The 121,896-nt window shown below is 41.9% G+C and overlaps 6 protein-coding genes and 1 pseudogene across 13 annotated transcripts; 3 read left to right on the forward strand and 4 right to left on the reverse strand.

Annotated features, from left to right (window-relative positions):
• Positions 1-25,065: 25,065 nt before the first annotated feature.
• poc1b (POC1 centriolar protein B) lies at positions 25,066-64,216 on the reverse strand. 3 transcript variants are annotated; one of them, XM_067493131.1, is made up of 12 exons: positions 63,907-64,212; positions 63,274-63,358; positions 60,837-61,008; positions 60,475-60,654; positions 60,285-60,392; positions 59,196-59,311; positions 58,679-58,812; positions 58,477-58,545; positions 58,211-58,363; positions 57,857-57,934; positions 26,903-27,199; positions 25,066-25,780 (listed from the first exon to the last, which is right to left on the reverse strand). In XM_067493131.1, the coding sequence occupies exons 1-12, from the start codon at positions 63,919-63,921 to the stop codon at positions 25,577-25,579; spliced, it is 1,611 nt and encodes a 536-aa protein (XP_067349232.1). In that variant the 5' UTR covers positions 63,922-64,212; the 3' UTR covers positions 25,066-25,576. The 3 variants fall into 3 exon arrangements, with proteins under 3 accessions (XP_067349232.1, XP_067349235.1, XP_067349234.1); XM_067493134.1 differs by lacking the exon at positions 25,066-25,780 and adding an exon at positions 55,618-55,702 and having other exon boundaries at positions 27,067-27,199; positions 63,907-64,215; XM_067493133.1 differs by lacking the exons at positions 25,066-25,780; positions 26,903-27,199 and adding an exon at positions 51,220-51,393 and having other exon boundaries at positions 63,907-64,216.
• LOC137108484 (piggyBac transposable element-derived protein 3-like) lies at positions 61,246-62,910 on the forward strand (annotated as a pseudogene).
• cep41 (centrosomal protein 41) lies at positions 63,405-70,603 on the forward strand. 6 transcript variants are annotated; one of them, XM_067493137.1, is made up of 11 exons: positions 63,405-63,455; positions 65,143-65,206; positions 65,338-65,385; positions 66,567-66,628; positions 66,805-66,874; positions 67,074-67,218; positions 68,042-68,208; positions 68,299-68,366; positions 68,473-68,587; positions 68,782-69,000; positions 69,188-70,603. In XM_067493137.1, exons 1-11 carry the CDS (start codon positions 63,420-63,422, stop codon positions 69,313-69,315), a joined length of 1,122 nt encoding a protein of 373 aa, XP_067349238.1. In that variant the 5' UTR covers positions 63,405-63,419; the 3' UTR covers positions 69,316-70,603. The 6 variants fall into 6 exon arrangements, with proteins under 6 accessions (XP_067349238.1, XP_067349240.1, XP_067349239.1 ...); XM_067493139.1 differs by lacking the exon at positions 63,405-63,455 and adding an exon at positions 64,309-64,329; XM_067493138.1 differs by lacking the exon at positions 63,405-63,455 and adding an exon at positions 64,696-64,843.
• Positions 70,545-76,107, reverse strand: LOC137108482 (carboxypeptidase A1-like). The gene is made up of 11 exons (XM_067493135.1): positions 75,951-76,107; positions 74,290-74,371; positions 74,001-74,135; positions 73,781-73,885; positions 73,560-73,661; positions 73,297-73,398; positions 73,101-73,211; positions 72,739-72,829; positions 72,283-72,482; positions 72,002-72,086; positions 70,545-71,355 (listed from the first exon to the last, which is right to left on the reverse strand). Exons 1-11 carry the CDS (start codon positions 76,013-76,015, stop codon positions 71,168-71,170), a joined length of 1,266 nt encoding a protein of 421 aa, XP_067349236.1. The 5' UTR covers positions 76,016-76,107; the 3' UTR covers positions 70,545-71,167.
• A 1,065-nt stretch (positions 76,108-77,172) lies between these two features.
• Positions 77,173-83,236, reverse strand: LOC137108483 (carboxypeptidase A1-like). Its single transcript, XM_067493136.1, has 11 exons — positions 83,078-83,236; positions 81,585-81,666; positions 81,354-81,488; positions 81,139-81,243; positions 80,835-80,936; positions 79,807-79,908; positions 79,597-79,707; positions 78,240-78,330; positions 77,903-78,102; positions 77,718-77,802; positions 77,173-77,543 (listed from the first exon to the last, which is right to left on the reverse strand). The coding sequence occupies exons 1-11, from the start codon at positions 83,140-83,142 to the stop codon at positions 77,356-77,358; spliced, it is 1,266 nt and encodes a 421-aa protein (XP_067349237.1). The 5' UTR covers positions 83,143-83,236; the 3' UTR covers positions 77,173-77,355.
• Positions 83,237-84,532: 1,296 nt separating this feature from the next.
• LOC137108487 (carboxypeptidase A1-like) lies at positions 84,533-90,381 on the reverse strand. The gene is made up of 12 exons (XM_067493143.1): positions 90,266-90,381; positions 88,902-89,101; positions 87,989-88,070; positions 87,728-87,862; positions 87,533-87,637; positions 87,199-87,300; positions 86,598-86,699; positions 86,402-86,512; positions 86,049-86,139; positions 85,349-85,548; positions 85,087-85,171; positions 84,533-84,856 (listed from the first exon to the last, which is right to left on the reverse strand). The coding sequence occupies exons 2-12, from the start codon at positions 88,964-88,966 to the stop codon at positions 84,669-84,671; spliced, it is 1,266 nt and encodes a 421-aa protein (XP_067349244.1). The 5' UTR covers positions 88,967-89,101; positions 90,266-90,381; the 3' UTR covers positions 84,533-84,668.
• Positions 90,382-94,899: 4,518 nt separating this feature from the next.
• tes (testis derived transcript (3 LIM domains)) lies at positions 94,900-106,092 on the forward strand. The gene is made up of 7 exons (XM_067493493.1): positions 94,900-95,065; positions 98,587-98,672; positions 100,454-100,952; positions 101,551-102,147; positions 103,502-103,717; positions 103,869-104,027; positions 104,749-106,092. The coding sequence occupies exons 1-7, from the start codon at positions 95,039-95,041 to the stop codon at positions 104,938-104,940; spliced, it is 1,776 nt and encodes a 591-aa protein (XP_067349594.1). The 5' UTR covers positions 94,900-95,038; the 3' UTR covers positions 104,941-106,092.
• Positions 106,093-121,896: the final 15,804 nt, after the last annotated feature.

Raw genomic sequence — 121,896 nt, forward strand, 5'->3', positions numbered from 1 at the left:
GTTAAGGTCTGAAACAACTTCCTGTGTGTTTTAAGGGTGTATTTAAGTGTTAATTTTCTCACTCATAGGAATGCTAACAATGATAAAGAGTAGTGGGCCCTTCCCCCAGCCCACACACTCACAATTAATGCTATTGGTAGGAGCTACGTGTCTTTGTACTGACTTCAGTAAGAAATGGCTGCAGCAGCTATAAGTCTGCATGTAAAGGGAAAGAACGGACTCCTCAACCCGAGAAAGTAAAAGTCTATTTTTTCTTTTAAGTCAATGATAAATGGGCATCAGGTTTCCAGCTGTGCACTCGAGTTAAATAACTTTAAGAAGAAGAAGCAGGAAGCAAAGTAATTCTACTTAGAAGAGTTGATTGATATAAAAAAGTAAACCTACTTGTTTTTTGGTTACATAATCTCATGGAATATTTAGAATTGAGTTTGCCCTAAAACAGAATGTTAAATTAACTCTAAACAGATTACTAGCTTAGCTTAAATTTGGCTTTGAGGTTTGCTTGTAAAACTGTGTCATCGGTCACTTGACTTTTTTTTTTTTTTTTTTAAGTGAAGTCAACATGTTCAGATTTACAGTGTTGCATCAAGTCACATTTAATCCACGTTCCTCTCAACTCCGGTGCAGTGCAGTGACCCGTTGAACAAGTGTGAGCGTCACTAAAACGTCACTAGAGCTTTTTGGGCCTGTGCGGACTTCACTGAAGTTAGGACGCTGGGTTGTGCCACCGGTGGTCGTCCGACGGTCCTCACGGGTTCGCTTTAACAGCTTTAGCCCACGTCTGTCCTTGAAATGGAACCGGATACTGATACGATGTGTCACGAGTTAACGCTGGTTTGCTCTGGTTGCAGAAGCAATCAATCATTCAGCCTCTTGCATACAGGGCCATCAGGCTTTGGCATCGACTCGTTGATGCCTTCCACACTTGAGCTGAATGCATTTGCTCAGTAAACAAAGGGCAAATTGGTTTTATCACCATTTGTGCCTCGTAGCCGACTGAAAAGGCTTTTAATTGATGAGCTGTTGATTCAATGTTGCCTGTCTAGAGTCGGGAGGTCTAATTAGCTTCACACTGTAAAGACAACTTAATGCACTATTGGAGGACTCGGAAGTGCAGTGACCCCCAAGTTGGAGCTGATCAGGGAGAAACTGTCCCGCTCAAAGGTTTGCGTTTTTGGCCACTGCAAACACACGGGAGCACGTCAAGGTTCAACAAGGAGCTTCTGTTGTAGGAGCACGTAGCAGACAAAAATGTAGCAGATATTAAAATATGTGTCTGCTTTATCAGGCCGCCATGATATGCAGAGCGTAGCTCCTATTAAACACGCGCTCGCACTGACAGCAGCCTCTTGTTAACAAGATCCAGCCACTTAGAACAACGTGGACTTCTTTGAAAACTAAATATAGAGGTGTTTCGACAGCGGCCTTATCGCTATGCTGTGTTCTGTCCGTCTTATGTCTCGGACTGCATCCGCTCTGACAGAGCACCAGGAGGCGTTGATCAGCGAACAGACGACTCCCGAAACTTGCCGTCCAGATTATAAGATTTTACTTTTAGCACAAACTATTATGCATTGATTCCTTCTAAAGCAGCACAAGATATTAAGCTAGGTCTTAACCTAAGAATGCGCTGTTTAACTAAAGTGAACTGAATCAAATTGTTAAAGGTGCAGAAAAAGCAGAAGATGTAGCACAAAGTAAAACGCAGCTCCAGCTGTGTTTACACCATTATGTACATCTGAAATAATCAATGCAGTTCTGACTATTGATTCCACCCAGTGTAGGTCAGTTATCCAGAGTCCAGTAAGTGGCCAAATGGATTTGCAGTCACTTCAGCAGGACTAATTAACCAGCGCAAGGACAAAGCCATGATTCTTTTTCTTCCTCTTGATGGAAACGATGATTTCTCTTTCACAGAATTACACTTTGGTGGATATGTTTGCTCACTGACATGTAACTCTGATCATAAACACACACACACACACTACTCCCGCTTCCAGACCCTACACCCTGTTGAGTGTACGGAGTGTGAAGCAGCCCCCGGCTGGTGCTAACACTGGCCCTTTGGCCCCTGTGCACCCCCCCCCTCACGCACACACACACATCTCCCCCACCACCCCTGCCCCCCCCCCTTTGGCATCCCTCCAGCGTGACCGAAGTCCCTCTGAAAGGAGCCAAGCTGTTTCTATTCACTTTTCAATGAATTCTGCTCCCTTTCACCAGCAAATCCTCCCCTCGCTGCCTCCTCCCTGCTGCTCGCCCTATTCTTCTGATTCTGCCTCTCATCTTTTGCCACCGGGTCCCCTCTCTCCCTTCTTCTCTCACCCTTCACGTTTCGATTTTCACTCTCTCTGCTTTTGTCCCTGTCGTGCACTCAACAATCCGTCTCTGCACATCCACCACATAAAGATCATTCGGGAACCACTGGTTTTGAACTTGCTACCTGGTGTGATGATGTTTAAATATGACACCAACTAGCGTCCTTTGTGCTGTTTTCATTGTCGCTTCGTTTGCACCGAAGGGCCCAAAAAAAGGTTTGTCAAACATGAAATTTGTGCATTGGAGCCAAGCTCTCGTTAGATTTGGTGGAAAGTGATCAACAATACACCAGCTAATGGACAATTTAACCACTTTAATTCAACTCGATGCACTTGTTTTAGTGGGTTAGGGTTAGATTAGATAACAACGTTAACGTAGCCAAGCCTGGATCATGTGTTGGAGAACGGATGTGGTGACAAATGCAAACCGAGCCATTAGGCGGATGCTACTCACACACCGACTGTTATTAGATGTGGACATGGATACACATGGGCAACCAGGGATACAACAGTGCTGTCACACCACTATTTGCTGATATGAAATTTTATTCGGGTGCAGTTGTCTGATTACAGAAATACGTCAGTTACGATTCCAGAAGCGCATCACTGGCTGAAATACAACGCGACTGATCCCGGGGAGGGTTGCGGTGACATTTCTGCTGTGCAACAGTGAGTCAGCCATGTTTGTGAAAGGTCGACAATCCCAGCATTGTGGGAAAGTGGTGACTAGACCTTAGACGCCACCGATTTCACAGATTTGTTTGGCCCAAAATAAACAACCGTATTTGGCTGTTGTCAAAAGTTTCAATATGATGCAAACCAACATCATGTGCCATCAGATTTAAAACATTTAGACACCGAATTTCACGTAGGTCATCAAATGATTTAGGAATTTCTCCAGTCAAACAATCCATCATCTGTTGACACGTTTACTTCTATCTTCATATTCCCTTCGGAATCTCCGGGAATCCTGGGAAACCCCTAACTTTCCTCCTTTCTCAGTTCTTCTGCCGCAGTTTCCTCCTCGTGACTGTACATTTCAGTCCTCCCGTCTGTTGTGGTCATTTCCTAAAAATCTCCACCGTTTCATGTTCTCTTTTCTCTCCCCAATTCAAATTTCCTTTTTCGTTCCCTCTGGTTAATAAATTCCATTGGTACCAAATACTGTAGTTTCAGATCTTGTCTGACTGTAATAGAGGAGCAGTGTCGGACTTTAAGACGACCAAAGTCCTGACAGAGCAGTTTCGTTCTGTCGACCTCCAGCCTTTTGCCATCTGCCTCCACTTTCGACCCCATTCTGTATTCTCATTTAGCAGCTAATCTTGTCCTCCCCTCCTGGTTTCTTTGCCACCGGCTGCTCGTCTCAGACGGGGAAATCCTTTGTCCTCAAACAAAAGGCCTCACCAAATGCACTAATCAGGTCTGGGGCTGAAGCTGTCTGCAGCATGTGTGTACGTGTGATGATGTATGCACATGACACATATTCGGGAAGTAAGGATGTCTTATCAAGGAAGTCCCTGTGTGAAAACGACAGGGAGACAGACAGAGGCAGACAATGAGCGAGTGTCTCGTTTAAAATACTAAAGTTAGCACATGAAGTGTGTTTGTGTTGAAACAGGAATTGGGTATTTACAGTCACACAAAATCAAAGCAAACACTAAATTCAGAGCCTCTGGCCAATGGGTCCCCTGAGGTTTCGTGGACCCACTGGCCCATTAAATAATCCATCAATGCATTGTTTGTTTAGTGACCACAAAGAGATGCACAAAAACGATCAACAACGACCACAAACTGCGCAAAAACAGGTGCAACGTAAGCCCAAAACCGACACAAAATGCCTAAAAGCAGGCAGACACACAATATCCAAAAACAACAAGTGGCTGGTGGCCAGTCTCTGCCCATGGGTCTAATGTCCCACGATCCACCCATCAATCCATCAGTACAGATGCAGATCCAGTCAGTCCGGTCAGAACACAAAACCTACAGATAACTTCTTCTCCTCAGAAAAGGAAAAAGAAGAAGAGCCAGTACGATTCAAATGAGGCCCCCGAAGACACATCCGAAGTCAAACAGCCCTGGCGGCCTTCTGCACAACAGATCCCAGCGTGGGCAGACTACAGATAACAAGGAGCCTCATGACTAGCAGGTTATGTCACTATCCAGATAACACACTCACAGACTGCTCCCTCAGTATGACTGATCTTAGCTTATCAGTGATGTATTGTTAGCAACTTATATTTCAGTTTTTTAAAACTAAAAAGTATCAAACTCAGAACCCCCCCCCCCCCCTCTCTCCATCGTGTTGCATTAAGTCAGTGAGGAAGAAGCTTTCTTTCAAATGCTCTCAGCTGCAGCAGGGGTTAGATTAGACAACACAGGTTGGGCTGCCACTCCCCTGCTTACAGATAGCAACCATATAATTACTTCCTTTATCAGTGTGATTCTATCTCTGCAGAGACAGGAACACTCACCAGAGCACGACGCACACGCACACACACACACACACACACTCTCAAACTCACGGGTAAACAGCACTCGGCAACTACGGCAAATCATTCTGTACATGCTGTTCTGCTTTGAAACCACAAAGGCTAATTTGGGTTTTATTGACGCAGAGACAGTTTCATACAACTGCACAAAAGCAGCAGCATAGTGTTTGACAGCAAGACTAATTAAAAAAAAAAAAAATATATATATATATATGTGTAAACAGAAAAAAGACAACAAACTCCAACTAATTTGGACCGAGGAAGGTGAATGCTACAGTAAAAAATAGTCAACTTATTCCATGGTTGAGGAGCATAGAAACTAAACGCTGCTGCAACTTGCTTGGTTCTGATCCTGGCAACAACAACCTTCCCAGTTGACTTGGAGCATCATTATTTAGGAGTAAGTCAGAAAATAAAATATAGTACTTTTGTTTATGTACAAGATTGAAAGTGGTAGAGAGTTAAAGTATTGAGTTTGTGTACATGTACAAAAGGTCATTAATGTACACGCATAGTGTATCTGCATTTGTCACCTTCCTTCACACATTACAAATGTGAAAAGCCACTAGACTAACATTATAAATGTACATTTTTTTCGAAATTCAATTGTCCCACAGTGAAAAAAAAAGCAAACTCCCTGTTTGTCCTGTTTAAACTGAGACACGAAACTAAAGAAAAAGGGACCAAAACTGAAAGTTAGTGAGGTCAAAAACACAGTCAAACCTTCCAGGGTTATCAAAAAGTTCCTGCAAATGAAACGAGCCACAGATGTGTGGAATGTGATACAGAAGCCACCGCAGTTAAGGGAAACAGCCCCAGTGGTTGCATAACTTCAAACTTTATGTTTGTTTTTTTTTTTGCAATGAGGAAGAGGAAGAGTTTCATTATGAAAGACAAAATTTTAGAAAAGGATCTGAAAAAGCTAAAGACGCAACATGTGAGAATGTTTCGTCTTTTACAGCGAGGACGCGCAACGACGACCTTAATGAGCAGCTATTCATATGAATTGGATGCAACGAGGTGGAGATGGGCCCACAGTGAGGTCTGTCGGCTGCCATCTCCACCACTCATTGACATTCTAATGAAAGAGCTTTTACATTTACACCTACGTGAGCTACAGAGCACACAGGGTGACACACACACACACACACACACAGGCAAAAACCACGCGGACACAATATGCAGACAAGTGGGCGCACTTGTTTCCTGTGCTATGAAAACTTGTCTCGCAAAAGTTGTCACATACGCACACGTGCATGCAAACATGCTTTCCTTACATGTGTACGAACCGGACTCTGTCTGCTTTCGTGGCCGCGGCAAGACGCCGTGTCCTCGGCAATTCCATATGTTCCAAGTACGTGTTCTAATGTAACTGGTTCTAATGTATGCACATTGTCACAAACAGCACAGTCAGAGTTTCTTTACACACTGAGGACACACACGGTTGGATTTCCAGGGAGTCTCCCTCCAGCTGTTGTCGTGACAGCCCCAGACACACACCCTGGTCTGAGCTCTGGGAAGACAATGGTGGCTCCAGTGTTATCAACAACTCCATCACTCTGTCTCTGCTCTGCATCGCCTCACTGCTGTCCTGCCGCAGTGTGTGTGTGTGTGTGTGTGTGTGTGTGTTACAGCAGACGTGAGGGACCAGTGATTTATTCATTTTATTTTTAATACATTTGAAAAGATTAGAAACACGTTGTCGTTGTGGGGCAGGGGTTGTAGAACTGTGACGAAAACAATGATTTGAATCCATTTTGAAATATGGCTGTAACCTAACAAAAAGTGGACAACGTTAAGCACTGGCGATGCTTTCTGGATGCACAGTGTGTGTGTGTGTGTGTGTGTGTGTGTGTGTGTGAGAGGATTTCCCCTTTGCTGGGTGTCCACTTCCCTCTGCCTTTGGCCCATTTCTGTCCGTCACTCTGCACTCACCCATTCAGATGCGGAACAGGCAGACGGCCGCTTTCCTCTCTCACTCTGGAGCTTTCGGACGTGTCCAGCGCTCAGCTTTCCACTTTTATCTCCTCTCAAATTGCAAAGCTGTTTTCTGAAGCTGCCTTTATGAGAAAATGACTACGCCTAACATATATTTATAGAGTTAATCCCTTATTTTGCCAGTTGTATACATTTTATGTTATATCTTTACCCAGCTCGGCCAAATTTAATTTAAACTTCCACGGCACAAAATGTGCAAAATAAATACAATCACATCATCTGCAAACATAAGGACAAAAATGTCTTTATCCAACTTTCCCACACAACTAAGGTTAACACATAAAGCATCATTGTTTATACCCTAAACGTAGTGTATTTTATGGCATATTATACACATTAACGATGCATAACAAGGATGGAATGTCAGTTTCAAAGCTGGCACGTCCAAAAACAACATCTAACAAACTTACTTCTTGCAGTCTAGAACATCCAAGTGGCTTCAGCACTTTGGATGATGTTTTTACTGTTTTTATGCAAATAATTTGGCACGTAATCACAAAACAGTGACTGTAAATGTGTTTGGATGGGCAGTAATCTTTCAAAGTGACGAGACGGGCTGATTTTAAGACGAAAGATTACACTTCAAACTACGGCGTCTTGTGTTTTTGAATGCGCAGGTGATGGAAAAGTCAAGCTGGTTGCTGCTGGTTCGAGTGGACAGAACGTTCTGCGGCCCCGACACTTTCAACCGCTGTGGTCTGGTGAAAACAGGAAGTGTCGGGCTGAAAGGCGTCCTTCGAGAGCGGGTCCGCAAACAAACAGACCTGCTGGAAACAGACGAGTACAAGCATGACGAAAACAGGAAACACCGAGGGGGAGGGGATGGAGAGAATTTCACAATGCGGAGCTGTGAACGTGTGTGTCTTACACTGTATGTGTGTATGCTGGTAGTAGTGTGTGTGCTTTTGGTGGTTTTGGTGGTTTAAGAGGGAGCAAGAATAAAAGGAAAGAAGCAAATGCAGAGGAAGTGACAAAGAGAAAAGGTCTACACTGTGAAACAATAAGAGAGGAGCAATGATTGTATTGAGGTAGGTATTGAGCAACACATTGTCCAAAAAAGGCGATGTGTCCTGCAGGGATCCACTTTCTCTCTACAAAAAACAGGCCTTTGGGAAGTTTCTGAATAGCTGAACAGTCAAAGACATTAGCTTGTGGTCTCAACAGGCAACTGTCAAAACAAGACCTCTTGGGGTTGTACACGCGCCTTCAAGCTCTCCTCCAAACATATCACACTGAAAATTAAACCACAATTAACCTTTGCAAAAATGTAAATGCAGGAAAACCTTCCCCAAAGTTCTTTTTCTTTTCCCTTTCAGAGAACTAATCTCATGTCCTCTCTCACTACACCCAGAAATCTCCTCTTTGGTCTTCCTCTCGACCTCCTGCCTGGCAGCTCCAACCTCAGCATCCTTCTACCGATATATTCACAGTCTCTCCTCTGAACATGTCCAAACCACCTCAATCTGGCCTCTGTGACTCTGCATCACTTCATCTAACTCACTCCAGAATTTCTCCTTCTCTTCTAACTCACATCCTACCTGTGGGACATAACCACTAACAACATTGCACAGCACACCTTCAATTTCCAGCTTCAGACTCATCAACCTGTCTGATACTCTCTTCACCTCTAGAACATTCCTCACCAACTCCTCTTTCAGTATAACTCCTACTCCTTTTCTCTTCCTATCTGACCCATGCTAGAACAACTGGAACCCTGCTCCTAAGCCTCTGGCCTTGCTACCTTTCCAACTGGTCTCCTGGACACACAGTATGTCCACCTTCCTTCTCCGAATCATGTCGATCAACTCTCTAGCCTTCGCTGTCATAGTCCCAACATTCAAAGTCCCTACTGTCAGTCCTACGTTCTTAACTTTCCTCTTCTCTCTCTGCCTACGAACAAGCCTTCTTTGACCAACAGTAGCCCAAATTCCACCGGCATCCTGTAGGTCAACAGCAGCGGTGGCGGTTGTTGTTGACCCACGCCCCGACCGATCCAGTGTGGAAGTTAGATGTCTGATCAGTCACAATTCACATCTTTAAATTGTCACGTTTTACGTCGGATGCCCTGCCTGACACAACCCTCTGCTTTTATCCAGACTTGGGGCTGGCACTAGAAGACACTGGCTTTTGCCCCCTGGTGGTTGCATTAAAACCTTCCACAAAGTAAATTTTGTTATAATTGCTGCACGATTGTATTTCAGTGTTTATAAAACTTCTTGTTTGTGTTTCAGATGCAATCAAAATTAATCTAACACAACACGTAATAGTGCAGTTACCCCGACTGATGTAATAGTGTTTTGTCGGTCCCTGAGGTCCGAGATTCCTCGTTGTCAGATGAGCACAGTCAAAGCCTTATGGGAGCTGTAGCTGAGGAATGCAAACAATGTCATTTTTCTGTTTGTCTTTGAAATGATGACCAAAGTTAACTGTGCAGTTAACGGCAGCTTATGTCTGCTACCCACCTATAGTTTAAACTGACTATATGTGAGCTTCCATTAGGACAAATAGGTGCCTGTGTTGAGTCACAACAAACAGATGACAAAGCCTGAACGTGTTGCTCGCTGGTGCCGCTTGGCTTCGATTCATCCGCCATACAACATCGCAGCAGTAATAATAATAATTACAACAGCAACCGCAAGTCAGGAAATGAGTCGAGACGTGCAAGCTCAGGCAGGATCCCCCCCCACTCCTTAACAGCTGTTTCTGCCCCACACAAACACACAGATAGGTTCACATGGTCTGGAGCTTCCCATGCAAGTAAAGCTGAAATATGGGAGGAATGTGGTAAACACTGGGAAAGGAAGGAGGCCCTGAAACAGCTTGGGTAAATCACCCTCCAGAGCTGGGGATGATGGGACGCTGAGCAGGATGAGGGTCATTATATGGAGGTTTGTTGCTGATTTGCTGGTTGTTGTGTGACCCTAAATGAAGAGGCCCCTGTAATTAGACGGCTGTTGCAGTTATTATGATGAGCATCCGGTTGGTGGGACAAACCAGAGGAGGAAATCCTGCATGAGGACTGAGTGCTGTCAGGACTGGATGTGTGCAAGAATTTAAAGAGCAAGTCGGTGCACAATTTAATCATGCTGCACCGACAAATCCTATTCGGATTTTTTGAAATTGCACGGATACTACACACTGCTGCAGAGACAGAGCCGGAAACACACAAATGCAGTATAAAAGTGCTGGGATACTACACGCTACTGCAAAGATTTGCTGGAGATTGTTGTACTGTAAAGCTCAACTAGCTAAATGTTTAGTACCACCAGCAAAAAAGGATCAACAGCATTACGGTTTGGAAACATCTAACGGCTGTAGTAAACCTCAAAACATGACGCAGTATTTATGAGGATGAGGTTGGGGTGAATGGGTGAATACGTAGATGACGTATTACGTCAGGTCTGGCCTATAAACAAATACAAGTAAACATGGATGCTCCAGTTTTAAAGGACGGCATCACTGATACTGAACTGGGTTTTCTTTGATCCTAGTTTAAGTAGTAGATGTACTTGAATGCCATAACACATCCCTCTGATTTCGCTATATAAAACAAAAATCTCTCTACTTCTAGTTGAAAGATGCCTCCAGATGACATCACACGGAGTAACCTTCAGTTCCGATTGTCATAGCGTTGATCATTCTATGAAGTTTTCAATCACAGCTCCTCCAGATGACACATTCTGAACTCCTAAAGCTGAAAGACTCCTCCGGCTGATGTCATCTGGAGGAGTATTTCAGCGAGAAGCAGCAAAATATTTTAATTACATTTGTGATTTCAATGAATCGTTTGATATTGAAGATTTCATGATCTAAGTGTTGTACAAACAAATCTTCGGTTACTAAGAACGATTTTAACTTTAACAAGTGAAGATTGTGCTGCAACAATTTTCGTTTTGCTTGTATATCACCTGCTGTCAGTTTTGTCCACTTCTCTCCTTTTTTCAGTCACTTCTTAGAGTAATATTTGCACTGCGACTGTAAATATAAGAATATTTAAAATATTTAAAATAACGTGTGGTTGTAGAGGAGGAATAGCGAACCCCTATGCTTGTAAAGAGGTCAGGCCGCCTTTCAGGCGCTTTATTTCAGCTTTGAGGTTCACTAATTTGAGCTGGGCTCTATCCCCCCTGTGTTGTGCACTGTTATATAGAGACCCCCCCCCCTTTACGCCCGGTTCTCCGCTGCCCTCGGTCATAACCCAGTAAGTAGCATCACTTTGGGATTTTAATCCATGCTTTTATCACAACTTGCTTAGACGACTGCAACGCACTTTATTTCGGGCTTAGCCAGGTGTCATGTGCTCGGCTACAGCTGGTCCAAAATGCTGCTGCCTGGCTTTTAACTGGTACGAAAGAAACGATCTACGCATCACTTAATTGGCTCCTGTTTACTGTTTTTTTTTCTTTTTTATTGTTTTTAACTTTGTTTTATATCTTTTTTCGTGAACGTTCCTTTAAATGTCTTATATCTATAATTCTTTTACGTGTTTTATTTGTATTCATGATTGTGTGCAGCACTTTGGCCAACTGTGCTGTTTGTTAAGGGGCTTTATAAATAAAGTTGGATCGGATCGAACATCTAAGACATAGATGAAATGGGGGTGATATTCATAATACCTCATTTTCATATAAAAAATAAACAAAATCATGACCCAAAAAAATGTTTTTTTTTTCATTTTCCTGGCACCATTAGCAACAATTACTTCATCCTTCTCCTCCTCTTGCTCCTCTGAGCCAACACAGATGGTGTGGAACCATTGGCTGCAGTTGTCACACTGGACCCATGACACCAATCCCTCCGAACTCTCCGGAGGGTCAGGCTGCCTGCAACAGGCAAATATCCAGCTCCATGCCTTCTTTTCTGAGAGGTTCGACCAACTCACAGCAAGAAGTATGAGTTAGGTAACGTATGAGTATAAATGAGTATGAGTATGAGGTATGAGTTGTATATAACAAAAGAGTTTTGACTTGTTTACTTTTTATAATGGCTATGCGACATAGAAATATGTAACATGTAAAAACGTCTTTTTCTCACAGCCTATATGCAGCGTGTCCATTGATGGGAGGGTAAACAAGTCATTTGAGATCCTCAGAGGCTCTGGATGCTATTATTGATGGTTTAAAAAAATTACTTACTTACTTTAAAATACAAACGAATATTCAAAATAACACATGCAACAACTATGCGTTGCCATACTTGCATGCACCAAAATGTAAAATATGCTTTACCATCTACCTGTGTGACTGGAGATGGGAGCTGATGACGGCCCTCGGCAGCCATGTTCATATGCCAGTGGGGTTGTACTCTTCCTTTGCGGCTTTGGGGTAAAGCAGGTGTAGTGTGAGATGTAGGGCCAGGTGGGCTTGTGGCTTGGCAACATTGGAACGGGGATCAGTAGGTGGCTGAGTAGCATCAACTGCTGCGCAGGAAAACGCTGATAGAGTTGGTGGAGGTGGGGAGATCCCATGCTGCCGCCCCAATGGCGTAACCCATTGCTCGGGGGCAGCTGTTGGGTCCACTATGTAGATGCGACACCTCCTAAACCCACCCACTGCAACCCTTCTATACTTAAGCCTCTAAATAAAAGTGTCCTTAAATCTCACGGGCAACAAATCTGCTGTAACTCCAAAGAAATCTGCCATCAAGGCTCCAAAGAAACTCACATTGAGAGACTTTAGGACCGAGGTATTTGGGGGCATACACAGAGTAGTGGGCCACCGCAACCACCTCTGAATCCAGGTGGGGCTGGTGTCCGTCCAACAAACCACTTCCTTAACAGCTCACCTTCGATGTACTCTTCAAGGATCCATTCCGTGTTGTAGAGCCCCCCTGGACAGCCCCCTTAAAGAAGAGAATAGGGGGGTGACATCCTCCCCAGCCGCATTAAAGCAGGCCAGAAAAGTGATGTGGTTCCTGGATCCATGGGCCTGCTTGTAGGCATGTTTTGTCCCCTTGAGGCTTGACTTTTTTCCGTCATCTCAGCCACAGATCAAACTAACTCTTTTATCATTTTTCACTATACGTTTTTCCCTCATTGTCTGATTTCTGCTCTGTCTTTTGTTTTCCTCTGGCATTTTCTTCCTCAGACTTTCCGTCCATTCAGTCAGGAACAAACCAACAATAGCTCAAATTTAATTGCCAAATAAGGCTAATCCAGAAATACCACATTGGAGGTTAATATAATAAATCTTTTGATCGTAACGGCGTCTTCATTTAGACGTTAGACATTTATGAACAACAACAAATTCTGGCTTATGGGCAGAGTGTTTAAGGTAAGTAGGTATTTATTCAATTTCAGTTGTTTCAGTGATCAAAAGAAACATTTTGCAGTGTGATTCTTTGATAAGATCTTTCTCGCGGCTGCAGCTTTTCTCCAGGCATCGGCCTTATCTGCTCACTTCTAAGCCCCTTTTTGTCACACTAAAGCCCATTTCACACGTGCACTGGTATCCTGACATTCTCCTGACTTTATCTGGAGGGGGATGTATGTGAGTATGCAAATGTCTGAGGGAGATGCTCCTGAGATTCTGCTGGTTTTGCATTGATGCCAACGATTTTGGGTGTAGATTTCTTTGCACCCAATAACGTAAACGTCATGTGTCCATATATTTTTGAAGCTTGTCTTGTGTCAACATCACCTTCAACTCGGACTCCATAAATAACACATAGAGACATTACATGGAGACTAAGGCCAAGACTCACGCTTTGAATGCGAAGCAGATTTGACTTGGACTTAACGAGAAACATTGTAGGTGCAATGTGGGCTATGTTTGGTCCACTTCAAGCGTCCTCTTCTGATCTCATGTTCAGCAAATCGCAAGGTGCACTCACACTTAGCGTGCCCTTGACATGGCTCTCTGGAGGGTTTTGGGGGCTCTGCAAATGTTAGCAAAACCTAGGAGGTCTGTTCCATACAGGAAAAACAAGAACTCACTCTGCTTGACTTGACCCTACTACTCACCCAGTGTAGTGTAGCTGTGGACCACCCAAGTTGTCTCTCACCGACACACACACTCACACACACACAGAGTGGGTCACTATTGTTCACATGTCTGGACTCGGTCCAGGAGAACAGGCCCCTTTGGAACAATTAGCACAAGGAATGACCTTTGACCTTTGGAAGATATGAGCTTCGAGGAATTCCGAAGGACACAAAGCACGGAGTCTTACACGCTTCTGAAGACAAACAATAGCAAGGGGTTTGAAGAGAGAGATTAAATAGTTTCAGCTCAGAGGATGTGGTCTCAGTTTAACTGCACAAAAGTTGAGATCAAAGACTGAAGATAATCTAACATTTTCAGTCAGAGCAGCTGAACCTTGGACCGACCTTCATTGGGAAGACTCATTTCATTAGTGTCTGTTAGTTTTGTTGATTTTTGAGTTCATTAAGTGCTAATATGGCTAAACCCCAGTTGACTGTTGCACTCTTACAAATGCAGGCTTTCTTATTAAGTTCCACAGCTTTAAGTGGGAATATTGTTTTAAAGTGAGGAAATGTGACTGTAATAGCATTTTATAATAAATAACATAATTTAATTTACTAATACTAGTAGGAGATATTGGAATTTGAACATTTGACATTGAAATGATACATTACTCCAAATGACTTTTGAGTCATGAGTAACATGCTTGGGATTCAAACCTAGTTCCAATTTATTGTATTAAGTGCAAACAATACGTTTGTCCCTGAACTTTCTTGCCACGAGCTCTGCAACAAAACTATTTCAAACTGCAATAAATGTGTGAGCACCTTCTATCTCAACCGAAGCATAACGCCGTTATGATTTGAGACCGATCGCACTTGTTACGGTAAAGACGTGGTGAGTTTAAATCCGCTGACAGCTCTTACAGTGACACGCGACGACAGCGAGCAGACGGCCGCTTTACGCTAAGAGCCAACGGCCAAATGCCAGAGATGCAGCGATTACCGCTGTCACTGCTCAACAACCTGGGCCACCAACTGTCACCACACTGAGCCACGTCACACACACACGAGACCGGCAGGCACGTGGGGACACACATACCCATGATATGAGTGTGGTAAAATCAAGCAGCCTTCATTGTCTTTAAGGACATTTAGCTCAGAGTGCTCTCAAGCATTCCTACCACTCCATAAACAGTCAGTATACATCCCTCCAAGGCCACACGTGCACTCCCCTCCCTCCACACACGCATTTCCGTTCCCATTGCAGCTGAAAAGCCAAATGCCCCTAATCCTTGGCATTAGCGCACCGCGTCCACCCCCTCCTCCTGCACCGACTATGTCGGGGATTTAAACCAGGACAAAGTTGGCAATGATGGAATGAAAGTCTTGCCAACCAACCTGACTCCCATCGTAGCCTGCACCCCCAGGCTCCTGCAATCCCGTCAGCCGTGCAGAGGGCCAGCTGCCCACAGGTCTCGTGCATTGCTGTAGCGTCTTAATCAATGCCCTGCTCCTAATGCTTCTTAGGCACAAAGCACTTTGGCCGAGGAAGGCTGAGTGCTGACAGCGCTTTCCTGAAGATCAAGCGTCACCGTCCCACAGCCGGCTGCTCGCTTTGCCCACTTGGCACTTGGCTACAGTAAGCGGTCAGGATAGGATGGGTGGCGTTTACTGTGCCGCAGCCAGAGATAGTATGGGTTATATAGCGTTGCTAGAAACAGCAAAGCTGGACTCGCGGATTGATGGGATGGAATGTAGAGGAAATCTGTGCCTTTACTTACTCTTTAAACTTCCAAGTAAACGTCAAGAATTAACTCTTTTAAGAACTGGAAACAATGTCAATGCCCCCATTAAATGCCTTAAAGATGATCAAAAAACGGCAGTGGCCCCTTTTCTGGCCTTGTCGTGTAGATGTATGGAGATTGTTTGCTGGTACTTGATAACAAAAAGCAGACTTTGGGGAATAATGGTGCAATAAGATGAGAAGGAGAAAAATACCTACAGTTGAAGAATGTTGTAGTTAAGGGGTAGTTATTAAATAACTACACGAGAGGTGCAGTAACTTTAGATACTAAAGTTCAGCTGATTAAATTGTTTTTTTAATGCTTTGAGGCAATAAAAAAAAAAATTGCTATTTATTTTAATAAAAATTAAGCCTCTTACCCTGTTCTTATCTGTAGTTACACCGTAAGTATTCGCACCTATCAAGTACTTATTTAACAAGTACCCCACAACTGCAAAATACTGAGTGTCGGTATTTTTTTTTTCGTTCTCATCCTGTTACCTCGTTATTCCCAAACGAAATATGTATCTTGAGGTACTGTGAAGGTACATCATTGTACCGTGATTGAGTCGGCCCTCACGACTCTGAGCCTGCCAGGAAGGCGGTGTGTCCCGGGTGTGTGCATTCAGACCTGATCTTTTCGGGTCTGCTTCTCAGCCGGGCAGAGTTCAGATGTTTTTTTGTACAGTGTTGATGATTTGCCGCAGGTCTTTCCTCTCCTCCGCGGTGCAGCTGGAGAACCACACCGTGCATCCATAGCGTAGGACACTTTCTATGGTGCTCTGGTAGGTCCACTGGGAGAAGTTAGCTTGCTTCACTCCCCACGTCAGGATCTCTGAGAGATGAATATCGAGGTACCTAAAACTCCCCACCTGTTCCACCTCTTCTCCACTGATAACCAGACTGGCATCTGGTGTGTTCCTGTGTTTCCTGAAGTCAATGACAAGCTCCTATGTTTAGCTGGTGTTGAGGAGGAAGAATAAGAGTAAGTTATGGTACGAATGTTTGGTGCTGCTTGCATACTGCAGATGAAGAAAATAAAATATTCTCTTCACATCATTTTTAGCATGTTCATCTTTCAGCGAGTGCATGAATGACTTAACTTTCAAGATCGATTCTGGCCTTGGTCTGGTCTTATCGAAACTGTTCTGTGGCCACAGTTAAATGCTTATCATTATCCCTTTGTCCGTTTATGTGCTTGATGTGAACAAACAGTTCTAGGGACTCGTTTCAAAAGTGCTGAACCTTTAGTGTTTGTGTGAAAATTCACTTCCTGCCTTCCTGGCGCCAGATCATTGCTCAGCCACAACAGAGTCTTCCGTTGTGGAAGACTGGCTACAAGGTCCCGGAGGTCTAGGCCTGTTTAGAGGGATGGACCACGGTGAGACATGGCCACGCACTGTATGACAGGACTGGAGGCCCCTGATAAAACATAGTTTCTAAAGTAAGTCTTTCATTAGATCAAACACAGGGAGGGAACTGTCTCCAACAAACTGTCCTCATCAAACCAGTCCTTAATACATTTCTTACTTGAGAAGAGAATGAAATTGAATTAACAGAGGGTAAAAAAAGTCAGATGAAAATGAGATATTGTGGTAAAAAAATCTCCATGTGGATGACTTGTGAGAGCCCAGAGAGACTTTGTGACTTTGGAGTCACAGAGGAAGAGACATAAGAAAATCAATCAATTCACCGAAGAGGGATGCTCCTCCTTTAGTCACAGTATGGACCAAAGGAGGGGAAACGGGTGGAATCGGCACTGCGCTATCAATCGCTCATTGATCTCTGGTCCAGCGGGACCTCTTTGATGTAGAAGAACAAAGGGCTCCTATTGGGTTACACAGGTCAGGATTGATGATCCGTAAAAATCAAGGCCTCAAAGGGGGAAAACATCCCATGGGAAGACTGCTGCTTCTCCAAAATATGCCTTTATGGAAAAGCTCTTCGAAAAATCGTTCACAACTACAAAGTCTGATGAAAGTGACCTTGAACAAAGTAAGGACCAAGGTGGTTGCGTTTTCTGCATGTCAGTCATCTGATAAAGGTTGTTCACATCTTCAGCGAATAAAAATTCCCATTAATCTATACAGGAAGCAGACACAGGCCATTTTTGGCAGTGCAGGTCATCTCATCTGAGGCCAGTGGGTCTCGCTTTCTCTCGTCTGTCATCTCCTCCCTCTCTCCCCACCCGCCTCCCTTTCTCCAGTCTGGAGGATAGACATGCTGACAGATGGACTGAGGACATCCGGACACAGGAGAAGGGGGGAGGGGTGAAAGGAGAAGCGAAAGGAGGGTGGACCTGTAGGGCAGGAAACCAGAGCAGAGGGAACAACAACAGCGGTTGCCGGATATGAAGTGCATCTCCATGAGGATGATGAAGAGCAGGGGATTCTCAATTCTGGGAATGGAGGGATGATGAAGAGGTGGAGGGGGAGGGGGGGGGGGGGGGGGGGCAGTGTGAGTTCACCAACACCTGTTGGGGATTACAGGGAGGAGGACGGGTTGCTCTGTTTTGCTCTAGGGGGTAAAAAGTCTTTTTGGCGTGGGGCTAGATTAGAGGCTTGGAATGGAAGCTGAGGAGGAAAAGCTTTTCTAAAACCTTTGCACAAACAAACCCAAACATCTGGGTTCACAAGGGTGATCGAATGCTGTGCAAGCTTATTTTTCTTAAGGATTGAATGCAAATCGTCATTAAAGGATAAAGAGTCCTGTTAACAAGTCCACTGTAAAGACCCAAATGAACCACGCGCTACAGTATAGTCCCGCTCTGTCAAGATGTCCCGGGTTCCCCGTTTTCCACAGCACCGTGTTAAGGCAGTGCAGTGTGTGTGTGTGTGTGTGTGTGTGCTCATGGTAAACTGCAGTCAGCCTGCTGACCAGGTAACCGTCCCCCAACCTACGGTCAGTCGCCGTCACTCTTTGAGTTGCACTACTTCCCACCGCACTTCTTCTGTATATAGCTTTTTTTCTCTTATTCTATTTTATTCCAGCTTTTCTGTTGTTTACACATTTCACGTTTGATGTGTGTCACACGTTTGTATTTTAACTTCATATTTTAGAGTCTGTGTTTGCCAAGTCAAACACAGAAGACAAGTTCCTGGCACTGTAAAGAGTTCTTAAATGTTCCTGCCAATAAACCGCTTTCTGATTCGGACTTATGATCTTTACCTGTGGAGTCCATGATACACCGGGTTCTGGAGTGACTTAAGGTCTGACAGTTGCCTACTACTGGCTCCACTTTGTGCAGCAAATAACGCTCGAGGACCACTGAGTGGCTCTTTGTCTAATTTTAGCAAAGGGGAAGTAGATGAGGTTATACAGGTGGGAGACTCTCCAGGCTGCAGCAGAAGATTAAGAGTGACTCTGGTGTCTTGACATTCAGTGGAAAGGTCAGCAAACCACTGGGGAGATGAGAGGAGTCACGAGAAGATCTGTGGCTGGGTCACCAAAGCCCTGCTTATTAAAATATTAAATTGGAGCACGGACCTCGTTTTGCATTAAGGTGAAAAGTAGGACAAGGGAGGTGTCACTGTTTAAGTCTCTTATCGGACACTTTGCATTGTAAGACTCAGTATGCGGCATTTTAGTGACCCCCCTCGTGGGGACTTTCTTTCAACAAATGGTCCTGCTGGTTGTGTGTGCGGGTGGAGGCAAACAACCTCTGTGGGCGTAAAGGTTGGAGGACTTGTTGGCGCTGGCACATAAAGCTGTGTCCACAAAAGCTAAATGCACAGTGGCTTATATTAACAGCTGCTGGCAAGAAAAACTAGATGAAAACAGTTATAAAGGAAATGAGACAAATCACGACCCACTGGGCTTTTGGCTCACTGGGGGGGAGGGAAAGCCCTAGTGACAGAACAGCACTCTAATGGATTACAAAATGATGGATTCTTATAATTATGTTCTAAAAATGACAAACCGACATAAATGACACCAATATTTTCTCAAGACAAAAAAAAAAAAGTTTCTTTCTAATTGGTATTGACCAACGAATGCTAAGTTCCACCTCGTGGTGCCACATCACTATTGCAAAGCTAAAGGAGAAGGTGCACAAACCGCACAGGCAGGTGTCCTGTCAATCCAATCAGTCAAGGTAAACAGGATGCGGGGAGGTCAGGATAGGTGGAAATGAGGAGACTCCAGCCTTTACGTGCTGGCAGGTGGACTGCATCAGAGGTGCACTGTGGGAGCTGAGCCAGAGGCCTGAAAAGAGGCCTTTGGCTTGAGTAGTGCTGAAAGTACTAGAAGGGAGAAACTGACCTGTGACAACAGTTCACAATTCTCACTGTGCAAAGATGCGCGATTCCCTCCGCAAGCCTGAAGCTCAGCAGGGCGCGACTCAGGGACGGGCTGTGACAGCAGGCTTAGAGAAAAACCATTAACCAGGAGAGGATCCTCAAGTCCGGAGCCAAACACATGAGTGAACAGACACATGGAGGCCTGGTGAGAGGCAGGAAGGGCCAAAGATGATCAAAGGGACACAGTTACTCACGCAAAGACGCTCAATCACGTACAAAGAGCAAACAGCTCGTTCATCCAGGTTATAGAAATGTTGGTCTCAATAGTTGATGGAAATTCTGGTCATTTTCAGACCGAAAATAAAAAGCACCGTGCCTACATGTACCAGCATGCACTGTGCTTCAGATTATCAATGACAAGCCAGTGAGAATGTTCCCCCGACTGCGTGAGCTTCTTATCACATCAGCCATCTGAAAGAAAGTCTGTGAATCACTACTTTAGCCATTTTATTATCAATTATCGTAGTTTTTCGTACTTTCGAATTATAAATTCCTCCAATAATAAGTATTTCATCTGCAAAATGACGGATAAAGCGTAAAAAAAAAAAAAGCCACACAATGTCACATGACCACTTGCGAGGAAACCACATTGAGTTTCTGAAGCCTTGGCTAAAAGTTCCAATCCCCATCACTCTGCCACCTGGACTATCTTGTTTTCTGGTCTCCTCAGTATGGGAAAGCACATCAGCCAGACACAAGACTCCATTGGGTGACACAGTTTGATGAAAAATACCCCCCCCCCTCCATTCCTAACAAAGCCATTGAGCAGGATTTTGTAACAAAAGTAGCAGTGATGAGTATTATGTTGACTGTGTGCAGGAATTAGGATCAGTATGTTTCGTGTGTGTGTGTGAGAAGGGTAAGTAAGATAAGCCAGTTAGAGCTGCCACCCACAACCCAGATGGCACTTCCCATAAATCTGTGTTCTTCAGAATCCACTGGGGCCATGACCGACATGGTCTCTCTCTCTCTCTCTCACACACACACACACACACACACACTTTTCGGGGCAGCAGATTGGTGATGCGAGCTGATCTGAAGTCACTGCCTTGGTTTCCTGAGCTGCAGTTTTTCTAGCCCCCACTGGATGTTGCTTCCAAGACAACTCCTGTATGTGAGTGACTGAAACTGTCCAGGTATATTCGTTCATTAAAAAAAAAAAATACACACACAATTTTTTTTTTTTTTATTATAACGGGGACAGTTCACTAGGAGCTCTCGTATAAAGGATGAAATAGATACACACTGAAGGCCATGACAGGAGCGCTGCTTACCAAACAGGTTTTAGACAGCCGGGCAGGAAGGACATGTGATTCATATCTGAGTGACCTTTGACTCATATGGACCCGGACCAATAACAAGTCGGGACGCCAGGAAGTCCACTGCTTCCTTATCTAAGGCACGGAGACGGCCTGTTCCCACGTTCGCTGTTCCCCTATTTCAGAGGAAAAGGAACCAGATAAAACAACTGAAAACCAATCCACGTCTGAGGCCCAGCAGCACTTATGGGAAGGGAGTTGCAGTTGGATTCTCCTGCGAAGAAGTTTAGAAAAAAAACAAAACAAAAACAAACAGCATAGAGAAAAAGTTTCATGGTCAGTGGACAAGTCAGTGAAGTGTGTGTAGTTATGCAAGTACCTTAACCAAAAGGATGCAAGTAGGAAATAGTACATCCAGAGCTTAACACAGTTAATTAGCTTCCCTAGAAAATGTCCATAGCAGCTGGACTTGGTTAAGTCCCCTCTATTGTCGCCTTATTGAAGGGCTTCTGGAACATTTTACAGTCAATTTATGGCATGGAAATGAAAGTATTTACGGTGGAGAGCACATGGAGTCCAGGATAAAGGAAGTCTGAGGAGAAAGAAATAACATTTTAAAAGGAAGGGAAACGGGTGAAGTGGGTCGTCAGAGGTCTTGTGTACATGTACATCCCTCTGTTTCCTGTGAGTGAAAGAGAAGAACAGGAAGACAGAAAGAGAAAGAGAGAGAGAGAGAGAAAATCAACTCCGGGATCAAATGACAACAAACAGATCATGCGGGAGCGGAGGTCCCTTTGAACCTTCCCCGTGCGGAAGTCAGCTTTTTTTTTTTTTTCCTTTTTTTTCCCCCTGTGCTTGCCCCCTTCTTTTTTTTTTTTTTTAAATCCACCACCCACCGGAGACAGCTTTCATCATGCTAAGCCCTGGAAAAACAAGCCACGAGTGTTAAAGCTGAGACCAGTCTGTAAAGATGTCCCAGCATGCAGCGCTCAGCACAACAGGTCACTGAAACATTAGTTTCCCCTGGTTGTTTCACGGTTTCTTTTTTTTTTTTTTTTTTTTTTTAACTGCTTGCATTTTGCATCTTGGTTGGTCTTTTTTTTTTTTTTTTCTCGTCTCCTTTTGGTTAAAGTTACACTGACATTTAACACCATTTTTTTTTTTAAATAGAAATATGCTCTTATCTGAAAGGCGATGGCGAGGCTCATCTTTCTGACTACAATCAAGCAGAGCAGTGATTTTATTAACTTTCTATTTGTTGTCATTTTTCTAACTACAACAACCTGAGGGACTGTGCAGAATGTGGCAGAGTTGTATCGGACACATTTTCACACTGTAGCTTTACATTTCAACAGTTCCTTGTCCCTTTGTGTGTCTTTTAGGTTGTTTTGCTTTTCTTCGTGGCCACTTTGTGTAACGTTTTGTCCTTTTTTTTACCCTGAAGGTAAGACCTGATCTAGGTGCTACTTTTCTGGCCTGAGAAAAGTCAAACGGAGACATAAAAAAAAAAAAAAAAAAAAGACACAGAGCAGCCACTAATTGAGCAGTGTGCAGGTTTCGCTGTTTACCTGCCCTTCTCCGCCTATTTGAACAGGTGTCACTGTGTGTGCACACTAGATAAACTACAATCAATTTTTTGTTAAGTCCACATCCTGAGCTCAGAGTCGGACTCGCTGTAACTCAATAGGCGTGGGTCCTCCTGTCTTCCTGTCTGTATTCCTCTTCTTCTCCTCCTCTCTCTTTGCACTCCATCCCCTTTTGTCCCTGGCCCCCCATTTATCGCCTCATCCCCTGAAGGGGGTTAAGGGGGAATATCCGAAACATAAGACTCCTGTTTTTCAGATGCAGGCAGGAAGCAGCAAGGAAAGAGGAGGAGAAAAAGAGGGTCTGTCAATTCAGTTGAGAGCTAAAGATAATTTTTACTTTGTGCCTTGTTTGAGCTAAATAAGGCAACAGCTGTAGTCCACCATGTGTGTCCAGTTTTAGTTTACTTTAGAAGAAAGTAGGTCCTGTTGAAATTATTTAGTATCATCTGTACATTATCTTTGATAGTTAATCATTTGTATTTTAGAGACAAATGAACTGAAAATTCCAAATTTAGGTTAACAAATACATCTGAAAGTCTAACATATAGTAACACGCATCATATCTGCAGAAGACAAAGTCCTGCAGATAAATAATCGGTCAGTATCAGCTTAACCAATGAACACATGTCAGTCGAACACTAAATCGAAACATTGCTTCCACAAATATTTCCGCGGCCAATAAAGTCAAGGGAAAAAAAACCACCTGAGTACAAGCGCACACAGGTCAGCAGCTGTGACCGTGAAATTAGCTGGAGGCAAGTCAAGGTACAAGAGCTTCGTCCTCAACAGGAAGCTCCTCCTCCAGAGGCTTTGAACAGGTTATGGGATCCTGTTCACAACACCATAAACACACGCTCCCAAACAAAAGGTTTCCATTACGCTGATGTGTGTGAGTACTGTAAAACAAGGCCTGTATACACTTAATGAGATGTAAGTGAAGGTGGAAATTGGTTGTTAAGTGTCTCTGTCACCGTTGTACACACTTGGGAAGAAACCCATTACGAACTGAGGTCAGTTTGGCTTTTGGCCACTTCTTCCAGAAGTCATGAAGACGTGACGGTCACAGCAATATTGCGCTGAAGTTGTTATTTTTTTTTAAATTCAGGGATTAGGGCGGCAAACGGCCGAGGTTCAAATCCAGTGTAATAATTTTAAAACCTGTTTCACTACGGGTGTTAACTAAAGCTTATATCAGATTCCCACTGATAGCAAGGTGTCACATGTAGAAAGAAAAATGTGCTCTGTGAAATGTGAACTAATGTGGAAATGACCGGACAGAAGTCAAACCAGAACTTGAGGTTTCTGTCTTTGTAATGTTGCATGAAAGTGTGGGTCTTCCACCACACCCCTTTCCCTGCAGGCCCAAACACTTTATGTAACTTGTGTGAAGGAAAGATGCCGTAGGAGGAAAAGCAACCGAAACCAGGGAGGAAGCAAAGGATGTGGTGGGGAGAGCTCCCGGTTTGTGCGGCTTTTTTTACCGCTTCCTCCCGACACGGCAGCATTGCTCACCACATCTCTGCCGCTGGGAAAAGAAGTCTCAGAGATCGGAGACTGTATGGGGGGAAAAAAAACAAAAACAAAAAAACAGCACCAGCAAAATTAAAATTACAACTAAAGTTATGGATTAAGATGGGAATGGATCTTGGCTTTCTATCACAAACACGTCCAGACCACTTTTTGTTCTCTGGGTTGGTTGAAATAATTGAATACTACATTAGAGTCCACAGCTGTGCTTAGAGTACGTGTCAACATCAATACAGAAAGACCTGTGTGCTAAACATTTATTTTTAATCACTATTATACTGAACTTATGGTTTATTGCCTGAGCATAAAGATGTGCTTCTACTGCTACTCATTACCATGTATGCTATATTTCATATGTATTTTATTTTGTCTATTTGAGCATTTTGAGCTACTGGAGGCTTTAAATTTCCCTGAGTATCAATATAGTATCCACCACCATCGGTCGCAGTAACAGGACCGAAATATTCGACAGGAATCAAAATAACTGCACAAAACAAATAATTATATTTGCAACTTGGTGGAAAATCCTTTGGACGTCACCAGACGTTTTCAGTCTTCCCTGGTGATGCTCTCGCAACCACCTTTAGCTCTTGCTTGTTTGTGGAATCTCTGTGCCTTTAATCTGGCCCCTCAAGTGAGAGCCGCCCAGTTGGGACTGCGACCAGACGACTGACTTGGCCAGTTCACGATATTCCGCCTCTTCACTCTGAGGCTGGATGATATGGTTGGGACTGAATATGGTGCATCACTTTACCCTTTTGTGATTGGTTTGAGCTACCAAATAATAATTGTGAAGTATTTTTGTTTTCTGAATTTCTGAAAATCATAGTTAAAACAGACCCGTATTCACTGTTCCCAACATTTATCAGCTGTTATTCAAATATACCAGACAATACTAATAACATTACTGCAATAGAGTATGGAATTTATTTAGATAAATTATGTTTATATCGGGTATATTTGTTGCAATATGTAGCACAACTTGGTTCTAAAAGTACATGGCATTGTGCATAGATGCAAGCAGATGACAATTAAGTATTAATAGTAGTAAAGTAGTAAATGTGCAGAAGCAGCAAACTCCTAAAACATGTGCTAACACATACACATGTAAACACTAATACACACACACACACACACCCCCACAGACACAGGTCATACAGCAGACAAGCACCATCTGTTTTCATATCTGCAGCTGCCTGGATTGGATGCCGCACACACACACACACACACACACACACACTGCAAGTGGAATGTCTGCTTGGCTGTACAACTAAACATCCTTAAGATGTGAAGAAAGACATAGAGAAGCAATTTTGGCATTATGCGTAAACACACACACACACACACACACACACACACACACACACACCCTTCAACAAAGTCCAAATCCTGATTAACCCATTGACTCCTGAGAAAGACCACCATGGTGGTCTGTGTTTGTGAGGTAGGGTGAATGGACAGGTGATCCATCGGTCTCCTCGCTCTCGGCCCTCTGCGCTGATGCTTGCACTTCCTTGAGAACATGAGTTTGGTGGAAGAGACACTCCTTCAGCTTGTCTTCAGTCAGGGTAAGACGCTCCTCCAGCACTGACACAGTCTGTGTGAAGTGAAGAGGTTTGGGGGTGGGGTGGGGTGGGGGGTGGGGGTAGTAATGTTTAGGCAGCCATATATAAAAACATAGTAAAGATGGGTATAGAGAAGATTGAGGCCTTCATGCTGAGAATGGTTCAGTCATGCAGGTCTCATTATGAATCTGTGGTAATCCATTAATGGATTTTTGAAATGAAATATTTATAATGTGTACGTGTTTTATGCTTTATTATTGAGCACTACGTCTCTGATAGAACGATAGAATGTGTCAGTAAACTTCTTCTCTGGAGCTAATGTTTGGGAAAATTGTACAGAAAACTCAAAAGTGTGAACATACTTTTCAGAGGAATCACTTAATCAGTTAACAGGTTCAGCAAGATAATAGAACAAATCCCAGATTTATCGTGGAATGTTAGATTTCAACTTAGAAATAATGACTGCGTGTTTGTGAGGATGAGTATGAGAACAGACTCCAAAAAGCTCATCCACGTGTTTCACAGCTTAGTTCATAGGAGTCAAAACGTCATTTGACAAGACAAATTTTAGCTGCAATCTAAATCTAACATACTATAAAATGGGTGGTATTTTTGGATTCCAGAGGGTCCGGAGGCGTTTCTGAGCGTATCGTTGTTTTAGGGTTGTATTTTTACCAGGAGGTGAGAGAAAGGCCAAGAGCAAAGTTAAAGTGGTGTAAAATAAATGGAGAGAATATCAAGCCTTTTGCGCCATCATTTCAAATTATTAATTCATTTAACAATGAATTCAAACAGCTCTGACCACGGCTTTATTATCATATTAAAGCCTACTATTGCTCAGTTCAGCTATTACTGACACCTGTTCAAACAGGTGCAGATCTGGACAGGTAAAACATTAATCATACTTCTAGTGGCTCTTGTGTTTGGCTACAGATGCTTTGAGTTTGACAGAGTAAGCTGCTTTTCCTTTCCCAAAAGAAAAACATATCAGATTTCCATCTTCTAATCTTTAGATCTTGCTTAAGGGGAATTTTGATGTGTCAAAGTAACCTGACACTGGGAATCAACTCTGCAGTGGAGGGAGTTGGAATTAATAAATTTCACACGCTCCCTCTATCGTGAATAGACGGTTTACACTTTTATGAATAACTGACCTGCGTGAGAATATCCAACTGTTGAACTACGTGCCGCAGGATAGAATCAAGACTTGATGGATGACCAGAGAGAACTTCCAGAGGGTGTGTTTGTCCTCTCTCTTCTTCCTCGTCCTCGTCCTCGTCCTCTTCCCTTCCTCTTCCTACCCTGTCAGCCCCAGTCTGGCTCTCAGCGGTCGAACCGGCCCCACCGGCAATTTCGTCCCCCGTCCATTCTTCCATGCTCGAACTGGAGACGTGACGATGACTGTTGGCGGCAGCCTGCGTGGGTGTCAAGTGTGTCCGCCTGTTTAAGAACTGGAGATGAAAACAAGGGAGAATGAAAGACTGGTCTTCAGATGATGGATATTTATGTGGGTGGTTTCTTTGACATAAGTGCTGGGCTCAGGTCTGCCAGGAGCTCTGCCCTCATGAAATGCTTTGAGTCGCACAAATAAAACTTACATTACATCAAATCGCCATTGTGGAAGCTGACATGTAATCGAGGACATGTCACTGAAAACAATGGGCTCTTAAAATAATGCTCCATTAATGGCGCCTCTAAGTGTCCGCACTGTTTCGACAACCTGCTGGAAACGCAAAAAAAAAAAAAAAGCGAGGAACCAACAACAACAAAAAAAAAACATTTTAAAAAGAAAATTCAAGTATATACTATTTCCCTTTAAAACAGCAGGTGAAACATCGGAAACAGCTCCTCTTAAAAAGTTGAATCTTTTGAAAGACATTTAACAACAGTTGAAGGGCAAATTGAGCGTGAGAACTATATAGAATACATAAAGTTTGAGTTGTTAATAATACAAAAAAAAAACCACACACCGATCCTTAGAGCCAGCTTGCATCATTGCCCTTTTTGAAAAATACAGGAATCAAAGTGGGAGAGAGAATAAAGACAGATGTTAATTAGCCCCACTAATATGCAATAATGATATATAATGCTGTGCAGGGTGAGCCAACATCCGTCCTGTCTCATTGTTCAGCCAGGCGGAGGCCTTGAGCCTGTTGTAACTTGGCAGACTGAAGGAGGTGGATGACTCACGCTGCTAGACTTCGGACTGAATGACAGACTCTGTGACCCACAGACTTACTTGCAGGTTAAAAACAAGTTATTAAGATCATTTGCAGTCAAAGGCAGCGAGAGCTCAGTTCAGAGAGTAAAACAGAGAAACATTTTTTTATTTGACTTTGTCAAACAATGATTTCCTTTCACGGCGAAAGGAGGGAAAAAAAGAGAACATTATGTTCACTTCAAAAAAAAAAAAAGAAAAAAAAAAGGGACATTTTCCTTGTTCCGTATTTATCCAGAAAGAGAGGATTGAGTGGAGAGTGTGTGTGTGTGTGTTGCTAAATACTTTCACACATGCACAATACTAGCTTTTTTATTACATACAGTATCCGGCTGGTGGCTGCTGAAAAGCTTTTCTAAACCAAGTGTTAAAGTGCCTTGCTCAAGGACACCTAAGCCAACTCTGAAGAATTTGCTGTTCAAAACTGTCTTTCTAGTCAAAGTGCTAATTTAAATCTTGTAATAAGCAAGTCAAGTCAAAACACGTAATCGAAAGGTTTTAAAAACTGTAAAAGTGTATTGCTTGACAGACAACAGTGACCTGGACAATATAGAGGAGATTCACCGTTTTCGGTCAAGAAAAATCCATCTAAGCTATGACTGAAACATCGATTAACTGTTAAATAGTTGAATTAGACATGTTCAGAGGAGAAACTGTGAATATATCGGTAGAAGGATGCTGAGGTTGGAGCTGCCAGGCAGGAGGTCTAGAGGAAGAGCAAAGAGGAGATTTATGGATGTAGTGAGAGAGGACATGAAGTTAGTTGGTGTAAGAAAAGAGGATGCAGAGGACAGGGTTAGATGGAGGCACATGATTCGCTGTGGCAACACCTGAAAGGGAACAGATGAAAGGAAAAGAATAAAGGCTCCCATACACTTTTCAGGTGGTTCCAAGTGATGCCTTCAAATTGCTCTCTGTCGACTAAACAGTCCAATGGAAAAGAAACAAATCCTCAGTTCGGAGAAGACCCAAGCAGCTGTGGCATTTTTGTTCACCAGTTGCTTCGTTGAAAAGTGTTCCACAATATTTATTGGGTAGAACTTGGACAACTCTATCCAAGATCAGCACTCAAACACTCTGTAAAACAGCCGTTCACAGTACAGGACTTCAAGGACCCGACTATCACTATCCTATGCACTGCTGATTACGTAACTCAAAAAGAAGCTGGAAGGTTCCAGCTTGGAGGCGGATGCAGCACAGGAAGACTGAGAGAACTGCTTTCTTCCAGCAGTGAGTAGTGCAGGGTTAGTTAAAAAACAATCAGAGTAGGGGTCCTTAAGAATGACGCTCGAGAAACCACTGTTCCCAAAAAAAAATAAAAAAAAAATAAAAAATTAAAATTCTGCCAACAATGACATTTTTAGCACTCAGATAGATCAGTGTCTGTACCATTTGTCTGGACCTGGTAAAGCAAAGTTGGGCTCTGACATTGTGTCTCGCGTAAAAGGTGGAAAGAGGGTAGATGGTGTATTGAGTGCATGAAGAGGACGAGAAGGGGAAAAAATAAATGAGGGAAGTGTGAGGAGGATGGAGGAGGGAGACAAGGATGAGGGTGTCACACATTCCTGGCCTCATGCATGGAGCAATCGATTCTGGCTCACTTCCTGAGCACTGTCATCAGTTCAAAGAGAGCATGGAGGGAGGCAGAAGAGGAGGGAGGAATGGAGGGAGGTGAGGAGGAGTGTGTGTGTGTGTGTGTGAAGGGGGGGGGGGGTTTACTCCTAACTCCTGAGTGGAGGTGAACAAAACTCTTAGCGTGTGGATGGTGAGTGTTACTTGGTATCTCAGTATTTTCTTATTTCTGTACCCCTCCTCCCCATCCACCCATCCTCCTTTGCCCACATCTGACTAACATCTGCTCAGCTCATTTCCGCTTAGCAGATACAAATCTCCATCCCCCCCCCCCTCACCACTCCGCCAGGAAGTGTGGGTGCAATCAGAAATTTAACAGACAGGGTACCCCTGCTTGTGTTAGTGAGTGCACACACATACACACAAATACACAAACACAAGCAAACTAGATAAATCTAATAAAACTCTTGCAGCCGGGGACATGGCAAATAAAGTTTTTTTTTTTTCCTTTTAATATGCAACTAGTATTTATTGCTAGATTTTAACAAATGCTTAACAAATCCATAAAAAAAAAACCCAACAACAACATCTGGTAAGAGTTAAAAGTGTTAAATCAGTGTCAACATGAAGCATGTTACACTTTTACTGGCGTAAACAATTGTGAAAAATCGTAAGTACATGCTTCAAATGCACTAACTGAAGCTTGATAACTTTCTGCATTTTAAACAGAAGGTCGGTACGGACACAAAAATGGATTATTATTGAGAATTATTAGGAGACTTCCAAGGCATGTAGAGCATGGAGGGAGGCAACCAACGTATGAACCTATAAAAAGAAGCATTTCTGAGATAAAATCCTCGTTTCCCCGAAGAATGTCAGGGGTCACCGGCCCGCTGTAACGGCGGTCAGCAGTGGTCATGGCCCGCTGCCCGCCATGGGTTTCTGTCTGCTGAGAGATGAGCGGGTGGTTAGGCCTGGGTGGCAGGGGAGAGCGGAAACTTGCAGCTCCGTTAACAAGGTTACTGGGAGACGTGACCGGCACGAGAGAGCTGAGGGTTAATTACTGGAATGTGAGGGGTGCTGGTCCTTAAGGAAAACAATATTCTTAATATTAATATTTTTACATTGGATTCGTTTTATGTAGTAAACCATGTAAATATTTACTAGTACACTCTGCATTTGGTTTGTTTTATATATATTATTCCATATTTTGCTGCAGTTTGTGTTGGTTTAAAGTGCTACTCCACCGCTGTGAGAGTGAGAGATGTGACTGACTTTGCAGCAGTAAATGTCAATCCATTTATTTTATTTATTGCTCTTATTGTTGACAGCATCTTGCCCGTTTATGACTGGAGCACATGTAGGATAAACTGCAATGGCATCGCAAGAGGAGTCCATGTTAAAAAGTTCGCAGGGGCTGTGATGTTTGTGATCAAAAGCATCAAGCAGACCGATCAAAAATAGCCATCCCTCCATTCCTAAATCAAATGGCAGATGTCTGATCAAAAACACAATTACCACGAGTACCAGAATTAGCTGGGCTCTTCCTCTTTTGGCAGGAAAGCCCACACACTGAGACCCTAACCTAAAAAAGCCGTTTGATCTTAATTGAAGGGTCTCTGTGATGTTGTGCCTCCCCTCACGACCTCGCTGCTTTACCTGAAGCCACATACTCATCTTCAAAATAATTAATTAACATGAAAAATCCTCCTTGTGATGTGAGTGAAAGGATCATGATTTAAATTACTTTCCCCTTTTCCACTTATTTTGCCAGATTGTGTTATAAATAAGCCTCCAGCCCTTTTTTAAAACACATACTCAACCATCGTAATCTGCATTTACTGTACACAACACCTTTTTGACACCGTCTAAAATTAAAATTGTATGTAAATTAGCCAGGGTGAGCCCCTCTTTAAGTGGTCTGTCACTGTGGTCAAAGCGTCCTGTCCACTGAAGAGGACACAGATGGGCTCTCAAGCTGTGTGATGTTAAGTATTCCCATTGAGCTGCCTGCCCTCCTCATGCCAAGAATGGGCTGTGTTGACATACTGACCATAATGTGACAAGTATCATAAGCAATACTCAATATGACAGCGTGACTGCACACATTTTTAAAAAGCAGCACTTGAAATAATCTACATTAAGCGACTGGGATTAATGAATGCGTTAAAAGAAAATGGTGAATAAATGAAGGTCTTGTAACCACAGCTGTGTGTGAAGGTAACACGCAGTAGTACAGTGAAATCCTCAGAGTAAAACTGGTTGTGTTCTTTGACTCTTTCAGAGCCATTACAACAATGTGTTGGTGTAATTGTTCATAGTTGAACCACAGACATATTTCCAAACTAATAGGAATTTACACAGCTTCCTTTTGTTCTGGTTATGTCGTCACTAGGTTTTTTTTTTTTAGTTTTTAAAGTATATTGAAGTATTTACCAAATATCAGCCAATATTTGACATTTTTAACTGCAGCAGTCTTTTAAAACAGCAAACCATACAGTTGTCATTGTTTCCTAAAATACCAAATTCTAAACACAAAGAAAGTTGTGTTTCTGTCACTATACATTTACAATCTGTGAGGCCAAAATACATCAGAGGAGCAGAAATGTCAGATTACACTTTTGCTCCATGTAAACTCAGATTTCCAGTTAAAAGATTTATTTTAATGCAACTCTGTTCAGGCTGCACCCAGACAGGATTCTGAAGGTGTCGTTCATAAATTAGGTGCGTTACTTCGAATGATTTGCTATTGAGTTGAAGTATAGCACCACAGGTTTTACCCTGTATTTTGCTCCATATTGCCATTTTATGCAGGACCAAAGTCCTGTACTATCAACTAAGTTGGGATTCAGTGTGTTGATCAAGGAGGACAACTGTTCTACCTCCTGAACCAAAGTCGCCCCTGGCCCAAAAATGTGTGTAAGGATTTCTCTTAACATTGGTAACATGTACCAATGCATCGTCCAGCTAGTAATATTTGTGAGTTTGTGCGAGTCCTTCAACCAGCCAATCAAACAGCTCTGCAGGTGGTTCACTTTGTCAGTGGTGGACAGAGCAAAATGACTATTAGCAACTGTTGAGCTCCGTCTGTTAGGAGCAATGTAAATATCGACTTTATTTTCTCCCATGCTTTTTATCCAGTATGTCATGGTGACACAGCAGCCTGTCTTTAAATGACAAGGAGCTGAAATAAAACATCTTTTGTGTGTGTGTGTGTGTGTGTGTGTGTGTGTGTGTGTGTGAGTGAGAGAGAGAGAGAGAGAGAGAGAGAGAGAGAAAGGGAGAGAGAGAGAGAGAGAGAGAGAAAGAGAGAGAGAGAAAGAGAGAAGAGGATGAAGAGCGGAAAGGCAGTTGGAGGTATGGAAGTGTCTAGGAGAGGTGGCGGTAGAGTTTCTGACTAGTTTGTTTAACAAGATCTTGGTGAGTGAGAGGATGCTGAGGACTGGAGGAGAAGTGTACTGGTGCCCATTTTTAAGAACAAGGGAGATGTGCAGAGCTGTGGCAACTACAGAGGAATAAAACTGATGAGCCACAATGAAGTTGTGGGAAAGAGTAGTGGAAGCTCGGCTAAGGGCAGAGGTGAACATTTGTGAGCAGCAATATGGTTTCATGCCTAGAAAGAGTCCAACAGATGCAGTATTTGCTTTGAGGATGCTGATGGAGAAGTACAGAGAAGGTCAGAGGGAGTTGCATTGTGTCTTCGTAGATTTAGAGAAAGTGTATGACAGGGTGCAGAGAGAGGAGCTGTGGTATTGTATGAGGACGTCTGGAGCGGCAGAGAAGTATGTTAGAGTGGTGCAGGACATGTATGAGAGCTGTAAGCCCGTGGTGAGGTGCTGTAGGTGTGACAGAGGAGTTCAAGGTGGAGGTGGGTCTGCATCAAGGATCAACTCTGACCCCTTCTTGTTTTGCTCTGGTGATGGACAGGCTGACAGATGAGGTTAAACAGGAATCTCCATGGACTATGATGTTTGCAGATGACATTGTGATTTGTGATCAGACTCATGAGTCTTGCCGTTAACCAGGTGTACGGCAGGTCAAAACAGCGCCCTCGTGCAGCCTGAGTAATCCGGAGTGTTGTGCACATCATCACAAATGAGATGCAAACCTGTGCATTGGTAGTGTGCAGTACAAAATGATCTTGAGGAGCTTCAAAATCACAACTATACTAGTGGAAAGCAACTACCTGGATCTACATACCCACACATAGTCTGCCTCCTTGTGGCCAACCCTTAAATCCCCAAGATACACACGATCTACGCAAGGAAGCAGGTGAAAACTGACGCAGATGACGCTGCCATTGCCTTTGTGTATGCGTAGGTAAGGAGCAGGTATACCTCAACGCCAAGTGCACATTTTACATATAATTCATTTAAACACTAGAATAAAAATAAATAACAGTGACAACAGAGCGGACCATGTGACCACTCATCTTTTCTTCGATTAGATGGTTGGTCTGGTACTGAAGTTGGTCCTGTGATAGGAAGGGAGTGTTTCCTGGTTACAGGAAGCCATGTAATGTCATTAATAAACCAGGCGGCACACAGAGAGGAAATCCTTGTTCAAAATCAAAGCCAGCACTAGCCTGCCCTGACCCTCCGCCCTGGTTTCACTTTCCTAGTTTTGCAGCCCCAACACACACACACACACACACACACACGCACATGTAAGCAAATAGTTGCCCTCTGGACACCAACACATGTGGCTGTCGAGCAAACGTCAACGGTGGCACGTACACACACACACACATACTACTGGCTGCCATGTGTACCATCAGACAGACGCACACAAACAATTATTCACTCAGCAACTCCTGCCACACATCCAAACAACTCACAGCTGGAGTCACTCTCCAGAATTCTTTCCTTGATTATTAACAGAAGTAATGGCTCTGCTTTTAACACACAGTCAAGGTAAACCTGTTGAACTCTCTGACACTCTAAGCTGGTGTTATGACCAAAAGTGGCATAGAGATGCAAGCGATTTGGCAAAGTTTTTTATTTATATTTTACGTACCAGTGAAACTATCAGAAACAATACAGCCATGGAAAGTTTGACTCATGAGTCAGATGTAGCAATCATCTTATCCTCCGCCCGGATGCTGTGTGAAGGTGAACCCAACTATATCTAACAGGCATCCATCCACCTTCTGTTTCTGCCCAAGCTCCTGCCTCAAAAGCCCAACTTTGTGTGCGGCCTGATCCAGGATTGGTACAGAACACAGAAATCAATTCTTTACCAAACAGCAGCACTTTGTTCCTACCGTACACCTGTTATTTTCAGTTTTATCTAGTGAAATATGACGAAAAAATACACGCGCACACAGCGTATTTTAAAGGGAAACTAACTGAACGACAGATGTGGGGAAAAAAAACAAACTAAAATGACCCCTTCAGGCACAAATGCTGCTGGGAATTACGTGAAACTATTGGATGCAGTTTCGGTCCTGTGTGAAATTAGTACCTGGGCCCCATGTGAGGGGACAGTTTGAAACCTTTTGCAAACCTATTTCTTAATGTGCAAACGTGCATTCGACACCTCCCATAAAGCCAGACAGCAGTGGCAGTAATCAGAGACATATTTCCATTTAACAAATTATTTCAAATCTTTCCGCTTGATTTTATTACACGCAGGGCTATTCTAGTCTGAACTTAGCCTTGGACCTGCTTTATGAATGCAGGTTAGTTGTAGTAATAATAATTAAAATGAACGGTCTTCACAAATTAACCTGCTGTTTGTGTGTTAATCAACAGAATCACACACACACACACACACACACACACACACACACACACACACTATCCTCCACCACCCCTGACCTTTAACAAGAAGTCAGTTGGCAGGTAGAATTGGCAAGAGATCTGACGCCTCTGCCAGCCCTGCCAAGACGCCACATCAGAGGATTAATTTTTCATTCATCTCCGTCACACCTCATTGCCATGTACCCAGGTGTTATATCCACACCCATACCATGACATTGTATCTCTTCAGGCAAACACACAGCTAACCATGTTCACACCCATAAATGAACACACAAATAGAGACACAAGAAAAAAAAAGGGAAGCACCTAATCAAATAAACACATACAGATATCATGTAACTATGATTCCACATGAATCACTCATCTAACCTAACAGGCGCTTTCTCAGAGGTGCAGCAACACTGATATTTTCACAGAGCTGAAAGATGAGCAGGAAGCCGGCAGGAGGTTCACGTGGCTTTGAGGAAGTGGATGGATCCTCTGTATTTCTCACCCTCCCTCTCTGACATCTGCACAGCAGCCACCCACACACTCAGACTAAAATATCCTGCATAGCGGTGTTTTGCCATTAAATGCAGTATGCTTGTGACCGGCTCACACACTGACTGTAAACACCTCGTCCTCAGCCAATTAAAAAAAAGAAAAGAATACAGCTTTGCCTTTAGTTCGCTGAGCAGAGCCAGATAGCTCTAGCTGGTGAACACACATGCATGTTCACACACACACACACACACACACACACACACACAGGCAAAGGCTACTATAACAAATATAAAGTAACGTGAAATGCCAAAATAGTACACACTGAAGCTGGCATCCATACAAAATATAGTCCATTGTACATTGTGCATATTCTCAATAGTGGCATAATTACACAAAACATGGACATAATGAAACTCTAATAACTTCAAAAGCATGCAACTGCAAAAAAATATTATCAGTATCACACATGAAAACACACACACACACCTTTATAGAAACGCATTGTATTCACAGGTGTTAAAAATTCAGTTAAGGAATCCTGGGTGTATAGATTCCCCATATCATGGGAAACTTTACACGACCAAACCAAAATACATAATAATACATAATAAATCATGTAGTCAGTCATTCATAACAAATGCTTTTCACTCTGAGACATGTAAAAAGATGCCTCACTGGCTATGCTACTGTAAAACAGTGTTGCTGTTTGCTAATTTATGCATTTATTCTGCTTCTGGACAGAAGGTGCGGTTTAATGTGTGTGTGTGTGTGTGTGTGTGTGTGTGTGTGTGTGTGTGTGTGTGTGTGTGTGTGTGTGTGTGTGTGTAGATGGACTCAGCACTGTGACCCACTTCTGTAGGATGAACAAGTAAGTATCTGTCACCAAATCCCACTAAGAATAAAGATGACTCATCACCCAGGCCTGCTGGGTTCTCAGTGAGAAAAGGGAAGAGAAAGCTACGAAAAAGAAGAAGGAAAAAGTGCAACATCATGTCCCCAAATTAATCTCATATCTCACATCCCTCAGCTTACTTCCCATAGTCAGAAGACATGCATGTTTGGTTAACTGGCGACTTTAAATTGCCCGTAGCTGTGAATGTGAATGATTGTCTCTCTCTCTGTGTGTGTGTGTGTGTGTGTGTTGTGATAGAGCCGCGACCTGTCCAGGCTGTACCCCGACTCTCACCTTGAACAGGATAAGCGGTTACAGATAATGGATAGAAGGATGGATATTGCAGACCTGGTTTTATCTAGAAATTGTAGCTAAACTGTCAGATAATGTATAAGAGTGAAATATTTGTGCTTTCAGTCCTGTGTAATGTTATGAAAAGAACACAGCACTGACAGTGAGTTGCAGGCTCCCACTCATGCTAAAAATGGATGCAGTGCTGACAATAGAGGGCTAAGGATCAAAACATCCTCTAAAAAAATATATATAAAAAAAAAACAATACCCAGAGTTCATTAAATATGGTCAAGCACTTGTAGCGTTGGTGTGGAAACAGGCTTTGCTGGCCGTCAAGTAAATTGGTTTGGGACCACCAGACAGCAGCAGACACTTTTTGTATGTTCAGCTTTTGGTCTCAAGATGTATGAATGCCATTCACTTTAAAGGTGTAATGAGTCAGATCACAGTACAAAATTGTCAGCAGTTGTCCAACGTAAAAGCAACATATCAGTGAACCCATTTTTAAGGTTTATTTCACACATGGAAAAATTCAAACAAGCCAGAGCGCATCACTGCAAATTATGTGCACTTATTAGTTAAATGAATCTGGGGCAGGAACAGAAAAGCAAACAGGAAAAAACGATTCTGTTCTCTACTGATGAATATTCAAAGGGTTTTACTGCAACATAGAACAATTGTGAGGGAGGACATGAAGTCAGTCGGTGTGAGAGAAGAGGATGCAGAGGACGGGGTTAGATTGAGGCACGTGGAGACTCCTGATAGAGAACAGCCCAAAGAAAAAGAACATGTTGACAATTGTTAAAACTACATCTTAAAAATATAAGCAGCCCTTTAAACTTTTTAAAGAACGACAGGTGAGCAGCTAGCCTTTTAGCTAAGACATGCCGATTTGGGCCAGGGTCAGGGGTTCAGGGGGTCCAATCAAGAGCACATGGAGTAAAGAGTGCGGTTATTTTTGTGACTGCTGCTTAAATGAAGCACATCAAAGGGGACAACAAATTCAACACGACTAAATGATCAGTTTGATTGAAAACACTATCTGAAACGAAAGTTAGGCCGAACATGTCCAAAAAGCAGAGCACACTTGGAAACTGTTTCAGTGACAGAGGTGTAGCTTTAGTGACATAGCTCTATAATGCAGAAAAATAACCACGGCTGTGGGTGTAAACCGCACATTTTGCAAGCAAAATAGGAGCAGAACTGAGAGAGACCACACGTGCAGGTGGTCTAGTGAATCTGTAATCAGAGCCATGTTATAGTCAGGCAGGTGTAAATAAAATCCGTCGCTTGCCTTTGTAAAAATGTCTCTGGCCACGACCTGATGTACTTGTGCCACGTTCTAAGAGGTCACTTCACCCGCTTATATAATAACATCATACCAAAGATGAGTCACTGTCACGGGACCCAAAGGTTCAACCTTCTGCAGTTGCCATGAAAATCAGTGATGCTGCCATGTTAAGGATGTACTAGAAAGTACACAATTCTAAGGTCACAGTAGCCCAGTCTCACAGAACAGAACCCCATCACACACACGCTGCTTTATTTGTAAAAAAATATATTTTTACAGAGTTTTATTACAGTAGTTATAATCTGTGTGGTAATCACAACAGACTCCTTAATTTATCTTGGGGAATATACAAATACTCTGGAGCAACACTTTCTAATAGCTTTCACATGAGCATGTAGATGATATGATACTCGTTCCTGTTAAAGTATAATATAATTAATTATATAAAGGGAGAAAAACTTTTGCTTCTTTTCCCCAAACAATTTAACAACGTAATCTAATCCTGTAAGTGAATACATCAGAGACATGTTATGGGTGTGTTTGTGTGCATGTGTACACGTCTGTGCTGAAACCAAGTCTGCCATGAAACAGTGAGGTTAGACGAGCCGACTGTGGCAGAAATAAGCAAGCATGTGTGGCACTGCGGCTAAAACGAATGAGAACAGGAAGCTATTAACATGATATTACCAGACCAACAAGGGGCCGGAAATTAAATCTGGCCTCTGAGGAGGTTATGTTCCAGCCCTCCCTTGTGGTGGGTATTTGATTATGATGGCCTTCTGCAGCTCATGTGCTTAGCATTTATTTCTCACTTGATCATTAAATATTTCTTTTATTGTGGAGCTGTGGTAATTAACATGCCACCTACGGAGGAAAGTCCAGTCCTAACAGCCACTTTGAACCAACTAGCTAGCAGGCTAACCAAAACCCATCTTTTGTCTTCTACCCAGTTCCCAGTTCACTGCCAGTGTCTACGTACACAGATGCTTGGGTAAACCGTAACTTTGTCCTGACCCTCAGGGAAGCACCTTGAATGGCGGCTGCTGTCATCAACAACAAACAACAACAACAACAAAAAAGGTGAACATGAGGAAACATTGTAACGCACTTTGGATAAAAGCACTTTATAAGCAGTCAAGTAACATGGTGTCTGTAAATCTGTTGGAGCACGGTGACAGTGGAAAGAGGGAAAGAGAAGCAGACAGACACAGTTGTGATCACAGCAAAGCAAACTGTCTAAACTTTACGAAATGATTTAGACTCATTTAAGCTGCTTCAGAGCCTAAACAAGGACGTGACTTGAAAATGAGGGGGCGTGGCTTTTTTTTCCCCCATTCATCCATCCACTCGACTCCATTCTCAGCCTTTTGTGATGCACATGCATTCTCGTAAAAAGCAGATAAGAAACCTGGTTACGCATATAAATTGCAGGTAGATTTAGCGCTGTCCTCGAAGCATCAGGGAATCAGGTTTCGCTAATTACCAAAACTATGGAACACAAGCTTTCTAATTTACAAGACAGTCGAGAAATCAGCTTACTTGAAAAGGCCAACTGTGAGCGAACCATGACAACAATGGCAACAGACCAAACCTCTGTTATCCAGGCAAATTCATATTGTAATGCCAAAGAGCTCCACAATACAACTCACTTTTAACTGCCCACCGGTGGAATAGCCTTTTCGTTTATAGAAAACATGCTTCTTAAAAGCACAAACTACCCTAATATTTCTCACAGCAGGCTGTGGAGAACAAAATGTAAATGGCTAAATTTAAAGACTTGCCACATGCAAGTCTCTTTCCTACTTAAAGACACAAACAGTCATGCTACCCCAATACTTAAGTCTCTACAAATTTAGGACCCCAACGAAAAGGGGACATGATTAGGACCAAAGCTAAAGCCAACGCGGCTCAACTAACTACCATTTACATTGTCAAAGTCAAGAGCTTTAATTTCCATTGGTTAGTCTATTAATTAGTCCTACTGTCCCTGTGTGCAGCTTTTCTAGCTTCTAGTTAGACCAGAAACTAATGGGAGTTAATGGTCTTAGTAAAACTATAGTTTAATAAAAGAAACACGATTAGATGTGTTCAATGAAAAATGACTGACCTTCTACAAAGCACTGAAACATTTGGAACTAGTGATCATGAGAAGCCTTTGCTGATGTAAACCGAACAAAAATAAACACATAACACAAGTCTGATAACCAGAACTGTTGACTTTCAAAAGTCATTGGGGGTTAGAATGTAATCTTAAAGAGTCCTCCACAGTTCACGATCCATTAATAAATCGAGTTGATTTAGAGAGGATTGATTTAGTGTGACGGACCTGACACACACCCTGGTGATCATTAACACCAAATACCCTCTGGGTGCTGTTCCATCTGTCTTTACGACAAGATAACGGAGCAAACATTGTCAATTAGAATGATAATGACAGCAAAAGCCCATTGAAGATTCTGTGCCAAACGAAAACTTGATGTTACAGTAGACGAGATAAATAGATCTGCTAGGTCTTGTTTCGAACAAGCCATGAAAATAAAAACAAACTGAAATAAAAAGTATGTTGAGGTGACAGAAGTGTGTTTTCCTGATTAGGCTGTAACTCACTCAGATACAGAGCCACTGTTTAATATATTTACCCAAAGCTCATTTCCCCGCCCCCCATATTTACCCTCACCTGTTATCATGACCTTGAAGAATTGCCTCTGTCTCCAATAGGTTTCTCAGACTAACCTCTGGTAGCGCTGGGAAACCTCTTTGTTTAATGCTTTATAAATCCAGGAGCCAGAGCAACTGAACACAGTCTATAAATGATGAGTATTTGCATCTTTCTGCTGCACCAGAATAACTGTGAACATTAAGCTGTTCGTTGTGCAATTTTAATGCACACATACAAACCTTCTCATTCTCCTTGGCTGTTAATCTCAGTTTCAATATTCTGTGCGTACACAGGAATTTTGAATGGGGAAATCTCTGGTTGGGATTGTGCACCACAGACATCAGAGGTCACCGTCAAAAGCAGAACAGCGGAACCCCTGTAATAACCGCCGTTTCGCTGAAGGACATTTCTGTAGGATGTTTACTGTCGCGGCCACTTAAACACGAAACATAGCTAATGTATTAGAGGGTAGATTCCATCAATGTTGCACATGTGGATAAGATCTAAGAGTGACCTCTCTGCAGCCAGTCCACAACTGTGGTTCCTATTATTTTATCAATCCCCCTTCTCTTCTACTACATTTACATTTTAGTCATTAGGCAGACGCTTTATACTTCCTCTTATATTCTTCTACGATTCTGTCTGTTTTGTCTCTGTTAGGTGCCAAATGCCAGGGACTCTACATGATATCAGATTCCCTGGCTGGGCCCCACAGTAACTCTAATCATCTACGTATAATGATCCTGACTAATCAGAGACACAAAAATACAATGTTTGCAATCTATAGCTGTTGTTTGGTTGTTGTCATAGCAACAAAGTAAAACAATAGTCAGAGAGCTGCAACGTCTCTGCGTGACCTATGATTAATAACAGTATATTCTTTAAATTTCCTGGTAAGCTTGAGTTCTGTGCTGATTATCATGGTCTTTCCAATGTTCAGCCTGACTTTGAACTCATGCATATGTAAATAAAAAAAATACCACCACCACCTAGTACAGCACTCTTTAAATGGACGGACATCACAAGAGAGATTTCCTGATGAAAGTCTCTTGTTAGAGAGAAAATCAGGCTTTCACTGAGACATTCAGCCTCTCATATCCCATCTCTTTCCCACCAAAGTCTGAAGTGGATGTGAAACCTTGCAGCGAGGAAGTGAGTGAGCATTATTGTGGCTTTGTATGGGATTAGCCCATTTTAAAACCCCCTTAATAAGATTTATCCACATTATTAACATTTTAATGGACATTCCAACCCACACATGCACATGCCGACTAAAATCAAAATCCATGGCTATGAAATAAGGCAGCAGGAGGGAAGAAATTTTATGGTTCATTGACCTCACCCAGCTGTAAGTACTTTGTGGATGCAAACTTGACATGCAAAGGTAGCAGCCTGTATCATGAAAATGTGAGGCGTAAGTACTTCAGGACATGTTGAAATATAGTAACATGCAATCTATGTAAAAAAAAAAAAAACGAACTCCAGCTTAAAAAAACACTCATACATACAAAGGCTGGCATTATATTCTATTTCTGTGTGATATATAAAACTTTTAGCTGCTGTATACTATAGGACTTTGAGATAAACTGACCAGCAAGCATACAGTCCACGCACTGCACAGCAGTGAATGAGGCCTTCTGATCATTTTGACAAATTAGGTTTACCACCCTGCTCACACAGGCACTTGTACAAATGCTATGTTCAGAAGGTAGCCTGAATTAATTAGCGCTGTTAGTAATTAGTCTGTTCTACTTTACTTATGCACAAGCAACACTAGATGAAAGTCTAATAGTTTATCCTGTGGTGGCAATTAATTGAAAAGCTATGTTCATATTCTGCATTGTGGTTGAAAGTGTCATATTGAGTTTGCAAACTGAAAAGAACTGAAAAATTCAAGGACAACTCCAACACAATCTAGCCCCCCCCTTCAAAATGCCAACCTGTGGCCAACACTGATAACAGGTGGCTAAATGAATAGCTAGAAAGACCAGCTGATTGGGTTAAAGAGGCCCTCAGAGAGGAAGGAGTGAGCACTGCCATCATTGTGTAGCATCATGGAATGGGAGAACTGAAGGGGCGGGGGGGGGGGTTCTAGGCTGCTTGACAGGCAGTTGAAGCAGCATGGAGTTAGAGGTCATGCTGTTCCTCTGCCCTTCACAGTACAGGCAGGAGGGAGTAGAGAGAGCTGCCCCAGTCTCTGGCATCCACAGGCGGTTTGTCATCGTGGGTCATACAGCACCAAGCTGTCTCTCAGCTCTCTATCAGAGAGAGAAACAAGCAGGGGTTTCTGTTGTTGTGTGTCTGGTTATATGTGCATTCTATTAACATTAGAAACAGCCTTGGCTTTGTGTAATATAGTGTATGTTGATCGTGCATCGAAGCAGTGGCAAGTAATGAACTGTACATTCAGCTGAATAAAATAGGAAATGCATCCATGGAATGGGGCAAACCCCCGTCTCCCACTGCCTGCTATGACTTTGGGCCTATTCTGGCACCGAATATCTTTCTCTGTGCTAGTCAGTTTAAATAAATGCTTTTTTTTTTTGGCTTTTACATAGTTTCCAAGCTGATGGTGTCATGGATGAACCCATGCAGCAGACAGATTAGACCCCGACTGAAAGAGCAAAGTCAAGCTGACATCTGCTGCTAAGACCTTACTCATCAAACGACAGGATTCAGGAGAAGCAAGACAGATTTTCTGAGAACAACAGGTACCAAACAGCAGTGTACAATGGACACTGGAAAAAAAACGTGGAACCACCATAAACATTTCAGTCTACGTATACTTTGTAAGTTAGGGTTGTTGTAAAATATGTAATGCAAAGGGTTGATTTATTTTTTTATATTACAAAAGGGATTCACAATCGACTGCAACGGTGGCGCAGTTGTTGGTTCGATCCCCGGTTGTTTCAGTCACATGTCGAAAAGTGCTATTTAAGTGCAAACCATTTACAGAGTAAGATAACGGAACACAAGAATATATATTACAGGTATAAAAAAAATAAAACTATATAAAAAGGAAATCATTCTTTAACTGGGATATGGAACAACATTTAGGCATTCGTTTTTGATTCATTTCTCTGAAGGTCTGCTCTGCAAACTGGTACGCCTGCATACTTTGTGCTTTACATTTTGCCAAAACCAGAAATCAGCAATTGTATTTTGCAAAGCTGGTCAAAAAATAAATAAATAAAAAATTGTCCCCGCTTTCTATGCATAGCTCAGCAGTTGACAATGCAAGAAAATGTTACTCAGTAGTACGTAATCTCTTTAAATTGTATCGGGATAGTTCATTGCACAAACTCAAGAATGTTTTTTTTTTTGTTGTTAAGTTCAAACAATCTAAGGCAATAAGTAAATGATTTGCTTAAAATTATGTGACAGTATAAAAGGTTTACTAACTGGAAGCAGCTAACTGCCATCGCTGGCAGTTCAGACCAAGGCTTTTGAAGTTGCGCAGCTAATTCATCACAGCGGCGAAGGGACTTCCTAAGAATAACCAACTGTACGGAGGGAAATAAATGGGTGACTTCTTCATTAGTGCTCAAGTGTTCAAATATAGCTGGTCACAAGGGGACTGGCAGCACAAAGGTTGCGTGTGGACATAGTCATGTAGGGAACCATCGCCGGTCATAGCAATAACAATTTTTTTCCTCCATACTATATAAAATGCAAGCTATTTTTAAAACAGCATCGACATATTAATGAAGTGAAACTAAAAGAATTATTTGAGGAAAGAAGAGATGCATCACAAGTGTAAAAGTTTTGGTAATTTAAACCTTTTTAAAACACTAAACATTTTAATATTTTATATTACACTCATGGGAGAAGTGTATCTGGTTCATTTATTTGAAATCATTTTTGGACAACAACAGTACAAAATACAGAGGATAAAGATAATCCAGGTTGCAGACTGATGGACATGTACTGGGAGTATTTCACTGTTGCTTTAATGCTGCTGTGGGCATTGTTGGAAATAAAATTCATTTCGAAAACAACACAAAGGTCATACTTTAAGCCATGAAATTAATACTTGTTAGCTACACCTTATGACGATCAGTGCCAATTCCAGAATAATAATTTAGTGTCTGCCAACTGCTGTACCCACAAAATGCATATGCAAATGCAAAAACCATGAAGGTGTTTTAAGAGAGGATAATGTAATGTTTGCATTAACATGACGCATGAGAAGGGATGAATCCTATAAAGTAGAGCATGTATTTCTAAATGCAAAACACAAATTCCATTGTCACACGAATATGTAAAAATAAGGACATAAGCAGTGAGGACACTTAGTGATGACTAATAAAGCTTCTTGTTAAATGGATTATACAGGCAAAAGAAGCATCACCGCATTTCATGCACAAATGTTAGTTAGCATCAACCATCTAGATGCCTGTGTAGTGTAACAAAAATAGCAGCTGGTAATGTCGGACTTTATGTGCTTACAGCTGGTCAATCCATAACAAAATGGCATTTACAGCTTAATTATATTTTGTCTATGGACCTAGTAAATTTGACATATAAAAAGGGGTCAGACAAAAAAAAGATGACATACAGCAATTTACAACTAGAGGGGAGAACTTTACCTCCCAGAGTAATAATCTCATTCTTGTCTTTTTTTCATTTAAAAAGAAAAAAAAAAAAAAGACACGAAAGATGTCTTAGACATTGCCAATAATTCATAAACAATCAAGTTTTTTTTTTATGCTATGCACAAAATGCTTTTTCATTTGCTTAAAGCACTTAAAGCAAAGTGTAACCATTCCACAAAGTTGAAACCTAACTTTCATTAATTGAGAACATTCTCCAAGCAGCACAAAATTCATGTGTGAGCTATGTTATAAGAAGCAGCCAACTAACACAGGCAGGTTGTTGTGAATGGCAGTTACATAATGAGGCCCAGCTATATGGAATTAATATTTAAACAACCGTGTTAACAACAAACAGTGGCCCATTAATACGTAGCAGATTACAGAGGAAACCCTAAGAAGATTGGAAGGACAATTATTGTATAAGCTTCATGCATTTTAAAAAGTTTTACAACTTGTTGAATTCAGATGAGCGGTTAAAGAGTATATGTGTTGCTTATCAGCACTGTAAATAATGTATTTCAATATTTAGGCAAGATGCAACTCAAATACAATCAGGATTTGAGTTGAAGAAAGCAATGCATTGACATATGGGGCCTTTAAGTGTATGTAGGACAGCAGGATGTTAATCTTGAAATCCTGACACATATCCAAACATAAGAATGAGTCACATCCTTTTACATCTGAGAAAGCCAACCTGCTGGTAAAGAACACCTGTCCAGTGAACACTCAACCGATAAAGTAATTATAGGGAGAGAAAGAGTGAGAAGGTGGACAAACAGCAGACATGACAGCTGTGAACACACACACACACACACACACACACACACACACACACACACACAAAAAGAACAAGTAAAAAAAAGAAAAAAGAAAATGCACAAAAACCTCAGAAAGGTTTTGAATATGTACACTCAATGAAAATATACTATACAGGAATATTATCCTACAAGGCGACGGCTCTCGCAAGAAACCAACCAAACAGATGGATATCAACAAGGAAGATTGGATGAAGCTGCTTTGCCACACAAATGCCTACTAATCAGCTTTAGTACCTAGGCTAATACCAAAAGCACCTGTGGGAAACTCATTGGCCATTCAGAATAACCCCACTGCGTCTTGCTATTTGGGCCAGTATAAAACAATGGAAGCTCTAAAGCTAGCGCTGATCTTCCTCTTAAGCCCCTTTCACACATGCACTGGAATTCGGACATTCCTCTGACTTTTTCCAGAGGGGGCGTGTGTGAGAATGCAATTGTCCGCGTGAGACGCTGCTTCAAATTCAAGGCTTTAGAAGGTCAATGAGCTAGAAACTGGTAGCTGGTTAATGTAAGGCTGTGTTCATGACCCACCCAGGAATATGTGCTTGCATGTCTCTGTCTGGGCAACACAGCGTGTAGCCAGACGTTATTGGACGGCGCTGTAGCAAATATTAAATTAGGATTATCTGCATTTCTGGACAACCCTGCATTTTTGGCTGCCACGACTGTGAAGATTAAGCATATTTATCATTTACATTTTGGGATACCGTTAGAATGTCATGGATCCTGAAAGACTCTCGGGCATTAGTCTGTAGTTTTTGAGGTTTCGGTGTGCAATAAAAGTCTGTTCCTTTACAAACTGAAACTCACTTTACAGGAAAAAAAAGAAAGAAATATATACACAGAATGGACTGTAGGCTGAAAAATGTAAGTCTTATTTATAGCTGAGAGAAGAGAAACATATCCTATTGCAGGGTTCAACATGGGAAAGGATGTAGAGAATAAGCACAAAAGACAAAATGAAGTAAGAGAGAATGTCATGAACAGACAGAGTAAAGAGATATAAAGAGCAGTAGATTAGATTTGGAAATGAAGCAGGAAGAAATTGGATATATCAAACAGTAAAAGCCCATTAAAGCCATGCATCAGGGCGGCTGTGGCCAGAGGTGGGGGATCCAGTTATCCCTCTCTGGGGAACAGCGAGATGAATGACTTCCTAACAGGTGGACTATGAGCTTAAGAGGAGAGGGGCAGCAATGAGCGGAGATGGGATTTAACCTGGCAGTGTTGGGTTACAGCTGCACCTCCAGACAGAAACCATGCCCCTGTTGCTTTTGCACTGACAGGAAATGGATTTGCTTTTGTATCCCTTACCTCTAATCCTCCTCTCACTGACACATGTATGAGTTTGTAGACACAAGTATGAGGATTCACATGTACAAAGATGTGTCTGCAACAACAGCAAAGGCACTGACAGGTTCTAAAAGGCACAAAAACTAAAAAAAAAAAAAAAAAAAAAAAAAACAAACACGTTTTCACGGCTCATAAAATATGATTTTGTTGGTGTTCTGTAACAAGCTTAGTCAGTTTAATCTATAGAGCCGTCCAAACAACATGAAGACATAGAGCTGAAAATGGAACAGTGCTTCCACCTTACACTAGTCTCAGCTCACCACAAAGCTAAAAATAATATTGGAAAAAAATAAAAAAGTACTGTACAGTTCTGTCTTAGCTAACCTTTGCTCTAATTGTTCGAGGTCTGCAGGTAGATGCTTCTTGATGGGTTGAAAAAAGAAAGCCCTTTTATGAAAAGAAAAAAAAAATGTACATAAAAATCAATAATTTGTTTCTCGGCAAGGCTAGATGAACTGTACAGAAATAAGCCCGGCCAGCAGCAGAGCCTTGAAGCGTCTGATCTGCCTACGCGGTTCATCTGGCCATATCCTCTCTGCCTCCACTCAGAGAGAAAATAGCATCAGTGAGCAACACAGACACATATTAAGGAAGGCTGTTATCGCCACATACACAGTTAGTGGATCCTTTACAACAATCAAACTTAAATTCACTGAATATAATAGTTTAAAACAATATCAACGACATTTTCAGCTAATTTCAGATCATCTGTGTACAACTGTTTGTTAATCGCAGTACAACTAACTGTGACTAATTCTCAAACAAACGCAGCGGAAAGCAGCTTGAATTTGGCTGCTAACAGTGAAAAAAAAGTGATCAAAGGTTTGGGTGAAGAAGAGACATGTGGCGCCAATTACATGTTTTGCCAACTGGAGAAATCTATAAATGCGTTGTTTAGTTTAATGTGGCAAATATTTTCTCATAATATGACACAGTGTTTCTCTTTTGAAGAGTTGCTAGTTAGCAAAAAAAAAAAAAACAACTTTTTATTTATTAATTTCTTTCGAAAGGTCTTTCATCAGATGAGAAAACTGAAGCTACGCTGAGTTCAAGACTCATGGTCATCTTTGTTTTTTCTTCATAAAGCACCATATAAATCGGGGGATTTTGGCTTAAATTTGTAAAGCAGTCGTCCACAAACCACAAGATCAGTGGTTGGTCCCCCAGCTCCCCCTGGCCACATGTCAAAGTGTCCTTGGGTAAGACACTGAACTCCAAGTCACCCCAGAGCATGCTAGTTATAAGTCACTTAGAAATCTCCCAATAAAAAGTATGTATATGTATAATAAACATTTTGTGTGAATGGTTTCACTGGGGCTTATTTCTAACATTGTGTAAGGAAAGCACAGATTCATTAAGTAAGGTTGGATGATGCCCTTTGCTTTCGCTTGTCTTTTTCTCCTTCTCTCCTCTTCCCAGGATCTTACAACAAAACGACAACCACATAAAACAAGTTTCGTGTCTCCTCAAACATCTGTCTTCATCTTTCACCCAAGCCCCTCCCCATTTTCTTAGTGCAGGGATAACGGCAAGCAGAGAAAGGAACATTCAACACATCATCACTTGCCTTTCAGGCGTCCCTAGTACCTGTAATAGGCCGAGCTGGCTATTTTTAGCCTCCTGCATGGACCAATTGTCAGCACATTCCCAGTAGAGGCCCCCTCAGGATACAAGTTGCATCCTTGAGAGAGCACATTCAGAGGGCTGGGGGTTGGTCGGACGCGGAAGGATGGTGAATGTGAAATGCACGGAGGGAAGCCGTTGGAGTGACAAAAATGGAAGGAAACACCAGACAAGAACCGCAGGCATCACATGACATTACATGGCTTTGTCATACAGGTTTATGCCCGAACAGGACTGGACATTAAAGCAAACAATTACTAACATCTGCAGTCACCGACCTACGTTCTATCTTCATTTTACATTTACAAAACAGCCAGTCAGTCACATCTCACTTTCTTTTCAAATACTCATTCAGTACAAAACAGTGTGGAAAAAGGCTTCAGGGACACCGGCGTCTTTGAGGACTCTAAAACACTATACTAAGTTTGGTTCAGACAGGGTTGCCTCAAGTGATACATTAGTCAACTGCATTTTTCATAAAAATCCCAATTTATTTTAGGTTATAAGATGCGTCGCTCTTACAACTTGGAAGTCCAAGATAACGTGAGAGAACACCTTTTTAACTCTCTGCCCAACGGTCCAAACGTCAAACATACTGTTTGTCAAGGACTGTCGAATATAATTATAGGTTCAGCACCAGGAGCATCACATTTGATGATGAACTGTCACATAGTTGACTGGAAATCAAGCCCTACATCTGTTATATATGTTGTGTATCATTAGGGAGAATTTTTTATTTATTTCTAAATCTACAGTACCAATGTAGGGCCTCTACCTAACCAAACTCACGTTGGTACGGTGGTAATCCAGTGTTTGCTTCTGTGGGTCATACCATATATGAATATGCATGATTGTTTAGGTTGGAGGACTTATTGCCAACTTAAAATCAAATGAGAACTGGCAATAATTGTCACTTTTACTTGACAAATTACTTGAACAATTAAGACGTAATTTGTCTATTCGACCAGCTGTTCCAGCGAAATTTAAAAATGACTAATGCAGTTATTTTTCTAGAGGTAAGGACATAAATACTTCCATTATCGGTGGATTTCCTGCATATATAATTATCAAAACAGAGAACAATCAGTATTTGAATGCTCCTGATTCTATATTGCTGAGGAGCAAGAAAAAAAAAAAAGCCAAACAGCATTACACCTTATTCTTATAAAGCTGAGATAAAAAGACAAGAGTTATACAAGACAAGGAAAATGGGAGAAACAGAAATGGTAAGAGAGGTGAGATGGGGACAGAAATCTGAAAAGAGAATCCTCCCAAATTTGTGCTACGCTGGCCAACAGCTGAAGGTCAGCTTGGTTTGTTAACTTTCTTGCTAACAATGAGGTTAAAACCTACAGAGCTGGAGTTGGACACGGATTCTCAGTCCACTGGTTTAATATTGTTACCAAAAATCGCATAATGGCAGTTTGCTGTAGCGGATACTGTACATGGTGATCAGATAAGGTCAACATAAGAGTGAGTATGTTCTGAGTCTGAAAGTAAGAGCCAAAATTAATACCATCAGTATATGAACAGATATAGGGTGAATGACTGTGCTTCTCACAGGGTTGGTGTGTGGGTATGCGTATGAGCGTGACTGTGGTATTCAGCCTCTGGGAGCCCGCGTCCTGGTGGAAAGTGAACCATCCTGCTCCCCCCCGGAGTTGTTACTATCTTTGGCTCATTTCCGTCATGTCTTGTCAAGCGTGTTCTCCTCTACAGCACTTAAATGTGGTTACCTAAACCTCCGGGTCATCCAATACCCTTTACTTCCCATACACACGAAGTTGTAGCGAGGTGGGGGCGGTGCTCTCTGTGTACAGTCAAAGGGAGACACAAACACACTATGCAATAAGACGACATTAATTGCCTTATAGTTCATGGATGCTTTTGATTGAGTCATTAAAAATGCAGGTAGAGTACAATGAATTTACCACACACACACACACACAAGATCAAGATTATGCAAATACTCTCATAGAAAGAAAGGAACGACAACTTCAAAAGAAACACGTCTACAGAGGTCTGTGACTGGAGCCCTGTCAGTAGAGGACACCTGCTCTGGCCCAACCAACATCACGGCGTACGTCTGCAGGGACACAAGAGATGGACCATGTAACCAAATCTTACCTTCTGCTACCTAATCCCTCCTTAAACACATCTATACGCACACATTTGCTAAAGCTTTAAAGACTGTTTTATCAGTAGAATTCTAAATCATAGTTAATTATAGTTTAACTAGATGCTTGACTCCTACCTGATCTTCAACTGCGAGTCTTGTTTGGCTAAAAAGTTCTTTAAATGTGATGAAGAGTTGACCCTTTATTTTTGTGTGCTGGGTCCCAGACGGCTCTGCCACGAGTTCTACTTTTACAAATTTAAAATTTCAGGTTTTAAGTTGAAACTGTCAAAAGTTAAAATGTGCTCTGTGTGTATTACTGAGGCCACAGTGGGTGGTGAAGTCTTTCTGAATATTTAGAGCTAGTCCCAATGTTTTGCCCATCCTACTTAAAATGATGGTACATAAAGACAGGTTAACTATAGACACACATTTTACAACTGTCTTCTGTCCTCGTTTCTGACTCGGCAGTCTTTGTTTCAGTGATCAGTTGAGATCTCTTCAGTGCAAAGTGTTTGACGCTCTTCGTCATCACCTGCTCCGCTACCACTCAACTAGAGGAAAGACTCAACCAACCATTGTATTTTGAGACACGCAAATCACACAACTTAACACAGCTATAATCTCTTAACACCACTGGATTTGCCTCGTTAGTTTTTGGTAAAATAGCTTTGGTGACTTACGGATGGAAAGGTAGCCCCAAAAACAGCAAGCAATAGACTAATTTACTGTGGCTTGGATACCTTCTGGAGGCTCTTCAATGACCTTTTGAGCTACTTGAAAATTTAATTTAGGGCCAATGTCACAGAGACCTGAATGAAATGTAGCTTGGGTCACTATGCTAGTAATAAAAACATTGAGGAAAATTGCTTGCAGAGTGAAGGACAAACACAAAGCATGGGCAAATGTGGTTCAATGCTCAAGGACACGCAGACGGTATCTGATGGACACTATGGCTGATGGCATGGATGGATTATGTCACTTGATGGTTACTGGTGGGTCTTTCAAATCTCTGTAATGTTAATAGAAGCTGAGGACACCACCCGTGGCCTCTCACTGCTCAGTTATGACACAGGGTTTGCTGATAACACTCAATTCAAAGGCACCTGCTGGTGCTGCTAGCTCACAGCAAAGCTTATGGGCAAATGCAGAAAGAGATAGTAGTGGTTGGAAGGGGACAAAGCCAGAGCTGATGCCACATCAGTGTCATAACATTCTTACTGATGGCAGCTCCTTGTCCACAGAAAAGTCAAAAGCTGTGTGAACATAGTGAACTGTGTTTTGTCTTTTCCTACTTTACAACAACTTCCGACAGTTGCAGCCTCGTGTAGCCCACACTGTAGTATTGGCTTTTACAATGATGTCATGCATGAGGGTCCCCATGTGTCCATACACGACTAAAAAAAAAAAGGTTTTTGGTGCATATTAATATTATTATTAGCAGACTTTTTTGTATGTTCCTATGTTTGTAAAAAAAAAAAAAAAAGGAGACAGAGAGGGAATAAAGTTATGATTTCAAGAAAACCCCTCAAATGCGGACCCTAAAGCACATGCAAAACATTGTCTGCACTGACATTACATTTACTGCCACTTAAGTCAAAAGAAAAAAAAAAAGGAGTGTATTTTTAGTCATAAGTGAAGGCCAACCTAGCTTAAAGACATAAAGGTCACTAATGGCAGCTGTAATACAATGTTCAGGAACCTCCCCATCCAGCCACCCACGTACCCACCTCAGGACATTTGCATCTCCCATTCCTTCCCCATCTCTCAGGCTCCCATAACCCGTCACTCTCTTTTACTGCCTACGCCGGGACAAATTAGGGCAATGGAGGGGAAACACCATCACGGAGCGGAAAGGGAAAGCACTCTGGAGACATCAACCATGGTGGATGAAGGAGGAAACGAGCAAAGAGGGAAGGAGAGGAGAGCTTCTCACTAATGGAAATGAGTTGATAAGAGCTGACAGGAGGAGTAGCACTGGGGGCTCCCTGCCCTGAACAGATTTAAAGAGGAATGACCCCTCACTCACACTGCAATTTTCAATGACTCAGTTATGCACATTAACAGACTTCAAATACACACAGATTTCTCTGCAAATTCACACACATATGCTAACACTGCTAAAGTAAGTACTCAGGAACACTTACAAACACATAGATGGAAACACAGGCTACAGTAAGAAACGACTTTTAATTTGCAACACATATATCTAAAGCACTAAGTGAGGAAGCATGAGAAGGACCAGCATTCACTTTGCTATTTGCGGCAAGGCCGGACTAATGTTAATGTGATGAATGTGTGTGACACAAGGCCTGGACCAAGTCAGTCAGTTAGTTAGTTAAGCAGGCAGGCAACACTTCAACTAGTCTATTATTAGAGCTAAGGCGGCTGCTCTGAGGGCAGGACCCCCAGAGGGCCTGGGCACTGGCACGTGGATTCCTGTTCTCTCAGTAAGGCTCTGAATTCCTTTCCTCACTATCTCACAGGCATTTACATTCAAGCATGCTCGGCCAGTTCATAGAGGCACCAAAGACAAGCTCAGCCCCACAGGGAAGGACGATGAGAGGCAGAGGATACGCGGAGAGTAGAAGCCAAACCAGCATCCTGCTGTTTTCCATTTTACATTTTTTTGTTATTTAGCAGACGCTTTAGCGATTTACAAGTTACCTACACAGACACACACACACACACAGTATATACTGCACTATAGCTGCTTGATATTGCTTGTGATTAAAGTACTGTAAAAGAGCAGTGTGATGCAGCTCCTTTAATTTTCTGTTGAGGGAGTTTTAGTTTCTGTGGGTGTCTCTATTTCAGGTCTGTTCCATTACAATGGGTATCAGCGGCTCAATAACTAATTATTCTCCATGTTTGTAACAAGTAACTGATGTCGATCTTGAACTTCCTGTGTGTCAAAATGCCAGAGATCTCAACACATGATAGAGAAATGGCTCTAATGACTTTGTCGTCATCCATAACTCTGATACAGAATTCTACCCATTTATCTACACAGTACCACAGTAACGTCACAATATTTCTAGTCATGAATGACTGTTCAGTGGTGTATTAAGGAAACTCCTGAACCAAAGCCTCTTATGTGACTCGACCATCCTCACTCTAAATAACTTCCATGTGGCTTGGTCCATTCGTGGCTTTCTTCTCGCTCGGCAACCAACGGCAATGAGGGAGAAATTGAGACAAGGGAGGGAGGCAGCATGATACAGAAGAATCACTACCGCTGCCATAGGAAGTGTAATTTAGTAACTTTAACATAACTTTAGTGTTTGAATTTAAAAAAATCAGAGGATAGGATCATTAAAGGGTAATACTTTAGTATTGGAGACGGGCATTGACTGAGTCCAACCACCAAAGGTCAACATTTCACTTTGTCGAATCTGTCTGCTTGTAAATATACATTAACAAACATTAGCATGCTCCCATGTCCACACTTACGAGTTTGGAGATAAAAATGTAATAATAGTGAATCACTATATGCTACTTTCAATACTGAATATATATTGAATATTAAATTATTTAAGACTGGATAATTTTCCACAGAAAGTAAATCAATAAATACAATTTCTGGCCTCATTGTTTAAACTCGCTTCACTTTATATGGTTTATGGAAAGTGATTCTGTTTTTGATCATATATATGTAGAAAGGGATCAAATTCTGAAGTTTAAGCGCCACTGTACACGTAGATACTGTTTTTGTTCAACTGTTTTGTGTTTCCCCAAACTTAATAATTTGAGGCCTTGTTATTCTTTTTCAAAACAGCAGAGGGCAGCAGATATCCGTAGCTTCTCTGGGAAGCTCTACAGGGGACAGGCTGCTAATCCTCCTAAGTGACAATGCTAGGGATCTTTCTGTGATGCTGTGATGAATGCATCTTTAAAATGGAGGCGATGGATTCAGAGTAGTCAGAATGGGACAATGTCTTACATGCAAAATTAGAAAAACTACTTCCATAACAGTGAAGAATTGTAGCAGAAACAAATTCCACTAACTCTGGTATAGTTCACAGAAACCACAAGCAAGTTATGTGGGACTCTGTAGGCATTGTTTTCATAACTGCTAATAAGACCGTACGTTACAACCTACGTTTGAATCTCATTCCTTCCACCCCTTTATCCAGGATCAGCATTTGTGAAATAAGCAGATACCGTAGCACAAACTCACAAACAGGATTTTACCTTGCAAGTGATGTGAACCTTCTACTCAAGTTCAAAGCCAGGTCAATGCTCTGCCATCCACATTTGCCCAGACCCACAATAAAATCTACAGAAAGGAATTATATGGAAAACATGAGGACGCATTCACAGGGATGCTGGACCATAACCAATAGTGGAGTGCGGATGAAATAGTTGGTGCAATATGCATATAATGGGAAAATGTCCTCAAGCAAGAAATACATTTCCTTGCTGCTCTGACAGGGTCGCTCAGTCGTCAACAGTTTGGTTCACTTTTGACAAGTCAAAACTGAATAAAAGCATGAACTTGACAATAGATGGCGAGCATTTCAGGGACAAACGTTCAATGAGGACACTTTAAGTTTGCCTATAAATCTTTGCATTTGCCATCAGTCATAATTGCTGAACTGGAATGCATCTAAGGCAGGGATGGCGAGCTCCCGGGATAGTTGGAAAACAAGTAGTTTGCCACTCTTTATCCAGGGTATTTTAAGTTTTCCATTTAAATTCGCAACTCTAGGGTACACAGCTGGAGAAAGACATGATTTGAGAAGAGGTTTCCTGAACATAATGATGCAAAGACATGTGGACAGCAAAGTGCTTCCTGCTGGCAGCACAGGATCTCAACAGACTGTTCAGTGCTACAGCGTGGTGGCAATACCAAAGACTGGTCTGCACTGCCACCCTGTGGTCATCGTGGCATTAACCCGAAATAGAAATAAATAATAGAGAAATATTCAAAAGGTACCTCTTCTAGTTAGAGCCTGCAAAAAGCAGAATGTACTTCCCTTAATATGATAAGTAACAGCTGAATAGTCCGGACTCTGTATTTTAGTGGCATAATAAAATACCTGTTGACCACTTGCACGCACGGATGTTTAGTAGAGTATTTCTACACACATCTGTTTAACACAAACCCCATTGCTGATGCTGGGAACTTTTTGTTTTACCTTTAATGATGGATTAAGTGCCCAATTCCACTAGAAGCTTGAGGTATACAGCACGGAGGTTTGATTTGCACAGAAATGACATCAACGAATCATTCAATTAAAACAACTCGGTTTTCTATTTGAACACTTTCAGGAGACATGTTACTTACTGGACAGCAGATTCTAAGGGGAAAGAAACATAATTTTGAGTCCTAATGTGTGTTCGTCCAGCTTTGCAGTTGTAAATTATTGATATGTTAGCATTTTTCCTGCCATGTGAATCATTGTCATTTCTTCTATTGTCCTCGTTCTATTTGTTCTTTTAGGAGCACATTTTACCCTGAACAGACTTAACTTGTATGCCACTGTAATTTACAGTGCATCCAGAAAGTATTCACACTCAACTTTTTCCACATTTTGCTATGTTACAGCCTCATTCCAAAATGGATTTAATTCATCATTTTCCTCAAAAATTGTACAAACAATACCACATAATGACGATGTGAAAGATTTCTAATTGAAACGTTTGCAAAGTTATTAAAAATAAAAAAGATCACATGTAGCCACTGCTTTGTTATCTTGGCTGTGTGCTGAGGGTCATTCTGTTGAAAGATGAACCACTGCCCCAGTCTGAGGTCCAGATGCTCTGGAACAGGTTTTCATCAACGACGTCTCTGTACATTGCTGCATTGATCTTTCCCTCCATCTAGACTAGTCTCCCAGTTCCTGCCGCTGAAAAACATCCCCACAGCATGATGCTGCCGCCACCATGCTTTACTGTAAGGATGGTATCGGGAGCCCTGGTGGTTCCAAACTTCTTCCATTTATGGATGATGGAGGCCACTGTGCTCATTTGGACCTTCAATGCTGCAGACATTTTTCTGTACCCTTCCCCAGATCTTTGGCTCGATACATTCCTGTCCCCATTTCCCACAGGTGGACTGTTGTAGAAACATCTCAAGGATGATCAGTGGAAATTTTGAGTGTCATGGCAAAGGCCATGAACACTTATGTACATGTGATTTCTTTGTTTTTGTTTTTTTTTTATTTATAAAGAATTTGCAAAGATTTCAAACAAACCTCTTTCCCGTTCTCATTTTGGGGTATTGTTTGTAGATTTTTGAGGAAAATAATGAATTTGATCCATTTTAGAAGGATGTAACATAACAAAACGTGGAAAAAGTTAAATATACTTTCTTTATGCACTGTATTTTTTTTTGTGATCAAGAAATTAAGAACACCTTCCCAGTAAAGTGAATGAAACCCGATTTGGGATGTGGCTGTTTGACTATACAGCTCCTATGCCAGCTTACCATGGTGCTGTGAACAGCTTGGCCCAACTCTATGACACGTGGGTCAGTAGACTGAGTGTCTGCGACTGTTGGATTGATCTGGGAAGAGAAAGAAAACACATTAGGTCAATAGTGGAATGTGGTGGAAACTTGTTGCTGTGATTGCTTGTTAATTTTTCCTGGTCTAGCCCAGTCATACATATGGTGGGTGTATGAAGTGTTTACTATCCAGTACATTTTTAATATACGTTTCAGAAAAGCTGAATTTATGATAAGATCTAACCCTTCTTAGCATATTTCCAGTCTTTAATAGCCACAAAATTAAGAATTAGGGTTTAATAATTGTACAAATTAGGTAAATCACACTGAACCCACCTGAATGGCTGTGGGCTGTGGGTGGTGAAGGTGACGTCCTCTGGGATGGATGTCACTCAGGTGAGGTGAAGGATCAGGGGTGGACCTCTGGCTGTGTTGTCGCAGGACATCCTTGTAAGATTTTGTGTCAAAGTTTGTCCTCCACATCAGGACCTAGGTGATCGAAGGACCAGGACAACTTCTATGAGAACTGCGCTACAGAGAAAGTAAAAGCTCAACCAGAGAAGCAGAGAGTTATTGTATGTATGTTTCCAACAAACACCAACCTGCCCATCAGCTCCACCCGAAGCAAAGAGATCTCCAGCCCTGGAAAATGCTACTGTGATTACAGCACCCTGAAAAAAATAAGTAATCAATGTTAGTGAATAAAGAAACAACCCCGGGAAAGAATACAGTTGGAATCCCAGTGCTCAGACTGCCTAAACTGTCAGTCGTCTGTGTGTGAAGTAAGCGTTGCTGTAGCATCACCTTGTGCCCATGGAGGGTGTAAATGAGCCGTCCCTCCAGCAGGTCCAGGATCTTAATAGTGCTGTCACTGGAGCCACTGATTACATAGTTGTTGGATGGGTGGAAGGAAAAGCTATTGATTCCTGCACTGTGAACTGATGCACAATGTACACAAAATAAGCAACACAACAAACACAATACCAGCAATTCACACTAAGATAACAAATACTTTGGAGAAACATCTAAAAACATCTTAGTACTCTGCAGGATAATGCTTAGATTAATTAGTTAGCTGATAACTAAAAACTATACTATACCATTACAGTCAGGATCTTCCATAGTTTGTAAATACTGGTAATACAATTTTAGATATACACCAATTTGGCACAACTATTTTGGTGGGTTAGGGTCAGCTACACAGCTCCATACGCAGCAAGACGGCACGTCCTGTCGATAAGGACTACATGTTTTTTTTTCCACCACGTGCTTTAAAATGTGCGGCTGATCAGAGTATAGCCTTGACATAGCTCTGGCATGCCTTGATAATGCTGAATCAGCTTGTTGGTCCGTAAATCCCAGATTTTCAGTGTACTGTCAGCTCCTGAGGATGCCATGCAGGTGCCGCTTGCGTTGAAATCAACAAACGTTGGTGATCTGGAATGATAAAAAACACACAGTGGAGTTGCTGATGCAGTTAGCAGTCGAGTGCAGTGTGTGGGAGGAACAGAGCAATGACTACTAGGGGCTGGGTACCGAACTTCAATACTTTTATGGCACTAACCAAATTGCATCAGGGGGGACATCAGCCATCTGGTAGCCCAGAGGTTCCCGCTTCAAGTCTGGCATTAATACATTTGTATTCATTGATATGTTGGCAGAATACTATAAGGAGGCGTTAATTAATTCAATTTATTCTGTTTTGTGTGTTTTAATGTCTGGTGTAAAATATCAAGGTGATGAAAAATAAAAAAACACATTTGCAGCATCTTTTTGTTAAAATGTATTGTTTAGAGAACTGGTAGACAACTCGAGCATGTTGCTGTGGGTTCCAGCATTGAAAATGTCTGTTAAACAATTCCCAGCCCCACATGTCATTCGGCAAACTACGCAGTCTAATCCAACAGTCCTGCAGTAAACACTTCTTCATGAAGAATTATGTCAGTGGAAAAGTGCGTATGTGCAAAAATAAAACTAAAGATTTGTAGGAGAACATTATTTTCTTTATGTTAAATTGGATTTTAGAAAAACGGTATCAAAAAATTTCTCTTATCGAAACTATCAGTATTCTTATATTTTTTTAACAATACACAGCCCCAATGACTATGCTAAATTTATTTTCCATATTAGGTCAATTCTTTCCAAAACTAAAACAAATTTATTCAGTGTTTTTTTAGTCTTTTGTACAAAATTAGAATCTACATTCTGTACAGTACCTACGTACAGTGCATCCAGGAAAATGGAAGACAATTTTCAGATATAGTGCTTTAAGTCAAAAACATTTGACTTAAAGTTAAAAGAAAATAATGATAATAATAATAATAATAATAATTCAAAGTGTAGTTGCAAATATGTTAATACAAAGTCATCGCAAAATGAAAGCAAATAAAAGACTTGTTTTATGATTTACCCCTTGCAGTCAGAGAAACAGTTGATGCAGTGTTTTGTCGAGGTGTCCCACAGCCGAACACAGTGGTCATCCCCACAGGAAGCTATGAGACGTCCATCTGGAGAAAACCTGCAGCAAGAAAAATACAAATAAAAAGGACTAACCGCAAATGTATAATGTACAAATGTGTTGACAGAGTGCTGCACAGTACCTAGCACAGCGCACCCAGTTTGTGTGCTGATTGAGGCAGTAGATGAAGCACCGGCGGTGAACACTCCACACTTTGACCGACTTGTCATCAGACGCCGTCACCAGTCTTTGGCCATCGTGGGAGAAGGCAACACTGCGCACGGCAGCTGTGTGGGCTTTGAACACTGTTGACTCTCCTTTCCTGTGACAGCAACACACACATACAGTACATACGTGTCAATTTTTGACAATATGGCAGGTTTACTGGGTTACAGTGAAGTTTCTAGCATGGTCATAAACTAAAATATATTTCAGAAAATTTGTTTTACACTTATATTGCTATATTCTAATAGATTCGGATTATTGTAAACTCTGGATGCCTACATAGAAGGTGTCCACAGTCGAACAGTTCTGTCCTTTGAGGAAGAGGCCACCAGGTTGCCAGAAGGGGAAAAGTGCACGCCAGTGATGACATCTTGGTGGCCAACAAAGCGGAAAGCCCTTGCTTTTGGAGCCATATTCCAGATCATAAGGCTCTTATCCGCTGAGCCAGAGGCTTGAGAGAGGGAAAGATAAAATGAGAAAATTAGGTCAGAAATGCACGAGATAACTTAGCCAATACTATTTACAGCTAGAGAATAAAATGGTGTACTGTGTAATGTAAAATGTATTAAGTCATAGCCAAATCACACATTTTAAGTTATATTTCTATAGTAGTTCATTCTTCTTAACTGAGACCTCTTTGCCACGTATATGGACATTCACACTGCCCTCTAGTGGTGTCAGCAACATACAACACTCTACAGATAAAATTAAAAATGGCGGAGAGAATGTTCGAGTGGGCGCTCCAGACCCAAACATCCACAAGGTAAGGAATCCAATCATATTTCAAGCCTCATTTTTGTTGAGATATGCATAAAAGGGTTGTAATTTTGTTATGATGTGCAAAATTGGCGAAAAAAAGTAAAAGTGATGATAGAATATGCTGCTAAACATGGTGTACACATGTGTACTGAGGGACTCAGTATTGTTAAAATGTTAATTTGTCAGCAAAACTCTGCAGATGTAAATCAGTTCATAGCTCGTTCTTAAAAATGAACAGTTAAATAAATACATATATGCATAAATGTATATATTTTTTTCATGATTTTATTTTCAGAGCGTTATTCTTTGCAAAAAGTACTGTAGTTTCTCGACCTAATTGATGGAGACAAGTCAGATTTGGAAGATTTGTATGACAATGATGATGCCATCCTAGATGCGGATTATCAACCCCCACCACGAGAGCAAAGCAGCAGTGACAATGAGAGTAGTGGTGATGAGGACCCCATTCCACAGCCCAGTGAGCACAAACCCTGTTGGCATAAAGAACTTTGTTTCTGCCACAGCAGATGGCATTGTGCTGGACTTTGATCTGTATCAAAATAGAGATGCACTGCTTGAGCAGGTCGAAGAAGCAGAGGGTCTGGGTTTGGGAAGCTTAGTCAAGGCTCGTCTGTGTGAATTCTGCGTCCTGGCACAAAAGTGTATTGTGACCGGTTCCTCACAAGCATTCAAGGTGCAGAACAAATGATGAAGAAGGAGCTATACACGACTGGTACAGTAATGAGGAACCGAGTCGCTGCAGCAGTGCAGAAGTTACCCACTGAGAAAGCCATGAAAAAAGCAGGAAGAGGTACATCGAGAGAGGTTTCCACTGAAGATGGAAAATTCTGCGTTGTCAAGTGGTACGACAACAAACCTGTACTAATGATGTCTGTTGTTCATGGTACACAGCCTGAAGACACCTGCCAGCGCTGGGAGAAGAAATTGAATCAATATGTGGCTGTCTCACGACCAAGCATAGTCCGTGAGTACAACCTCAAGATGGGTGGAGTTGACTTGGCTGATAGAATGATTAGTTACTATCGCATGAGCGCCCGTACTAAGAAATGGACAATGCGCATGATCAGCTACTCTACTGCAAAAACCTTACAATATGTGGTACACCAAAGAACAGCATCATGCAGTTCCTTGAGTTCCATACGGAAGTGGCTAGGACCCTCTTGGCTCAGCATCACGGTCAAGAAGACGATGCAGACCCTTCAGAGCTGTCAGAGGAAGAAAACAATTCAAAACAAGTGAAAGACCGTCCAGTGGCAGCAGTGCCCCATGTCTCAGTCCGCAGGAGGGCAAATGCACATCTCCCAGAGATGATCAGCCTGAAGAACGCAGCACGCTGCAGAGCACCAGGCTGCGGTGGGAGAAGTCGAATGCGTAGTGTGACCTACAAGGTGTTCTTGTGCTTACAAGCTGATCCTACAGAAAACGGCATTGCCCGTTTTTTTTTTTTTTTTAATGTTGGATATTTTGTTGGCATATGTTTAGAAATAAAGAGTTTTGCACTTAATTACACAAAGGTGACTCTTTTTTTTTTAATTCAGACCTAGTATCCACATAAGTGGACATTATTTTTCTCTAAAACTACATCATTTCAAAAGGTGATGCTTAGTTTTTAATACTTATGAAGTTCTAATAAGCCCAAATAGTAAAGAGAAATAAAAAATGCATATCAAATTAGAGCTTGGGTCTTATAGGCACAACTGGGCACAACTGCCAATATTTGATAACAGGGAGAGTAGTGGGATATTAGTTTATTAGCAGGAAATATGTAAAAGTCTGTTTTCGGGCAAAATTAAGATAACGAAACTGAATGTTTAAACAGTGATTTTGGGCCATCATTTTATCAGAGCCAAGAGCATAAAGTACGATTACCAAAAAAAAAAAATCTGTCTACTGCTGAAGAACATCTATCAGTTTGTTAAGCAAGAGAAGTTCTTACCCAGTTGTTTGCGGTTGGGACTGAAGTCTGCACATGTGACAGCGTCTTTATGGCCCCTGAAGTGTCTCTCTAGGGTAGGATCCTCCTGCAAAACAAGGTTTCCAGTCAGGAACACGACCCAGATTCAATGGGGCTCTACGAGATGAATGCATTACTATTTACATGGAAAACAGCACGAGAAAGTGAGTGGAGATTCACCCACAAAGGTCAAGACATCTGAGTTTTTGGGGTTTTTTTTTTTTTTTTTTTTTTTATGTGATGGGAAGCCATCGTACTTTGTTTCATGGTACCGTCTTCGCTGAGGAAGCAGGTTGTTACGCTAGCTAGAGGTCTGGACAGACCGAGGACGGTGAGGTTTAAAGGGAGACCATGAAAGAGGTTCACACGAACGTTGCACAAAAACCTCAAGAACATACTCTGTAATAACGACCTCAGTTAAAAAGGACCCAAGGTTTGTTTAACAGCCCGGGTCAGCAAATCCTCTTAATAGAGACGCGGCTAGCGAACTCGCCGAGTCAGCTAATGTTAACTTAACATTAGCCCCAGCGTATTATATTAAAGCAACAGTTAAACACTCATGCTTTAATGTGCTATTGTGCTTTGTATAAACTATTAACACCTCGATAGACTTACCATAACAGACGCCATGGAGGGCGTGTACTGTCTTGGGTCCTTTCTGTGGGGTCTATGTTGACTGAGGGAAAGTTGAACCGCTGCTCTGTAACGTTACTTCCATGATTGTCAAACAGTGCGCCTTCAACAACTGTCTCAGACCTCACTTGTCGAACCCAGATTTTACGGCGTTGCTGCTCGGCAGCCTTTCAAATGCCAGAACTTCTAGCCGATTTTTGAATTCTAATTCGAAGCGAGACGTGAGTTTTGTCTTGACAAAAGCTGCCAAAACATCGGCTACTTTTGCGGCATCTCCAACAACCTGTGGCTTGATCTTGAAGCAGCGAGGCAGCACGCGGTGCATTTACGAGCGCCCAAGAACACATGTAGATACCAGAACCCGAGGTGAAAATCTAAAGCACATGCTCAAAGTCATTCATGAATGTAAGTTATATATTTCGTTATAAATGAAAACAAAACTTAGAAAACAAAGCACGAAAATTAAGTAATAGCGTTTGTTGATGGTGAGCGACGTAACACTCACAGTGTGCTGCCAGGTATTATAACATTATAATTATAAAGAAATTTATCAGTCCGGGAGAAATTGGAGAGGGTTGCGAGAGGAACGGCATCCGGCGTAAAAACTGTGCCAAATTAACATGCGGACAAATGACCCTGATCTCACGGGATAAGCCGTAACCACAAATAATATATATTATTTCGATTTAACGTGAATGTAGCATGTGATTAAGGCGGACTGTCTTTCGCTGCTAAGCAACAAGCCAGTAGTAACCATATGAGACAGAATCGTGAAACGATGGCTCAGTATCGGCTTCCCTGATTGGGCCACCGACAAATCACCGACGAATTCGCTGCGAGATTGTTAAACTTGGGAGCTTGGTGTTTGGTAGTTCGGTTTGAAACTATGTCGCTCAAACGGGGAATCGGTAGTGTCGAGGTAACGATGTTTTAACGGAGTTTTATGTATCTGCTGGGTGATAACGCTGCATTAACGGGCATACCATGGTTTGTGGATAAAGTGCAGGACATAAACCTTACACAGTCATTTTATCCAGCTTGCTAGTTAGCTAGCATTCGTGTTGAGTTACCATATCAACATCGCACTTGTAAGAATGGCAACGCCGCATCACCAGATTAGCTTAGTTACATTTTCTAAAAGCTTTGGGCAGGCTAATAATGTTAACTTTTGTTAGCAGGACATTTCTCCTGGTTATACATTTTATGTTTTCCTTTTAGTACATGAAAAAAAGGATACCGAAAAACGCGAAGTATGAACATGTCAGAACACGGTTAGACACAGGTAATGTACGTCGATCTGCAAATACATTAAGTTACCATTGTTTACGAGAATGTGCAGGCCAGCGCCACTTGTTATGTCTCAAGGAGCCTTTACTTCCTATTTATTGTGTTGCTGACATGTTTATTTCACAGGGTGCAGCCTTAATAAGTATTTGGAAAGACTAGAGGACATCAAAAAAAGTAAGTAACTTTTTCGAAGAGGAACCACAGATGGCACACATGTCTATAGGTCGCTTTATAGTATACATCAATTTAAACTGTTGCTGTTTTAAACGTGACCAAAAAAATGTTTGATTGCATCTGTGACCAAAAAAATGTTTGATTGCATCTGTGTTTGTCATTGTTGGAATAAAAACCCACTGTGGTTTGAATCGGCAGCCGGTGTCTGTTCATGATATATCATCAAAGCAGATGCGGGAAGACTGCATTCATTTTGGTACATTACGGTGCTGACATTTACAGAATAGTGCTTCTATTAACCAACTCCTAGACTGCTGCCCTGGTTTGTCACCCCCATGACATTATTTTATTCTAACGGCATCTTATAAACACTCTCCCCTCTGTGCAAAGGTGAAAAGGTTGATCAAAGGCTGTGTTTGGCAGGATTGTGTACAATTTACACATGATCCATCACAAGTAAAAGATCGCTTCCACGGATACGATGAACTATTAATTGTACAGTTAGATTAGGATTTGCCAGCTTGGCACCTAATTTTCCCAAGAATCTGTGGGGTTTATCCTCCCAGTCTGCCTGTGTACTTCAACAAGTAAACCAGAGACCCACTTAATTTTCCTAGTTAAACAATTCTTTTGTGAATAGTGATCATTCGGTGTTGACCTGTCCCCTGATTTCTCAGGGATAAGTGACACTGATTCCCTCACTCTTCAGTAGAGGACTGTAATCGAGTCCACAATTATTCCTCTGTGAGACTGGATGCAGAGTATGGGAAAATCCTGCTCAGGTGCTTGCAAGGATATTTGATAGTGAGGTTAGGCTAGTACACAACAGCACTATTAAAACGTGAGCCTGGGCAGTGTAGTAGCTGCACTTTTGGTTGTGAGGTAGTATGGAAACAGTCAGGATAGAGCAAAATTGTAGCAAAACATTTGAAGGGAATAAGGAGAATAAGGACCTGCGGGAGCCAGGTAAGTCGTGCATAATATGACTAAAAGTAATGGCTGAATACATTTTAATAATTTCTTAACGAGATTATGAGACTAGTTAAAGGTTAATTACCTTTAGCTACAACAGTCATTTTACATTTTTAAGAATGTTATCAGGATTAAGAGGCTCCTTTGCCTAAATTAGATTTTTTATTTTTATTTTTTTTTGTAATTAGATTTTTCACCCTTTTGCTCAGATTACAGGTATCGAAAAGATGAAATCTTCAAGCGGTTGAAGGTTACAACATTTGCACAGCTGGTGAGCAATTTTATTTCCTACAGTACTGTAATATCCTGTTCGATGTATGTTTAGAGAATAAACAGGGAATTTTCCATTTATCAAGTTTAGCAGTGTCTTTGCAAATTTACGTCATTTTTTTTTCTTGGTTTCTTAGTACAAGCATTTTAAATTTCCGACCTTGTCTTTCTCACTAGGTACTTCAGGTAGCCTCAGTATCAGACCTAAATGAGAGTGAAAATGACTGTGAATCGTTTAACTTGGAAGGTAAAGCAGCTGTCAAATTTCACTTGGCGATATGAAACTATTCACCACCATATTTGCACCAGAGCCCTTGATCACATTTTAAAACATATTTAATCTTGGTCACTAATATTACTTGTACTTAAAATCCGGTAGTGTGTCTTCAACAAATGTGATTCTCTGTCACGGTCGGTGACAACATGTTTATTTCCCACTCCCACAGATAATGTGTCAGTGGTGTCCGGTGCAGACCTGGAGTGTCTGTCTGAACAAACCAACGGTTCCTCACAGACGTCCCCTCTATCAGATCGGCAAGATGCAGGTGACACCGAGGAAATCTGCTGCACTGCCAGGTCAACACTATTAAGGTACGGTACCCCCCACACACTTGTTAACTGTGTTTACATGCACTTAAGCAACCAAACTTTGGTTATAGCACATGGAAGCTGCACCAGTAGAAACTTTTTCCACATGTTTACTTGCAAGCTGCTTCAGATTCTGTAGACACTTTGCCAAAGTTATGTGATCTCTACAAGTAGCCAAGCAAAATGCATTTTTATATTTCCAGGTTTTGAGATATATCTGTGTCATACATCTTTGTCCAAACAAAAAGATTATTATTTTTTTTAACTTGAGTGACTCGATCCTTGCTCTCACTGCACCTCTAACCCTACTCCCACTTTAGCTTACATCCACTTTTTGTCCCTTAGGACATCTCCTTGTCTTACACACCCACCCTCTGAACACCGCACAAAAACGTTCCTCAATCTGTTCTTGGCATCACCTTTTCCCCATTCTCACGCTTTAACCTGGACCCCAGGAGTGGAACTCTTATCTGTGTTCCCAAGGGAGCCAGAGACTTGCTGTCTCCAATGGCAGATCTTTTTATTTCCACTTCACCTTGTGGCTAGAGGACAGATGGAGAAAGAAAGTAGGGCAGCATTGAAAGTTGTGTGCTTCTGCAGCATTAAGTGTTTCATTCCACAGTCTCATATTGTGCAGTGACTGTGACACATGAACTGGTTTGAGACCTGCCAGAAACACAACCGAACAAAATCACTATTGCATTGTACTGAACAATCACTGACAGTCACCGACATTATGCAAGTAAAATATTATGAGCAGATTGAATGATGGGCTTCCACATTTGTTGCCACGGTTGCCATTTGAACCTTTGACCTCTGTTATCAGTGTTATCAACGGTGTGGGAGAGTTGAACCTCGACAAGCACAATCAAAAGATGCCGATTGAGTCGGTCTCGAGCCCCGAGCCGACTAACATGCCTTACCCAGACTGCCCTTATCTGCTGCTGGATATACGGGACCATGACCAGTACAACCTGTGCCACATCATCAGTGGTAGGTGGTGACAGTTATAAGCCTGGGTCATTGAGCTTTTTATAGTAAATGTGTTTTGTAAAGGTTGTTTTTTTGTCATCCCTCTTACAGCTCACAGTTTCCCCATTGCCACGCTGTCTCGAACAATGAACCCCTACACCAAAGAAGTGCTGGAATATGTATCCTTCAGCATAAACAAAGTGGTTTTGGTTTTTTGGGTTTGGGGGTTTTTATGTAACATATCTCTTTGAAATGCAGTCACAACTTAACCCACACTCTGTGTAGAAAAATGCGGCAGGTAAGATCATCATCGTGTATGACGAGGATGAAAGAATTGCCAGTCAGGCAGCCACAGTCATGTGTGAGCGAGGATTTGAGAACCTGTTTATGCTCTCTGGAGGTGAGTTCTGATATCACTGCATTTGATAATATCACCGGAAGAATCTGGCTAAAATACTGTTTTAATATTTTTAAACTGTCAAGCAGTTCATTTTATTTAAAATAACTCGAGGTCACACAGATCTCTCATTCTGCATTTGACCGATGAAAAAATAAAATGTTTAATGTTCGCTCAATGTGTCTTCTTATCTTAAGGTCTTAAGGTAATAGCCCAGAAATTTCCAGAAGGGATGACAACAGGATCCATCCCAAAATCGTGCCTGTCGTCTCCCACATCATCGAAAGTGAAGAAGAGCTCTGTGCAGCAGCAGCAGCAGATACAGGCAGCAGAGAAGAGGTGGCGGTTTACATCAGACGAGCTGACCAAGATCCAGGAGCAGCTAGAGGAGACACTCATCCCCAGTAACTCCAACAGTAAGTCCACTCTGTCGCATTTCATCCAGCGTAGTTTGACACTAAGTTTCTCCAGAATGAGATCCAATCATTCCAGGTTAAATTGAAATCTTGCATGTAGAGAAAGCTAAACTAAGCAGGATTCGTTTTTGTCTTTGTCTCATCACTGTGCTCGCTTCAGTATCATTTGCATGTCTGTTTACCGCAGGCCGAATGTCCAGCCGCATATCAACTGTCAGCTCCCAGTCAAAAGCGTCCAGTGTTCGGAGCCGACTGAGTTCCACCACAGCTGGGAGGGACAGTGCCAGGGTTCAGAGCAGTAGACACTGGAAATAACAAATACTACACACCTATACCAATAAACATACCTCCATAACAAGTTAACATGTCCCCCATTTCATTAAGGTTTAAAGCAAACAAAACTAACTCTCATCCACAATATTGCTGTGTAGTCATAGGTGGATGACTTCATTTCTTTTTAATCCAGTATGTAGTGACCGTTGTCTTCTACTTAAGAATAACACTGCATTAAATGTGGAGATTAGTTTTGCTCTGTTCACCTCTGACAAAGACAGAAAATATGAATATTTCCTAAGTTTTGCCTGTTTTAAAATTTTGAATATCACACAAGCATCACGAAAGTGAAAAAGCAATTACCTACAGCTGCTAACAAATGATTTAAACATTAAGACCTTGACATCTGGAAAACTGAAAATAAGACTAAGACAGTAAGATAAGTAAAAGTAAAATAAGACAGTGTCTCATCTGTGAACTCGATCACTTTTTGCACTCGAATGACACTATTATTTTTCAGCAGTACCTTAATATGTACATGAATCACTAATTTCTGTGCATAATTTGTTCACAGTATGATTTACCGTTTGCAGAAAGGCTCTGATTAGCTCCATCAGTGTGGTACCCACCAAGTACTGTACATGGCTTTCCTAAGACATTTTTATTGCTGGATTCAAAATATTTGAATGTTGATATGACATGAAGGATATGCAGGGAATCTCTGTATTACACGAGGTGTAATTTATGTAGAAATAATGTGACAGAGCTTGATCCGGTTTGTAAAGTTCAGAAATGTTGTGCTTGCGTTTCTAAAACAGGCTTCATAGCAGCACAATGTTGGACTGAAATTCCTTAACCGACTGCACAAGTTTAGCTTTCACTTTTACACCAATGGGATTTTTTTCTGTGTGTGTGTGTGTGTGTGTGTGTATGTGTGTGTTTTGATCAAAGTACATCATGTTGTTACAATAACTGGTGAGTTGAGCCTTCACACTGAAAGTGTATTTGGAAGGAAATGAGAATTTTTTTTCATGGTTGTAATAAAAGTTACAGTAGCTCCAACAGTGCATTTAAAGTCAGTGTTGTTAATTTGTGGTCTTTTATTATGTTGAGCTATCAAGTTCCACTGTACTTGTTTAACTTTGCAATAACACGCACACACTCTCTTATGAAGTGCATTTTATAAAACGTGTGACTTCTTCGTTGTGTCTTAACTGGTTTTAACCAGCTGATGGTCACAGAATTTGATTGTGTATGAATAAAGTGCATGATTGCTCTGTGAAAGGTTTTATTTTTTTTGTCTAACAAGGCAGCTATGAAACGAGAAAAAGCAAAAGTGATGTGAGAAACATATGCTTACAGCTGAAAAATAAAAAACAGCACAATTTTATATTCGTTTTGTGTTAAAGTAATTCAGATAGGTTTGAACGACTTTTGCGGTTATCATAATGTCTTAAAGGAAGCCTTCACTGCTTCCTTCGGTTCCAGTGTGGGTGGGTTTGTTGACTTCGCTATATTAAAATCTCTCTCTAGATCGAACTGAAAGATGCCTCCAGATGACTTTACTTGGAGGAACCTTCAGTTCAGATTATGTTGCCTTGTTGCTCTTACTAGGAAGTTCGTAATGATGGGCAACCTGCTTTTCCAGAGCTCCCCCAGATGACATCATCTGAACTCCTAATGATGAAAAACATCTGGAGGAGTTGTACAACTAGAAGCAGAAAAAATGTTTGGATATAAGGAAGTCAGAGTGAAGTTTAAAAGCATTAATGTACATTTGAAGCCATAGAAAGCAAGTTGAACTTTAATCGACCTTTAAGAGTCATGGCGCATGATGATGATGATGTCTGTGTCTGTTTTCCAGTGGTCTCTTCTACTTGCATGCACACACTTTTTAATATGGGTTCTTAAAAGTGTGATCCATGATGGTCTTCACACCCAGCCAAGTCTCCATGGCGGTTGGGATGATCTGATTGGCCGGTAGAACGAAGCCATATATACCAGTGTCTCTCAGCTCGAAGGTGTAGGAGTACTTGATGCCCTGGTTGTAGGCCCAGTCAATGCTGCCACCACTGGCTTGGTCTGTTATTGGAGAAGATATTTCTCAGAGGATTTGTTTTTTTTTTTTTTCATAGGAGAGAAACGAATCAAAGGCATTGCATAAACATTGGGCATAGTCAATTCAACAACTTGAAATATCCTGAAAAAGAAAGAAGCCGTTGGAATAATAAGCAGCACGAGCAGAACAAGTTGACCTTAGAGCTTAGGCCAAATGAACCTGCTGATGAGGAGATTGAAGGAAGAATGTTTGTAATACAAAATGCGCTATATTCCGTGATGGTGTTTTATACTCATTGGCCACTTCATGAGGGACACAATGTAATGTCCAATACAGCACCTCTGCCGTGAATTCTACCTTTACTTTTAAGGTTTAAGGTTATGATGTCACTGTTTTATGTTGAAACTGTCACAAGGTGACAAATTTTCTTAAAGGGTGGTTCAGATGTTTTCTGCAGCCAGAACATTAAACATTAAAAACTGCAAAATCTTAACCTTGTAAAGTAGAATTAATGGCAGAGCTGCTGTATTAGATTGCAATAAATTGCACATATTGCATAAATTGCCTAATAAAGTGGTCAGTGAGTGGCTCTAGGAGTAAATAACATCAAATTAAATTGATTTGATTTATATCCACCTTTGAAACAAAGGAATAGTTGCTCAAACTTACAGATGGTTTTGATGATGCTGCCATATCTGTATGTAGTACCAAACAGGGAAGCCAGGTCAGTGACAGCTTTCCGAGCCAGTCTGTCCTGTAGAAAGAGATGAAACTGTTTCAAGAATGTCCAATCAAAGCTTCTCAGTTTGCTGTTTTACATTCTTGCACAAGCAAATTTTTATGGGGACAAGACGCTCAGAATATATCTGCTGTTTGTCTTAAATTAATTTGACCACTTTGAGCTCCAAAAATAAAACAGTTCTATGTAAAAAAAAAAAAAGTGTAAATACCAGCTCAGCCTGGTTCCTGACTGGTTTCCTAATGTAGCCATAAGGGTACATGAGGAGCTGGGAATAGGAATGGATGGAGATGAAGGCCTTTATGTTGCCGTGGGACTTTACAAAGTCCACAATGGACTTGACCTCAGACTCAGAGTGAGCACTAGGTCCACTGTAAGCGGGTGAGCAAGGGTCACGGCTGGCACCAGGTCCTGAAACGATGTGTCAGAGAAACAAGGACAATGCTGTTTAAAAATATTTTCTAAATGAAGATTAGTCTGACGACTGCACACAAACGTCCAAGTGCATGTAGAATTTATTAATATTGAGGGTCTCTGGAAATATCACTTCCTAGACTACAGTGTGTTTATTTCAGCGGATTTGCTTCCTCTGCTTCCTGGAAGGAAACTTTATGGTGAGAGAATCTGAGAACAACATTTGGTTTCATGTTATATTCCAAGATGTTACCTCCAAAACCAGCATCCCAGTTCCTGTTAGGATCGACTCCAATACAGGGAGAACCAGCGTTTGGCCTCCTGTTTTTCCGCCAGAAACGGTCCTGGAAACATCAGGAAAACTTATGACGCTTGTATTCATGTCTGTGTAACATTAGTAACAAATTTTTCTTATTTTGTTGTTAATCTATTTGAACATACAAAATATTAAAACCTTGCGGTTCCTAAAATCGTATGACAACTATCATTGACAAAGTCAGGGAATCAGAGAAAGGAGACCTGAACGTATGTCGCTTAGATGTCACTAGTATTAATGATTATCTCATCGAATCGTAGAATGCGACGCTTAAAAAAAAAAATCTTGTTGGAACTTACAGCGGTGTGGGTAAAAAAGAAACCATCAGGGTTGGTGACGGTCTCTAGGAAGATGTCCATGGCATTGAGGATGGAGGTCAGATTGGGGTCTCTACCATAATCAGTCACAATCTGATGACAGAAATGGAAAAGGACACATTATTCGGTACAGCAGGTGGGTGGTCAGAGGAGGAAAACAATGAAATTATCCAATCACCTTCTTGGCGAACCAGGTGCCGCTGGCCTGAGTGATCCACTCTCTGGAGTGGATTCCAGTGTCAATCCAGATGGCGGGACGGTTGGTTCCACCAGTGCTGAACTGAGATAAAGTAAATAATGAGTATAAATGATCTAATAAAAAGACATTTTCGGGGGGCCTGGTGGCTCAGTGGGTAAAGCATCAGGTTGGGATACACAAGGCAGCATTCATTGTATAACTAGTCTCCATTTACTGGTTTCAGCCTGTTTGTTTTTATTTACCTTGAGGACGTTGAGGGGGCGGCGCTCGTAGCTCTGGCCAATCACGATCTTGCTGACCAGGTTGGGATTCTCAGCCACCAGCATGTCCTGGAAGCTGTAGATCTAAAGCAGAGACAAAACCCTGGTCTACAGTATATCAAACAAAGCGCTATGGGAATTTAATGATTATTAAATATAATTAAATTCATTGTATAACATTCTGATCATGTGTATGCACTAACCTCACTGAGGGTGTGGTAGTTGGCATAGTCAAAGTTGTCGGTGTTTCTGGGCTGAGGGACCAGAGCAGCAGTCTCCATCTCCTCCCGCTCTTTGTCCAACACCACCTGAAGACCAAGACATAAAAAGCAAAAATTGACTTTTGCGCCAAAATCTACCCAAATGCTGTTTATTATCACTCTTGCTGATTAGGCCTCGAGCTGAGAGATCAGGCTGTCGTACCTGCAGGTCTTCGATCACGATGGAGTACTCAATATTCCGAGCCTCCAGGTACATCTTGAGGGAATCACGGCTGAGGAAAGGAACTCTGACGTCCACAGGAATGGACACATCAGTCACACCCCTCCAGAAGTCCAGCTGGTAGAAAACACAGATGCTATATCAAACAACAAGTCTAATAAAATGTCACTATATTTTCAAAGATGATAAAGAAATGGTTTTATTTACATTACGTCACATTATGTTATTTTTAAAAATGACTTGGATAAATTAGTAATTGTTTAAAAATGACCTTGAATCCAATCAGGTGCGTAAAATTGTTGATATGAGACAGCTGGACATCATCTTTTGGAATAATGCGAAGCACCTGATGCCTGCACACAAGGAGCCAGTGTTTTTTACTCAACTCAAGTTCTCTGACAAACAGAGGTTGGTACACATATGTTGAAAATTTCTCAAGCTGCACAGTGAGAGCAGCCTGACTATTTAAGTATATACTGATATGGTTGTGCACTGTGGGAACAAGTCTTAAGGACAGCGACAACACAGCTGCAGAATGTTCAAGATGATTCAATATCCAGATATACTACTCACAAAAAGTAAGACATTTTTGACTTTCTGGTGAAATTTGTGAAAAATGTACAAACGTCATGCTACAGTGACATTATATCATGAAAGTAGGGCATTTAAGTAGAAGCAGGCAGCTCAAACTTTTTATTGAAACAAAAGCTAACAACAGTTAACCACAACAAAAAGTGTCAATGTCTCAATAACTTGTCGTGTGTCCTTGAGTATCAATTACAGCTTGACAACCACATCTCATGCTGATCACAAGTCAACTTATTGTCTGCCAAGACGACACCTAACAGGAATCCCACAGAAAGCCTATGGGATTCAGGTCCGGAGAAAGCGCAGGCCACTCCATTTGAGGTTCCCTTAGCCTCCAGCAGCCGCTCCCTCATGATGTGGCCTCGATAAGCTGGGGCGTTGTCGCCCATGAAGATGAAATCAGGCCTGTGCTGCTCATGCAGAGGCACAATGGTTGAATTTATGATGTTATATACAGTTCTGTATTGACTAGACCCACCTGCACAGAGTGTAACACCACCACCCGTAAAGGCTCGTCTGCTCAATGAATCGTGAATCAAAGTCGATCGTGATCCCTGGCCCATGCAAGACGATGACGCCTGTGCCCGGTGGTGTGGTCAGGTACCCTTGCAGGTCATCTTGCATTCAGGCCATGCAGATGTAAGCGGTTTCAATTGGTCTGACGTGACACTCGGGTGCTTCTAACGTCCCTTAAACGTGCCTGGAGTTGAGTTGCATTCATCATCTGGTTCCACAGGGAACTGTTCTCAATAAATCAGTCAACAGCATGGGATGTGGCCAAGGGGCGTCCATTTCTATGTCTCTCTGTGTGTCTGTTGCAACCTGCTGACGACACTCTGTCACACTAAGCTCAGTGACAACTTCCCTCTGAGAACATCACGTTTGTAGCCAGGTACTGTTGATCAATTGTCAGGTGTCGTCTTGGTCTCATAATGTCAAAATGTGAACAGCATAATGAAGCGGACCGTTTAAATACACATTGTCATTGAACCAGAATATTTAGTGGTCGATTCATAAATCAAACACTTGTGATTTCTGTGGTTAATCACCTTGTTAGAGAACAGCATATTATGCAATAAGAACTGAAACATTGAACAGTTGGGCTTGTCAATAGTTTAGAGAAAGTCAAATTAAGAGCAGCTCTAAAGGTTACGGTGCATTTTAGGTGCATCCTGAAATTTCACCCGAAAGTCGAACGTCTTTTTGTGAGTAATGAACCAAATTTCTTAATATCTCATAGGGTTGTAGCTTTTTAGGACAATGCGTTTGCACAGCAATAGAAAACAACACGTTGCAGATGATTAATGCCGTGGATGCAAACACTAAGTTGACAGACCCACTTACCCCTCAAATGTCTTCTTGCTGAGGACAGCCACAAACAGTGCGGCGAACGCGAGCAGGCCCCTCATCGTGACCGGCAGTGTGAGCCTGGCAGGAGCACACACAGGCTTTTATGGTCAAATGTGCCAGGTCACGTGTCCAAACCACATCCTTACGTTAGGTGATGGATTTGTGTCATCGGCTGTTCTCCGTCCCACAGCAGCCAGGAAGCATCAGACCACATGTTGCACCATGCTGTGCTTTGCTTTTGACAGACTGATGTGTCTAAATTACTAAGAAAAGGACGGTCTTTCTGCCAGGTTTGTTTCTTCAGAAAAGGTTTAAAAAACACTTCCTGTTTCCTCATTTCAATTTATTAGTTATGTTGACTCGCCTCAAAGCTCGTTTTCATGATTTTCCTTCATCACGTGTACTGTCACTGTCTGCGCTTTCGTTTGTTGGGACGGCGTCATCTCTGGGAATAACAGTGTCGTCTATTTGTGAATGTTGCAGTGTTTATTGTCTCATCTGTGATTGTGGGAGATTTAGCAGGTATAATATTCATTAGGTATGAAATGTGCTCTTCTCCATCTTTTTTACACCTTAACTCAAGGTTGGGTCATGTCAACTGGACTTCTTTCTCCTTGCTTGGAAACATTTGGCTATTCACCCAAACAGCTCCTTCGGTCCAAAGCCCGTTTTACATGTGAACGCTGGACGACGAGTGCATTTACGTGGACTTAAGTAACCAGGTTACAGTCGGAAAGAGGATTTTTTAAATGTCATGTAAACGGGAAAGCTGGTTTCCAAAATCGGGGTAGGGGTTTAGGGAGACCTGGTTTCCACTGGTTGATTTCTGTTGGAGAACACCAGTTTCCTTGCCATGTTTATGCTTAACCGGGTTTCTCCAACTTTGCATGTGCTTTACAAAAGGCTGCCGACGGGAACAAGCAGCTGAGTGAAAGACTGAATGACAGGAGAGATCATTAATGAGGCGATTTCTATGTCTTATTGTATATGTTAGATCCAGTTGACTACCTCTTAACCTCTTAGCATCATTTAGCATTGTTGTTCACTTAGCCAGGGCACCAGCTTTGAGCCGGCTCAGTATACGTTTTGCAAGAGAATTTATTTTTATCCACCCAAAAATGGAATATGCATGTACACCCTTAACCTTTGTACATTAAAAATGGGTTTGGCACAAAAAGTGACATTATGAGAAATGAACTGAAACCACATCAATCAGTCACTCTGTGCCAAAACATATTTATTGTTATGTTGGATTTAAGTAAGGCAGACAGGTTTCAGCTCATTAATGCATGGAAACCACAAAATTACAAACTGTTTATATAATGTGTAGAATCATTGAGCACGATGATGATGATGTCAGTCTTAAAAGGGACATTTTCCACTTGCAAACATGCACGTTTTAATATGGGTTCTGGTAGGTGTGATCCATGATGGCCATCAGAGCCAGCCAAGTCTCTGTGGCGGTGGGGATGATCTGATTGGCCGGTAGAAGGAAGCCATATGTACCAGTGTCTCTCTGCTCGAGGGTGTAGGCGTACTTGATGCCCTGGTTGTAGGCCCAGTCAATGCTGGTGCCACTGCCTTGGTCTAAAAAACAGATATTGAAGGTTGAAACAGATGGTTTTTTTTCGGAGAATTGTTCTTCATATATAAAAATACAGTTTTCATGAGCTGAACACAAGAGAACGAGAACATGAAAAATAAATTATTCCAGCTGGAAACTAGAACTGCTACGACGAACACGGTGTTGCCGTTACTTACACAGGGCGTCAAAGAAGCTGCCATATGTGTATGTAGTACCATACAGTGAAGCCAGGTCAGTGACAGCCTTCAGAGCCAGACTGTCCTGTACAAAGAGATTAATGTAATGTATTAACATCTATTTTGCTGTTATATATTCTCTGAATTGATTCCACAGATTGAGCCGTTTTTTGTTTTTTTTTTACCAGCTCGGCCTGGTCCTCGGCTGGAGTCATGGTGTAACCATAAGGGTACAAAAGCAGCTGGGAGTAGGAATGGACAGAGAGGAAGGCCTTGATGTTACCGTGGGACTTTACAAAGTCCACAATGGACTTGACCTCAGACTCAGAGTGAGCACTAGGTCCACTGTAAGTGATTGAGCAAGGGTAACTGCTGGCACCAGGTCCTACAGAGTCAGATAAACAAGATGTCATTGTCTGTATTAAGATTTTTGTAATCATAGGTAAAAGTAAGTAAATGTCCTAGAACATGTCTGGGTCATTTGGAATATATCAACATTCATGGTACATTCCAGGAGGTTACCTCCAAAATCAGCATCCCAGTTCCTGTTAAGGTCGACTCCGATGCAGCTAGAGCCAGGGTTTGGCTTCCTGGTCTTACGCCACAAACGGTTCTGGAAACATCAGAGTAACTCATCACACTGTGCTCTTTATACTTCTTCATATTGAATTTCATACGCATGTCCTAGTGACATGAGGATTTCATTTACCTTGATGACTAGATTTTCTCATCTGTTTACCTCGACATAAACTTGAACCTGGCATCAGACCCCTGCTAGACACTCAGCATCAATATGTACATTATTACTAATTTATTATTAGTCTTTTAGCGTAAATATATTGCAAAGTGTCAACATAGTAATATATATTAATTTTGCCCAGATGTCTCTCCCCCTTCCCATGGTAGATCATCATAAAATGTACTTAATGTGGACTAATATTTGATAATGCAAGAAACAACAGACAGAACGTAACAGACCTGCTCGTGCATTAGTTTTTTTTTTTTGTTTTTTTTTTTTGTTATTCCACAAGTATAATGAGTATTATTGGACTTGTATTAGTTTTATTTTATCCTGCTATATGATAGCAAACGTCACAGCGCTGTTATGCGAGTGCAGCATCAGGTCAGCTGTGGTTACCATTAGCTACCAACAGTTAATCTCTGAAAGCACAACATGCTGAATCTTGGAGCAGATGGGCGATTAAGAACAGAAAACTGAGGCTGCAGTTTTCAAGGGCTCAGCCAAAACTGGACAGTAGAAAATCGAAAAAATGTTGCAGGGTCTGAGGGGTCTCAATTTCTCCTACGAGATTCGGATGATGGACTCATAATTTTGCGTGAACTAGATGAAAGAGTGGATCTATCCTGCCTTGTATCACCAGTTCAATCTGGTGATGGTGTAATGGTGTGGGGGAGATTTGCTTGGCACCTTTGGGTTCCTTAGTACCAACTGAGCATCGTTTCATTGTTGACGACCATATCCATCTGATGGCTACTCGCAGCAGGAAAATGCATCACGTCGCAAAGTTATAATTATCTCAAGCTGGTTTCTTGATGGCCTCCACAGTCACCAGATCTCACTCGCATGAGCACTTTTGGCATGTGGTGGAATGTGCAGCCATTTAAACTGCAGCAACTGCATAAACCAATCATATAAATATGGACCAAAATTCCCAAGGAAGGTTTCCAGCACCTTCTTGGATCAGTTCCTTCATAAATTAGGGACTTTCGGAAGGCATAAGGAATCCAACCTTGTACCAGCAAGGTGTACCTAATAAAGTGGTCGGTGAGTCTCTATTCTAATTGGTTGTCTCATAGAAAAACTGAATGGCAAATTGTTATAGAATTTGGTAAACATTTCTTACTGTAGGAAACTTACAGTGGTGTGGGTGTAGTAGAAACCATCAGGGTTGATCACCATCTCTAGAAAGATGTCCATGTTGTCGAGGATGGCGGTGAGAGTGGGGTCTGTGCCGTAATCAGTTACAATCTGGGGACAGAAATGGATGGGGACACATTATTTGGTGCAGGAGGTGACGGGTCAAAGCTGCAGAGACAGAGGAGAAAAATGGCAAAAATTTCAAAGCACCTTTTTTGCAAACCAGATCCCACTGGCCTGAGTGATCCACTCCCTGGAGTGGATTCCATTGTCAATCCAGATGGCGGGACGGTTGGTTCCACCAGTGCTGAACTGAGACAAAGAAAAAAAGAGAACCGTCCAAGTAAATACCAAGCAAATAATAAATATGAAGACGAAGTGGTTAAAGTTAAAACACTGTTCACCTGCTTCACCAACAGTGTTTTAGTTTAGTGTGGCTGCTGACTGATCTAAAGTCCTACATACTTATTTGTCTTATTATTCGTTTGTATGAATTGAGCCTGGCAACTTTGAGCAAACCCACGCAGTGAATACTGCACATCCCAAAGAGCGGCTTGGTCGAATGGTGTGCTATGACTCTTCGTAGCCTTAGAGTTACCATGGTGACAAAAGTTGGTAAACCACAGTCATCAGCTTTTTCTCCTTTTAGTTTATACTTCCTCCCTGTTTGGTAGCGACACTATGCTCCTGATTGGCTCTTGCTCACCTGCATCAGAGGATATTTGCATATATTCTTCAACTTTCTGCCGTTAAGCAGCTCGGGACCCGTTGTATTTGAAGTGCACAGCAAGTGGAACTCAGCAAAACTGACAATTAAGGAACAACTGCACATGGGCCAGACTTTTGCAGCAGTATGTATGAACACCTGATAAAGTTATAATAGTCAAGACTTTAGTTCAACGTATTATTAGTTAATTATCCTCCAGTAAAGCAGGAACACATTTGTTGTGTCCAAAGTTTCAAGTCTTTTAAGCAAAGTTCTCTTCATAAGGATTCAGAAAAATGTTCCTCAAATCCGCGCAGGGGGGAATCAACAATCAATTCAAGTTTAAATTCAAAATTATTCAGATTCTAGGTGCAAAGAAATTTATTAGTTATTGTGCAATGCGGTGTGATGTGTATTTTATTGTATTTTCCATAACTTAAGCATAGCAGTTTTATGATGCATAGATTTTTTTCTTTTAAATATTATGCAACTGGTCTCTCGTTACTGGCCTCAGCGCGTTTGTTTTGTTTACCTTGAGAACATTCAGGGGACGGCCCTCGTAGCTCTGGCCAATCACAATCTTGCTGACCAGGTTGGGATTCTCAGCCACCAGCATGTCCTGGAAGCTGTAGATCTAAAGCAGAGACAAAACCCTAGAAGCCTTTTATATTTGAACCCCTCCGGCAGAATGCAGAACAATCAAGGATCAATAAAAACATGCTAAACGTTTTTGCAATATCAAATTATTATGTTATTATTTCAATACTAGAACCAATTGAATTTGTGTGAAGTGTGATTTTATTGGGTAACAGGGCAAAGTAAGTGTAGGCACTAACCTCACTGAGCGTGTGGTAGCTGGAGTAGTCAAAACTGTCAGTGTTTCTGTGCTGAGAGGCCCGAGCAGCAGACTTCATCTCCTCCTGCTCCCTGTCCAACAGCACCTGAAGACCATTTGAGCCAAACACAAGAAAAAGGTCCAAAATCAGCCCAAATGTTCTTAATTATCACTCTTGCTAATTAGGCCTTGAGCCGAGAGATCAGCCTGTCGTACCTGCAGGTCTTTGATCATGACGGAGTACTCGGTATTCTGAGCCTCCAGGTACATTTTGACGGACTCCAGGTTGTGAATGGGAACTCTGACGTCCACAGGCATGGACACACCAGTCACACCCCTCCAGAAGTCCAGCTGGGAGAAAAAACAGATACTGTATCAAACAGCCTGGATGCTCACGATAAGACATAAATTACGAGTTCAACCAGATCTTAATATGTTATAAATTACCTCAAACTCGTTCATGTCCTCCAGGTTCTTCATAAGAGACAGCTGGGCGTCATCTTTTGGAATAATGCGAAGCACCTGATGCCTGCAGAATGAGAACCACAGTGTTCTTAGACTAAGACATTTTTACAATTTCCGCAGAAGCAGAGGACAAAGAAGTTATTTAAAGTGTAGCATTTAGCAGGGTTTTATTTGAAGTTTCACGTTTTACTGTTTAAGGAAATATTTTCACACTTTAGCAACGTGGCAGAAAGTGTGTACAGCATAAATGATCGGGTTATGTGTAAATGAATAATTGTCAGACATGATTTCTCTGGGCCCCTTTGTGAATCTCCACCTCAAAGTACTGTAGGGGTTCGAGGGGTCCTGATTATTCTGAGAGCTGCACTGAATCGTCACACTGTGAGTTAAGGCCCGATTACTAAGAGGATGCCAGTAAGCAGCAAGATGTAACAGGGAGGAAAGGCCTGTTTGATCTGAACCTAAATGGGGATTTGCTAACGGACTGTCATGATAGTCCTGCAGTGGATATAACAAACACCTTATTCAAGCAAAGATTTGTTGGTTGGTTGCAGAGCACCTCAGTCCTCAGACGAACGATCGACTTTGTGGTTGTATTAGTCTAATACGTGTTGCGAGGGTGTGCTGGGAAGGCGAAGTGCCACTTCTGGGAGGCTGGAGACATGAAATCTGAACGGACCATGTTCAAATCCTCCACTGTGAAAGCCGCGACTTTGAACTGTAGTCAGACGGTTGTTGGTACCTCTCCAGGTAATTCATCCACAAAAATACATTATATTTAGCTTATCTGTGTCTGATCTGTGCTGAAGCTGTCAAAAATGTAGAAGAGTAAAAAAAGTACAAGATTTCTTTCTTATAAGTGGTGGAGTACACGTATTTCAATGCAACGAAAACACAATCATCTTAAAATCGTACTTTAAGCTACAATATGCAATTTAAGCTACTGCTAGCATTGAAAATTTAAGTTAATCCATTCTAGACCACCAAGCCCTCCCACCCAAGTTCTCCCTGTTCTGCTGTGCTCTGCTCTCCTACCCTCTGCCATGCTCCATCTCTCTGTGAGGCCTTCAGGTGATGGCTTTTTTAGACCCCCAGTAACCACAGCATGACAGCAGCTGCCCCCTCCCAATCTACAGAGCGACAATGCAAAAACACACATTGCCCCACTCAACATGTGATTGTACAAAATTAACCAAACTCAAAGTACATTAACGATGTAAAGACTCTTATTGTCACGGCTGTGACTTCTGACCTGTGTTGCCCTGGTTACTGTTCCTGTCTCCCCCCCTCCACTCAGCCTAATTAGTCTCACTGGTTTCACCTGTTGCCTCCCCTTCATAAACCTCATTCACCTGCTCCTCGGTGCCAGAGTATCTTCCTGTTTTCCTTTTTGAACTATTAAAATGTTACATGCAGTATATATGCAGGACTCGCATCCTACGTAGCAGCGAGAAGCCTTCATAGGCCCAACTTACCCCTCGAATGTTTTCTTGCCAAGAACAGCCACAAACAGTGCGGCAAACGCGAGCAGCCCTCTCATCCTGAGCAGCAGTGTGAGCCTGCCAGGCGTGAACACAGGCTTTTTATGACTAAATGTACCAGGTCATGTGTCAGAGCCCTGACCTTGCTTTAGATGATGGAGGTGTGTCAGCGGCTGTTCCCTTTCCCACAGCAGCCAGGAACGTATCAGACCAAAAGTTGCACCGTGGACGTTTGTGTGTCTTTGACACACTGAAGCTGTGTTCGGTTTAGGTTTTTTTTTTAGGGTCAAACGTGTCGGTTTGAAATGGGGAAAAAGTCCAGGCCGAAAAACTCAAATGAAAAGCTGCGTTGTGTTAACGTATGCAATTTAAACAATAAAATTTTAACAATATTAGAATTAGTACAGGTACTTTGCTTTAGTTAGTCGTATAAACAGTTGGTTTTTATTGGATTCAAATAACTGCACGTGTGACAGACATGTTTCATATTTGTTTTTTCAGCCAACAAGTTAAAGGCTATGTCGGCATATTTTAGAGCTTAACTTGATTTGCCATATAATTAGATCCAAATTCCACTTCCCTTATAATTAAATTATGATCTTTCTAAGACGCTACAGGAAATGTCTGCTTCAATGACGATCACAAAATGGGTCTGGGCCCATCGCTCCCGTTTAAAATCCCATATTTTGTCTTCATTTGCCACATTAAAATGTGTTCTCAGGTAGATTTGTAGCTCTCTTTACAGCATGAATAAGCCGGCACATTATGCAGTTTCAGGCAGATCAAATAAGCATACTAGCGGCCATCTGCAAGTGATTTTATTTACTTTTTTTTTTTTGGCCATTTCTCTCTCTTGGAGGTTTAGTGGGTATTCTTCCCCCCGGTGCTTGCCTGAATTAATTCCCTAAAAGCAGTAGCTCCTGGCTGATGGGACGTTCACCACGAAGTCACAACTACTTGTTGACGGTCTTGACCCGAGTGTTCGAGCATCTTGGGAAGCTCGGTCCTGTCACCTGTGACGTTTGTTGGTGTAACAGTCTGCATTCAAAGTGCAAATCCCCCTCCACGCACTGTTGCTGCACACTGCCATGGGTTAAATGCAAACATTCATTTTAACGTGTCAGTAAATGTATTGTCGCTCAATGTCAATAAAGCTGCTTTGACAAAAAAAAAAAAAAAAAAAGCCTACGTGATCCAGGTGAAATTTCTAGTGTTTGTATTTAGACATTTAGGTGTGTAGCTTATGCACAGTGACTTGATGCCATGCTGTATTTACATCATTTATTAAACATACAGTAAAACTGGAATTTGCACAAAAAGTGAAACAAGACGGGCATAAAGCATCACTGTGCCACAGACAAATGTATATTTATTTTCCATTCATAACGCAGTTTCCACAACATGCTCTGAACTATAAACATCGGCTAATTAAGACACAGAAACTGTTGCTTTCAAGTTCGCTCTTTTATTGGTCTGTTTGTGGTCATCATAGTACCTAAAGAGTCATGGATGATGTTTTAAAACAACATTTTCCATCAATGGCCTCTTCACCGGGTTTTCAACCCTACACACACACACACACGTTTTAATATGGGTTCTTGTAGGTGTGATCCATGATGGCCATCAGAGCCAGCCAAGTCTCTGTGGCGGTGGGGATGATCTGATTGGCTGGAAGGATGAACCCATAGCGCCCGGTGTCTCTCAGCTCGAAGGTATAGGAGTACTTGATGCCCTGGTTGTAGGTCCAGTCAATGGTGCCCCCACTGGCTTGGTCTGTTATTGGAAAATATGTTGTTCAGAGAATTTTTCTTCGGAAATAACATATTAGCAAAATGTTGCCACTGTAAGTCATACACGGAAATTTCCGCCAGAAATTCTGATCAACCCTGCTACAATATAGAGCAACATTATTCTTGTTATTTTCATTTGACTGCGATTTGATGTTCAGGCCTATTTAAAATTATTAAAGTACATTTAATGTGCACGGTGTTGCTGAAACTTACAGATGGTGGTGATGATGCTGCCATATGTGTATTTAGTACCATACAGGGAAGCCAGGTCGGTGATCGCCTTCTTAGCCAGACTGTGCTGTAAAAAGAGGTTGTTGTAATATCATATGAATATATATAACTAAACATCATCATGAAACATCATAATCAAATCTGTTTAGGGACTAACAAATCATTTAAGCTCCAACAATTTATAGCTACAACCAGTGAACCCATTTTGATCTCCAAAACTAAACAGTCCGAATGAAGTTTTTACCAGCTCGGCCTGGTCCTTGACGGGAGTCCTAGTGTAGCCGTAAGGATACAGTAGCATCTGGGAATAGGAATGGATGGAGATGAAGGCCTTGATGTTGCCGTGGGACTTCACAAAGTCCACAATGGCCTTGACCTCAGACTCAGAGTGAGCACTGGGTCCACGGTAAGTCTCTGAGCACGGGCTGCTGCTGGCACCAGGTCCTACAAACACCGGCGTCAGAAAAACAAAGAAAATGTCACTGTGTAAATGGCTTCTCCGATTACTGGCATGAGAACGTACTTGGGTTGTTTCCAATGTGCTAATAGTCGTGGTACAAGTATCTCAGTGAAGAGCATAGGGACATTTCCTGTTTTAACTACTGTGTGACTCAAGCACTAAAACATGTTCTATTTGTGGCTCTAGTGACTTTTGTGTCCTTCGCTGGCTGGAATGTAAGTCACTTATGAGATTCTCCTGTTTGAAGCCAGTTTGTGTAGAATTTACAAAAGGCTGTAGCTGGTGGTAGCAGCAACAATTACACACTCCTACAAACAACAGTTCATGCTGCACAAAAAAAAACTGCTTAATATTTAACAAATTATTTTAAAAATGATTATGCCAAGAAGTACTCAATTCAATCCCTCAAACCTTTCCCTTCACTTTTGTCAAAAGTGCAGCCAAAACATGAATTGCGGTGAATGGGTATGTTCCTGGATGTTACCTCCAAAACCAGCATCCCAGTTCCTGTTAGGATCGACTCCGACGCAGCTGGAGCCGGGGTTGGGCTTCCTGGTCTTACGCCACATACGGTTCTGGAAACATCAAAGTAAATCATCACACTTTTTGTTTGCACTTTTTAACGTTTATCTCTCTACATATTTATGAAATAGCTTTTTGACATGTGTCTAATTGTTGACATTCCAAGTTACAGTTTGGTTTCACATAATGGATCATAGAAAACAATACTCAACATCACTACTCTCATATAGGCCAATTGATGTCAAATAAAGAGGGTTGAGTAAGTAGAAGAAAAACTGAAAGTGATGGCAAAACATAAAAAGAAAAGAAACTCACGCTAGTGTGGGTGTAAGAAAAACCATCAGGGTTGGTGACAATCTCCAGGAAGATGTCCATCTTGTTGAGGATGGCAGTCAAAGCAGGGTCTCTACCATAATCACTCACAATCTGATGACAGAAATGGAAAAGGACACATTATTCGGTGCAGCAGGTGAGTGGTCAGAGGAGAAAAAGGATGAAATTATCCAATCACCTTCTTGGCGAACCAGGTGCCGCTGGCCTGAGTGACCCACTCTCTGGAGTGGATTCCAGTGTCAATCCAGATGGCGGGACGGTTGGTTCCACCAGTGCTGAACTGAGACAAAGGAAAGAATCAGTTTTCCTTCGTTCATTACGCTCCGCCACACTTTGCACAGCCCCTCGGGTATTTGTACTTATCAAATTACAATAAATAAGAATGTTACAGACCTAACTATTCAAGCAGAACTCATTGCTATTCTCTTATTGGTCAGAAAGGTTAGCTTCGATCAAAATACCTTTAAAGGCAGTATCTGTGCAGCACTGCCAATGCTGTTCAACAAGGATTAAGATAAAGGTTGCATCATATTCATATATATTATTTATTTTAACCACTATCCTGTGAGAAATGGATTAAAAGTTTTCCCATTTTCAGCTTCACCAAAGAAGAATTCCAGATTTTCACTCATTTAGCAGGAAGAAATGTCTTCATTTGATCTAAAGTGTTTCATTTGCAGACTTTGCTTTGTATTAGTTTCATTTGAGCTCATTCAAATTCATTATGTAATTAGTTTCTTTTTATTATTTCCTGGTCTCAGCGTGCTTGTTTTATTTACCTTGAGGACGTTGAGGGGGCGGCGCTCGTAGCTCTGGCCAATCACGATCTTGCTGACCAAGCTGGGATTCTCAGCCACCAGCATGTCCTGGAAGCTGTAGATCTAAAGCGGAGACAAAACCCTGGTCTTGAAAAAGCACAACTTTGAGTCCCTCTGTTAAAATCTATTAGGATCAAGTTAGTCAGTTGTGATTTTTTTTTTTTTATATAAAACATTATTATTATTAATCTTATGTATGAACGATACAAAGAATATTCAGATGTTTTTCTCTTTTTAAACAATAGGACCAGGGATCCAGCAAAACTATTGAATTAAAGTGAGTGTGTGTACTAACCTCATTGAGGGTGTGGTAGTTGGCGTAGTCATAACTGTCCGTGTTTCTGGGCTCAGTGCCCCAAGCAGTAGACTTCATCTTCTCCTGCTCCTGATCCAACATCACCTGAAGACCAACCACAAAAAAAAAAAGTCAAGTCAGACTGAAGTTTGGGTTAGAGAGGCCGAGAAAACAGGCCGTTTCCAGGTGTCGTACCTGCAGATCATGGATCATGATGGAGTACTCAATATTCTGGAACTCCAGGTAAATTTTTACGGACTGCAGGCTGTTGAAGGGAACTCTGACATCCACAGGAATGGACACATCTGTCACACCCCTCCAGAAGTCCAGCTGGGAGAAAAGGCACATATCATACATCACATCATTAAGCCTTACTGAATATCAACTAATTCACAAAAGAGGCTTGTTATACGAAGAGAATTCGTTATTAGAATTTATTATTTGATGATAGATGACCTCAAACTCGATCATGTCCTCCAGGTCCTTGATAAGCGACAGCTGGACACCATCCTTAGGAAAAATGCGAAGGACCTGATGCCTACACAAGCAGAACCACAGACCAGGAAAAATTGGCAAATGTCCGTTGGAGGTTTCTCAGAGCTTATTGGTTGAGTGGTTACAGAGTGTGTGTCGAATGACGCATGTTGCAGGGATCATTCATGAATCATGAATGTGCAAGATGATTCATTTTCTAGATAAATTGTATCCAAATACTCTGAGGTTATAAATTATTAGAACCACGCAGGAGGTTTGACCAATCTTTGTAAATAAAAACTGGTTATTAAGTGGTTATAAAACTCAACTTCATCTGTTCGTACATGAAAAATAGATAAAGAACTCTGTCTGTCTGTGTGTGTGTGTGTGTGTGTGTGTGTGTGTGTGTGTGATGTTCTACATTTCTAAGATGCTTTTATCCACTTGTTTGGCAATATTCCTAAATTCCATTTTTAAATCGTAGTGTGTTTCCATTTCCAGAATCCGTGTTTTATCACATTATGTTTCCAGCTTTTATATCTTAAATTCCACTGACCCACCAGTGGTTAATCAGTAAAAACTTGTGCAGCGCTTTGCAAACATTGTGCAAACCTAAAGATATTTATTTTATAATGAAGGATTTCTGGCTGAATTTTAGGACATTGTGTAGGCACTGATGTCCACGTTGTGTTTCACTCGGTGTGAGCCCCATATTCTGCACAAGCTGCTAAAGACGTCAGAAATGTAACAGGAAGCAAAAATGAAAAAACAGTATGTATGTGATGTGCTTCATATTGGAATGCACCCAGTTATTTGATTTAAAAAAACTGGCTTTATAGGCACCACATATAGATTTTTTTCCCCCCCACATTAAAACCTTGGCAGGTCCACTTACCCTTCAAATGTCTCCTTGCCGAGAACGGCCACAAACAGCGCGGCGAAAGCGATCAGCCCCCTCATCCTGACCAGCAGTATCAACCTGGCAGGGGTGAACTTGGGCTTTTATGGTTTATTGTGGCAGGCCACGTGTCCAACCCACAACCCTGTTTAAGGAGATGGAGGTGTGTCAGCGGCTGTTCCGTTTCCCACAGGAGCCTGGAAATATCAGACCAAAGTTGCACCATGCATTAATATGTTTTTGATACACTGAAGTTGTGTTCAGCTTAAAAAGAAACTTCATACATTAATTGCAAAGTCAAATTAAAGGACCAAAATGAGTCCGGGGCTGCATCTTTTTTTTTTTATTATCACCTACTTGAGTAAGTTTTTGTATAAACAAAAATAGTAAAATTGGCATTTACAAGCTCTCAGGGCTCAAGTTTTTTATTTCAACTTGCCCATTTTATGCACGAGCAAAACAAAAATTGCTAAAAGTCACTTAACAAGCAGAAAGCAAAAAATTAGAAATGGAATTAGAGGAGGAAACATGTCATGTATAGTCAGTGAACATATGTTAGAGTCAGCAGATGGTTAGGTTAGAATATCATAATGCAAACAGACAGCATAGCCTTTTTAAAAGAGTCTTATTAGATATAAGGCTGCATTGAAATTTGGACTTTAATTTATCCAAAACCGTTTGAACTCTTTGCCTTTTTCGTTTCTCGTCAATAAGATCTTTATAATGAAATTGTACTTCCGTTTCCTGGTCACACCTTATTTTTTTTTTTGTTAATATTGTGTCAGCAGCTTTAGCTTAAAAGCTTATGTAAAAGTTCAGCATGAGCCAACTTATAGCTCAAACTGGTTCTTTAACTGGCAGGACAGCTGTGCCAGGACCCTTGAGCCCATAGGACTGTTGAGAACGATTGACAAGGTGCAGCAACCAACGTTTTGACATAAAGCATGCAGAGGAGGAGAAAGCCGCGAAAGCCTTTAGCTGTTGCACATGTATGCTCCTTTCCACATCCCTGCAAGTGCAAAAATTAACATCTGCTGTGCAAACGGGGGTTTAATTTCAAGCTTCATCCAAAAATGCAGTTGAAAGCCTGCATGAAATCAGACACATTTCAGTGGACAAAGTGAGAATGCATTAATACGAAACTGAACAACAGGAAACACTCAGAGTTTTGAGCATCGAATCATTTAAACTCAGTTCACACGATCTAAAATATCCTTGAAAATGAACAACAAAAACCTCTAAAACGACCTATTTTTAATGCGTCCCAGGATCTGCGAGTTTGTCTTATGCAATTTAGCTGATAAGACTGTTACAATTGTGGGAAACACCTGCTGCAGTGGTTCTGGTTCACAGGGACTTACACTGAAGAAGTCAACGTGTTGGTCCATATCCACGTGTCCTGCTGAAGGTTCCTTGATCAACGCATAAAGCTTCTACCAGCTTGGTTCAGCCATTTCAGGAGGCTTCAACTAAGTACTGGAAACATAGACAAGTCTAGATTCTGTTTATGTCACAGTGAAACATCATTTAGTGTGTAACTTCCCTATTTTGAGTTATTCTTTTCTGTGGTTAGGAGACGTTGCAGCATGAGACATTTTGCACATATATATTATATACACACACACTGCACTTTGTGACACAAACTGAGGCCGTACACAGTTTTCGAGGTAATAAATGCAGCATGTTTTTGACTATATATTTTTATGAAGGTATACATATGTATTGGTACTGCACACAATACAACAATACTAAAAGTATTAAATACCTCTTGAAAATGTCCATATGTCCATAAATATATTTTATTGGGATTTCACAAAGTGTGAACTGGACTTGTTATGTCTTTCTTTCAACAATGGCTTCGTTCTTGCCACATCTTCCATAAAGGCCAGATTGGTGAAGTGCACGACTAATAGTTGTCCTGTGGACAGATTCTCCCACCTGAGCTGTGGATCTCTGCAGCTCCTGCAGAGTTACCATGGGCCTCTTAGCTACTTCTCTGATTAAGGCTGTCCTCGCCAGGCCTGGATGGACATGTCTCGGTAGGTTTTTCAGTTGTACCACACTCTTTCCATTTTTAGGTGATAGAATGTACAGTGCTCTATAAGATGGTCAAAGCTTGGGATGTTTTTTTATAACCTAACCCTGCTTTGAACGTCTCCACAACTTTATCCCTGGTGTGTTCCTTGGACTTCATGGTGCTTCGTGGTGCTTTGTGTTCACTAATATTCTCTAACAAACCTCTGAGGGCTTCACAGAACAACTGTATTTATACTGAGATTAACTTACACACAGGTGGAGTCCATTTACTAATTAGGTGACTTCTGAAGACATTTGGTTCCACTGGATTTTAGTTGGTGTTATCAGAGTAAAGGGGGCACGCCACACTTTTAAAATACATTTTTGTAAAAGATTTTGAAAACCATTTATCATTTTCCTTTCACTTCACAATTAGGTGTCACTTTGTGTTGGTCTGTGACATAAAATTTGTGGTTGTAACGTGACAAAATGGAAAAAGTTCAAGGGGTATTAATACTTTTTCAAGGCACTGTACACATTGTTGTATTGTGTGTGATGTGTGTATGAATTGAATCACTATACACTTGTCACTATGTTGCAATGCATTTTGTTATCATAGGTTGTATTGTGTACATATTGCTGCGGTGTAATTTGGATGATGTATGATGTGCATGTGTGTCTGTGTGTTTATGTATACATGTATAGATGCCGATGGATGTTTATGGACATATGGCTGTGAGTATATGAATATGCTTTATAGTTGTTAAATTGTATTGTTTCCATTCAAGGGAAATGTTCATTAACATGCACTGTCCCTTAAAAAAAAGGGCGGGGGGGGCGGTTAGGGTTCAAGAGGCAAGACAGATGAAGAACAAGACAAGTTCAAATCGGTAGCAGATAAGGTTTGGGGTCATAGTCCAACATTATGCTGTATAAACATTAAGCTGTTTATGAAAATGATCACTGCATCTGGTGTGGGAAGTCTTGAGTGGAACGTGGTCAGTCGTCAGATGTGGACAAGTGGGCCACCTACAGTCTAGAGTCGAAATTGGGGACTGGAGGCTGACTGCTGTCAGACCTAAACCGCACTAACATCCTTTTTTTTGTTCTTTTATGCTTGTCTTACTCTCTACCACATACTGTAGGTAGATCATTTAATTAACTCGGTTTATTCTTCATGAATTTTCACAGTAGGAAAAACATCCCGAAGTTCGTGGACGACACCGCAGTGATAGGACGCATCGCTGGCGGTGACGAGGCAGCCTACAGGAGGGAGGTGCCCAGTCTGGTGTCATGGTGTGGAGACAACAACCTCACCCTCAACACGGACAAGACGAAGGAGATGATAGTGGACATGAGAAAGGAGAGGAGAACACGCATCATCAGCCACTGTTCATCTGAGAGCTTGAAGTGGAGAGGGTGAGCAGCTTTAAATACCTGGGTGTCCACATCACTGAAGACCTCACTTGGACACCTCACGTCACGCAGCTGGTCGAGAAGGCCAGACAGCGGCTGTATTTTCTGAGGAGTCTGAGGAAGTTTGGCGTGTCGCCTAAGATCCTCAGCAACTTCTACAGCTGCGTCATCGAGAGTGTCCTGACCAACTGTGTGGTACGGCAGCACTACTGCCATGGACCAAACTCCTGCAGAGAGTGGTGAAGACTGCGCAGAAGATCACCAGGACTCCACTGGCCTCTCTGCAGAGCATCTACAACCGCAGAGTCCACAGGAGAGCTGCTTCCATCCTCAAAGACCCCTCCCAACCCCAGCATGGACTGTTCACACTTCTACCCTCAGGACGGAGGTACAGAAGTATGAAATGCAGAACTTCAAGACTGAAGAACTCTTTCTTCCCCTCTGCCATCAGACTCCTAAACATCTGACAGGAGTTTGCAACCATGGACATAACTGTTTACATTGAATCACATTTTGCATTTGCACATTCATTTTTTCAGAACTGCTCTACCTCACTTTATTGCCTTATTGTTCTTATTTTCTTGCTCTTATTTTAAATTTTATTTTTCTTTTATTTTATTTCTATTTTTCTTTCTATTTTTATTTTACTTTGCTGTATGACATTTAGTGTGGACGGCAAAGTAAGAATTTCATTGTGCAGGGAAACATGCTTTCTGTCTGTGCACATGACAATAAACACTTTGAATCTTGAACATGTTGGCTACAATAAAACATGTTTTATTTAGTTTGGCGTCTAATGCTAGTATGATCATATGAGTTGATAAATATCCATGTTACTTCCTTGTAGTATAAATGCCCATGTTATATGTCCACAGACAGCACAGCCTGTGAGCTAGTAGAATGGTTGCACCAAAATAAAAATAAATGTGTAAAATTGATTTTTTGTCTGTCTCTTCCTCTTGAAGCTTCCTGAGGTAAAGTGAAGAAAATGCAGTGTCGGCAGCACGTCCACACCAAGTGTCGCAGACAGACTTATTGATCTTAGATTTGCTTTTAGGCGTCACATTGTTGTTCACTGTGACATTGTAACCTACCACCTAATTTTAGGAAAATTACATTCACTCAAGTTCTGTACTTGAACACAATTTTGAGGTACTTGTACTTTAATAAACAATTTCCAATAAACAATTTCCTTTTTTAGGGAATTGTTTGCACATTAACTTACCTGATGTAAACACATCTGTCCCCTCTACTGACATATTGTCCTGTGTTACATGATTGTCAAAAGGTTCACCTGTTTGGGGTTTTGCAGAGATGACGACATCTCTGGAAGAGGAGGAAAACATCTGTCTGAGATTTTATAGACTAAACATTAACATTTTTATTGCAGAGGTGCATGCCAGAGGGAATAGGTCTGACTTCACAGTGAGGCGCTGTAGCTGACAGAAAAGTGCACACACTCATCAAAGCCTGGTGTCTGACAGATGACACCCTCTGAACGGTGACGCTGTCAGGGTTTCCTTTGAAAAGGCCGGTCACAGAGGAAGCTACTAACCGCCATAGTTTCCTGCCACTGAGGCAACACTTCATGTGCTTGATGGGCGTTTCACAAACCACAAAACAGCGACTCCTTTCAAAAACCAAACACAGAAAAACTGTGTTTTGTGGTTGTATCCGTGTGTGTTTTAGGATTTCAGTGTGTAGCAGGGGATATTCTGCTTTTTGATGTTGTATGTTTTCGTTTGTATCATATTGACACATTTCCTATCTTTAACATGTCATTCTTAAAAATGACTAAAAACATCAAGATTAAGACAGTAACAAGTAAACTCTTTGTAAGAAAAAGCAGGAAATGTACAATCAGATCTACAGCAGGTTGAAGCTACTATAACATCCTTTGTTATGACAGGAACACGCCCCGCTTGTCTCTGATTGGTTTTTCTACGCTGTAGTGGCCTCTTTATCTTTTCCTATTGGTCGAGCTGGGAATCTATCAAGGCGGAAGTGCCCCTCTTTTTCGTCAATGAAAAGTGTTCGGGACCTCCAGAGTGAAAGTGGAGTTAAGTCGAAAAGAAGTCGCGATGTTTTCCGGAAGTAAAGCATTTGCTTTCACAATAAAAGGTAAACATACTGCAACAAAATATTTCCTCCATATTATCACTACAACCGAGTTTATGAATATGAAACCCATATTTCAAAATTGTGTGCTGAAACGTTGTTCATGTTATTTGGGGGATCAAACTGGCAGTTGTTTCTGGCTTTCACCTGTTTTGCAACACTTTAATTTATATACATGTAGTTTAAATTAAAAATATATATATATTAGTTTTTTGGCACTGTAACAAAGTCTTGTTCTACTTCAGCTTTAGTCTTCCAGTGGATCGAACTTGTGCAGCGTGTTTTTTCGGATCTCACTTGACAACCTAATTAATTCCGATGAGATGAGTTGGTTGGCAGAGTTTGAGAACCGTTTTATTCTGAAATCATTAACCGGAAACAGCCGGTTCCGGTGCACTCTACCCTCACAGGGAGCAGGACTTTTTTTTTTTTTTTTTTTTTTTTTTTTTGTGTTGCAAAAAGCAGAGAGAACCGGCTCGTGTTTCCTCTCCGTGCTCCGTTCTCTGTGGCTTTTTACTTTTTGACAGCGGTGTCAGGGGGAAACTCGATTTTCGCTTCGTCCGGACCGACGCGACACGACAAAAATGGAGATAGAGAAGGAAGTGAAGAAGGTAAGTTTTCCTTTTCCGTGGAAGAGTCGGACTGACCCGGGAACGCCCTGGAAAGGTGTAGGTGGCGAGAAAAGTCCCCGCAAAAAAACCCAAATCGTTTCCAAAGTGTTTTGTAGTCACTTTTGCTTCTCCGTTGTCTCGTTTATATTATTGAAATCAAATAAAAATGGGAATTGCAATATTTTTCCCCCCTTCAATCCAGATGAATTAAATATAATTTCTGCATTAACACACGTCACTTGGTTTTAAAAGACAAACTTGGACTGTTGTTTCTTTAGGTCACTTCCCTTTGAGTTTCTCATCTTTCTCATCTCATCCCAGCAAAAGCGTTTGAAAGTTAAAACAATTAACCACATGTTTTTTTTTTTTTAAACGATGATTCTTTAGTAGTCTATGCAACACAGTTGTAAAAATGTACTAATTAACGTAAGAGGAAATGTTTCTGTTTGAATTACACAGCTGGAGATGTAGAAATACTCTCATCAGTACTTCTAAAGGATTCAGCTGTAATATATTTATTGAATTCGACCTCATAAGGGTGAAGCAACTGTTATCTACTGTGACTTTAACCGGTGTTTTCTGATGGGCATCACGTTAAAGAATACCTAAATTGTTATTTGGTGCAGGATATTCAGTGGACTTTTTGTTTCTCTTTATTTTATATTTATTTATTTTTTTGTCATGAACAGTCACAGTTGTGGTGTTGGAAAATTGCTTTTTAAAATCCCTGTAAAGTTTGCATAGGCCAAAGTTGGACACAGCTGAGTCTGGAACCTGCAGGAAATGCATGTAAGTTGGAGTGAAACAGCGAATTGGTTGTCGAAAAGTTTCTTTTACTGGCCCAGGAGAATCTTTACCGAGGCCGTTTGCACTGCAGGCGTTGTTAGTAATCTGTGCTGTCGACACACTGATCTCTAAATCCTGGGAGCTGCAGGTAGCTGGGTGCCACAGAGGACAGGGACATGGATAAGTGTGAAGTGATGCTGCTGCATCAAGCAGCCAATAGGCTGCAACCTAAGTTTGTCATCACTTTGGCTGTTGTCAACCAACACGATTTAACCAAAACTGCCAAATGTTTCCTTACATGCAGCTAAAATTACAGTTACACTCGACCTCAAACATACTGTCTTCCAAAGTGAAGTAAATTACAGCGAACAGTTATGTGTTGGGGGGCATCTTCCTGCAGCGGGTACAGATCTATTTTCTGTTGGATTGTGGGATGTGTCAGCTCCATTAAGGCACATTTACAGTATATTTACTTTAAGCTGTTAAAGTGGGTCTGAGCAGCTGCATGACCCAGACGGCTCCAGTCTGACATCTGCTTTAAATCCCTGGAGGAGATAAGTCTGCTGCAGCTGCTAGAGGCTGCAGAGTGAGAAGCTGCTTTGATAGGTGTGAAACAGTAATTGCCCCCCTTTTTTTCTTTTATTTAAAAAAAAAAAACAAAAAAAAAAAGCATTAAGCTCTCACAGTCCTCCAACAAGACAGCTCAGGTAATAAGTTGTGACTTTGGGCACACAGTGCTGGGAAATCATAATCACTGCAAGTTGTTTAAATTGAGGTTCTTTCTGGTGGTCTTTCTCTGAGTAAGTTTCCCGTTGAAGCTGCCATATAGGCGAAAATTGCACCGCTGTGTGAGTGAACTAATCCCACTCAGATTTCTGTTTACTCAAATGCATTAGAGATTTTTTTGATGCATACTGGAAAACAGTCAAGCCACTGACATATTAGATATAGCAAATATCAAAAAGCTAAGCAGTCTCCAGAACAGCAGCAAGGAGGCTGAACGAAGGCTGTTACTTAGATATGTGACACGGTCACCCCACCCAGATTGTTCAGAAGAAGAAGGAAGTTTGGTTAGAGGAGCCTGTGTAATATTAAAGTATTGTAAAATGAAACCAAGCCGCTACAGTGAAAGGCAGAAAAGTGCTTCTTAAATTTTGTATACGAAGTTCTAATGCACCCAGTTTCATTTAGCTCTGTGTGTTTTGGATTCTTCTGGATGTTTTAGGGACTAGGTTCTGTGTGAGAAGGTGATGAGCTGAAACTACAGTGACTAGCTGCCACTGGCCTGAAGCTCAGCTCAGGCCTGTTATTGACTCATCGTGACCATGAGTCATCTGTGTCGAACAAAGTGTTATCACCAAAATTAATCACCTTGCAGGCTTGGTCACACACACACACACACACACACACACACACACACACACACACACACACACACACACACACACACACACACACACACACTATGTCTGACGTAAATATTTGGACTTCTCAAGTAGTCACCCTCTACCTTGTTTTGCCTAAAATCCTGTCAATTTTCCATTTTGCTGCACTACAGATGTTCTGATGATACAGATGTTTTCCATACTACTGAACCACGACCACAGTAGCTTTTATGCCGCTGACCAAAACATTTTGTTACAAGAATCTAAAGCTGACTAGAATAGAGACTGTGAAGCTGAAAATGAGGAATATAACCTCACTAGTTCACCTTGCTAAAAGAGAATCATCTATCATCAGCTATGATGTAAAGAAATTGAAACACAGTCTCTATACTGCAGCACAATTCAACGGCATCGTCAATTGCAGCCTCCAGTATTATCACATTATTAAATGCTCATTATCGCAAAACATTTTAAGCTTTATGAAAGCAGAATTTTACTGTAGGAATTTTGTTTTGGACTTACTGGCAACCTACCTGACAAACTGACTGTAGTGATTTTTAGCACCATGTTTAAGAATGTTAATTTCTTTCAATGTGCTTCCATCTTTAGATGAATAGACAAGCACGTTTATTTCTATAGCATGTCTTTTATATATTCCTAACCTAAACCCAGCATAACATGTTAAAAGAGACAGCCAACAGAATTATTTTGGGGAATAAAACTAATAAAAACAAAGAAACATTGCAAAGATTTACTGAATAAAAGTAATTGTTTTTCTATTGCTTTTTATTTTCCAGACCAGTTTGAAAATCTTTCTTATTATTATGGCTGCCTACATAGGTCCTACCACTTTTATTATCATTATCATAAATCATAGTGCGAAACAACGTCATCTTGTGCTCTTCAGTGGGTCCCAGGTGAGTAAAATCTAACAACTCTGGATGTGATGAAAGCTGAAATATTGGCATCTCGCCTCAGCCGTTAATAACGGCTGTCATCGTTCGCATTCCTGAGTAGCGGGTGTCTCTTGACAATGGGGGTGCCTGCGGGTTCCCACGAGACTTTCAGCATCACCGAATAGACCACCGTATATGGTCAAAAGCTGTGGAGATGAGCATTGTTTGGCACTGAAGGATGTGAAAAGGATGCAGCGGATGTTAAGGAGAGTCCTCAGCCAGATATGATGATATTCTTCTGGCATTTCAGTAAAGCAGCTAGACATGTGCAAAGTGAAAGCAACATGATGTCATGTTAAAGTCATTCAAAGTCAGTCATTTCTTTTCTGTGTGTCGAGAGCCAAAAGGAGCCTCTGAAAGCACTCGTAATCTCCCCCTTTTGCTCTGTTAACAGATGACTCTCGGCCACGAGTTTGGCGCAGGAGCGGCGTGTTTGAAATGCAAGGACAAGTGTGAAGGCTTCGAACTGCACTTCTGGAGGTGCGTATACAGAGAAACTGATTTCACAGCGGATGTCCAGCTTCAATCCTCGGACATTCTGTGTCTGGTTGAGTCGAATTTCAGTCACCATTAACTCAAACGTTTCTCTTCAGCAAAGCACTGAACCCTCAGCTAAAGATATTTAGCAACTCTGTGTGAATTTTCATGTATTGTCCAGCCTTCCACCAATAATGAAAGTAAAAAAAAAAAAAAAAAAATCATGGACCCAGGCTGCTTTCATGGCAGCAGGCGACATTGGCCTAATAGCTGCATGCTGTTACTGAATACAGCTGCCCTCCACGTTTGTCTTTGAGCACAGCGTCCCCCGTCCCTTTGGAAATATTAGAACAGCGTGAGTCCACAGAATGTGACTTGAGATCTGATTGCTACTGAGGTCTGGAGCTGAAGCCCTAATTTAACAAATTAACCGCAACTATTTCCACCAGTGACTCATTAATTACTGTTCTGTCTGGACAATTATGCACACTTGGCTAGTCGTCCTGAAGACAAAACCAGGTGTCCTCATGGCCGACACGGCACCAGCACAAAGCCCTTAATCGTCTCACACTCAGTCAGGAATGTTGTAATAGTTACAGACAGTGGCCTAAGTTAACATGATCCCAATAGTGATCTGCAGTGTTTGACTTTATCTTGCGCGTATTCTTTGCACATATAAAATGTCATTTTAATGAAAGAATTAGTCTTCAGTTTTCAGTTAGTGGAGAATGAATAAAGTTGGGTCCTTCAACTTGAGAAATGTCTTACAGGCACTTCATGCATCCAGGTGTTTTCCCCCATTTTTTTTTTTTTTTACCAAAGATGAAATGATCAGTCTTTCCAAAGTGGTTATATCACTATTGTAGTACATATATGGAGCCTGACGTCTTGCATCACTGATGCTTGTTTCCATTGCTCTTACTTTACCTCATCACACTTGTGTTCTTGGAGACGCTGAAGCATGCCTACCAATCATAAATGACATTAGTTACTCTACAAATATGAAGCAAGTTGTGTTGAGGCATGTGAAGATGTTTGCATTACCCACTGAGCTTTTACCTCTACTTGCTTCTTTTTTTAGTTGGTTTCATTTTTTGTTAGTTTTCTTATTTGTTTTAACCATTTAAACTTTGAACTTCATTGTGTATGAAATGTGCCGCTAAACTTGCCTTTTTTTTTTTTTTTTTTTTTTGAACTCCAGCCAAATACACCGACAGGCCAACAAAAAGTCACCACCTGGATTTAACTTAGAAGATAGCTTCCATTGCATAATTACTGCCGTGATTAATATGGCCCAGCTGGCAACAAGTTATTCACCCCTAACTGATGACTACCTGAACTTTCCATTATCAGGTTGTTTTCCTTCCCTGATGGCAGGGGCACATTTCAAAAAGATGATCTCGAATGGTCCAGGGAGCATGAGACATCATTTTCACACAAGCATTTCCCGCCTTAACCCAATTAGGAATCTTTAGAATTTGCTGGAGAAGACTTGCAGTGCAGTGGTCTGACTCTCCAATCATCAATACGAGATCTTGGTGAAAATCTAATTCAACTCTGGACAGAAATGAAAAGACAGAAATAAGTGGTGGCTTTGCATGAGCTCATTTATTTTATCTTTTTTATTTATCTGGGCAGTTTATTAATTACTTCACAAGAATTCACATACTAAAGCACAAGACTATTTACACTATACGTACAATCAGAGCATCATTTCCTCTGTCATTCTCAAAAAACATAAGTATACTAGAATAATCCAACCTGTCTTCTCTTTTTCACTGTAGAAAAATCTGCAGAAACTGTAAATGTGGCCTCCAAGAGCACGATGTGTCCATGGATTCAGAGGAGAATAAAAAGGTAGGCAAACTGTTCGAGGACACTAAATACACCGGCCTCATCGCCAAGCTGAAGAGAGATGGCATCCCCGGCTACCAGGGCAACATGGAGACCATCACTTTACCGAGCTTGGCCACTGCTCACGTAGTTCCACCCAGTGTGTCGTCCACGGCGATTCCCCCATCTGCCACAGCTGGTTCTGTGCAGCCTGCTTCACCCTCTGCAGGTTCAGCACCTACCAGAGGCCAGACTCAGAGCCAGGCCCAGCCTCAGCCTCAGTCTCACCCTCAGCCTCAGTCTGTACCAGCCACTGTCACGGCTGTCAGGGCTAACAAAGTGCCAGTTGCTGTCAGTACCACATCAGCTAATGTGGTGTCAGTCCCCAAAGAGGTGCCAATGAAGTCCGTCACCTATGAGTGGGCACCACCAGTAGCCAATAGGTATCTGGTAAGTGTTCAAACAATCACTGACGATGATTTAGATCATTATTTATGTCATTCATTAATAAAATGCAAACCATTCACTTTTTCCAGTTTTGTGCATGTGATGAATTGTTTTGCCAGTTTTACCTTATTGAACACATATGTTTAAGTTTTAGACAATTGTTCAGAACAAAACTTTTGAACTTAAAAGTTTTCTTTTTACTTTACACTACACATATATTTATATCCTGGTAACTTGTATCTACACTTTTTTGCATTTTCCTCCGGCAGAACTGTGAACTCACAATTTCTGTTAAATCCACACATGTAACTTAAGGTTTTTAGGTAGGTAGGTCAGGTATCTTCATATGGCATTTTTAGAAACACGTACTGTATGATCAAAAAGTGGATGTGCAAAGCACTGAGACTTTTCCTTTTGAAGGAAATGGCCAAACGTCTCCATCGCTTTTTGTTTAGTCTGGTACTGGATCTGTAGGACCCATGTTTTACTTGTTTTCCTTCAGTCACTTTCTGATTGGTCCCTATTATCACTGTCCTCCACACAGTTCTCTTTATCTCATCTGAGCTAAACAGTTTCTTCTCCATTTTCTTCTGACTTCCAGGCAGCACGTTACATTGAGTTGCTCCCACCAGAGAAGCGTCCAGTCACCGGTTCAGAGGGAGCTGCTTACAGACGGCAGCAGATGGCCCGGCAGCTGCCTGAGCACGATCAGGACCCCTCCAAGTGCCATGAGCTGAGCCCTGCCGAGGTCAAGCAAATGCAGCAGTTCGTCCGCAAGTACAAGGATGAGGCCCTGGGAGTTGGAGATGTTATGCTGCCTGAAGAGATGGCTCTGGTTCGTGCCGGTGGGCAGGGTGGTGCCAGTGGTGTTGGGGCTGGAGTTTCACCCGGTACAGGAGGGACAGGGTATGGACCTGGGGTTGGTGCTGGGTCCAGTGCTGGTGCTGGAGGGGCTGGGCTTAGACCAGGAGTTGGAGTTGCTGGGGCTGGAGCTGGTTCTGTTCCGATGGCTACGGCTGGAGTCGGTGCTGATATTGGTCCTGGATCGGGCAGCAGTGGAGCTACTGGACCACTTTCAGGCCCTGGTACTGGTCCGTCCGCTGGTATCGGGGGTGTTGGAGGAGCCATGGGTACTGCTTCCACTGCTGGAGCCATGGGCCTCCCTGGAGCTCCTCAAGCTGGACTCCCACAGAACTTTGTAAGACATTTATATTCACTTATGAATCAGAATTTTTTTATCACAGGGATACATTTAATAGATAATTTAAAGAACTTATTAAAATTGTGTGGTCTTTTGCTAATTTAATTTTATGATTTTTATTTCTTTTTACTTTTAAAGGAGTGAAGAAAATGATTCCTGCTTTAATTACAAACATATTTCCTAGCAGGGTGGAACAGCTAAAGTGTACTTTCCCTCAAGTGGCCTAACAATCGCTCAGGCTCCTGTAACAGCAGACAGCAAGTGGTTCCCCTCTGGTTTCACTGTACTTCAGCGTAGGCAGAATATAAGAGGTTCTTTGTTGGACTTGGATATTACAGCATCTTAGTCATGATGACTGTTGCTGTTGTTGCAGCAGGCAACAGTATTGTGGTATTACTCCTAAAGAGGACACTAGATGGAGCTGTTACTCCAACTGTGACTCCACCATCTCTCTGAATGATGTACGATGATTTAATTATAGCTCACAGTAGGTCATGAGTCACAGCTAAAGCTTTGTTGTATTTAAGATCTCATCGTCACAGTGTGCAGTTAGTTATTTCGTGCTGTGTTGGGTCTTATCCCTGATTTTTATTTCTATGTCTCATGTTTTCTGATATTAAAAAGAAATACACTTGTGGTTATGTCGAAGTAGCCGCAGTGATAATATAAGTTATCAAGCATCAAAAAAAGCGTTTTTGTTCGCTGTAGTTTTGCTGTGTTTTCTCCACGTTCCTGTCTTCTCTCAATGCATTTTACAAACTTCTTGTTATTTCGTCTTTTACTGTTTCTTAATTCTTATTGTCGCTCTCTCGGCTTCATCCTCCCTCTTAATTCCACTTTTGGCCAAACTTCTCCACCGCCTCCGTTCTCTGCTGTTCAAAGACTGCTGTGATCTAAGGCAAAAAGGCTCCAATGTTTTTGTATGAAATGGCCATTTTGTCTGGTCAAAGGAGGCACCACTTGACTTTGAAAGGACCCAAAGACCAGGATATTGCCCTTTGTGTAAACCTACTGAAAATTCTTTGTTCTCACAAAAGTGGATGAAAGATATGTTTTTGGAACAGGATGCAGCTGAGGGCACTCATCTATACCTGTGACAACATATTGTCCCCTTGAGCTCTGGAAACTTACTGAGAGCATTTTTCATTTTTGGACAAATAAATGATTGATTCAAAAACTCTTAGATTATTAGATAATAAATGGGGGCCTGGTGGCTGAGTGGTGGAGCATAGGGCTGGGATACAAACTAGGCTATTATAAATTCAAAAGCAACAAAACTGAAATGGAAGGACAGGAAATCACAAGTCCACTGTGATGCCAACCACCTCTTCTTCTTCTCTCTCTCTCCAAGTCTTGCCATCACTGCCACCAGCCAATGCGTCTGGGTGAACCGGCCGTCTATGCCGAGCGGGCCGGCTACGACAAATTGTGGCATCCGGCGTGCTTCGTGTGCGTCACCTGTAACGAACTTCTGGTGGACATGATTTACTTCTGGAAGAAAGGCAAGTTGTTCTGCGGTCGCCACTACGGAGACAGCGAGAAGCCGCGATGTGGAGGCTGCGACGAGGTGAGAGGGGATTCGATACTTTTATTGTGGCCTTGTTGCAACAAATTGATTTCATCTAATTTGTGATTGCACAAATCTTCCGCGTGATTGGTGACAGTGTTTCTCCATATCTGCATTTGGTTGCACCGTTTGATGCCCGTTCTATTCACAGCTGATCTTCAGTAACGAGTACACTCAGGCCGAGGGCCAGAACTGGCATTTGAAGCACTTCTGCTGTTTTGACTGTGACTGCATACTTGCCGGGGAGACGTATGTCATGGAGAATGAAAAGCCTGTCTGCAAGCCCTGCTACATGAAGAACTACGCTGTGGTGAGGCCGATGCTCTTTCTTTGAGCTTCTGCTTTTTTCCATTATTATTTTAATAGTTGAAATTGTTTTGCTTGGTGAACGATTCTATTCAAAGCAGAGTTAAGATTAGTGAATGCGCACATTCCTCGCTAAAGCTTAAAACCCTACTAAAAATAAATATTATTCCATAACTACTTTTAAATAAAATGTTATAAGTGTTAGATATTAAATACAAATGATATTAGATATAAATCTTAGACCCTCAGGGCACGACAGGTCACATGGTTTGGCTTAAAAGTGCCTCGCACAGGTTTAACAACAGACCTTAGAGTAAAACTGACACAAGAGAACCACTGTAAGTGAACTGTGACCACCCGTAGCCAAGAATGTGAAGCACTCAGCATGTGTTTATGTGGTTTATCCAACGTAATCCCCTAGAAAGCCACTGTTTTTATGTAACGTCATAGTTGCCTTCACTTGAAAAGGTAGGGAGTCTACTGTGCTACCAAGTTAGCCGATGAACACTTTGATTTAACGGTTTCTATCGTTTTTTTTTTTTTTTATGTGTTTAACTTGTATGTGTTTTTAACTTTTAGATTTCAAAACCAGTCAAACACATTTGCAAATTTCTCCTGTGTTGTAGTGAAGAGTTTCATTAACAATATGAAAACGATTGGTAGAAACATCCAGACAAACAAAAACCACGTGACATTATTATTATTATTTTCCTCCCTCATCCCAGAAATGCTCAGCCTGCCAGGCCGTGGTGGAGCCCGAGGCCCAGCGGGTTTCCTACGGCGAGCACCACTGGCACGCCGAGCCGCAGTGCTTCAAGTGCTCCGGCTGCTCCAAGTGCCTGATGGGCCAGCGATTCATGGCAGTGCAGGGCTTCCTCTTTTGCTCCGTGGAGTGCAGGAAGAAAACCATGGCTTAGGCGGCCATGACAACAGCCTCCAGCTTCTCCACAACCACTTTTGAAACCAGGACGGGTTCAGCTAAGACTGGAACCAGAGGAGGGAAGAAAAAAAAAACCCGGTGCAGCTGCTGTTGTAGTAACACAAAGTACAGTGCCTGACACCACTAATATAGAGATGTACACTGCCTAAGCTCTTAATTCTTTTCCGTCTGTGAAAGACAACAGTATTAATTAATCTTTCTCAAACAGAATCACTCCCTAACGTCTACTGTCCGTCTCTTCCTCTGAATTGAAAGCAAGCAATCATCCTTTTTACTGATGAGATTAGTTTTGTAATGGCCAAAAGTCAAACCTGTATTTGTTGATTAGTATTGGTGCTGTTCAAATGGGGGCAGCAGTGTCTCAGTGGGTGGAGTGGGCGCCTCTTGCTTCCCGACCACGTGTCGAAGTGTCCCTGGGCAGGACACCGAACCCCCTACAGCCCATCCTCATCCCCAGCCGTCCAGTGCTGGTCCCAAGCCCGGTAGAAATCGGGGAGGGTTCTGTCAGGAAGGGCATCCGGTGTAAAAAGTGTTTCTAATGCGGCACCTTGTGTATTATTGGTGATAAGTGCACAAAGGTGTAGGTGGCTGCCAGGAATTCAGTTTGCATTAGCTTTTATTTAATGAACAAAAACACTGTATTCAAACACTGTATTAGTTCGATTCAAAACGGCAAAACTGTATTTTCAGGAAATGCTGTGGAATTCATTAAAAACGTGGCCAGTGAAGTCTCAACATAACTGTAATCTTCACAAACATCCTGCTACTGTATGAGATGAAATTCGATTTTCGATTCAGTGCTTAATGGGACTTAAGTTAATAAATAATTACTATTAAAACATGGATCTAGTGTAAAAGAGTGGAAGAAGCTGAACAAATGTCAACTCCCCCTGCAATTACTGTAATTTGCCGGAGAAGTCAACACGTGGACGTTACTTCGTTTTCAACTTACCCACGCTGCCCCGTGATGAATGTAAACATGGCACTTGGCCACCGCACCAAAAATTTGATGAATTGAGGAAAAGTTCTGTAAATTGTTTGACACAAAGCCGTGTTTCGGGGGTAAATCTTTGTGTTTTTTGTGTCACGTGTTCCCTCTGGTATGGATTAAACAGCACTTTAAAGCTTGTGTGTGAGTGTGTGTTGTGTTTTGTTTTTTTTTTTTTTTTTTAACTTTTACTTCTATTGACTTTTACACTAGTTTTCAGGCCCAGTGTGGATCGAGCAGAAACTCCTGTTGCATTCGACGTCCTTTGACTCCCGTAGGACCTAGGTTGCCCTCTCTTACATATCAGATGAGAACCTTGTAGCAGCTCAGCCAGGATGGAAAAACCACCTCTGAGGGGCTTGTGCTTTCATTCACTAAGTGGAAGCCGCACAACTGAAGGAAGCGCCGTCTCTGACGGCCTCCATTGTCCTCAATGGCAGTTAGCCCAAAGCTGTGCTGCCGTTTCCCGTCTTTCAACCACAATCCTACCAGATACCTGATGTGACCAAGTTGCCCGTCCAGCTTCAGGAAAAACCCAGTTTATAACCCCTCTGCATCAGAAATTCCTAACGTCACCTCTTTGAACTCACAGGGTTGCTCTAGGAACAAAAGCATTATCTCATCTCTCCTGTACATGGAACACAGTGAGGTGAGATCTTGTGTTAAAATTGTGTGTCTGTTTGAATTTGCGTGCGACTTGATCATTTGCATTCTCCTGCAGTTTAACGCGGGAATTTGCATTGTGAATTATTTAGCTCTAAACTTTGCATCGCATTTACTTGGAAGTTGCTGTGACTCCATCGCTCATGACCATCCCCGTACTTTTGCTTTCTGTGTGTGGTGTGGAACTCATTACTGCTCGCTGATTGAGAAATGGCTCTGAGACGTCGAAGTGATGAGTGGTTTCTCATCGAGGCCAAATGAAGAGGAATGTTTCAGATTGTGCAGTGGGAGCTGGATGACGCTCATGTGCATCACGCTATTGACAGGCCTGGATAATAGACGAGCGATGTCACTCGCCTTCCTCCCCGTCAGAGTGTCACCACAATAAATGTTGTATGGTAAACATGGAGGATTCCACTTTACTACATATATGAAAGAACTGATAACTTTTTGGTGCAGAGAGAGGGAGAGAGAACCACCATGTGGCTGTGGTAGTATGACTTCACCACATCCTTAATATCTTTCAAAATAGGCATCACCAAATATTCATCCATTATATTTAACCAATTGTCCGGTTGAGGGTTGTGGGGGACTGGAATCTATCCCAGCTGTCATTGGGCGAGAGGTGAGGTCCACCCTGCACAGGTCTCCAGTCCGTCTCAGGGCTGACACATAGAGACACACAGACAGACAGTCATTCACACTCACATTCAACTGTACGGGCAATTTAGATTCACCGATTAATCTAACGCGCATGTCTTTGGACTGTGGAAGGAAACACACACAAGCACAGGGAGAACGTGCACAACTGCACACAGAAAGGCCACAGGAGGCCCAGGATTTTCATCACTAACCACTCCACCACCACTGCCTCACCAAATATACTATATTAAGTCCTTTGCTATTGCAAATCGTGCATCCTTGAAAATGTGTGTTTCCTTTCTAGTGTCTAACACTCTTGAATGCATTTCCACAGAGACGTACTGTACTTGCATCAAAATGCACCTACGATATTGCAGGTGTGGCAACATAATGACATGGAGACAGTTTACTGGGGTTGTTGCCTAAACATATTGCAATCTGTAGCGATGAAATGTGTGTGTCATAAATCCTAATCAGAGCTTGTACTCTGAGAGAAATGAGGGCAGCATCCACACACACACACACACACACACTGTATCCAGTGTGTAAACAGTGAGTCAGAGTCACACAAAGATAAGGATCAAGATGAGATTTTGTGTTATTTGGGATTTTGACTTGTCTTTTTCCACAGCCTTAAGCCAGAGTATGTCGGTGTGGAGACACCACAGAAAGCAGAAGGCTTTTTTTGATTTTTTATTTTTTTTATGGATTCAAGCTTGGATTGCAACACAATCAGCCCACTGTTCATCACCAGTTTCATCATTTCGTTGGGGCACAAACCTTTTTAAAATATAATCTTGCTCTGTCTTTTGTCGTGTAACAAATACGCAGGTTGTATTTAAGACTCTTAAATTCAATGTAGATCTCTTGATCACAAGCTTGTGTGTCCGGGGGTAGTTCTTGAATCTGGATGCAACAGCACATTTCTAAAGCATGTTTTAACGAATTAATGAATGATAAGGACGACGGCCATGAATGAAATTAATGAAATGTCTGTGAAGATCATTAGAAAAGGGCAAAAACAAAAAGTCTCACCAAGGCCTTGGAATGCAAGACACACGCACTCATTTTTTCCACGGTGGCTTTTTTGATAGCATGGGGTTGAAAAGGTTTATGATAAAACAAAATCTCCTGTGGTAAAAGAAGAGAACAACCAGTATTATGGCTTTTAAAGTTGGTAAAGTTGCTTTCAATTTATATAAAATAATGTGTCATCACCTAGAGGCAAAAACAAAAGAAACCAAGCCATAATGAGACTTTGCTCAACAATAAAATGAGGGTTTAGACAATTACAGTTTCCCCCAAAGTTCAGACTGTGTTCAAAATAACCTTCTACTCACTATACAGTTCACCGTAAAGTGTGTGCACTTTTTTGTAGCAGTGTGCGAACGTTGAGTGTGTAAATTTATATCCACTACACAGTGCACTCAAAACCGACACGCTGAAAACTGTTTACACTGGGAAGCAGAGAAGGAGTTTATATCTTTCCTCTTGTAAACTCACAGGTACTTGATTATTTGGTGACCTCAGCAGTTGCTTTTGGCGTCATTCCCCTAATGGCCACAAGGGTGAAAATGAGCTCATTCCACATCTGAAAACAAATAACACCGAGTGACACAAATGTGAGATATATGCTATTTCAAACCTAATTTCGGGGGGTTCGTGTGATTGAGTATCCCACCTGTCCCTTACACACAGTCTCACCCAGGGCTATAGATAGACACCTGGAGTTCATCCCGGATCAACGCTGTTAGGAAAGTATGAGAGAAACGGAGGAGCAATAACTGGGGGAGGCTCATACACAGGATATAACACCCTCCTCCATAGATTAGTGCACTTTTACACTTTCTTCTCAATAAGAAGACTTTTTTTGATCCATAAATCTGGAGCTGGTGTTGAGAAACCTGCTGTGGCTGATGTCTCTGCAGGAAAGTTTCAACATTGCGATTCATTTTTTTCTGGAATGCCATGATGGAGGAGGCCTGGTATTACAGGCTATGATTCAGCAAACAGGATCAGTCATGTTCAGTGCTACATTCAGACGCAGCATGTGCATTGGTGCCTCTGGTTGACTCTTGTCTTGAGTGGTGTCTGGCTAAGCAGAAGCTTTCACTTCTGCTGGTTTCGTTCGTACCTGATAGATACCTGTTGCTACATGGATCATGTCCACATTTCAGTCCAGTCCAGTGTGATGGTATGATCTGTATCTGTGTTCATCTGCTGGGCAAAATTCGGATGCAAATGGAAGCTATTCATAGTTCAGAGAGACATTATTCATACTGTATCAGATGAAGACGTGAGGTTTCAAAGGTTAAATTAGTGGTCAAGTCCCATAGGCCACAGTCACTGGGTAAGTTTTGATGTAGCCAGCAGACGTCCCTCTTTCCTCTGGACATGTGTTTTGTCCATTAGGGTTTCGCCGTTTCACTAAAGAAGCTCTTAATACATGTAGGAAGGCTTTGATGGTTTCCAAACTCCGGCCAGACAACGTGGAAGCACCTGCTGAGCAAACGTTTAACACAGCTTCATCTTCACAGATGACCAGATGACCATAACCTGTTCAGCCAAAGTCCTTTTCCTCTATGGCTGAAGGGGATTCATCCTGTGTGTGTTCTGGGAACACACACACATTTGTAGCTGATATTGTGAGTTATGTTTCTTAATGCTGCGCCTTGTTTTTTCAATTATTTGCTCGTGTTTTGTCTGTTTGCATGTGTTTTCTCGATTTTCTTCAATCTCTCTCAGGGCTGCCGTGGTCCCAGTAGAAATTTCAAACTGGGAACTCGGAAATTCAAAACTTCTGAGAACCAATGGAAAGTTATAAATGGGCTAAAGTGAGCCGGGAAAACATGGCTGACGGTGTGAGTGGTTTCACTGAATGACTATGGGAAAGAAGAAAGGTGTGTGTGAATGGTGTGGGCGTCCACCTGTTGACACACACACACACTTCATGGTGGCACCGTGTGTGGTGGGTAAGACGAAAGCTGTGTCTGTGGCTACTGATTGAATTAACAGGACAATGATGGTGGTTTGGAAATTGTACAGGTCTGGCTCTCAGCCCAAATTGCCAAACTAGCCGGGCAACACGCCGTGGCTTGAATTAAGTAAATATAATGCAGCTGAGAGGCCAGTGCATGTAACCTGCTCTATGCTCGGGTGGGGAAAGGTCATTTTCTCAAAATCCAATGAAGACTAATGGTTGGATTGGTCCTGGCATTTAGGCTGAGGAGTGGTGAGGCCAGAAAGCAGCTCAAGATGTCAATGAAGTTAGAGCCAGAGATGGTGTCACCTATTATGATGCTAAGGTCAAGTCAAAATGTCATTTACGGTACTGTGATTACTGAGTATTAATGAGAATGCGACCTTGTCCAACGAATAACACTTTTAGCTGTGTAACTGCAGCCTGTTTGTAATTGCCCTCTGGATTTTCTGTTAACATAACGAGGATATATTCATTCAATGGAAAGTTACATTTTGTGGATATGGAACCGTACATTGTTTTCCATTACAATGCAAAACAATCTTGCAGTACTTGCTTTTTTTATGTTTATGTTTAGGAACTTGTAGCAGTTGGTCAGCATTAAAGAAAAACCTAAATTTGGCAAAAAAAAAAAAAAAAAAAAAAAACTCATTGAGGATCTCAGACACAACATGTTTGTTTTAATGTTAAACCTACTGTTGTGCTAAAGTTTGTATTTTGTACTTTTGTGTGTTTAAACCTTCCCGGTCTCTGCTTGTTGCCTGCCAACTTCACAATAAGAGCCGGGTATCACTGCCGCCAGTTGTAGGTGGGTTTTCCTCTTTCCAAGCGTCGCACAGAGAGCTGGAAACCAATCCTGCAGTGATGTTGGAAATTAGTGGCACTGCTCGCCCTGCACGGTTCTGTAAATTCTGGAGCCGTACATTGTGCAAGCTTTTGTGTCTCCTAGTTACTGTTTGCAAAATGCTTTGCAACCTGTTATTCGGGGAAATTTGCTCCCGATAAATTCATTTCTAATTGTGACATTCTCAGCATATTTATCTCATCCATATGTTTTATGCTGTCAAGAACGGCCCTGTGTGCACATGTGCAAATGATAGTTCTGTGTTGTCCCGACCACTGATGTAGCGGTTACTGCCAACCTTCTCGTTACAAGTTTCCTTTTCCTGTCATTGTCAACCGCACTCGTGCTCTTTGCAATGCTGAAGGCTGGAAAAAGCTGCAGCGGAATTGTCTCAAAAGTTATCAGTGCTCCACTCTTGTAGTTGTAGCATGAAATGACATGATAACCCTCCATTAGGCATCGAGGCAGAAATGTTTCATTGTGGGGATTCATATCTCTCCTATGAAAAGCCACATGGGGTTCACCCATTTGAGCAAATGCTAAATGTCCTTGTAAAAATGTTATTGGATTCAGTATTGCATACGCATTCAGAGAACAAATAATTTTGAGGCAAGTTCTTTTTTTTTTCCCCCCCACATAACATTAATTTTGGCTCAGTCCAGGCAAACCGTTTGCTCTAAGTGAACAGCCGCTGGAAACCTATAACCCTTGTAAAGTGCAGCTTTTTAAGATATTTCCGAAGTTTCTACAATTAGTGCATTTTCAATGTGGAGCCTAGTTGGGGAACAGAGGAGTGATTGTAACGAAGAAGTTAAACTTACATTCTCTCACGAAAGAGCCAAATCCAGACAATGCTCCTAATTCACTTGTAAAGCACTTTCAGCATGCACACAATGCACTTAAGTATCTAAGAAGATGTTTACTCGAGCTACGAGCAGGAATCAAATTCAGAATTTAGACTTTTTGCAGCCTATAATAAACTAAATCTGGTCATTCTAACTGTGGGAAGTCTGCACAATAGCGTACTTATCTCTTACTGCATCATCCAGCCTGCAAGCCGAGATCTAAATTGTCCTGTGGAAATCTCACGGTCAACAACCTTCACTGACTTCACTGACCAGTCAGATATTTTTCTGGGACAACAGTTATAGTAATAGTAGTAATAATTTTATTGTTTCCTACTTATTGCAACAATAAAACCTAATAAGTTTTGCTTTGAGGCTCTAAGTCAGATTCTCAGATGATTCACTTTTATTGTGTATGTACTGAGATAGCAGGCTCACACTGTTGGACCTTGTTGGTGTCATGGACCCAACTCAACAAAGCACCACTTAGACTTGTTGACACACACACTTCATTATGGCTCTCAGCCCAAATTGCCAAACTAGCCGGGCAACACGCTGTGGCTTGAATTAGGTAAACAGGCTATGGTGACCTCTGCTCAAGCTAAAGTAGGCCAGTCCTGTGCTGGCAAGTACACAACCTTGTCTTGTCTTGTCTTGTCTTGTCTTGTCAGGTGCAACAGGAGGGGGATGGAGACATCCCTCAGCAAACACCACCACAGCCCTAAGACGGGGTCTAATTAGCTAAAGTAAGTGAAAACAGCTGTGTGGGTGAACCCTGAGTGGGGAAAAGCCTGCACAAAAACACACTTACTGCTTTTCAAGTAATTGCTAGCTACAGAACTAATGTAATCTCATTAGAAATGCACACACTGTTAAAGAGTCGAAGTACACGACCTGTCAGCTCCATTGCTCTGTCAAGCACAAATGTACATTTTTGAACAACATAGTTGGATAATACAAGAGTTACATACATAAATACTTGTCTATGTCTTTACATAAGGAGTTGTGTTTTTTTTACAGTGCTTTTTGGCATCATTAAAGAAGTGGGAGGATTCTGGATGTAAAATACCACTGTTCCACTCAATGTTCACCAAGCAAGGCCAAAGGAACAGGCTCCGTTTTCCCCGGAAATGCAGGCAGGTTTTAAAAGTGGCGAGTACCAAAGTTTTCAGGAATCATCCAGTGTATTGTGAAACCAGGCCATCAAAGTGCGCTCGTAAACCCAATCAAGTCTGAATCCCTTCTGCTTTGGAAAAATGTGAATGCAAACAGTAAGAGGAAACTTCTCATTCTAGACTTATACTCCCATACAGCTGTTTGACTTCGTGTTATCCCCACTCGTATGCCGCCCATCAACCTTTTACATCCACTCATCACGCTCCCATAACTCTCTCCATATAGTTGAAAAATAAATAAATGGCCCCTGCACTGTAGCTAGATAAAAATGCCTTCCCAGTGTTTTGGCAAGCACCGGGAGCAGCGTTTAAGAGCCTGTAAATGTCTGAGGCAGGAATGTGAGGCTGCCTTGTATGGTCTTAAACCGGACTGCTAGTTCTTTTTTTAAACGCTCGCTCACGTCTCTCTCTCTCTTTCTGTGAGGATCCAGGCTGGTTTTGGTTCACTTTTGCAGAGGGGTACAGGGGAAGGGTAGAGGAAAGGACTGTGATAATAAAGAGGGCCTTTCCCCTCAGTGCTCCCATAAAGATTTAAAGAGGTTCTTACAATCACGCCAAGTCAGCATCACATCAAAAGAATTCTTAAGTGTTTGGGTTTTTTTTTTGGTTGGATGATTGGTATCGTGTCTTTCCTGCTTGACGCAGAGCAAAACTACCTGATTACCTTCTCGCATTTCATTAGCACGCTCATAGCTTAGCGGTGCACTTTTTCAGAACCTCTCTAATTAAGAGCTAATCCAAAAATCCAGAGCTGAGCAAATTAGACCGTCTTGATTGTCACGCCAGCATTTATACAGTACCTCAAAGTTGCTTCGATGGCTTCCATTGGCACTTTTTGAAACTCCACAGCTACAGATTCTTAATTTCAGATTAAAATGAATTTCAGTGGAAATGCTTTATTGATTAGATTTGCTCGCTGAAGTGCAGTTGACTCGTGCTGGTTAACCGATCGAGCTAACGTGCTAATGCCGTGTACAGAGCAGCTACATCTCAGTGGTTAGCTGGTTAGTTAATGTAGCTCCCCAACTCTTTTACAAGTTATCATATAGTCCTGTTCCCACTGCATAGAACCAGCTCAACTTCAGTCACCTTTGGTACCAGGTGCATTGTTGTTTTTCACTGTAAATCTAGCACCGCCCGGTTGCCACGGCGACACTGATGCTGTATGCAGCTGCCGACATGCAGGGGTGACATTCTTCACATCAAGGACTTTGTCGGAGTTTGGTTTACATGATGGGATGACTGTGGATGCAGGCCAATCGGTAGCCTGCACAGTTTTCAATTCCCCTTTTAAGCATTGCCTCACCTCACTCGGAACTTCAACAAAGGTGATGCATAACTTTGCCCAGTGCAAAAGCAAAAAAAAAAAAAAAAGTCGAGTTGGTAATATGAAGTGGGAAAAGCACAATATGTCGCCAACCTTTTGTCAGAATTTGCAAATGCAAATTCACCTCTAATTTTTACCCCAGTAAGCTTTCTAAGGTCAGTTCCTGTAAATCTGTGGAACTTTTTTTGGGTACAACTGGAACAATTTCCAGACTCCCAGGGGAATCATTATGTGTTCATGTCACGACAACATTACACAACAGCACATTAGTGGATTTGTAAAATGATTCTGGGAAACACAAAATGGCCCACAGATGTATGAGCACAAAAATAACTCTTTGTTCAGTGGTAGTGGAAGACGGTGGGTTGTTGTTCACTACTTTTCAGGCTTACAGACAGTCCTCCGCAGGCTTTCAGTGTCTCTCACCTGTCTCTGTTTCGCCTGCATTCGGAAGAATCTGCTCCACAATTGCTCCCTGACAACAGTAGTAAACACCTGCACTTTGATAAAGAAGTGAATGTGCCATGAATGGAAACGGTAGTAAACATGTGTGATAACAGACCAGCAGGATTAGAGAGATGGATGATAGTGGATGTCTGCTCTGCTCTACTCTACTAAATTAGCTGATATATTCACCTACCCACGCACCACTGTAGGCACACAAACACAAACCAACTTTCTTTCCGTAACAAATGCCCTCACATGCCTCATCCGCCCTTCCACACAACAGTAAGTAGCTGCATCTGGTCCAAGACCAAACTCTGTACACTAAGGGTATTTGTAGTGTTTGAATGTGTGGGTGGTGAGGAGTGTGTGATGTTTACGGATCTGCCCAAACTGCTCTTGAGCTCTGCTCCTCCCCCGTCGGCTTTCTGTGTCTCCTCCCTTAAGGCCTGCCAGCGCCGCACACAGTCACAAAATGAGTCTCACTTTTCCTTAGTCATTGCTTGTCCCCCTTTTCTTTAAACCTTTTAAAACGGCACAACCAACGGCACACAGTGTAAATAAGCCTATATGTTCATATTGCTGCTGTTGGTGGGGTGTGCACTTCACGTTCCCCTTCTGACGCGGTGAATTGTGGCATAAGTCCGTTTTCATCAGTATTCTGCAGTGCACTGAAGTCAGTCGTCACCTTTGATGTTTTGCGGTAAGAAGTTCCAACATGGATAAGGGAGTTAAAATGAGGCCTGTGCACAGGCAAAAGTATCCAGATTTATAAAGTAGATTGATGTGTGTGGGTCTTTATAAATCGGCCCTAAAGAACGCAATCACATATTTCTGTGCCTACACCCAGTAGTAATGAATCTTTATGACATAAATCTTTCAGGGCCCCAGGTTGTATTAATCTTGTGGCCGATCATTATATATAGTCTATATATATAATGGTAGATAACCAATTAGTAAGTATTAGGGTTTGATGTAATCATTACAGATTTATTAAAAATCTAATCCGAAACCAAAACATGAACACTTGTATTAGAGGTGTGTGTGTAAGTAACAAAAAATTTGTACTTATTGTAAAACTAATTCTATTGCACATGACCTTTTGTTGTGGAAAGCACATCAGTGTGGTTTACAGTGAACTGTAATCAAGGAGGCTCATAAAAGCATCTGTTAGCAATACTCGCCCTCCTCTGTCCTATTTGGTCGTTTTCTGACAGCAGAAATTAGAGCAAAGGTTTGGCCGGGCACTCACCTCCTGACCTTTTGACCCTTGACCGGACCCACTCTCCTAGCTTCTGTACGGAGCCAGAATCCACCCTTCCCCTGTTCGACTGTGTGATTATCTCCGCAGCTAACTCCATAGACTTTGATGGATAACCTGCAGGAAGCTCTATTACAAATACACCGAGCTAAAGAAAACAAATGGACAATAGTTCATTCATCAATAGTTTGTTGGCAGATGCAGAGAAATGTAGACAGAGATAAGACCTCGGTGAAACTGTCCTACTCTGCCCGTGAAGGAAACACTTAGAGGTGTAATTATTTCATCCTGAATATCTCCGTGGGCCAAGTCGTTCACTGACATGTGTGCGGGGTTCAAATTAACATCTGTGCGAGATCTTCATGCTTCATAATTACAAGAGTGCTCCCCTAACATGTCATAAACGTAATGCTCAGACATCATTCCGTCAAAATGATCAGCGACCTGTTTCAACAATTCTCGTCCTCACGACTTCCCGCAAACATCAGCATGTGGGTTTTTTGCTTTGACTCTGGGTTTCATGTGCCCGTCTGTACTTGTTGAAAGAATGTGTTCGCGGTAACGTTGTTGTTGCACACTTTGGCCTTTTGCTTGCAGAGGAAATATCAGGAAAACAAAAACCCCAAACAAGAAAAATGAACAAAACGCACTGAGATTGAAAAGGAAACTGTTTCCCCTCTAGCTTATGATCCACAGTAGCTGCCTCAGGCTGTTTAAGTGTATTAACTTGTTTGCCTTTTTTTGTTAGGTTGTTCCAGATCCATAGTACAGTAAAGATAAGATTGACTTTATTATGCGCCACCTGGTGGACAGATACGAGACTGTGGTGTAACGGCTCACTTTGGCTTCACTATTGTCACTTTAAGTGGCCCTCTGTCAAGTGCAAATTTAAATTCATTTCATTTTTAAATATGGGGATGTTCATTTGTGCACTAATATAATTTTTATTATTTGATGAAAGAGCCCTTGTACTAATCAAAGGGGGAACTATTGTTGCATTTGCAATGTGATTTCAATAACAGGGGATTCAAACCTTTTTATTTATTTCTTTTATTAGTTGGCAAATTTTCGTGACAATGTGTAAGACCTGTCATATGTTTATCGTGTTGTGTAGATGGAGTGGTGAGTTATATTTATGTGTTCTGACAAGAAAAGTAAGTACAAGGCTAAATCTAAAGGAGTAAATATCCACACTTCACTTCTATAAGTTTAATCAGGAGCCGTTGTTATCTAACCTCATTTTTCTTTCATATGGACTTGTTTCTCACAAATTCTGGCTGAGGATCTGGACCAACCTGCTTTGCATCATCTGTCAGTGTGATGCCAAACGCTGGCTTCCACTCGCATAGCTTTCATACCCCAGCAGTGAAGAGAGTGTGTTAGAGCTCTCCGGGATAAGAGCAGGGCGTCGTGGTGCATAACGTGTCTGATGTTAAGCTAAGTTTGACCTCCTACATGGAGTCCAGGCCCATCAGGAGAGTGAATTTTAGTTTCAGCTCTGGATAAATCTCTGAGAAAATACACAGTTAATCCTTGACGCCCCGTTGAAACTCGGCCGGCTTTGATCTCACTGACTGTGTTTAGTGATCCTATTTTTCTGATAAAGGTGAGACGTATCAAAAGCTTTCTCTTGGCAGCAATTTCTATCCCACCTCTCATTCTTTTTCACTTAGGTAACCATCAGGACACATTCAGGCCTGATGGGCAGAGCTGAGCTTGTCTCTTCTTTGCAGTTTTCTTTGCTGCATAACTTCCTCAAGGCACTGAGAGAACAACTTGCATCTTGTTTACAATAAGCCAAATCCATAAAGTGAGTTATACATTAATTAATAACAAGACCAAAATGCTAAATGCTAAATTCAGACGACTTGTGTTAATTATGTATGGGCGGCTTCTTTAAGCATGGAATTTGTCTGGACCAACAAATTGAGTTCAAAGATGAGTTGAAATGAATAATTCGGGTTAAATGAATCATTGCTTATAAGAATCCAGAACACGGACAGTATATGAACTGCATTTCCTGATGCCCTGTAATCGTGATCACGTGTTTTAAGTGTTTAGATAATTGGTTTAAAGGTTACATTTATTGAAAGGGCTGAGGACCAGGGTTCCAATTTGGCCAGAATCGCACAAATAAGACCTACTTTGTGCAGCTTTTACTTAATGTATTCACTCCTCGATATTTTTGTCCATTGCAACACTTTGCAGCCAAAAGAAAAAAAGAAGAGAAAAAAAAAGAGCCCCCCCCCACTCTCTCACTTAACTTGACAAATTGCTTCACATGTTGATCTGGAGACCAGATTAGTAACCCTGGCAGCCTCCTGCTTTCACTGGGTCATGTGTTTCCCACCCAGCTGTCCAGACAGACAGCGCTCAGACGCCGGCTATGACCCCCCCCCCCCTCCCCCCCCCCCCCCCCCTCCAGTGTCTCTGAAAACAGGCATCTATTGAGCCGGGCCAACACACTTTCCAGAACGTCGTGGACTAATTCGTGTCAAAGTGGGGCTCTCCCTTCATGATTGAAATCATTTAAAGTCACTTAGGTGTGAAAGCACAGCCCCGGGAGCATGGAAGTCACATGTGTACCTACCTGGTGAAGTCATGTGTGCATTACATACACACATACGCACAAACACAGAAAAATGCAGCCATCGCAGAATTGTCACCTTTTGCGCTATGCTGCAATCGGACTCCCTCCTCAATACAAAATGTTTGAATAAAAACAAAATGTCCTCACTCCCTGAGATTGTAATACTCACAAATTGGTCTGGCAACAAGGGATTGTGTGATAACTAGTGAAGTGTGCTGTAATGTGCTAAATTAACACAGAAATCACTGGAAAATTCTTCCGTAATCCCTCTGAATTCCAGCAGATGTACTCATCCAAACACACAGAGAAACCTCATCAGTACCAGTCACCCCTCCCTGCTCCTTACAGTATGTCTCCCGGTGGTACTGTATGTTCCGCATTGTGGCTCAGGGATGATCTGACCTGATTTAGAACATACAAACCCATCATCATCAGCAGGTGAACAGCTGCTGTTTGGCACGGTGGGTGTTTCTTATGCAGGATAGATCGTCGACAAAATGGATAAAATATGAGATTTGAAAACGTCACTGTCCTCCGTTTAGTGGCACAAATTTATTCCAGCACATCAATGAGTTAAAAGAGGGTAGATTTTAGAGAAGCAACGAGGCCGCTATCCTCTGAAGTCAAGTCTGAATGTTCATCAAGACAATCAAACGCATCAGCGCAAAATGTATTTCAAGGCCTTGAAAACCTGCGAAACTAACTGCAAGCATGGACACAGCTGGTTTCATTTACTCTTAACAAGACCCCTGCTCATGCTGACGATGGACGGAGAAGAAAAGAAGAGAGAGAAAAAGCTTTTGCCACACCGGTGAATCAAAACTACTATAACTAAGAGAGCGAGCGACGTGTTAGATAGACTGAGCGTGCTCCAACAGTGTTGCCTCTCACATCTCTCAGAACTGAAAGTTGATGGCAAAATGTTACACTCTCGTGGAACAAATGCTGTCTGGCTGTGTTTTCCTACAGAAATGATAGAGGTTTTGTTCTTCACCTAAGTACAGTAAGAGCCAGTGTCTACAGTCTACAGCAGCCAGCATGATGTTTAACACGCTGCTTGACCGATGCAGAGAACAAACCACAGCTTTTCCCAGGGCAACTTTAACACACCTGTGACTAGTACACCGGGGCTAAAGGTCTTAACTGGGACAAGGAATGTCATTTCTAGTTTTTAGGATCATGTTACAGCTTTATTATAAATTCTGTACATGCATTTAGATTATGTGTTGGTCCTTCCCCATTTTGTGTGTGTGTGAGTGTGTGTGTGTGTGTGTGTGTGTGGGGTAGGATCATTATTAGCTAAACTATAAAGCAGTCTCTCTTCTAACTGGACACATGAACAGAAGGCTCAGTGTTTCTATGTGACTCTTAACGAACACACTTGGCCGCCGTCCCTGTCATAAATCCTATCTTCTCACAAAGCGCGGCACCTTGGAGCCGTGGAAGGAACGAACACTTGTAGCTCTTCCCGCAGTCATTAGGGGCCATGCACTGGTGTGTTCGCATGGCTGGTGAGGGATCTGTACTGTGTGGACCTGCATGCAAAGCTGGCAAACATGTGTCTTTGTTCCTTTTGTGTATCCTGAGCGTGGGCACCAACGTGCGCGCGCGTGTGTGTGTGTGTGTACCCATCTTTGTAAATGTGGCAGTCGGACAGTGTGGCAGAAGTAAATGTCTTCCATGATGTCATCTCCACTCTATTGTCTCACTTGTTTACTTTTGCTGAGGGCATTCTCCACATTCCACATGATTTGGTTTGTGTCGGCTAAAGTGCGTTCATTCACCTAACATGGAAAATTTACACTGCCTGACAGCTGCTCCATGCCACCCCCCCCCCCCCCCCCCCCCCCCCCCACAAAGTAACCAACAAGAGACCTCCCTAGTACTAGTTTCACCTGTTAAATTAGACACAACTAAAAGTTGCACAGGTTTCCCTCCGACAGACAGTTTTTTACCGTCTGGTTATCGTCCATCCAAAGACCAATGGTGGCTGCGGAGAAGCTGCACTGATCCTGGCCGCTGACAGATCGTGGAACGTGATGTCGAGAAGCGAGCCACCTCTCTTCTCCGTCACTCTTTGCAGCAGTGCTTCTGTAAGTGGTGTGCAGGGCTTGACATAAACTAAAGGGACTCCGCATTTTCACTGGGCACAAGTTTGAGATGCTTCAAAGGTTTTTCTGACCTTGATATTGATTGTGCAGAGCCTCTTAAACTGAATGCTATGTGACAGATGCCAATAGTTTCTGAACCTTAAGCTTGGTTGATTTTACATGAAAGAAACACCAATGTAGCTTCTGCCCCTGTCAGAGCTGCAGGTCTGCAGGTGAGGTGCATTCGGGGACATGACAAAATGTAGGTCATCTGTTTTTCATCAGAAAGCCGCCCTCTGTGAGGTGTTCAGGGTCCGATTGTTTTTTTTTACCTTTTTTGTTTTTTGATTTTCCTCCTTTGGTAAAAATTAGAAACGTGGAAAACTAGTGAGCCTTCCGCACAGTGGACTCGGAGCTAAGAAACCTAAACCAAAGATCCACTTAAGCACTTCTTGGCAGACCCCTTGTGATGAAACCCTGCGAGGCACCATGCCCCTCTACAGTAGGACTCAGATTGTTCTGCGATGACTCTTTTTATGGCTGTCCAATCACATCAAGCCTTTGCATAGCAATTCATGACACAGCTTCTCTTGTAAGCCCAGAGGAAAAAATACACTATGGTTTACGCCCCCATTTCCCCCACAGTGATATTTTCCCTCCTGATTAACCTGAAAGGGAGCCCTTTGCCAAGCCCCTTATACTGTAGCCCTTTCCCCTCCTCTTTCCCTCCGAGGTGACAATACATGGAAGCAGCCAGTCGAGGCCTATTTGGGTAACGAGAGAACGCTCTCTGGGGTGTCGTTTTCACGTCCAAAGCTCCAAAACATGGCGTCATATCCTCACTTCTGCCGGGCGGCATACAATACTCTGGCATGGGACAATGTGAGCGAGAGGATGAGGGTGTGTGCCTGCGTGAACGGGCTCGGGGACAGATTTACACACATCAACTGATGACCCATTAGGAGAGAATTCCTCCAACATTCTGAGGAAATCCCTGTTACGGGCCTGTACGTGTCCAGGCACACAAGAAATATTCCATTATGCAGTACGCTCGCCCGTTTGTACTGCACCACGTGGCCACAGG

This window comes from Channa argus, chromosome 23 (genome assembly GCF_033026475.1).
Source record: "Channa argus isolate prfri chromosome 23, Channa argus male v1.0, whole genome shotgun sequence".
Taxonomy (NCBI): domain Eukaryota; kingdom Metazoa; phylum Chordata; class Actinopteri; order Anabantiformes; family Channidae; genus Channa; species Channa argus.

What these genes read in the sequence shown, in the direction of transcription:
- cep41 (XM_067493137.1), top strand. Translation starts at nt 63,420, where the DNA reads ATGCATTACTATTTACATGGAAAACAGCACGAGAAA. An exon ending in TGAATCGTTTAACTTGGAAG is followed by an intron (nt 66,875 to 67,073) that starts GTAAAGCAGCTG and finishes CCACTCCCACAG; the next exon opens with ATAATGTGTCAGTGGTGTCC. An exon ending in CCTGTGCCACATCATCAGTG is followed by an intron (nt 68,209 to 68,298) that starts GTAGGTGGTGAC and finishes TCCCTCTTACAG; the next exon opens with CTCACAGTTTCCCCATTGCC.
- poc1b (XM_067493131.1), bottom strand. An exon ending in GCTGATTCAGCATTATCAAG is followed by an intron (nt 58,813 to 59,195) that starts GCATGCCAGAGC and finishes ATTGTGCATCAG; the next exon opens with TTCACAGTGCAGGAATCAAT. An exon ending in AAGCTGTTCACAGCACCATG is followed by an intron (nt 27,200 to 57,856) that starts GTAAGCTGGCAT and finishes TTTCATCTCCAG; the next exon opens with TTCTTAAACAGGCGGACACA.
- LOC137108482 (XM_067493135.1), bottom strand. Translation starts at nt 76,015, where the DNA reads ATGAGGGGCCTGCTCGCGTTCGCCGCACTGTTTGTGGCTGTCCTCAGC. An exon ending in GCCCCCTCAACGTCCTCAAG is followed by an intron (nt 73,399 to 73,559) that starts GTAAATAAAAAC and finishes ACTTTATCTCAG; the next exon opens with TTCAGCACTGGTGGAACCAA. An exon ending in TCTTTTTTACCCACACCGCT is followed by an intron (nt 72,830 to 73,100) that starts GTAAGTTCCAAC and finishes TGATGTTTCCAG; the next exon opens with GACCGTTTCTGGCGGAAAAA.
- LOC137108483 (XM_067493136.1), bottom strand. Translation starts at nt 83,142, where the DNA reads ATGAGAGGGCTGCTCGCGTTTGCCGCACTGTTTGTGGCTGTTCTTGGC. An exon ending in GGATCTGGTTTGCAAAAAAG is followed by an intron (nt 79,708 to 79,806) that starts GTGCTTTGAAAT and finishes TTCTGTCCCCAG; the next exon opens with ATTGTAACTGATTACGGCAC. An exon ending in CCGAGGACCAGGCCGAGCTG is followed by an intron (nt 77,803 to 77,902) that starts GTAAAAAAAAAA and finishes CTCTTTGTACAG; the next exon opens with GACAGTCTGGCTCTGAAGGC.
- LOC137108487 (XM_067493143.1), bottom strand. Translation starts at nt 88,966, where the DNA reads ATGAGGGGGCTGATCGCTTTCGCCGCGCTGTTTGTGGCCGTTCTCGGC. An exon ending in TCATGATCCATGATCTGCAG is followed by an intron (nt 87,638 to 87,727) that starts GTACGACACCTG and finishes GTTGGTCTTCAG; the next exon opens with GTGATGTTGGATCAGGAGCA. An exon ending in CTGGGATGCTGGTTTTGGAG is followed by an intron (nt 85,549 to 86,048) that starts GTAACATCCAGG and finishes CGGTGTTTGTAG; the next exon opens with GACCTGGTGCCAGCAGCAGC.
- tes (XM_067493493.1), top strand. Translation starts at nt 95,039, where the DNA reads ATGGAGATAGAGAAGGAAGTGAAGAAG. An exon ending in GATGTGGAGGCTGCGACGAG is followed by an intron (nt 103,718 to 103,868) that starts GTGAGAGGGGAT and finishes TTCTATTCACAG; the next exon opens with CTGATCTTCAGTAACGAGTA. An exon ending in ACATGAAGAACTACGCTGTG is followed by an intron (nt 104,028 to 104,748) that starts GTGAGGCCGATG and finishes CCCTCATCCCAG; the next exon opens with AAATGCTCAGCCTGCCAGGC.